The sequence below is a fragment of the Molothrus ater genome, chromosome Z, assembly GCF_012460135.2.
Source record: "Molothrus ater isolate BHLD 08-10-18 breed brown headed cowbird chromosome Z, BPBGC_Mater_1.1, whole genome shotgun sequence".
NCBI lineage: Eukaryota > Metazoa > Chordata > Aves > Passeriformes > Icteridae > Molothrus > Molothrus ater.
The window spans coordinates 55,438,519-55,582,697 of record NC_050511.2 but is presented as its reverse complement, the minus strand read 5'-3'; the positions used below and the strand labels follow the sequence as shown (position 1 = coordinate 55,582,697).

General features: G+C 38.5%; 2 protein-coding genes across 3 annotated transcripts; one reads left to right on the top strand and one right to left on the bottom strand.

Moving 5' to 3' along the window:
• The first annotated feature begins 25,613 nt into the window (after positions 1–25,613).
• Positions 25,614–87,688, top strand: SRFBP1 (serum response factor binding protein 1). 2 transcript variants are annotated; one of them, XM_036403652.1, is made up of 8 exons: positions 25,614–25,699; positions 47,276–47,364; positions 48,286–48,358; positions 63,677–63,748; positions 83,707–83,788; positions 84,663–85,401; positions 85,820–85,857; positions 86,585–87,688. In XM_036403652.1, exons 1-8 carry the CDS (start codon positions 25,670–25,672, stop codon positions 86,776–86,778), a joined length of 1,317 nt encoding a protein of 438 aa, XP_036259545.1. In that variant the 5' UTR covers positions 25,614–25,669; the 3' UTR covers positions 86,779–87,688. The 2 variants fall into 2 exon arrangements, with proteins under 2 accessions (XP_036259545.1, XP_054373931.1); XM_054517956.1 differs by lacking the exons at positions 47,276–47,364; positions 48,286–48,358 and having other exon boundaries at positions 25,626–25,699.
• Positions 87,689–95,866: 8,178 nt separating this feature from the next.
• LOX (lysyl oxidase) lies at positions 95,867–103,905 on the bottom strand. Its single transcript, XM_036403908.1, has 6 exons — positions 103,121–103,905; positions 102,627–102,735; positions 101,170–101,307; positions 98,737–98,893; positions 96,267–96,362; positions 95,867–96,119 (listed from the first exon to the last, which is right to left on the bottom strand). The coding sequence occupies exons 1-6, from the start codon at positions 103,842–103,844 to the stop codon at positions 96,000–96,002; spliced, it is 1,344 nt and encodes a 447-aa protein (XP_036259801.1). The 5' UTR covers positions 103,845–103,905; the 3' UTR covers positions 95,867–95,999.
• Between the last annotated feature and the right edge of the window lie 40,274 nt (positions 103,906–144,179).

Below are 144,179 nucleotides of genomic sequence, written 5' to 3'. Positions count from 1 at the left end.
TTCTTTGGTTTTTTCTGCCCTTGGAAGTCATCAAGCACTCTATCAGACTTAAAATAAGTATTAACATTGCTAGTAACAAGCATTTGAAAAGCTCAGGGAAAAAATGCCACTGGGGACACTAAGGGGGCATTCTGTGGGATGGAGGAGGAGGCAAAACAAGGGCTACTTTTATTTCATTTTGCACTGAGGATTTTGTGAAAATGAATGGTTTTTTGCAAAGTGCATTATCTTTGCTTACCTCAATCAAGCCATTGAAATCATTCTGCATATCAGAAGTGTGCCAAACAAGAATTCTGCACTTTAAACACCTAGAGCAGTCAGTCTGTTCTTCTGTTCCTTATAAATTGAGTGCACATACCTGTTTTCTACATTGTCATTATGAGTTATGTAGTTATTTCTCATAACTTGTAGAAATTGCAAAACCCTTGAAACAAGCAACATACACTTTACTCGTGTTGACAAAACTATCATTTATGGGGCCCCTACAGAGATGTGCTAACCATGATTATTTACTAAGGTCTCAGGTGAGATTTTCAAGCTGATTTCACGTGTAGTGAGCTGTAACACAAAATTTAACACTTTGCCGACTTTAATCAGCATTTTGTTCTGGACTTGGCTATAGATATCCAAAGATTTAGATAACCCACATTTTCTATCGGAACCTTTATAACTACGGCTAAAAACTAACAATAGATAAACTAGTAAATATTCAGAAAAAATTAATTTGGCCCCTAATGCATGGTCTTTTATACAGAATGAACATTGGGCAAGTGGAAAAGTTATTCAGTCTTACGCGTTCCTAGTTGATATTCTTGCTGTGATTCACTTCCTCTTACCATCCAAAACTAGATCACAGAATCCTAGGGACCACAGAATGGTTTGGGTAAGGAGGGATCTAAATGATCATCTAGTTCCAGCCTCGCCACATGGGCAGGGCACACCTTCAATGAGACCATACTGCTCACAGCCCACCCAGCCTGGCCTTGAACACTTCCATGGCTGCTCTAAACAACCTGTTCCAGTGCCTCATTACCCTCATAGTAAAGAACTTCTAATATTCTAAACCAACTCTTTTTCAATTTAAAACCATTACCTATTACTAAGTCATAGCAAGCAAGCCTAAAATGTTAATCTTTCATACATGCATTTTTTTAAAAACCCACCAATTTAAAAAAATACATGCATTTACTGTCACTATGTTATTCTCCTTCACTTTTAATCCTGAATCACCCATGTTTTATTAGCCATTAAACCAGTCTGGCTTACTCATAGCTTTCCTCTTGGGAAAATTAGATCTCATATTGCAACCATTTAATTTTTTTACTATCACCTTCATTTTAATTTAGGTTTCACCTTGAATTGCTAATATCTTCTTCCCTTGACTCATTTTCACTTAAAGGTAAATTGGGAATGCAGTGTCATTTCTTGATTTCTATATTTGTTCATTAGTTTTAATCTATTTCACTTTTTTTGGTTTTTTGTTTTACTTTGAAATGTTTAATATTTTTCAAGGCTCTTTTTATTTAGCAATTATTTCCTTGACTCAGTTTCAACATAAATGCAAATAGATGATGTTCTGGAGTTTCTTTGCTCATTAGCTACTGAAGAGTCTTCTCCACTTAACAGTCTTTCCTTTTATTTTTTCAAATCAAAGCAAGAAAACTTCTTTTTAATGCAAATAAACGTTTGATGGGGATTTGCTTCTTAGGCTTGCTTTTTGCACTAGTCTCCTTATTTAATAAGAAAATAAAAAGAAACAAAATGAGTTAAAGTGTACAGGGAAGAACTTGTGGATTAACCTTTTGTAGAAAGGTGTTCTTTAAAAGCAGAGAGCATTCATTAGATCCTCTACACAAAAGAAAAAGTAAAGCAAATGGTGAATCCATCCCTCAGAAAAGAGTGGCAATAAATCTCTTAGATTAGTCAGAATTGAGCAGTTTGAAATAAGCAAAAGACAATAGCTTATCCCCTGCTTTTGTTTATCCCCATGCAGCATGTTCAGTCTAACAATTCAGAGAAGACTGAATGAATTTATATTCAAACTCACCAGCCAGAATCAAAATATGAAATTACTAAGATACTACAATTATTTTTTGGACAACTTAAGGGAATTTAAACTTTTCTTATAAATTGAATGTAGAGAGATGGAAAAGACAGATATAGCAGCAGGGGAGTTTAATTTTCCAGTACCCATGAGATCATAAGTTATTTTTAAGGTAATGTCTTACTGGGATTACTGGCAGTGGTAATTAGCTAAAATTGACAAGGCACTCATTGTGACATATTATGACAGGGAAGAATTTGTATCACAGTTCTACTTTAGCACTTCAACATATTAGAATAAATTTGCCTCATGGTCTCAAAAGGATATTCAAGGGTATTCCTCTCTTTTTATGTTTTGTAACTATCAGCTTTCCTAATGTATTATTATAAGTGTTTCTTTGCCATCTGTACCATTAGAGGAGACTCGCTATATTGTTTACATCTGTTAACCATACAGACTTGATCACTTTTATCTCAATGCACAGCTACATAGAGGAGTTTTTGCTGAAGCGTGAAAGTCTTGCAGCATAATATCCTGGCTACCTTGAAATAACAGAAATCTTTGACACTTCAGAAGTACTTATTCTTAGTTCGCTTTTGATTTATTATTTTTTTGGGAATTAATGAAGTTTTGATCTTTTTGCTTTTTATCATTGCTGCATTTTGATACATCTCTGAGAAAGGGCAAGAAATAGAGTTTAGGATCACTTTAACGCTGACTTATTACTGTGCTTGCTTGCTTGAAGCTTTTAATGGCACATCATAAGAAACAATAGATGCCTGCCTAAACTTTACACTCACTAATATCTCTTAGATGAAAGGATATTTTGGCATGCAAAACAGCACAACCAGGCAGCCTAAGAGTAATTACAAAATCATACAGTGTTTCATTTTTTTTAACTGGTTTCTAAAGAAAAAGGTGGCTTTCTAACTTTGATCATCATGTACCAGCACAGAGGAAAGTGAAAAGTGGTTTTCCCTCCACCTGTAGTTGCAATCCCTACTAATGTAAACACTGTGGAAGCCTTCAAAGACAGATTCTATATGCTATTGTTCAAGAAATAGTTCAGTGTCTTCAGCTTATTTGGAAGCTCTCCAACACAAGCAATGTATAATCAAGTATTTGAGGAAATTAGTAAGACAAAAAAAAAAATTCTGCTTTTAAAATTAGAACCTGAGGAGAATGGATACATCTTTGTTCTGTGACAGACTTTTTTTATAATTCAATAGCTTTTTATGAAAATTACCACTTAAAAACCTTGATACATATAAAAAATTATAATTTGTCATTAGAAAGCTGTTACAGTATGTGACATCTAAGAGTTTATTTTGCATAAATGCAATAATCTAGCCCAACTAAAAGAGAATTGCTTCAATGGCACTTTATAGTCTTATTAAATGAACCTCCTTTAGACATTCATTTGTCTTGATAATAAATCACAAACTCCAAGTTCTTTGAATAAAAACACTGCATTTGGCTAGCATCAGCAATATCTTTTCATCCAGCCTCTACAGGGTTGCCAGTTCAATTCCTTCCAAAAGCTAGTAAAGCAGCTCTTCAACCAGCGAAGGCTAGTAGAAATTCTAGGTGATAATGCTAAACCTATTTCCAAGCCCTAACTCACAAAAGTTGGGTTTGAAATGCAGATCTTGTTTTAAAATCACATTCTTTCCACATCATAAAAAATGCTTAAGTAGGAAAAGTCTTCATTTGTGTTTCAGATCCTGTGTAAGAATTTTATAGTTTTAGTGAAGAGAAAATTTTGGGGTGACCTAATTGAGGTCTTCCAGTGATGCCTTTAGTTTTAGCTCTCATATTTTTCAGATTCTGTACTGCATTAGTAAATAACTCTGAACTACATATAAAGTGTTAGCAAGTTCTCTTCACCGTTTAGTTGGACCACACAATCCATTTCCAGCCTGAAAACCAAGGTCACCATCGCACCTTCAAACCCAAGAAAGTATAAACAACAGCAAACTGAGAGCAAACCAGAAGGATGGGACTTCATAACCTGGAGTTGTAATTGGACAATTAATTCCAATATGGCTTTAAACTGAGAGTAGGTTTAGATTAGACTTCAGGAAAAAATTTTTACTGTGAGAGTGGTGAGGCACTGGAACAGGTCCAGAGAAGTTGTTCATGTCACATCCCTGGGAGCATTCAAGGCCAGATTGGAGGGGACTTTAAGCAGCTTGGTCTAGTGGAAGGTGTCTCTGCCCATGGCAGGGAGGATTGGAATTGCCTTTAAGGTCTCCTTTAAGGTCTCCTTAACCCCAAGTCATTCCATGATTCCATGTGCAAAGCTGTCGTACAACAGCCTGAGCTGAACCAGTGATGGGGTCTGTGAAAATACTACTAGTCTTCATTAAGCAGTAATAACATTCAGAATTTTCAGATGTTAAGTTTTGTAACATTACACTTACAGCACTGAGCAAGGAATTTCCTGCACACATAACAGGAGGCTCAATTGCACATGCCAGTTGTTTAGAATCTGTGGTGTGGTAACTTGGAGACTTTGATCACATTGCTACTTTGATTCACAAGAGCTACTGAAACCAGAACTTTTGAAGCAAGTTCTTATTAAAAGTCCTTTCACCACTTCTTCACCAGTGTTTTTCTCCTCTTATTCATCCGGGAATACAGGATAAACATGTCAGCCCACACATTAACTTCAGGAGATTCAGACTTAACAGGAAAAGTTTGAAGTAATGAATACCAAACAAATCCTTTTCTTTCTTCTGCTGTGTATTAAGAAAACACCCAGAAATAGGAGATATGGTCTTGAAAACGTCATCTGGTTAAGTCAAAGGAATTCAAGAATTTTGAGTCCTTTGCGTAGCTCTGTCCCAGGCCATTAACAACCTTGGGATGTTTTTTGCATTTGAAAATCATGATAATAACTACTATCTAGCAGCCTCAAAAAGTATTTGTGGTACTTTATTCTTCAGTGCTATTAAGAGCAATGAAGTGTTTTTCATGAGGCAATGAAGCACACAACAGTATTCTTTCACATAGAGCTGACTATAAGAACTATGATGTCAGCATGACCACTTTTCCCTCCTGGTTCATGTCTACAAGTATTTAAGTCTGATACCTGGGCCTCTCCTATTTTTAACAATTTTTTGAAGTATCACTTAAGTTCTCTGCTTCTCTGAGCAGAAATTGAGAAGGCCCTACGTGGTATCCGCAGCATTTTCTCTATTTAACAGAAGGAACATAAGATTATTGACAACTAAAATCCTTTAACCTTGTCTGCTATTGTTATCAAACTATGCAGACAACTTTTAATATACAACTGGCATACCTCTCCACAAGGGAGTATTGTTTTGCTTGCAAGACAGAATTGTGACAACAAAGTTGCAAAGTATAAAGGTAATAAATCAATCCACATTTGAGAGTGAAACTAAGGAGATGTGATCTATGGAACTGACTGAATAATGGCTCAGAATTGAATTATTGCCTGAAAACATAAGTTTCTAGTTAAAACATTTCCAGATTAGGTAATTGATGAGGAAATTATGTCTACAAATGCTTCAAGGTCAAAATTTGGAACAACTGGATCCTGCATGTAGGGACTGTGAGCAGAGGGAAAAGGAAAGTCTGTAATTCATTGTTTTTTGTACGTTTATGGCTGACATGGGAAACTCTTTTCCATTCAGTATAACTCCTCACAGTGCTTGTAATACAAACATATCTATGACAGAAATTATATCTAGTCTTTACAAGTTCCTTATTAATTTTAACTAGAAAGAGCAAAACTGGTGCTAGATCACCAGTTTCTAGTTCAGTAGAAATATACAAATTAAAAAGGAATTTACTAGAGCTAGCACAGTTCCACATGTTTACTAAATAAGCAGTTGCTTAACTAATATTAATACTAAAGCTCATTGTGAATTTTCCACAGGAAAGCTGTTTCCCTTATGTAAAGCCAAAATCAAACATTTCATTGTGAGTCTCTCTGATTCATATATCTTATAATGCACCAAAAGGAAACGTCCTTTTGACACAAAAAACGTTAAGTATGATTTCCCAGGCCCTATACTGCATTATGGAAATTATATGTCAGGCATCCATTTCAGCCAAGGCTCTCCTAATACTATCTCCCACAATCCAATGTGAACTTCTCTCTCTTTGACCTGGCTACATGATTGAAAAATTTGAATTCATCATAGAAGGAACTGGAAAGCAGAGAAGACCATACAACACAGTCCTTTCTTCCCTTTTCAAGTACTGGAACACTGAAATGACATCATACACTAACCCACAAAAAAAAAAAAAAAAAAAGCAAAACAAATTTTAGCCTCTGCCAATCTCCCCTTACCATACTTTATGCATAGCATTTTAACTCCTAGCAGATTTCACTTTCAGTGTTGAACCATGCTGCTAATGCACCAACTTTGCTATGACCTAAGTGCATTCCTAGTGACAAAGAAATTTGTGTCAGAGTCTCTTTTCGTTGCATCCCATGAGTCATTGCTAATGTGCTCTAGAAAAATTTCAGTTTCTCAGAATTCTAAGAAAACTTTTCCATCTTTTACAAAAATATCCCATACAATTTTATTCTCACAGCCCATTTATATGTAAACAAATTTTCTGAAAATACTTGTCTACTTAAAAAAAAATAAAATACAAATGTGCTTCATATAAACATTTCACTAAATTTCTTTAATGTGTTCTTAAAATGTGTTGAAGTGGGATTTAGGTAGTAGAGCAAGTTTTTGTCCAGGGAAACCGTGGCCCAACTCAAGCAGAGTGCCATATTGTGACAACTGGTACTGGTGCATCCCCTGCCCTGCCCAGGGGGATGAGCAGGGCAGGGGATGGACCAGTTCCAGTTGTCACTATGGCCTGAGAAATGCTTATTAGGCCTCGGCCTTGAAAAACAGCACCTGGGCTCAGCTTTTCTTGAGCTTATCAGAAAAACTGTTCCCAGGAACTAGTGCTGTTCAGCGAGCTGCTGATTTTCAACAGTGTTGGAAATTTATTGTTCATGCCTGAAAAACTGCCCAAGGGAAATAACACTTTTTGAAGAAAGTTACCTAGCTGAATTGCAGCTAGGATGAGAAATCATTATCAGCAAATCTCACTCTGTTGTAACCCTATAAACCATAGTCCAAAGTGAGATCCTTGGAGCTCTCCTGGACCTCAGCAGCTGTGACCAGCTCTTCCCTCTGAGCAGGGCCTCTCAGAGCCAGTGAACTCTCTGGTCTGCCATACGCGGAGGATCGCTGAACAACAGTGATGGTGATACACACCCTCCTCCTGACTCAACCCTTTGCCTGCTGAGAAGACGCAAAGGCATCTGACACAAGTACTTCACTGAAATGGAAGAGAATTTTTTCAGAGGTGTATATCTGACCTGCACCCCTTGAAATCTGTGTGCATGCTAATATGAATATACCATAGCAAATGTACTTGGAATGTTCTCTCCTGGATTCTTAAGTATTTTAGATTTGTAAGCAAGGTAGGCCTGTGAGTTACTACTATGATATCATAAATTCTATATGAATTGTTCGATTGTTTAAATTAAGCTGTAGACTAACTGCTCTTAAATTTAGGTGAAAACCTTCAGACCAAAAATTTCAGAAGCTCTGTTTAGCAAGGGGGTCTACTCTGAATCTTGTGAGCCAACAGGATCACCTTCTTTATTCCTTTTTCCTTTTGACCCTTATCCTTTCCAACCATTTTTTTCCTCCCCCTCCTCCTCCCTCAGCCCCCAAGCCTTGTCACAGATAATTCTGGGAGACTGGCAGATTGAATGGGTTTAGATTTTTGTTTGCTTTTTCTCTGTGTGCTTTAGTAGCAGGGTAAACCTGAGCAATGAACTTATTATGCTTTAGCTTTTACATGAGCCCTGCTTTTGCAGTACCTTTGCCAATGATTCTTTAAGCAACCCTAAAACACACATTCATGACAAGTCTCTGAAATATCTTGGTTCTTAAAGGTAAGTGCTCTCAGAAGGACTGCTCCCCACTGAGTCCCTGTAAATTATTTTCCTTTGAAGGATGACTTAGTCCAGATCAATAGACTGGTAGATCTATTTGTGGCAGACCACAATGTCCAAAACATCTTCTGGAACCTGGAGTCATGTATCAGCCTTTCTTGCTTCTTTTCTAAAGTTGGCTAGAGTTTTTCCTGCAAGAAAAAATGTAGAATAAGAGAGAGCACATGTTCTCATGTCTGATGGTGTAAAAGAAAATACTGCAGAACATTGCTGCCTGACCAGAATTTCAAGGGACTAGAAACTTCTTTTTTCTTTCTTTTTCTTTTTGGCAGCTCTGTTTCACAGTGAGGCCCAGACAGGGCAGGAAAATAAAGGAGTACAGAAAGTTCAAATGAGAAACAGATGTTAGGAACAAGTCTTGAAACAAAACTCAATGTCCCAACAGCCATTTGTTTCAGTATGCTGAATACCCCAGGAATATAGGAATATATAGGAATTGGGAATGTAATAAGAATATATTATAACAACATATATATCAGTACAGTGATGGAGACTAATAATACCTCAACTTTTAAAAGTAATCTCATTAAGTAAAAAGTATCTGAAAACAGCATTTAATATTTAAAAACTATTCATTAGCTAATTTATTTATTATTTACATAACTAAATTCTAACCTAACAATACAGAGCTTGGTAATGTGATTTATTTCAATATTAAACAAAAAATTGTTCTGAAATAACATTCAAAGGCAAAAACATTGTTGAAATGAGAGTTAGCAATGAAATGCTAACTTTCCAGCAGCTCCAGGGAGACCTTTTGTGACTATCACGGGGTTAGTACCAGCAGAGTAAGTATAATACCATAACATAAATTAATTTATGACCATGAAGACTAAACTGAAATCCTATCATATTTCAAAACTTGCATTGCAAACTGATCTAAGTAAGGACATTCATATACCACTTCTATGTACAGATGTACACAGAAAAGTCTCCAGTGAGGGCCTCAGAGCATGTATCAGCAAGACCAATTTTCTATTACGCCATAATATATACTTCCTTCTCCATATGATATATGAGTTTGAGAAGAAAACATGCCTTATGGAATCGTTGCTCCTTCATTTTCTTCTCTTGCAAGAAGTTTGTATCACAATATGTTGTACCCACATGGCTGTGGACAGTTATGCTATCTAAGGTGTTTTCAAGGACATTCTGCCCAGTCGTACTTTCCTGAAGAGATTGCTGCCTCTCATAACTGCTTGGTGGTCTTCCTTGTAAAGAAGTGAAAAGGAACAACTAAATAAAACATATTTCTTACCTTAGTTGATCTGTATCTTATTATATATCTGACTGCTTCATGTACAGATTCATATATTTCTTCTATTGTCTGAGCTCTATGAAAGTCTGTATCCCACTACTTCAAAATTGTGATCTGGAGTTTTGCCACCTTTCATGTAGTACTGAAGAAGTCTTTGAAGAACACTACCCTCTAACTTCTGCTGAAGAAATCTGATGCTGCAATTTTGCTTTCAGGTACTCCCACAAACCATACTGGAAACAACCATTAGTAATGACAGCTCTCCTACAGAGAGCTCCTGCAATAATCACTCTGGTATCAAGCAATTAAGAATGAATTGACAATCATATTTTTGTCAGTACAACTTTGCTCCTCACACTTCCTATTCTGTTGAGAATTAGAGATTACAGACATGAGCTGATCTTCGCATCTAAAATTGAGTAACAGTGGCTGTAGAAAGAAGGATTTTGCTTTACATATTTTGAAAAATCATATTCTGAACTGCAATTTATTTTTACTTATAAGAAGTTGAATAATAAAGTAACCTTTAAGCAAATATTGGTACATTCCTTAATTAAAAGGAAAGCAGAGTATTTAAGGATGTATGTACAAAACTTATTTTTACTGACATAAAGATCCAAGATATTCTGTAAGAAAGCTGTTTTATCACTAAGTCCCTTGCTCTTCATAAAAATTTTGAAATACATCCCTAAAGTCAAGATGCTTGCTTACATTACATTGTAAGCATATACGCCTTTTATACCTCTGCATATTATATATTATGAAAAAAATATATATTCTAAATAAATCAGAGCCTAAATTTTGTGACAACAGATGTTATAAACATGTAATACTAGAGAGTATTTCCTTTTAACTGAAGTAAAATCTCCTGGCCAGTTTCTCATAACTTCCAATAATACCAAGAATATTGTGATGAATTTAAATTTAAAAAAGTAGTCATAGATTTTTAGCATACTTATGATGATATTAAACAGAGTTAAGAGAAAAAACTCCATGGCAGCAAAATCAGCTGATGATACACATGTGCTAAGAGTTTTGTAATCATGAAAAAGGTCTCTCTCAACATGAACATCTCTGCACATTGCATCTTCTGTCAAGTGTTGTGGTTTGCACTTGCCTGTTTGGTTTCCCCCTCTGGTTCAAGTTTATGGTCTAGTCCAGTGTTCGGGTATTTGTCAGTCATTGTACCCCTCCTCTGTTCCCCTAGTTACCTGTTATGTCCCCTCCTCTGGCTACCTGCCCGTCACTCGGCACCCCTGCCTCCTTTTCCAGAAGCTTCTGGCCGGGGTGTTGGGTGATTGGTTCAGGGGCCAAGGCCCCACCCGCAACCTTCTCCCGTTGGCTGTTTATGTTTGTCAGTCTTCAATGTATCTTTTGTACCCCTCTTCTGATTTGTTGTTCCTGGCTCCACCCATTCCCTATAAAACCCGAGGCATTTCCCTGCCTCGGGGCTCAGACTTCTGCTCCCTGACCCATCACTACCCCTTCCAATAAAACCTTCCTCCCCACGAAGATCTGAGTCGCCCTTTCTTCCACGCCTGCAGCCTCGGAGTTTTCTCATCTGCGACCAACTGCCCTCAAGCCTAACATCGCTTGGGCACAGGGCCCGGACTTCGAGTCTGGGCAGTGCCCTATTGGCTGGAGACCGGCTGGACTTCTCTCCTAGCCTGGGCATTTCACTCATTTCCTGGCTGCTGCTCCAGTCAAGTAGACAAAAAAATTACCATTAAACAGTGTGAACTTTCAGAAAAATTACTGTGAACTTTTAGAAAGCTGTCCCTTTTAGCAGTGAAAAGTCCTTTAATAACCTCAACAGTAATTTTACTTTCCTTTCTTACAAATACAAGAATATTGGCATCAATAGAACAAAAGATAGGACACACATGCTTATAAACACCTGGAAGTTTCCTTTAATCAGTGAACTCTTTCTACCCAAAAATGCTTCTAGGTTATGATGGTAGAAGACTGGCTGTTTATGTATTAGTGAGCAAAATTTGTAAAAATAGCTGAAATTACGTGATCAGATCTGACTGTTGAGTGATGTCTGAAGGCATTGCTTGGTGATATTAAACGCTGAACTACTTTCATATCGACCTTAATTAGTAGTTGCATGACAAAGTTAAAATATGATTACATTTTCACTCTTAGAGAAAGAAAACACCTCCCATTCCCATGCATGTGGTGCATCAAACCACCTGTTTTATGTGCCTAACTATATTCACAGACTATTATGTGGAATTGCACACATTACACAAACTACTTAAAATCTGCTCACCATAATTTAGCAAGGATTGTGTGGACTTGCACTCATAAAACAGACAGAATTTGGTCAGTATTACATTAAAATTTCTGCAAACTACTTTCTCTCTCCTGACTTAAGCAGAAAGAAAATCCATTTGGCTAGCATGTACCTTAAAAGCATACTACAAAATGCATGTGAACATCCATGCAAATAAATGTTAGTGGGTTTTGGACCTCCCACTTATAATAACCAACAACAAACTGTAAGATTTCCTCACTTATACGCATTATTCTGAACTGCATATAGGCTCCCTGCAAGCTAGATAAACAAATGTTTGCAAGATTTGTGCATTTTTTCATCTTTCAGACTATCAGAAGAAGTGGTGACATCTTCTGCCAGTACAGTCATTCCTCAATTCACTGCATATGTTCAAAATGCACATAATACTTCCTGCCATTGAACTTACAAACATAACAATGAAAGAGGTTTAGTTATAGAGGGTCTAAATTATCTGCTGTAGGATAAACAAATTTTATTAAAGTATTTATTAAAAAGTCCAGCAGTAGCCAACCCAGAGTTATCAAAAACCCCAAACCACATTGGGTTAAACTTCTTATTTCAGAGAAGTAAACCATAAGAATAGAAGCAGGAATTCAGAAATTAAGAGAGAAGAGATGGTATCATTTACTCAAAACCCAACAGCTGGGTCTATTTCTACTTCATTCTTTACCATAGACACCAAAAAAGCTATTTTAGTCTATAACACAGAGAATACCGCAACCTGAACTCTTGACCTTGTTGTACTCACTTTGCTTGCAGCAAATCTCTATAACTTCAGAAGGAAAAGCAATTCATAGAAGATCTTAGAAGTTCATACACAAGATCTGTGAGAACCAACCAAGAGAACACACAATTCCTAATGCATAGTCAAATTTAAAATTAAGTTGCTATAACAGAGTTGAGGAAAATATTCAAATGACTGCAATATTAATGTCATTAACATTAATTATGCATGACAGGCAGTACCTTTTTGTCTATAAAGAACACATAGTCTTCTCTAATATTCAGAATGCAGAAAGAAACCTGCTGAAAATAACTGAATTTTTTGAAAATCAGAAAATTAGAATTCGTCCCTTAGAAATTAGATTACAAGCATAATCCACCATATACAACCCAAATCAGGGTTCTCAGGTGGAGCACACATCTTATAAGTCAATTCTCAATAATGAGAATCATCCAAAGCATCACACATGGAAGAAATGGGGATTTTTACCCATTCAGACATCTGGTACAAAATCAATACAGCTAAACAAAGACTGTAGAGAAACTTCCTTTAATAAAGTCATAATTTATCAATAACTTTTCCCCAAACTGTCAGACAATAATACAAAGAAAAGTGTAGCAGGAAATTTTTTCTTTTCTAGATGTACTTTCTAGTGTTGTTCTACACAACAGGAAAGTTGGTTTAAATGTAAGTGGAAAATTGGGGTAAATAACCATTACTTTAAATTTACAAACAGGTAATTTTGAACTTTTCATTCAGGTTTCTGGCTTGACATAGGGTACAAAAATTAATTATTCAGAGAGTGCTTTTCAGGTTGTGTGTATAACGTAAATGCCCTCATTCCTCTTGTTGTACTTGCACAGTTCATGGATGCCCATGTATTACTTTAATGACTACATAAACATTCAAAAAGCAGTGTGGAAATTGGCTTCTGGTCTTTTTCACCAATTTTTCATTTTAATGGGATCATAAAAGACCTCATCATCTCTGAAAGTATCTCCTTGTGGTAGTAGAAAAATCCCCATTGGTCAGATCATTATAACAAGACTAACCCTGTGCTCATCCCAAACCCCTCAGCTTGCCTTTAGAGTAATCTTTATTTTTGAGCTTTAATGAGATGGTTGAATTTTACTGGTATAAAAAAGATATGGCTAACTGGATGAATTCTTTACATGAGCTGAAGCCAAACCTTTTATGTGTGAAGTCTATGCACAAAGGAGCTTTTGCACTGCAGATTTCCAATATCATTTCAGCCTAGATTTTCTGGTTCGCAGTTGGCTATGCTCAGAAAGGAATTTTTGTCAGTTTCGGACATCCAGCAGCCCTGCAATTGGCTTTTTTGACCTTCACATAAATTTAAGCATCCTAATAGCCTGCTGCCAGAAAAGAATTCAGTGGCTAATGACTATCGTGACCTCTCTTTTTTCTCAAGGAGCTCCCACATCAGGGCAATGAGTAAAATCAGAATCCATTACCATTAATTAACCCCCTGAAGTTGTGCAGAGAAGTCTTATGGAGGCTGAGTTATCAACTTTCTATCTGCCTTCCAAAATTACTGCACTGCACAAATGTCAGGTCTTTCACCTAATGACAAAATGAATGAGAAATCAGAAGGACTGACATAACATTTCCATTGGAAACAGAGCCTAAAATGTTGCTAATGCAGTAGATAGGCCACAAAGCTAAAAGCATAAACCAAATTTATTTCCTTGCTTGATAGAAATTTGAGCAAGAATTTTGAGCAAACCAATCCTAAGCAGTCTTAAAAGATGTTCTTAACATATATTTTATGACAGTCCTTCTCTCTGAAATTTTTCCAGAGGTGGGTATTCATCTTTGGACATCAAGAAATCAGATGACGAGAATCATTTCACAGAATTTCTTATTCATGTATTCACTTGAAAATTGCACTTTAAACAGGCTTCTTTCTGATTGAAACATCAAGAATCCACTTGTTATTTTCCAGGCATGTTTCTCTGAATGGAAGAACTACAACCAGGTATTGATCAAGATATTATTAAGGGTTGTAGAGACTTTGTGTATTCAATGGCAGAGAACTTGAGAAGTTCTCTATGTACATGCATTTCTTCCTAAAATAACTGTGATTCATTCAGAGTGGTAATCACCCCAACTATCTCCCACTTATGAATATTTACTTATGGTGACCATTTTCACAAAAACTCACATACAAATTTACAAGTCAGTGATCCCTATAGAAAACTAATAAACACCAAAAATATTGCTTGACACTGTTGTCAATGCCATTGAGAGTTTTCTACTGCAGCAGATGCAACAGAAAATCCAGGTTATTCACTAAGCTCCTCTCCTGCTCTATTTGCTTTGAAAGAAGCAAAATCTGTTAGGAGCTGTGTCTACACTAACTCAGTCATGTAGAGGCTGCTGTAGTAGTCCTATGGAGGCCTTGTGAATGAATTCCTCTAAATTTCTCTCAGTAGTGCAAAAGACTTTTCTATTTATTCTCTCATGCAGTATCAAAGTCACAGATCCACAACACATGTGCACACACACACACACAAATATTAAAGCAGTGAAAAAAATCCTACTAATGTTTTATTAGCGAGACCAACAAATTTGCTAATAGTAAAAATACCAAGAAAAAAGCAAAGAAGAAATTAGAATATTCTTCCTACAGTTATAATAAACTAAAATACAGAGGTTCATAAAATTGCTGGAGTGCTTATTAGAAATGTCAATGAAATGCAAGAAAAATGAAAAAAAAAAATCCAAGCCAACAGACACAATTAGTTTCCTATTCTGTTTCACAGTTTGTGGCATCTAAGACAGGCTTTTATTTCGGAAATGGAAGTTAGACCAAGTTGAAAACAAGAACAGATATATATAATGCAGGCAATTTGGAAAAAGAGACAGGAAGAAAAACTGGGAAGTCCCTGACAATCTGTATGGTGGAATCTCTATTCAGAATAGTCTTCAGTGGACTGAAAAGGAGACTGTGAAGGTGCCTAATATATTTATGCAGTAACAACATCCTTGAGTCTTACATGTTCCATCTTATTACTCACTTGCTACAAAAAACAAAGTCCACCCTCCTACAAAATTACATCAGAAAAAAACCAACCAAACAACCCCCCCCAAAAAAAAAAAAAACCACAAAAGAAGGAGTGCTCTTTTGTTCATCACTCTAGCAGTGTTCTTCTGACCAAAATACAAGATTCTACCCCTGATGTGTTCCCTCAAGATATGACAAAGTTGCTCAAAAAACCCAAAGAACTGAGATATAAACACTGATCAGTTAGGAATGGCCTACTCTTCTTCCCACCACTTACCTGTTTCAATACAGAATAATAAACACCAAAAACTTATACACTGGGTTTTGATATGATTATCAGTTTGCATCTGCTGCCTCTTGTTATATCAAGTAGGCACCACTTCATTCATCACATAATTAGATTCATTGGTAAGATCCCCCTGAGCTTTCTCAAGGCTGAGCAGTCCCAGCTCTCTTGCATGCTCCTGTAGTCATCTTGCACTTGACATGATCCAGGATGTCCATGCCTTTCTTGCACTGGGAAGCCTAGAGCTGGACTGACAGTTTCAGATGTGTCTCACATGTGACAGAGGGCAAGAAACAGTATTCTCAACCTACCAGTAGGCAATGTCATTCCTAATGTAATGCAAGAGACCTCTGGCCTTCTTTGCTAGGAGGGTGCATTCTGGCTCATGGTCCTCTTGTTCCCACCAGGACACCACGGTGTTTTCCTGCCAAGTAGCTTTCCACCATGTCAGCCCCAAGCTTTCAGAATTCAGAAAATTATCTTGTTTTCAGTGATTTCACAGCAAATATTCAACAACAGCTCTGGCATTGGAAAGACACCAGATTTTCTCCATCACTTTGTGGCTTGAAAGCTCAGTATGTTTAATCTTTGCCAAAGGATCACATGTTACATAAACTCTGGGTATATCACATAATGTACTCTCTTGCAAAGACACGGAGTGCTTTTAAATGAAACACTTTTTACTGTTTGTGCTGGTTCAACAACCTTGTAAATTAAAAAGACTCAATAAATTTTCATCTGTATTTCTCAATTATAGTTTTAAAAACCTTGAAATTCTCCTAATGGTGCTACAGATTCGTTAGTCAGAATTTTCACCACAGACTCTTGCTCTCAAATTTGCATCATAAAATTATGTTTAGATATTAACATTAGTTTTCTAAGACTAATTGAAAACTAGTTCTAAGCCAGGAGCGCACACACAAAAAAAAGAACCAAGAAAACACATGTTGTGTTTGTGTATTTTCCAACTTTAAAGCATAAAGTCTCCCAGCTTTCATGTTCCTATAAATTGTATAAAACAAAAATCAGACTGTTTCATAAACTACATATTGAAGAGAAATTACTGAAAATTTTTCTAATTTTCTGCTCATTTTGATGAAAGAAATTATGAAGTTATCCTTGAGAACTTGATACTACAAATCAGTCCTCATTGTTTGGACTCACATGTTTGTAAGTAGAACCTTCTTCTGTCAAGTTGCTACAATCTATCTTATATTAGATGTATCCTGAAATTGGCCAGTAATGTATTTTCCTATTCAAAGATGTAACAGATAGTCAGGTGAAGATATATAAGGGCAATGGTTGAAACATATATGAGACCGTAAAATGCATTATGCACCTCATATTGCAACATTTGCTCGTGTTTTTGGCTACCCAAACCTTTTCAAACTTCCATTAGTTCTGTGATTATGCTCACAACCTAAGTGACAGCAGCTGTTCCTTTAAAGTCAGAAGACTTTAAAGTGAAGTGACAGGAAATTTGAGTCTGCCAAGACCTACTGCGTATAACTAATTACTTTAAGAAAACTTAGAGTGCATTCCAAACTTTTGTTTATATTTTGCTGATTGTCTTGGAGATAAAACATGAATTTTTTTCTAGAAAAAAATTAGTTTACTTCAAGAATAGGATATGAAGAAACAATGCCTTTAAAAAAACCTTCAGGTTGAAATGCCACAATCCTTTGCACATTATGGTAAAACAACTGTTAACTAGTACCCTGAAAGAAATTCAGAGAACATAACATTGTAAAAATTTGTTCTTGTATGTCTTTTATCTTTCTCATATATCAAAACTATTAGTATCAACACTGAACCATGATTCTCATTAATCACCACTTAACAGTATTGTGTAAACATGCAATTTTCAAAGTAGTATGTTGTATTGTGTTTGTTAAAGTTGGACTGTTCTGTTCCCCCCTTCTTTTGTAATGGTTCTGCCCTGGTTATCCCTCCCCTCCCTGTTAATGTCTGTCACCCTAAATCCACCCCAGTTGTCATGACGATCATTGTATCTTTTTAAACTCCTCCCTAGTTTCCCTAGAGATCAAATGTATCCTTTCGGAAACCCCACCCCAGTGCCCTGCCAGTCACTCCCTGCCACCACCTTTTCCTCTAGAAACTTCTTTCTAGAACTCGGAGTGATTGGTTTAGGGGCCGGAGCCCCTCCCTCCTGTTGTCAGGATTGGTGTTTTCCTGTTGTCAATCCCCTGTACCCCACTCCCCTCTAAATTCCCATTCACTCCTGAAATGGTTCCACCCCTGCCTCCCTCACCCTTTATAAGCTCATGTAACCCCTTCCCTACTCTCCTCGATTGCTGGTCTTCCCTGGATTTATAATAAACCTGGACTTCACCCCAGCTGGAGAGCGCCCTCTTTTTCCTGTTGGCCGCAGCCCATAATCAGTCTCGTCCTGCACCAGGCAGCGCTTACAGCTATAACGCTGGGCGTTTGCCTGAGGCGCTGTCCTGAAGCTTGGCTACTGGGACAAGTGCCCCCCCCCCCCCCCCCCCGTACTGCTAGCGGTTGCTGGCCAGCTAGCCAGGATGTTTCTGTTGCCAGACCGCTGCAGTAGTACTCTTTGTACTTTAATCATTTGATTTACCAAACTAAAGCTTCGTTTTATAAGTGAGGAAGCTTCACAGGTCACCTTCTGATCTGTGGAGTTTGATGAGTTCCTTGGACTGGACTCCTGAGGGAGGAATCCTACCTGAATTCTACTCAGCTTCAGACTTGACCCCTAGATCAGCTCCAAAGGGAAAAGAAAATAGAGAGCAACCTTGATCAGTCAGGTGCCCACTGGAATATGCTCTGAGACTCTTAATTCTTCAGCTGCTTTTCTCCATGAACCTGATGAAACATGACACCGACCAAAGGGCTTTTAATTACTCCAGGGAGCACTCAAGATTCACCTTCTTGTGTCTGGAGTAAATCACATCTGTTTGTGCTTTCAGTAACTACCAGTTTCTCTCCTTCTGTATTTCTGAGCTTTTCATCACACCTACAATGACACTCATGCTAAGATTCATCCTATCTCACTAATTTTTAATTGAGGCACTGTCCTGGTTTGAGAGGAAGTGAGTATTTTGGGATGCTGTGGTCAAACCAATAGGTGCTCAGATTTGAATATTGGCACCTGGTGTGGCCACTGAGGACATGGATCCGCCTCTGAGAGCACAGGGGGTTAAAAGCAGAAAACGCTCGGGAAACCTTTCTCTTGGGTTCCAGTGGTGAAACAGGTCAGACCTCCCCTGCCCGGCTGCTGCGGGCTGGGCGAGGGAGGTGAAGCCACGCGGCCGGGTGAGGTGAGCCAGGGCCCTGAGGATGGAAGGGTGGAGGAGCACAACCCCCTCCCCCCCGGCCCCCGAGAGAGAGAGAGAGAAGGAAAGACAGTGCCTGGGCCTGGGCCACTAGAAATTTGATAGCATGGCCAGCTGAGAAGGAGAGGGGGGTTGGGTGTGGTGAGAAGGTGCCCAGCAGGGCAGCATGGGAGTTCTGGACAGGCAGAGCCTGAGATTTTTAACCCTTTTCTTGGATGATGGAAACCTTACAAATGCTGATCCTCCTGGAGTTGAATGAGAAGAGAGACAGAGATGAGATAAGAGGAAATGGGCCATGAGAGAAGTGGAGAAGACTCTTGGGTGGGCGGAGGTGATGGAATGGCCTTTGGCTGGACTTTTTCTTGTATAGCCATGGACAAAACCATTTTTCCTGCAACACAGAGACTGCATTTAGGGGGAGGCAATGGCTTGGAGCCAAGATAGTTCAGTGATGTTATGTGAAGGAGTGCATGAACAGAGACAACGGGTGAGGAGGGTGGTGGCCTCCGTCTTCTGGGAAGAAGAAGATCTCTGTTCTCGAGACCCAGGGGGTGAAAGTTGGGGTGGACAGATGTCCTGAAAGTGAGAAACTGTGCTTTTTTTTGGAACTGGGCAAAGCATCCTTAAAAGGGGAACCCTAGAAGCAGCTCTGGTCCATGTTCAGTGGTGAGAGCACTGGGCATGGAAGGAAGATGCCATGATGGCAAATGATCTCCGGGCAGTGCCACGAGTGACATGGAAACACACAATGTCTCAACTGTGTTTCCAGGGGAAGCCTATGGCACAAGGGGGACTCCTCACTCCTTGATGAACTGAGAATTGATTATCTAAAGAGTGGTGATAGACTGAGAGTTGATGATCTGAGTGATGGATGTATTGGAAATTTGGTGGGGGGAGGAGGAAATGTTTTTGGAAGGTTTTCATTCTTTCTGTGTGTTTCTTTCTATATATAGTTGTAGGGTAATAAAGTTTTTCCTCTTCATTCCTAAGTTGGAGCCTGTTTTGCTCTATTCCTGGTCACATCTCACGGCAGACACCAGGGACCATATATTTTCATGGGGGCACTGGCATTGTGCCAGCGTCAAACTGTGACAGGCACTTAGGTCAAGAATCTAGTCACCCTAGACTTCTGTTACCCTCAGCAACAAGATCTTAGATAAGCCTTAACTGTTTTCTGGAAGTATCCTGTGTCTCACTCTAAAGGGAATGGAAGTAATGAATAATCTTGATTTGACTCCTGCCTGATAAAACATTCTGTTTAAAAGCCTAACCCTGGGTCTAACAAACTTTGGCCTTCTGACTTTTCTATATAGAAAATTTATGCTTACCAAATTGAAATTCTGGAACAAAATAATTTCTGAATTGTCAGAGTAAAATTAAATGATGTTTTGTTTTACATTTTCACTTAAGTAACTAAAATTATTCTATGGATGTGAAATTGTCTTCCATTTTAGCCTAGTGTCTCCTCTACTTGTCTGTTCACACCTCTCCATTTGCAGTAATGATTCCATGTTACTTCTGATCCTACTTACTAAAAATTTCATACTAAAATTTATTCTTTTCTTGCCCACTCATTCTCTGCAGCTTTTTCTTTGCCATACAGGCAGCAGACAGTCCTGTTAATCCCATCAGTCACTCCAGTACTATCACATAGAGCCCTTCCCCATCCATTTTTAACCTCCATCACGCACTTCCAAAATCCTTATCAGGGACTTGGTACAAGGACTCATCCTGCAGCTCTAACTGTAGACACCACAGATGTGTACTCCCTGTGCATCTTTTACTGTGAATTCAAACAACCTCTCTCTATGAATGAGTCAGACCCACTTCATTCCCAGTACATCTCTTGTCTGAGCACCACAACCTACCTTCCATCTTTCGCTCATGGGATCTCTTCAGAGTGCTTCTGCAGTTTATTTTCAACTGTTCCTCCTGCAAGGGATCAGAGACAGCTTGGTCTTTTGTCTTTTTCTCCCCCTGAATGTTGCTTTTGAGTAGTCTTTTCTGCTATCATAAATTCAGCACTCATCTCTGGACTGAAACAGAGGTGTTTTTTTCTACTCCAAACCCACCAACCAGGTTGTAACAATTTCTGGATATGAAATGTTTTGAGTTATCCATGACACCTTCATGGGATTTTTTTTTTTTTTTGAATTTGCAATAATACTTATGGACTCTAGCAGATATTAGATCCTATTTTTTACTTAACACTTTATCAGTGTGTAATAAGAGAAAATTTTGGCTTCACCTTCAGAACCAACAACTGAAATAGCCAGCTGAACTAATGGAACTGCTTCTTAAAAAAGAAAAATGTAGGATATAAGAATTATTAAACAATGCATTTATGATGGATTGTAGAAGAAAAGGATGTGCTTTACACACTTAAACATAATATCCCAGGTGGAAGTTCATCACAAAATCTTCTTTCTAAGCTCTTTTTCATACACATTAAAATAATAATTAAATCCAGATTTTTATTTTTTTAATTTAAATTCTCAAAAGTGTTGCTGAAGTTGAGTGTATTCTAAGCAGGAAGGAATTTCAATGTTAATTCTGCTTTCTTAGTAACAGAGGTCTGCTTTCTTAGTGACAAATGATCATAAATAGATCATTTATGATGTAAATATAATGAGTTTCACCAAAGTGTGTGTTCTAATGTGTACATAAGGACAGTAACACATGAAGACTCATGTCTTCTGTGTGCATGAAGACTCAAAATTGAAGAAAGTAATAAGGAAAACACCTGCAATATTAAGAACAAATTTTTCTATTCTATTTTAGAAGTCAAACCAATTAACTTCATAGAACTTCTTTATAGAGGATGAAGGTATTTTTTACTGTATATTTTTTCAATAATTTTCCTATGTAAGTAAGAATCCCTCTCTTGGGGAAGAGGCTGGCATCATTTTCCCATCATTTACCCTACACACAGTCAGCAGTAGGGGCTGCCATCTTGGGAGGGGGCAGTACCCCAACATTTTGGGATTCTCCTTGTTCCCATGGGGCTCCTGAGATTTAGCAATTTTGTGTTAAGTGATTATTTACTAGTTGGTTTGTGGTTTTTTTGCTGTTGATGTTTTGCCTCTTAGTAACCGCTATTTTTTAACTTACATCTACTAATATTTGTTCCTTATTGGTGGAAAGGGATTGGTTGAAATCAGGGGGAGGCAACTAATTTTAATGAGTGTCCACATCTTTAAATTGTCATGACGAAAAGAAAGGGAGCAAGCCCAGAACACAGGCCTTAGTATCAGTAAAAATAAACTCCTCTGGCAAAAGTCAAAGCACAAGCTATTGGAAGCACCAAGTTGCAGAAAACCTTCTGTTTTTGTTGTCCTCAGTGCCTAGTTAACATTACTGGCACTTCTTTCTATGAAACTTCTTGAAGTTTAAGTTCAATTCACAAAACATAAAAGATTAATTGAAATTTCTAAAATTTACTTATTGTCATCACACAAAACAAACTTCATACATATTTCATTACATCTGTACTAGCATACAAATGCAAGTGTCTGCAATAATCACGTATTTCAGAAAGTGTTCCAAAAATATAACTTTTATGCATGGCTTCTGGGATCAAGGCCAGTTGTAGCTACAAGATGGTCTACACAGCTGCTACCACATCACATGAACCTGGACAGTGCCAAGATAAAGGGAGAAAAATAGGACCCAGCCAAAACCCCCTCTTTCTTTAAGTAGTTTTCCATTTCATCTCCTCTGTGTTGTTCTGCAACATCTTACGTCCTACAAATAGAAACACAGAATTGTAGAATACCCTGAGTTGGAAGGGACCCAGCAGGATCAATCAAGTCCAACTCTTGGCCTTGCACAGGCCACCCCAAGAATCATACCACATATTTTAGAGCATTGTCCAAACACTTCTTAAGCTCTGTCAGGCTGGTGCTGTGACCGCTTTCCTGGGAAGCATGTTTGGCCATCTTCTGGGTGAAAAACCCTTTTCTTATATCCAACCTAAACCTCCCATGACACAACTTCAGGCCATTCCCTCGGGTCTTGTCACTGTCAGCACAGAGAAGAGATCGGTGCCTGCCCCCCCTCTTCCTCTCATGAGGAAGTTGTACCTGCAGTGAGGTCTCCCCTCAGTCTCCCCTTCTCCTGGCTGAACACACCAAGTCACCTCAGCTGCTCCCTGTATGGCTTCCCCCTGTAGGCCCTTCATCATCTTTGTAGCCCATAAATATATGCTGCCCTGCAATGTGCAAACACAGACAGTTGTTCACAAAGGAGAGAAAATAGTTCAGAAAATTGCATTCCAACACTGTGAATATGTGCCAAAATATTGGAGTGAAATACTGACACCACAGAAGAAATGTCAGAACAAAGCATCAAAGTACAAAAGTGTTATATGGGGCAATGCCTCAAAGCATCCTGACTGTGACAAGCTGACAAGAAAATCTTGACTTAGAATGCATTTAAGTCAAAAAATAGTGTGACAAACGGGCTGACAAGGAAGCTATGAGGCACAAAGATTCTTAACTCTGGACGACCACTGAGGTTTAAAAAGGCAGAAAGAAATAAAGCACTTATTTTAAGCAATGACTCACTAAATGAGAAGAAAACAAAATTGTTGGATGAAGAAGGGCCAGAAGCGTGTCATTGGGGCCTACAAGAAACTTTCAAAGCAAGTTATTTCAGCATTCAGAGGAAAGGAAAATTGAAGTTATGATAGGCTACACAGATGGAACAACTCTAATTGATGTGAGGCCAGGCTGGCACTGGTTGGATTCACAGAACCAGCTGGCTTCCTGTTCCTGCTTCTGTCTTTCTCTTTGCTAAGATGCACAATGGAATCTCAGAGTAGCATATGTAGGGATTATTTTTGCGTGAAATACCAAGACAAAAGGAAGGAGCTCTTTATTTTCCTTGGAAGATTTTTCCTTCTGGATTTTTTGCATCCAATTTTACACTCACTGCAAACAAAAAAAACCTAGATGTGAGATTATATCCAGTAATTCTTAAACATATATTGATAGTATGGTGTGTATCACATCTAGTTCTAATCTACACAGTCAAATTCAGCTCCTCCTCGCACAGGTCACAGGTAGCTGCCTGACATTGGTGGTACTACAAAGAAAAGTTCACTCTCTGATGGTAGGCTGACTTTTGCTAAACTGGATATATACTGTATGGATATAACTGTTCAAGTCTGAACTTTTATGAAGCACCAGCTGTGGTAAACACCCCTCATCTGCAGTGAGACTCAAAGCACTCTCAGCAAACATACACTTTAAATTAAATTCAGCTCCTGTTGGAACAAAATTCCTTTACTATAAGATGAAGGGATGAACTCAAAGTATTTTCAGTTGGATCTTTACTGATCCAGACGACATCTAGACTGCTACTGACCATCCAGCACCACCTTCAGAAACATCCCAAACAGAACTCAAAAGTAACACTTTGAAAGGACTGGCTTGGGCTAACCTCACTTGAATGCAAGGCTTGATAAAAAGCACAGCCAAGTGGGATTTTGTTGCAGTTCACTCACAGGAGAGTGAACTGCCTAAGCATCAGTTAGAAATCAAATATTAAAATATAATAAGATCCAAATGCTAGGTCCTGCAGATAAAATGTATTACAGAGACAGTTGACAACAGTTGTATTTGTTGAAACATTCAGACTTCAAAGCAGAATTCTAGGCACAACAGTGCCATCCAGGGGCCAGCTAATTGCTGGTAAATTTCTTGAAACTATTTTGGGGGATTTTCTGTTTGTTTTGGGTTGTTTGCTTTTGTTTTTTGTTAGTTTGATTTTTTGTTTTTGTTTCACAAAAAACAGTAACAACAAAAACAACAACAACAACAATTATTCATTCTCAAACACACTAAGCTTTGCTTACATTTAAGCACGACCTTTGCAAAAGTTTCAATAGAAGAATATTTGTAGCAATTTAAATCAACAAATCCTCCTATCACAAGAAACTGGCAATGATGAGGAAAGTTCTGATGAAACTTTGCCAAAATTTTCAGACTGAGACATCACTCAGTCCAAAACACATGCTCAGCCACACTTCACCATGGCTATTTAAAATTAATTATGTATATAAAATTTCACACAACCAAAGCTTCGGGACGTATAGTTTCTACACAGCCCTAAGTCTTCCTTCTGCGCAAACGGAAGACACAATCTTAAAATTGTGAGGCATTTCGAAAACGGAGGCTGTTTTGAAAACGGAGGCTGTTTTGTCATGGTGTCTGTCCATGGAGCAAAGTCTGGAGCTACGGCAGCGGCCACAGCTTACTCCTGCAACGCCTTCCGCTCAGCAGCAACAAGGCGGGAAAAGCAAAAACCCCAGAATATTTCTACTATAAACTAGAAATATTTCTACGATAAGCTTGTGGGGGCAGAGGCCACTTCAGTTTAAGGACTACAAGCCTACATCGGCCGGATTAAGCCAACCAACCAGCCGGCCGGTCGGCGCTGCCGAGCACAGCCCCGCGCCGCGAAGCTTCAGGTTTCACCTGGGCCCAGGCGACCTCCTTAGGCTGGGCCCAGACACTCCGGGTACCGCCCCCTATCCGCACCGCCCGTCCCGGTGAGGCCCGGAGAGCGTCCCCAATCAAAGCTCTTTAACCCCCCGTTGAAGGCGGGCCCAGGGCGGGGCCGCGGCCCTTGCGCGCCTGCGCGCGGTTTCGCTTCTTGCGGCGGCGTGCGGGGCTCGGAGCGGCCTGCGCGGTTCTGTGGCGCCATGGCTCCTGTGCTGAACCTCAACAACGAGGTGAGACACCCGGGGCGCTGCTGGGAGCGGGCCGGGGGGCTTGGGCCGGGGAAGGGCCGGGGCAGCGGGTGGCGGGCGGCGGCAGATCGCCCTGCGAGCGAACTGGCTCGGGGCCGAGCCTCCCGCAGCCGGCGTGGCGGCCAGGAGCCGTGGGGGAGACCGCAGGTGACCGGCGCCGTCCGTCGGCGTGGGAAAACGCGTCCCATCGTGCTGGAGCTCCGCTGTGATGGAAACAAATATCCGTCGGCTGAAGTTGAGCTACTTGCGGGGGGTGGCACGCGATTCCGACACGTGTGCCTCGGTGCGGGTCCTGAGCCCGAGTGCCGTTCCATCACGCCTGCCTTGCTGTGTTTGTGTTCGCACTGAAGTTTTGCAGGTGATCTAGCGGACCCAGCAAAGCCCCAGCTGCCTGCCTCCTGGATAGCAAAGATATTGCCTTATTTTCTTGGACGTGGAGAGATTGAAAATAAAAAATGAATAGGTTACAGCTAACTTCTTCTTGTTCTGTAAGAAGTTTGTATTTCATGTTTATTTCAGTATATTTTTTTCTTCTTCTTCACTATAGTGTGAATTCGGTTATGTGTGTTTCACTTGTGACGGGTTTTGGTTACATATTTGCAAATCATTCTGCACAGTAAGCCTGACACAACTAAAGTAATGACTGTGGTGTATAGTTATAAAATGTAAAATAAATTATTTACCAATATCTGGATATTTCATGTCTCTATAACAGATACCCTCTGTGTATTTGTTACAGAGATGCCCTTGTAAGAATACATTTTAAGAGTAAAAATCGTATCTTCCTCTAATAAAGATGAAATGGAGGAAGTTTATTAGCACCATGTTTAAATGGATGACTTTTGAAAATGCAGTCTATTAAATAATATTTCGTGTCTATTCTTCCAATTTGCTAAGGGAAAGCAAATTGGAAGAATAGACACGAAATATTACTTAATTATAATTTAATTTATTTATTTTATATATTATATTTATAATTTAATTAATTAATTTAATTATGGAGCAGCTCTATTCTGTGCACCTGCAGCTTTCCACAGTCAGACAATACTGTGGGGATCATATGGGGTTTTTCCCATTGGGCCATATACAGCAGGTGTGATGGTTTTTGTTGCAGAGACAACCTTGTCACCCTTAAATAGCTGATAACTTGTTTGTCTTTGCTGGATTTGCAGGAATCCACTATCTGAAGGGAGTCTACAAGAAAGCTGGAGAGAGACTTTTCTCAAAGGCATGTAGAGATAGTATAAGAGGGAATGGCTTTAAATTGAAAGAGAGTAGATTTGGATTGGATATTAGGAAGGAATTCTATGCTGTGAGGGTGGTGAGGCACTAGTGTGTGTTGGCTGTGCATATGTGGATGCCCCGTCTCTGGAGGTGTTTAAGGCCAGGCTGGATGCACTCCAAGCAACCTGGTCCAGTGGGAGATGACTCTTCCCATTGCAGCAAGGTCAGAACCAGGTGGTCTTTAAGCTCCTTTTTAACCCAAACCATTCTATGAAATTCTGTGATATTATATATTTCAGGCTTTAATTCTAGCAAAGAAAGACTTCTGCTTTTAATTAATGTAAAATACCATGTCCTGCTAAATGGTGGAATCTTAAAGAGTTCTAGGATGATAGATTTCAAAATTTTTTTTACCAGTTCACCTTTTGTTTACAGGAAGAACAGATATTCTTAAGACCAATGTTTCCCAGTGAGATAAACTGGCACTTACTTTAATGTTAATTGACCTTTATTTTAATTACTTACTGTTTTTTGTTTTATATTAGTTGCTAAGAAATAGTTATAAGTGTCATAAAGCTTACTTGTTCTGCAGTGTCTTCTACATGGGGTGTATGTGTGCTTTGAAACTAGAGGACATTTAATTGCATGATGATTTAATGGTGATGATTTAGAAAATGCTCTGGGGAAATTAGACAAATAGTGGACTGTGATACCTTTGTCCTTTCTGAGAGCTTTTGAACTCACTGGTTAATTTCAGAGAAATTGGAAAGGAATGGAGACCTTAAAAGTTGTTGGGCTTTGGGTTTTTTTAATTATAATTTGCTTAAAGAATAATACCTCCATGGAGCAATAGTCTCCTAACTGTTCTGATCTGTGGGGAGCAAAGAATGCGAATGTTGTACTGTTTAGGTGACTGGATGAATAAGGGATTTAAGGTAGCTGTACAATGTTAAGGACCCAGGGTGAAAAGAGGAAATTGCAATTATTGTGATGAGGTGAAATAAGACAGAAAATAATAAGAAACCAATCATATTCACAAATAATTAGTTTAGACATTTCATTAATGTTTCCTTTCATGAAAAGTTGTTTATAGCAGTGTAAGTGCTTCAAAATATCACACTATTTTCATGTTAACGAGCAGGACTTGTGCCAAAAGTGTATAAATTATTTCTTTCGTTTAATTGAATATATACCTAGATAATAACAAAAAAAGTAAGGTCTTGGCAGAGGTCGCAGTCAGCAAGGTCCAGTAATTTTAGGAAGCTATCTTGCTGCTGGTAAATAGCATGGTACAGTTTCAGTGTGACTGCATGACTGAAAAATTGAGATTGAAAAGGGTTAAGAAACACAATTTTTTTGTAATGCAGGCATTGTATTACTGTATGGGATTGCTGCTTTTTGATTACTGGATGAGTTGGGTGGATGAAGGAGGGAGGGTGGGTGCAAAGGAAATAAAAACCACAAAATTGGAACAAAGTGAAATAGTGAAGACTAGAGTTTTTGGGAAAGAAGAAAATGCAGCATTTCTTACCATTTTCTACTCATTGCGTTCACTGGAACAAAGGAAAGCATAAGTCGTAGAATGAAAATTTCAGTTTTCCCATTCCATATTCACTGGATATGGTCTTACTTTTGAAGGGTTTGTCTGTATTAAGTCTAATGGTATCTCCAATTGTGGTAACTCTTACAAGCATGCATGCTGAAGGAATCATTTTAAAAACCTGTTGCTGTCTTGAATATGGTTCCTATTTTAAAAAGCTCTCTTAAGAAATTTCAGGTGTCTTGCCACAGAATAGCTTCCAAAGTTAAACTTTTCTGGAAACATTTGCTAGATGGCAGCACATAATCATCAACTACCATGGATAAGGGCAAGTTTAAAGGGAAATAGCTCATGTTTATTGTGAAAAAATTATCCTTGTTGGTCAGCAGTACACAATAGTATGAAGCAGAAGCTGTTGAATGGGAGTCCTACAGATTTCTAGGGTTTTTTTCAGCAGCTGTGTTTCTTAAATTATGTTGTTCTGCTTTTACGGTCCTAATCTGCTAATGATATTGAATTAATGCTACAAATTCAGTTCTCTTTCTATTCTCTTTTTTTTTGGATGGTATTGTGTTTGCAGCTACCTCAAGGAGCTATGCTGCAGAAAGTGCATGAAGCTAATGCAAATGAAGTCTGTATACAGTGTTTTAAAAATAAGTGTTCTTGTATATATACCTCCATGAGTGCTGTAATGGCTAAAGTTGAATAGTAGTAAGGCATCATATTATTAAAAGCAAATTCTTAAAGTTGAAAGTTGTTTCTGTGGGACACGTGAATCAAATTTTCCAAACTTGATTGGGTATCAAAACTTTGCTATCAGGTGAATTTTTCTCTTAAATTTGTAGTAATTAATCTTATGCAGACAAAATAGTTTTTCTCTGTATTTACAAAACTACAGGTTTTAGATAATAAAAGCTAATGTCTGCATAATGCTTGGTCATCTACAATAGAATTGTTCTTTTTCTTTCCTAAAAGGTAGGATCAAGATAAAAACATACCTTGAGAATGATGTGTGTGCACACCTATTTTTCAGCCTGCCAAGCAAAGTCCAGAATTAAAATTGTTATGTAGGGAGCTTAGTGATAAAGCTCAAGGTGATAAATTTCATTTATATTGTTTTGGGTCCCAGTACTTTGTGTTGTGATACTCTACATGGCAACACTCAGCTCTTCTACTCTTTAGATTTAGGGCAGACATCCTGGCCTCAGAATTAGCTGGGCAGCAGTTTAGGTCATGGCATGTTTAGAAAACAGTCTGGACATGTGAATTAAGAATTTAAATTGGTGTATTGCAAATTCAGGTATGAGTAGCGTGGCTGATAATGAAAAAAATCAGACAAAAAGCCACGGAGCATAACCTTAACTTAGGGAGAAACTGACATACAGTCTCTGGAAGTCTGAAACTTCAGTCTTGAGTTTTGGCTGTAGTTTAATAATTGTACAAAACTATATCTGTAGTTATTTAATCTTTTATCACAGTGCAAACGGAAGTAAATGTGTATTTGTAGTGCTTATATATAAAGACTGAGTTGCCTTGGTGTAGCGTGGGTAGATGTTGTGTTTGTCCTTAGGTGTTCAGATGCAGCTAAGACAGAAAACAAAAAGGAAAGAGCTATTGAAATTGCATTTATGCATGTCTTTGTTCACAAATTGAAGAAAGTTCATGTACATCCTTTGCAAGTAAATAACTTTTGGTCACCAAAGTTTCTCTATAGCAGTAAAGAGAATGTGGTCTGAACAGAATGTCAGGAAAGATTAGGGAGGGGGAAGTAGAGCGAGTCATTATTTCTTCCTGAAGCTGAATTGATTTCTATAACCAGGAACTGCATCATGTTTTTTGTAAGGTGCACTAAAAGTGAAAGATCTGAGTATTTACCCATGCTAGTCCTTCATGTATTATGTATTTCTAGTTTTTATACAGTACATCTAGCATGCTTAAATATTTTTTAATTGATAATAAAATTAACTTAAAGTTTTTTAGTCTTTGAATGGTCACCGTTTTTGCAAGAAGCATTCTGTACAAAGTGAGTATCTTCTGTATTTTCAGCCTTCTTCAACATTATGACTATTTTGTCATTCAGATGTGATATACCTCTCTGTGTTTTTATTGATTTAGGGTGATAAATTAGATACATAATTCAAAATCTTGTTTATTCAAGATCTGTTTTTTTACTCACATTTTATTCTATAGGAACCGAGAGAGTTGAAGCACCTTAAATGTTAAATATAAGGCTTTTTGTGGAGAATTGCTTTGCAGCTCAGACAGATGAGACGGTCCCCTGATGGAGTGTGATTCTCTAACTGTGGTTTCACAAATGTCTGGACTTGCTGCTTCTGAATCTGGGGCTTCTCACTGACCCATTCCAACCACGTGGTCTTGCCTCCCGCTTCTGTGCTCATAGGAAGTTTGTTGCTAGAGTAGTTTTCTGCTACAGATTGATGGTAACAATCTTACGGGGTTCTTACAAGCCAGTGGGAGCTGCAGCAATGTGGGACTTGACGTGGGTTGGATGGGTGCAAAGGTATAGAGATGGTCTGTCCCACCACAGTGAGTGAGCTGTTTGATTGGCTGATAGAGCTGTGCTGTATTTCATCTCACTTACGTGTTTCTCTGTAAGCAGTGGCTTTCTGTGAAATAAACATAGAATTTAAGGAGGGTATTGAACCATAAAAACCTACAATAGGGTGATGCATAATGTACAGTTATGTTGTCTGGCAGGTGTTTTGTTACAGAAATAGTGGTCAAGGCTGTGAAGGCAGGAGAACTACAGAGTTCAAAGGGGAAGCCAGATGAGCTCTTATATTTGTCTAATCTTGATAGCTTCACATAATGAGTTCCTAGGATTTTTAACTAGGAGACTAGTTAAAAATCGTCTTTAAAGAAGAATCTTAAAATTTCAGTGGTGTCAGGGTATACAGGTGCCTAGGATGCTCTGTGGTCAGAATTGAAGCTGTGGCTGCATACTGACACTGCCAAGATCTGTTTATCCCTGACAATTTGTGTTCTTAAATACTTCCTTGAACCTGATAATACAGTCTCTTGTATGTCACTAAGTTTATATTTATTTTATGGGAAATGTGGCTAAGGGGGGAAAAAACAGTCTCTTACCTGTTGCAAAAGAACAAGTTGCAGTCTGGTAATAAGTAGAGGAAAGTGTAGTATTTGAGTTGTTTTTCCAACAGTAATTAAGAAATTAACACCTATTGCTCTCAGGGACTTGTTGAAGCATGATGCTTCAATGGGCTTTCTTTTAAAATGCTCTTTACTATTGTGGGCAAATTGATATGAGCATTCAGATTTTTACTGTGTTTGATCCAAGGATCCAAATGGCTTCTATTACCTAAGGTATGTTTTGATATTTTAAAGTATATTCCTAAGCCTTCCTTACTGTGATGAAAAAGAATTCTAGATGGAAACTTTCAAGATAACACTGACAGAGTGCTGTAGACACTACCGTGTTTAAGGCAGTTCAGAATACTGGACAGTCAGTTCAGTGCAGTGATCCAGCATCTCACTGAAATAAAGTAGCTACCCCCAAAGATCTATTTTTATGCTGTCCCCTGGGCTATGAGGTAATTGAGGAATCCCTTAGGGCAATTTCATATTTGTGTCTGGTCTCCTCATATAAAGGAGAAGTGAGACTTGAGGTGAGGCATCTAACCAGTTACCTGGTATTGGACTGAGCTGTGAGTTATCTTAACTGCTCATAATTCAAGATACAGTCTTTTTCTTTAAGGCATGAAGCTGTCTGAGGGGGAAAATTTTTAATTTGGTGGCTTGTTATAAAACTTTCCAGTAATTGAGAAAGCTGATGGATAGGTTCCCTCAGTCTGAGGTGAGTTTATTCCTGTGAATCTCAATGACCAGCAGAGTGCACTAATCACAAATATTAACAAATACTCTTGCTGGGCTACTGTCTGGCAAAGGGTGATTTTATGGAATGAGGGGAGCCTGGTCATGTGTTTCACCAGTGGGAGCATTTCCATAGGAAAAGTCCTTGACTGTGCTCCAAGGGCTGCTTATCCAACAATTAGCACAAAATACATGAGCTCCCTGAAAGGAAAAACATGAACTCGGAACTCTTTACTCCTGAGAAAAATTCTTTTTGCTGGTCTATCGACAAGTTCCCTTGCTATTTTCTCTGTGGTTTATGAGCTGTATTTCATCCAGCACCTATACAGTGTGCTGGCCAAGCCATTTTCTTGAAGTAGAAACATTTACCCTCGACTCCTATACCAGGTTTTTTCAATTCTGTTAAGTGCCCAGCATCTAAGCTGTTCCTCAGATGGTAGACACCAGTTCTTGTTCTCTCCTGAGCTATCTGCCAGTATGGTTCACACATGTATCACAGCATCTCTGCCTCTTGGTCAGCTTAAGCTGGCTTGAAGTTCATGTGTGACCACTTCAAAATTATTCTTAAGGTAGAGTGGCTAGCACTTGGATGCTTTTGAAAAAGTATGGGTGCCTAGGATGCTTTGTGGTCAAATTGAAGCTGTGGCTGACTACTGGCACTGCCAAGTGTATATCCCTGTGTATCCCTGGCTCACACATGATCTTAAATACTTCCTTGAAGCTTGTTCTGCATTCTCTTAAATGTCACTAAAGTCAGTCTAAAGTCTTGGAAAGGCATATAAACAAGTTATGAGAACTGAGAAAAGATAAATTTCTGCACGATTCAAAACTAAATAGCTAATCTTTTCCATCAGTTCATTTCTTAGTATACTGGCAAATCACTGTATTTTTTCTGTATATTATAAGTCTATGCAAAGTTGGAAAGCAAACACGGCTTTCTTTTTAAACTCTGGAATACTTGGCAGGAGTCATTTTAGCTCTGTGGAAATGCATGTAAAAATTCTTGCATTAGTTTTGTTACTAATAAATAATTGTAGGCACAACAGTTTCTTGAAGAAGGAAAAGAAAGCTGTGCTACACAGAGCTTGATTTCTCTTTAAAACAGTTCAAGTGTTAAATTGCTGACATTCTTTTACAGACCATGTAAATGTCCTAAGGAAAAAGTCTTTCGAAAGCTTATGAAATTTCCAAACTTATACTCTGTGAGATAAAATTCTGAGGAACTGTGGCTTTTTTTTTCCCCCCTAGGAACTGTTCCAGCAGCTGTTTCTAAAGTTTCTAGAGTTGCCACATCATCAGTTTTACTAATATTAGCAGCAAATTCTGATTTGCTTGCTCTTCACACAGTTTTTTTTCAGCAGATTACTGAAGCAATTAACCATGGCTAACAAGGCAGTTTTTTACTTCTGACAGTGTTGTATACAGCCGTTATTGGACTACTGTACTTGAGGACAGGAATGAAAACCTTTTCTTAGCTCAAGTGGTTTATATAAAGTGTGTGTGGTAGGCCACGTAGGCTAGTAAGATGCTCTCATAAAGCAAAAACATCTGTGGTTCCTTGGTGTGGTAGCGTACAATAATGAAAAAAACATGCAAATGGTCATGGGAAACTTAGTAACTTTTACTTTAAGGGAACTGTGAGGTAGTTGCAGTACGCAGTGTAGTTTTTTTCATTAAATGTAATTTATGGCTATATATGCTTGAGTAAAATACAATTTAAAAATAGTTCCGTTACAGTAAATGGGCATAATTGCTTACTGCTGTCCTTGCAGAGGTCTTTCAGCAGCCTTTACATTGCTGGGTCTGGAACTTGGTGCTAAATGAAGAAGGGAGCAAGGCTGAAATAGGTGTGGTGTTAGACTTTTTCATAATAGGCTTTCAAATCTGGGGGCTTGGGGGAGGAGATGTTCCTATAAGAGAATAGTAGCCAGTTGTGAATTCATTGCAATTCCTCATTGGTATGCTATAATAAAATTCTTTTCAGTTTGTCTTGTGCTCCAGTAGTAAAGAGCAATTAATGGGGCCAACTACTAAATTCAGTGACTCTTTTGAATGTGTTTCAAGTCATATAAACTAAAGGGATTTAAAAGTCTTGTACTGATTTTGTCTGAAAAAATACCATTATGTTATTTCCTTTGCAAAGAGGGGTCACAATTATACCTGTTTATTCATATGGCATTTAATACCAAATGAAACTGTGCATAGAAAAAGAAGCTGAGGTGGGCAACTCTCTACAACTACCTAAAAGGAGGTTGTAGTGAGGTGGAGATTCGTCTCTTTTCCCAAGTAACAGGACAAGAGGAAATGGCATCAAGTTGTGCCAGATTGGCTGTTAGGGAAGATTTTTTCACCTAAAGGGTTGTCAAACACTGCAAGAGGATGCTCAGGGTAATGGCTGAATCATCATTCCTGGAAATATTTAAAGGTGTGTAGATGTGGCACTTGGGGACATGGTTCAGTGGTTGGCTTGGCAGTATTTGGTTTATAGTTAGGCTTTATCGTCTTAAAGGTGTTTTTCAATGTAAATGATTCTGTGAATCCTCTTTGCTGTTTAATGAGGACACATATGAGAAAATATAAAGTCATGTACGGGTACATTAATATAGCAAGAGATGAGCAGATAAAAGCTGTTTGCATGAGAGGCTGGTCAGAACTGTTCTGAAGGCACCTGGTTCAAAGGAATGAATGGTGGATTTCATCCAGAGGCAGGTGTCACTGAGGAAATGCTGCAGAGGTTGTGAATAGCACAGGAGAGCATACCTTACATGGATAAAATAGGAATTCCAAACAGTATAGAACAAAAGGGCAGTTAAGGTGATTGCTTGCTCAAAGGAAGGAAGGGGCTTGAAAGTATTTGAATATTAGAACAGACAAAAAAGATGGGTAGGAGATGGGGTGTGTTAAACAAGAAGAATAGGTGATGAAGATGAATGAGGAGAACTTATAAGGATAGGAAAGGGGAAATCAGTTTGGTAAGAAGCACCTAGAGATGGAAGAAGGTAGCAAGCTTCAGAAGAAGGAAATCTCCCAAAGAACCAGCACTTAGCGTGGAAGAAAAATTGTCAATGGCTGGACAATGAACGTGCTATTGGCCAGACACGTGAGAGTACTTGTTCTGTCACAACAGAGAAGGTTTTGCAAGAACCTTTAAGCATTGCTCCAAGTTGTTAGTAAGTAGTACTGGCATAGTTGTGTACAAATCTGTTCTAGATTTGGCATCTTGGCAACTGATGGAGAACAACTTATGGAAAGGTATTTAAATTAATGAATAGATGTCAGACATCTGGAAGGGATATTTTAAGCACTTTATTTCTTCTGCTTTTCATACTTGTCCTTTTCCCCAGTTTCTATTGATATCATGAAGAAGCTTCTAGGAAGAATGCAGATTATTAGATTTTTGGGGTTTTTTAAACCCAGACTTTCCCATGTGTTTGTGTTTATGAAGAATTTTCATCACGAAATTGTCTTGTTTTTTAAACTGATTTGAGGGAATATGGAACACTAACTGGTGTAACAAGGTATTTCTCCATTCCCACTAGCAAGAATTCTTACCATCCTTCCAAAAAGACAGAAGAGTAGATTATATGGTAGTGCTACTTAATTTTTTTTTTTGCATAAATCTATAAGTACTGAGAAAAAGTTTCCTCAAAAAATATAATTCATAGAGACATAATAGTAGAAAGCGCCTTAAGGGATGAGCAGTTTTTCTGTGAGAAGTAGGAAAGTATTTCAGAATTTGTCAGGCCAATCATGCTGCAGCATGTTTGAAGCCAATGGAAGTTTACCTCATGTTCTGGTGATTTTCATAGTCTTTGGTTGAATATTTATCCTGTTTGGAAGTGTAAATCAAAAAGATCTGTGATGCAAATTTGGATTTCCCTTATAGGAGGTTTTTATCAGAGTGTATTTCCTGAGGCCATGGCTTTTGCTGGTCACTGGCATACTCTAGGTCTGAACAGGAGTTGGTTGTGCTTACTTGCACTCACTGGATGCATTTTGATACTTACTTTTTTTTTAAGAAGAAAGGCAAAAGTACCAAATACTTTGAAAGTCATAAACCACAAACGTATTTTTTCTGATTTCCCTATTTTCTTGTTCTCTTTTCTTTTTTTTAACAAAGAATTTTTTCCTTTAAAAATGTGGATACTAAATCTTTCTTACTTGTTTCTCAATAACTTTTTTCCCAGGCATAAGAAGAAAGTGGTTATGATTTTTTTTTGTTATTATTAATTTTTTTTGTCCTCCTGGAAGTCCACTCACTCATTTTTATGTGATCAGTGTTTTAGATTTAACATCTTTCTGTGCTTTTCTTATCGTGCCATGTCATTCCATGACATACCACTCTACTTACTTCACACTAACTGTGTGAAGTTTTTTGTTATGGTCTTGTGATGCTACTTTTATAGATTATTTCTTTGTCTTTCTAAATGTTATACATGCCATATCAGAACATCCGACAAGGAAGCACAGCCTTAAAAGTTATAGTTTAGAGAGGAGAAACTTCTATTGTTATTTTAAAATATACTTGCAGGACTGAAATTTCTTTGGGCTGTGAGGAGAGTGTAATAGAGAGAGCTGCTTATCCCTCCAAAATGTATCAATATGGTGGTGAAAATTAGCTGTAACTGTTGCAAGGTGTAACTTGAGGCGTGGTTTGCTTCTATCCAGAACACGGACTTCTGCATGAGCAGCAGAAGTTGATTGCTGTTCCTTTTGTTGATAGTTGATCATTCCCTTTTTTTATGAGAATATTCACATACCTAAATAGCCTTCCAGCCTTTTTCTAGTACTTAGGCCTCTTCATACTTGTGTTGACAGAGAACAAACTTTACAGAGGAGGAGTTTGAAGAAAAATTAAATTTAAATTTTAAAACAAATGTAATTTTTCTTATCATAGTAAGATTTCATAATGCAGGCAAAATGTGTATTTATGGTCAATCTAAAAATTGTGATATTTAGCTAATTTTTTTATCATTCAGATTTAGGGAGAAACGGAACATGATTTAGTAGGTATTTCTCCAACTTCATCATTCCTATCCTGATGCTGTTTTGTTTCATTTAATGAACTTGAAACCATTTTTCCTTAATGCTTGCATTATAATAACATTTTTTGCATTTTTCCTTTATGCTTGCATTATAATAACAACAACTATATAGTGACATTGTAATACAAATTTTGAAATTAATAGGTCTTACTACAAAATGAGTGTTGGTGTTGAATGACAGATGATAATAATGCATTTTCCTGGTAATATTGAGATACAAATATTTGTCAAATATTGTGATGCTGTAACATTGTACAGGCTTCCCATTCTTTTCCTGGCCTCTTGGTGTGTGAGACTAGTGCAAGCTGAGGGCAGTTGAAGTAACTATAAAAGTATCTTTCATGAACTGTCTTGCACAGAAGAAGCTCTCCTTCTTCTGTCCCATTCAGCAAGTCATCTGTGCTCTGATTTCCCTTGAAGTTTCAATCACAAGATTAAATCATCAGTACAAACAATGTGATAAAAATAAAATGTATTGTGGGTGTAAGTTGAGAACCAGTGATGGTTCGCAACTGAGAACCAGTGATGGCCTGGCACGTTACAGGTTTCAGTCCAGTATCCATAAAACTTCATATAGTATATATAGTATAGATCATGAGTTATTCCTCTTTAGTTTTCATTGTGTTATCCTTGGGTTTTGTTGTTTGTTATGCTTTTGGAGTGTTCTCAGTAACTGTAGTTATGGCCCATGTTTCCTGCCTGTTTAGACAGTCAGGAGAGGGTGTTCTGTAGTTGGTTCAGAGCCACATGTGCTGGTGATGAATGAGTATGCATGTACTGTTCTCAGCCAAAATGGAAAAGACTTCAATTCTGTGTTCTGCCATGCTGATGTTAGTTCACAACTCCTACATGGCTATCAGTTTTCACAAAATATGGAGGAGCTGTGATGATTGGTCAACCTTGATTTCAGTTTAATAAGCCCAAAAGTTACCAGAGATGGATGCTGACAGACAAGCAGTGTGCTGACAAACCTAATTTTCTCAGAAACCACGCTAACAAATATAATTCCAGAATACACAGTTTTGATATTCTGCTCTTTCAGAATAGCTGAGAATAGTTGCAACATATTAGTGCTCAAGACTTGAAGTTTTTTTGTGGTGACTTAGAAGGCCGTACCACCATTTACACTAGCATCTCTTAATCCCAAGCCGAAGCAGTCACACCACCAAACATACCTCCAAATTAATACTGGAATCACTGTGATTGAATTTTGTATTTGTTAGGGGCAAAGGTTCTTATCCAGTTTTGATGCAATTTTCTTTTTGTCATGGCAGTTCAGCTCTACAGGTGTGGATCATGTTTGTGACCAATATAATTAATGTAAAAAAATTACATAGATTGTTTGTGAGTCACTGTAGTCAAGCTGTGGTGTCATGCTTCAGATTATGCAAGTAATGTAGACATTCATAATGTTGCCTTGTGATCAGTGCTCTTTCCCAGCTGCTTTTAAAAGGTTCACCATTTGAAGAGGGGTAGAAGCCCTCAGCACTCTTACTATTTATTCACGCGTGTTCACCCTTGTAATTCTTATGTCACCACTGCAGGTTCTGCTGTTACTGTCTTTCTGTAAAGTCAAAGCTTAAGGAGGCATGAAATTCACGTGTGAGTTCTAGCTAGAGCTCTGGTCTGATTAAGAAGTCCTAGACATCACAGTCCATTGAGTTGAGCTTGTTTGTATTGAATGTCTTGATCACATCCTCGTTCAACATTCCACAGAAATATTTTTAGCAGAGTGATAGCTGAGGGTTTTCGTACTTGCTGATCAATTAAATACCATTAGAAATTACCTTCTGGCTGGTAGTCCTCTGTTTTAGAAAACATGTATAGTTTCTATTTCCATGTGAATGAAGTGATATTTCTAATATAGCATTTTGAGGCTAGTTTATAACAGTTATTTCTTATCTGGATGTTTACAACTACTGATGTGAATTTAGGGTTTAGAAATGTGTCTAGCCATCTCATGATACTGGTTTGGACTTGAATGCTTTCTGAAGTACAGCATGGAGTCTGACTCCATCAGTGAGACACTGACTTTGAAGCAGTAAATCCATTAAATTTTGGTCTTTGGCAACGATCAAGTAATTCTAGGCTAGCCTTACTCCTTCCCAACTGTCTTAGATACTTGGAATTGCTTTTCAAAACCTTTAGATGAAAATGATCTTTTTTAGCATTTCCGAGTACTCACTGTGGTTTCCGCTTGGAGAAATTGCACTAGAACTGACAACTGTTCTCCATGCTGGAGGAAATACAGTGCTGTATGGAATAAAGAAACAGACATTTCAGTGCTTCAGTTGAGAAAATACAAAGAAAGCAGCATGGGCAGACTGTGGAGGAAGGGTTTGACAGTAGCTTACAAGGGGTGTGTGCATTACTTTTCCTGTGAGGAAGGAAGGTGGAAATTCGCCCAAGTGGGTGGTGTGCTTTTATTCATTCATCCTTAGCAAATCCCTTGGGAAAACTGACAGGGTGAGCACTCAGAGGCCTGAGAAGCTGCAGGATGTTTTCTGGATGCTCTAGCCAACCGTGGCATTTCTGTTAGCTTGGAGCAGCAGGGTGAAATAATTTAATCCAGAAGAATTTACCTCATGTTTCAGGAATTTTTGTATGTGCTGATAGTTGTATTGGGATAGAATTGAACCACTTGATTCAAACTGTTGTTATGTAGCTGCAGATGTCAAAGGCAAGATTAACATGACAGTGGTGTTGATTAACATGATGTTGGCACAAACAGTAATTGAAAAAACTCTGTTCCTTAGCACTTTCTGTGTTGGGATTTGATCTTTATATTAAATGAAGAGATAACTCATTTTTTGTAATCTGATTTGTTGTGGTCCATATCTCTGTATTCTATGAGTTCTTACTTTGGTCTTTGTGCTGCAGCTAGGTAACATTTATGTGACCCTAAGGGAAAACAGTTCAGGAAACTGATCTGGCTGAAAATTCACCTTGTTTTGGTTTTTTTAAAATATATTCTTTTTTGCGGTATATATTTGTATAAAACTGTTCCGGAACTGAGCACTGATACTGCTCACAGGTGTGTTTTATGTTTGTGTTTGTGTTTCTTGCTGCCTTTGCCACCCTACTTACATGTGTTTTTATAATGAAATGTATGAAGCTGTATTAAGTATTTCTGCCTAGTTCCACATATTTTGACATGCATAAAATATATACTGTAATACAAGGATTCTTTTTGTAAAAAAAAAAAAAGGAAAAATAAAACTTGGCAATTGCTAGCTTTTCCTAAGAATCTAAAAACCATTAGATCTTTCAAGCTGGAATTCCAGATAACAGAGAGACATATTTGTTATGAAGTGCCAGAAACATTTTTTCACTTAGATTATTCACTCATAAGATTATGTACTATTGTTAGTTCTGGCTAATTTGTGATCCAACTGCAGGTGTTTTGAATTTTAAAACTCTGTATTGCCAAATAGCACCAAAAATTGACATTGAGAATACTCTGTTGCCATGGTAATGTCTTTGTTAGAAGACTGCCAAGTAACTATAAAGTGAAACCAATGCTTTTGATGTGCCCTGAAATGAGAAAGGGAAAGAAGATCAGTAGGAACTGACACATTGCTGAGTTCCATGGATTTTTTGCAGGTATTGGAGAGACCTTGAATATTTATCTTAAACTTTTCACTTTCTTTTTATTGCTTGATTTGGAGTTTTTAAAGCTGGATTTCTTGCTTTGACACTTGTTGATGTGTAATTTAAGCAATTTGTAAAACTTTGTAGAAAAGGCCACTGTACAAAACACAAGTGATTTTGGTGTATTTTTAGTGACTTTCTCCCTTTCTACTTTAGTAGCACTGTTTAAACTTGAGGGAGTTCAAAAGTAAGTATCTTACTGCAGTAAAATCTAAAAGCTATTGTGTACCTACAGGCATATATAAATTTTTTCCTTTTGCTTTGAGCCATTTTGATTCTAGTAGATCAGGCTCTCATTTCAACCTCCTAGGGTTCTCTTGGCATGAAGGGAATTTATGAGGGCTCAAGTATATCCTGTACCTGCAATTTCATCTTTTTCCTGTCATTCATTCACTAGACCCTGGTAAATGGTAGTTAGTCAATATCAATATGATAGGCTATATTTAAAATAGACTTTTCCTGGAACAGAATTTATGGCCTTGGTTCTTGACGTTTTCTCCTTGTTACCCACTCTCACATGTGACCCTCATGTCAAATAAATACTGTTAGCCTGGAGAGTACAGGAAGAAACTGAAATGGAAAAGCAAGCTCAGAACTACTGTCTTTTTTTCCAGGCATCAAGTGATAGAAAAGACATAAGAGACCTTATATTACACCTTATATTGAATTTGGATGTGTCTATGTAAAATTACAGAACACTTCTTTAGGAACATTGTCTTCAAATTGTAAAAGAAATATTTTTGCAGTTGTCTGCAAAATTGTCTTGTTGAAGACAGTTTTCATAGACACCATACCATGTTAAGGGAGAGGCTGGAGGCCTCTGTTTAATGAGTATGTATTTGTTCAACATTATGGATATTTCACAATGTTTTAAACTCTTATAATAAGGGGTTTTTTCACTAGATAAGGTTATATGCAGTGTCCTTCCTTGAAGAGAACAGAATGATTTGTCTTTTCTGCTTTCTTGTACCAGAACTAGGAGTAGATTGTGTGCTGGCATAAAGCAGAAGTGGATGAAGAAATTCTGGTCTGTCTAGTGCTGGTTGTTTAAGGATTTAATAATTTAAGTGCATTATTGGGTCAGGACCAAAATATTCAGTACCTCGTGGACTGAAGCCCAAGAAGAGCAGTTGTATATGCTTCAGACTGCTCTGAAGAAAAGAACATGTCCATTAGTTTATTGGCTTTCATGCATTTTGGATAGCTGGGGCTGACTGTGTAAGTTAACTTCTATTAAATTTAGTTAAGAAGAATTTAAAATATTCAAGGTCCTTCAGATATTTTCACATATAGTATTAGCTTTTGTATGTGGTAATATTAAAAAAAGCTTTTCCTTCACAAATGTTCTAGTCTTTCAGTGTTGTTTGAATAAAATACATTCAAACAAGTCATAGGTAGAAACATATTAGTGTTTCTCTCAATCCATTGGATTTTTTTTGTTTTGAGTAATGGTTTGGTTTTGGGATATTTTTTTGTCAAGTACGGTTGATACCATAGTTCAGAGTAGACACGTACCTTTCTTGATACATCTACAAATCTTTAGTCACACTTTCCTTTTTTGTTTTTCTAATTGGCTGAACATTAGCTTAGTTTGGAGTCATGTTGCTTGTACAGACCTCAAAACAAGTTTCAGAACTGGCCAAGTATAACATTTTATTCTAATGTAATGCTTGTTTGAGAACTTTGCTGCTGTTGTCTTAAAAATGTGAAGGCAAATATCTTAGACTAGTCATGTGAATTTGAATGTATAATTGTACCTACACTGTCATTTTATCCACATTCCTTGGTGTTTTTCTGCCATCCCTAATATGAGGACTGTTTTGTGGTAATACAGATTTTCAGAACCTAAACTAGCCTTCTTGACGTTTTATCTAAAAGTCCCTTACATTTCTCTTAAAGAAACTTGAAAATTTTCAAACAGGTATTTTTGGAACAGCTTAATTATGTGGGAGGCTCTTAAAATAACTTCCTCTTCTATTGTACATGTGTTTTGTCTTGTATTTTGTACAATAACAGCATCCCATTAATTTAAAAGGGATCATGTCTGTGATCAGAAGCCCTTTCCTAACACTCTCTAACACTGATTTAGGAATTGATTCAGCCCTTCCAAGACTTTTGTTAGTCAAAAGTAATTTGTAACTGCGAGTGAAATACCAGTGTCAAAATGGAACTACTTCATGGGAAAACCCTAGAGAAGACTTAAGAGGTACAATTAAGTAATCCTGTGTCAGTTTCTTTTTGGGCACGAGAAGGGCTTGGACATGCTCAGGATTGGGAAGGTCTGATTGAACTTCCACGCAAAAATACAAATCTCTGGGAATGGCTTTTAACCCTTTGGAGCCAGGTATAACCGGAAATAGAAAGCAAAGTAGTTGAAGCTATTAGATTCTTCCTTTATCAGCTGTGCATTCTGGGTTAAATACAGTTCTTGTGATGTCTTTAAATGCACACTTGTTCTTTATTATATGGTAGAAATCACCCTCTTGGTTTGATATGTACCCTCTGGTATCTTTGTACTTTGTGAGTGGTACCCATACGTTAAAGTTGGGGCTGTTTCCATTGCCAGATGAGTAGTGGGAACATTGTGCCAAGTATCATGTTAATGTAGGCTGTGCTGAAGCCAGCAATTCCTGTTACAGTCTCCCTCAGTAATGCACACTCCTAGGAAAAGGTGAGTTACAGGAGAGTTTCTAGGTCTTGTCTGGCTTGTCATCTGCTGATCCCCTGCTATGCTGTTTGTTTGCCCTTTTCAGAAAGGGCAGCAGCAGCAGCTACCATCTGCCTATGGCTTGAAATGGTTTGTGTGCTGCTGGCTGGTACATGTCAACATCTTGTGGCAGTGCTTACTGAAGGTGAAAGCTGTTGGGTTGATGGTTGCCTCTCTTTGTAGAGTACCATTGGTCATGGAATTTTTTGGACTTCATCTTTGTTTAGCATCTATAGTAATATAACTACATTTTGCATTTGTTTTGTGAAAGGGCATAGTGCTAAATGGATGATTTTTGTTTATAACCATAGCTTTTGAAATATGCTTATGTGCATTCTATAGGTTACTACTTAGGCTTGTTTTCAAAAGTGAGTTAATTTCTTTTATAATTTCTTTTGTATTTAATAATTGATACGTAGTCTATATCTACTGTTACTTTGATATTATCTTTTAATAATGTGTGAACACAGACATTTGGTAGCATTAATGAGGAGGTATCGTTTAATTGTCTCATAAATAGTATTTCCAACAAAATAAAGAACTGTCTTCAACAAAGGAAAACATCTCTTGTTCTTTCTTCAAAGAAATCCTTGAAGTGGTTATTTCCACATACAATTGCAGACTTCCTTAATTTCCAGGAATCCTAGATCCTATTGATAGAAGAAATTGTTTGGTTTGTGTTTTGCTTGTTTATAATTTTTCTTTAGTGCTTACTGTCACTGCTGAGTACATTAAAAATCCTTATTGCCTAGTCTTAAAGCATAAAGTCTGATCTGTACTTAGACTGCTGCCTTTTTATGTTTCAGTGCAAAGACTTGTCCTTTTCTTACTGTCTTTCCTAGAACTATTTATAAAAAAATACCTTATTATGAATAAATACTTATTATTATTTTTTGAAAGTCATTACTATTCTTGGTGGTGTGTTGGGTTTTTTTTTTGTTTGTTTGGTTTGGCTTAGTTTGGGTTTTTTTCCTATTGATGGCGAAGTTGCCTCTCTCCTTTTGTAATATAAGAGAGCAGGGCCTACCCTGGTGGTCTAAGCCCCATTGTTTCAAGCACACTGTAAATCTGAAGCTAAACTTTTTTGATTTCTTTCCCAAAGAGCTGACTGCTTTCTTGAGAACCTTATGAGTACTTCCAAGAACAGAGTTGATGCATACTGTCCTGTGTGAAATAAGTGACTGGATTACATAAATTGATACTCCTAGTCTGCCAAGGAGCAAATACCTTCCCTCATTCCTGCTGTCATGTCTATACAGTCTTCACTGGCTGGCAGCAGAGGAGGCTGAAGTTTGGCTCTTGTAGGCCCTGGAAACATGCTGTGTGTGCATTAATATTTCTATCAAAGAATACCTGACAAAACATTTTTGAGAGCAAGTTAAATATACTTCATGTGTGCATACGCAGTAACTAATATGTAAAGTATGAGTTACTTAAATTCCAGTATGTTTTTAGCTTATGGATGTTAAAAAAAATAGAGAATAAAAAATCCCAAACTCAAAACAACATCCCCACTCCAGACGTTCTAAGAAGGCATACCCAGTTTTCCTCTGACATTCCAAACATTCCATTGAATGTACCAGTATGTATGTTATAGTATTGAAGTGGTGTTCAGACAGAAGCTACATTTTTTTTCTTTCTTCCTTTAGAAGATGTACTGTAGGGACCTATGATAATCTCATTCAATTCTTATAAAAAAGAAATATCTGTATGCCTTGATGGGAAATGGTGATGTTACTCTTTACTTCCTTAGCATGTTATAGTCTCGAGCAGTGCTGCTGTGTAGCAGAAACTTGGCACTTGGTGCTTTTTGGCATGTGGTTTCTGCTGTAAACTGAAGCTTTTGTAGGTAGATCTGTGTGTACCGTTACTTTTACTGGGGTAACTAAGATAAGTACTGACCTTCGCTGTAACAATTTTTGGAACAGGATACCACATTTAAGTCAGTTATTTTTATCCCAAAAACCTCCCTTACCTTTTATTTCTCATGGTGCAAGTGACTAGCGCTGCCCCCATACAATTCCCCTCCCTTGCTTCTCAGAGGAGTACTGCTTCCCATGTTCTTTCACTTGCCTGGCAGAGGCAAGGCTGACAATCTGACATGCCCCTCTCTGGAAGTTGTTTTGCTCTGATTCAGCCTTCAGTTAAGCTACTGGTGAATACCATTCAGGGCTTAACAACTTGACTCAATCAGTACTCTAAGCTACAGACATAATCAGTTATGCAAAGTATGTGTTCTGCCTTCCTTTTGTTTGCTTAAGTATCACCTTTATGGTCTGTGCACAGGTGTATATGTACCAGCCGACTCCCTCTCACAGGTGTGAAGTACTGCTCTGTGAGCTTTGAAGATTTTTCTGGGATTTTTTGTTCAAGCCTGATGTAGGTTTATAGTACTAATATTCTTGACCTAACTAGGTGGTGGAGTCATCATCAATCTGTCATTTTGATGTTATCGCTGAGAAATTAGAATAGAAATCTGATGTAAAGAACTTTTTTGAGAAAGAGGTGCCAACTTAATTTTGAAACTTATCCCACTGGATAAATTTCAGATAAATTTGGCTTTTGTCAGGAAGACCGATTTGTTTGTTTGTTTGTTTGTTTGTTTTAGTATTTTATGTTATTCTAAGTTTAACTGTTAAATATATAATTTTAATAGACATAGTAAGATATATATGTATAATTAAGGGAGAAGTTGAGTGTTAAAAATAAATGATCACTATTGACTCCCTGTATCTGTAGTGTTCACCATTAGACAGCACCTGGGCTTAAGGTTTTCCATTATGGAATTTAATTGCAAAAGATTGGAAAGATTTCTTTGTTCATCCTATCTGTCTAATAATAATAATAATGGGAGTTCTTTTTTTGTTATTGGGGTAAAAATTAAGACCAAAATATCATTGCCAAATTTTCTGTAAAACTGCCTGCTTTAAATTTGGGAACAGAGTAGTGGGTAGGATGGCAGGTTGAGACAGACTGTAGCAAGTTAGAAATCACTTGGACTTTTGTTTTCAACAAGAATGAATTCAAATATATAACAGGAATTTAATATCTCAGATTCTGTTCCGTAATAAATAATGTCAATTTTTGAGAGTCTTTCCTTAACACTTGAAGATGTTTAATAATTAAAATGCTTTTATGTATTATGCACCAGTGGACTTAATGTACTGCTGGTGTTTCTCTGGGACAAAAGTAAGCTAAGTGAAGACAAAAGGTGAGACATTTCAAATCCCTAGTTCAATCTAGCTCTAAGAATAATATTAAAGTATGGCTAGTAAGGAATGTTGTCTTCTATTTAGACCTCAGACACATTTTTAGACTGTTGGTTATTCTTCCTCTGATGTTTATGGAAGCAGTTTGATTTTAATGGAAATCTGAATTCATTTGAAATGAGATTTGGTTAGCAGGGAAATGCACTCTATTTTTAAAATATTTCTCTTTGTTGAACTAATTTCTAAAATTTTAAGTAAATGTAACGAATGTATTGTATATGGAACGTAATCAAGGAAAACAGTTTCTAATGTCTTCCATATTTCTCACAGGTTGTGAAGATGAGAAAAGATGTGAAGAAGGCCAGAGTCCTCACTATTCGCAGACTAACTAGACACATCGGGAAATTAAAATCGAAAAAGTCAGTTTTAATTAATAGTGGATTTTTGTGGTTTATAAATAAGGCACTATTTTAATTGTTTTCACAAAAAATTGAAAAATGGGAGAAAAATGTACTACATTTAAAACTTAAGGCACTAAAACACATATTTGTCTTATTTTAACTTAATTTTAGACTAAAAATACAAACTAAAAGGAGTTTCATAAAGCAGAATTGGGATTACTTTTTTAATGGGATTTAGTGTACTGGAAGGTAATCTGAATCACTCACAGAACCTTTTACAGCACATCTCAAAGTGTCAGATTTCATGTTTTAGATTATTCTGCTGTTGAATTTAAATTGCACCAAATTTTCTCACTGTAGTTGTCTTCAGGATTGTGTAGAAAAAATACTTCATTTGCATAGATATACAGGTCATACTTGATTATTAGTAATTACTAATAATTAATTCTTATATGAACAGCTTAAACAATATATTGTAGATTATGTTTTTAAAGATTACTGGCCTGAAATACTTTAGCACATATCTTAGAGATGGTGTGAGATACATATCCTACTGTGTTCATAGTGTAAATTGAGGATACTCTCACAATTTTAGCAAGTTGTCCAAAATAAGAAGCAAATCCAATGAACTTCCATATTTAAATATTACAGATCTTAAAATGGAATTATATTTGAGACACCGCTGTCACCCATTCTTGATATGAATTGTGGTTTTGTATTTTCTGATACAGTAATTTTTGTTTTTCACATTGTTCTGCTAAATCCTCAGTGTTTCCTCTATTGTTCAGTACAGCAAAAGCTTTAGGCTATGTTCAACTCTTTGCTAAAATGTTCACTTGCCAATAAGGGATTGTGTTTATGCACCATCTCCTGATTTTTGAGGAAACGAAGTTACTAAACTGAGATTTTTTTAAAAATAATTATAGACTTCACTTGCAGGGGTTCAGAAGACTTGAAATTAAAGAACCAAAAACGAGTTGAGAGATTAATAGAAGAAATCCATGCCATGAAGGTAATGCAATGTTTAGATAATTCAATATTAGAGACAACTATTTTAAGTCTGTTTTCTGAGACTGCATTACTGAAACTTTAAGTGTTTTCAGAAAAAGCTTGAACATTAATACAGCTAGCAAATTGTGAGTATTTGCATTTGTCAGGTGTTAAGCAATTTGAGTCTTAAGCATTCCAGGCCAAACATGAATTTGCTTAGCAGTGTGTGGCGTTCGAAGTTTTTACTGTAAAAGCACAGAATTTGAAGTTCTTGTGCCACTCAGGAGTATGGGGGAGGTATTTTGTGTGTCTGACTTGGTGAGGTTGAGGACAGGGCTGGGTAACTGATGATTTTTGTAGTAGGCCAGCTTTAGGAAGTTGGTAGGTCTGTCTTCTGGTATGGCCTTTTTGCGTGGAATTTTTATATCCTGAAATACTAGTCTTTTTTGTAAATCTTTGTATCTGTACTAACTACTGTCATTTTCTTCTAGCAGTATTGTGTTCTTTCTTGCTAATGGTTCCATCTTCTGTAACCTGGCTTTCGGTTAACGCCTTGCTGTAAAATTGTCTTAAGTCAGAGTGGAAACAAATGCACTTTTTTGCTTTTTTTTTTCTCCTGGCATGTGTTTCCTACAGTATTGCATATTTTCTTTTAAAATGGATAGAAAACATTCATCCTACTGTTGTAGAATCTTTAATCTTTAAAAGTTTTTGTAAGAGTAATGGGAATTGCTTGAACTTCAGTGTAGTCAGCCTAGGAGCAGTTCTTCATGCTTCTCAATAAAAGGCAGAGGCACGGGTGGTTCAGCTTCCACCATGGTGTGGGCCACATACCACTTGTAGACAATTTCAGGGAAGGAAGAAGGGGTAGAACTTAGTTATTCAGCCATCCTTCAGTGGAGCAGTCCACATCCTTGCTTTGGTGCAGGTGTCTTTCTATCCATGGTGATGCATTCTTTGACAGTAATGCAGGAAGCGTGGGGCTTTGAGTGGCAGATATATCCACGTGTGCATGGGTCAGACATAGATGTGTGAGGAGTCAGGCACTATTGGAAACACAAAAGTTTGCTGCTTGTGCTCTCAACAGCACATTCTACTTTGCCAGCAGCAGTTCATGGCTGTTCTGGACAACACATGCCTTACTAGGGAGTATTATTTTTGTTAAAAAACTGCATATTAGTTCAGTGGCTATCTAAAATTATGTTAAGGTTGAAGTAAAAGCTCTCCCAAGTAGGGAACACAATCTAAAGATCACTTGACATAATGGAGAAAAAGGTGGTGTGGATAAACAGTGCCCAAACCTGAATGAAACAGGAAATCCACCAAAGGTGAAAGCAAGAACAGACAGCCTGTGATGAATATAGAAGACACTGTGGTGATGATGTGCAGAGATGATATTAGTAAATACGAAATTCTGATGGATTTTCAATTAGTGAGGAAAGCGAAGCTCTGCAGGAATGGATTCTGTATGTACACTGCCGCAGAAGTAAGGCTAAAGGAAAATAAGAGTCCACAGCTCAGTGTGGAGCTATGGAAAAGGTGAGCTATTTAATAATGGGTTTTCTTAAATTTATGAATAAGAATGAGGAAGGAATGCCTCATCAGGAGCCTACATGTCTCCTCAATGTACCCATTTTATTTGAATATTCCTACTTACAGCCTTTTTTGACCCTCAAAATTAGCATGGGATCTTGTACTATACAGTTTTAATTTGAAGGAATAAAATAACTGACAGCCATTCTTACTGTTTTATTACATTATGATAGCAGAAGTTCTTTGGCTTTTCTAATATAGTGAGATACTGTCGTGGATTATATAAAGAAAATGGGCTGCATGTCTTAAAAATAAAAGTCAGTAAAAACATCATCAGCTTCATTTTAAAAACTTTATTGTTGATAAGATACTTAAGTAGAAGCAGTTATTCTGGTTCTTTTCTTATGCATTAGATTCCTTGTTACAAAGTCAAAACAGATCACAAAGGCGGCTTTTTGTTGGATTTGAGACATCTTAAGAAAAATATTGGAGTATTTTCTAAGTGCAGGTTGTCAACTGACTTAAAAATATGGCTTGTAGATGAAGCTTTTTCTAATGAAGTCGTGCATAAGAATTTTACTCTCTCATTTTTTGTAAGGATGCAGAATAAGACATTTTCATTTTTTGAAAAAATAAGACTTGCAGATGAGACTTCATCTCTTTTCTGAATTCTGTGTATTTTCATTGTTTATTTTAAAAAAGAGGCAACCTTTGCAATAATATTTAAAAAATGCAACTCGTATGCCTTTATGTGAAGATGAGTGACAGCAAAAAAACCACTTACTATTAATCAAAATAATGACAGAAATGTCAGCTTGTTTCTGCACTCATTTTGAAAATGTTTATGTATATTCAAAATAGATTTTGTTTTGTACTCTTTTTGTACTTTTGACTTCTTTCATGATCCCAACATGCATTTCACTTTACTTAACCAATTTGGGCCTTTTCTTAAATGTCTCCGTAATTCATGAGAACCTGAAAAAAGAACATTTCTGTAGGTACTGCATACTTTTGCTTTGTATTTTGATGATCCTATGCTGAGGTGTTGTAGTCATTGTGAGATCTCTGAGACAATTCTAATTAACTTCTTGCTGTATACTAGCTGGTCTTTGTACTTAATTTATTCTGGAGAAGCGAAGAATAATATCTGCAATCAACAGTGAATCTTCTTAGTATGGTGGATAAATACTAAACTGTCTAAATATCCTTAATCAACTGTTATTTTTTGTCCTCTTTCTTCTGAAGAAATTTTCCATAGAAGTGAGATCTTTCGAAGGGTTTGTAGTGGGAGGGTGGAAAGAAATTGGAGATTACTCTAAATATCTTTATAGTCACTTGGAAATGAATTAATTCAGAATGGCAACTGCAGCTGCTATGACTATTCCAACTGATGATTTTGTGTGTAAAATCATATTTCCCCCATAGCTACTTCCTGCTTAAAAAGAATAAATTAAGTCTGTTGGGAACGTAGTGCTAATGTAAATATGACTTCAGTGCTGGACAGATGTATTGGCACTTGTATTTAGGTGAGGATTTAGTGAACATATAGATCAATAGTAAGAGGTAGAATAATGGTGCCTTTAGGAGATGAAAGTCATGCCTTGCAAATCAGTGGGAGGTCGTTGAAGGAGTAAATACATAATACATATTGTTGGTTTAGTCTTTATATTGTTTCATATTATGAAAAAAAGCCATTGTCCAGCTTTCACCAAAGCCTCTAGTGGTTTTTATGTGGTTTTAGTTTGGTTTTTTTTTTAGTTGTTCCTGAATATGAATTTTCTCCTTTTAGTCATAGAGTTAAACATAGCAGGCGAAAGAGAAGAATAAATGCTTGGCTTTTGTAGTGTTGGAAAGCTAACAGTGGAGTTTTGCGCAGATCAGTGCTGGAAATGATTCAGAAAAAGTGAGTGAGTGACAGAGCTTGATGATTCCAGAATTTTGAGGTAATGAAGATACTAATACTTAAGACACTGCAGAACTGATCAGCTGGGCAGCTAAATGACTGAAGGAATTCAATGGTAGTAAATGCTAAGTAGTACTTGTGGTGGTGTTGAGAATTACATTTCCAGTACTTCATTTTTACTGGATTGAAAGAAATTGGCTTTTGGCAATACCACTAGGAGGTGGATATCAGAGTAACCATACATATCTATGAAAATACTAGATTGCTCTTCCTTGTCTTCAGACAGAAGACAGACTGTTCCTATTAAAATTGTTTTACTGTATACTGCATAAATCGTCTTTGTGTATGGAAAAGCAACCAAATAAACTAGTAAAAGTACAAAGAAGGTGTCAAGATTGATCATATATGGCACAGCATCTAGATAAGGTGTAACAAAATCAGAGGAGGATTCTACAGGATATAAGGTGAACTACTGATGCTGGAGTTCTACACAATTCATGTATTTGTCCTGGATAGATTTGTGTACCAGTGTTTTTCTGAGGTAGTTTTAACAGCCTGTTTTAAAATCTGCATGTATTACAATCAAAACTTTTTTTTGTGTTTTATTACGATCTCTTATTTCCGCCTTTACTCCTTATCCTGGGCAAATCAGGTGACAGGTTTCTCTTGCTGAAGTTTCAAGATCTATAGGAAAGGACAAAAACTAATTCATTTTTTCCTGTGGAACTTGAAGAAAGGACTGCAGGAGGAGTAATTCTCTGGAGACAGTGCATACTGGGAAAAGGAATGAAAACAAGAAGTTCTTTTTTTCCTGCACGGTGTCTAATCTTTGAACTCTTATGCCCTCTGGAAGCAGACAAAGAGGTTGTGCATACGGGGTCTGTGTATTCACGTGCTTCTGCTTCACGCTGCATCTCTCCTGGTTCTTCTGTCCCCACTATTTGTTTTGGTTTCTGTCTCAGATTTCAAACCCGACCGTAGCGGGTGGGGGATTATTACACGGATCACACCCATTTGTCAGTCACTATCTTGTTGTTGGGGAATGCTGTGAGCATCTAGTGTGGCCTTTCGCTGGCTGCCTTGTTGGCGCCTTGCAGGCGCTTGCCGCTGCCGGGCGGGAGTGCGGGTGCCGCACCAGGGGAACCTGCGCCCTCTCTTGGACGGTGGTGCTGCCTGCCTTCCTTCCTGCCTTCCTGCCTGCCTTCCTGCCTGCCTTCCTGCCTGCCTGCCTTCCTGCCTTCCTGCCTGCCTGCCTGCCTTCCTGCCTGCCTGCCTGCCTGCCTGCCTGCCTTCCTGCCTTCCTGCCTGCCTTCCTGCCTGCCTTCCTGCCTGCCTGCCTTCCTGCCTTCCTGCCTTCCTGCCTTCCTGCCTTCCTGCCTTCCTGCCTGCCTGCCTTCCTGCCTTCCTGCCTTCCTGCCTTCCTGCCTGCCTTCCTGCCTTCCTGCCTTCCTGCCTTCCTGCCTTCCTGCCTTCCTGCCTTCCTGCCTTCCTGCCTTCCTGCCTTCCTGCCTTCCTGCCTTCCTGCCTTCCTGCCTTCCTGCCTTCCTGCCTTCCTGCCTGCCTGCCTGCCTGCCTTCCTGCCTTCCTGCCTGCCTTCCTGCCTGCCTTCCTGCTGCCTTCCTGCCTGCCTTCCTGCCTGCCTTCCTGCCTGCCTTCCTGCCTGCCTTCCTGCCTGCCTTCCTGCCTGCCTGCCTTCCTGCCTTCCTGCCTTCCTGCCTTCCTTCCTGCCTGCCTTCCTTCCTGCCTTCCTGCCTGCCTTCCTGCCTGCCTTCCTGCCTGCCTTCCTGCCTGCCTTCCTGCCTGCCTTCCTGCCTGCCTTCCTTCCTGCCTTCCTGCCTGCCTTCCTGCCTGCCTTCCTGCCTGCCTTCCTGCCTGCCTTCCTGCCTGCCTTCCTGCCTGCCTTCCTGCCTGCCTTCCTGCCTGCCTTCCTGCCTGCCTTCCTGCCTGCCTTCCTGCCTGCCTTCCTGCCTGCCTTCCTGCCTGCCTTCCTGCCTGCCTTCCTGCCTGCCTTCCTGCCTGCCTTCCTGCCTGCCTTCCTGCCTGCCTTCCTGCCTGCCTTCCTGCCTGCCTTCCTGCCTGCCTTCCTGCCTGCCTTCCTGCCTGCCTTCCTGCCTGCCTTCCTGCCTGCCTTCCTGCCTGCCTTCCTGCCTGCCTTCCTGCCTGCCTTCCTGCCTGCCTTCCTGCCTGCCTTCCTGCCTGCCTTCCTGCCTGCCTTCCTGCCTGCCTTCCTGCCTGCCTTCCTGCCTGCCTTCCTGCCTGCCTTCCTGCCTGCCTTCCTGCCTGCCTTCCTGCCTGCCTTCCTGCCTGCCTTCCTGCCTGCCTTCCTGCCTGCCTTCCTGCCTGCCTTCCTGCCTGCCTTCCTGCCTGCCTTCCTGCCTGCCTTCCTGCCTGCCTTCCTGCCTGCCTTCCTGCCTGCCTTCCTGCCTGCCTTCCTGCCTGCCTTCCTGCCTGCCTTCCTGCCTGCCTTCCTGCCTGCCTTCCTGCCTGCCTTCCTGCCTGCCTTCCTGCCTGCCTGCCATGCTCGCTACAGCCGCACTGCTGGCAGCCGCTGCCGGCAGCTGCGCCAAATACCGCGGATAGTAATTCTAAACCCCCGGCACTTCCAGCCAGCCCAGGGCTGCTTAGAAATATGTTAACCCTCAAGTCGCATGTGGTTGTTATTTTAATGTTAGGAAAGCACTGTGGAACAAAGTGTGTCAGTAACATGAAAATGCAGATTGCGTTACAGTGCAAGGGAGCACTGACATTCAGAACTAAGGGATGTTTGAAGAAAAAGGAGTATTCAAATCATGATAATTTTTGGCATCATGCTTGCTGTGCTTCTAAGCTTGTTTTACTTCTCTTTTTTGTCATTTTTATATGCTTGTAATTGTAGTTTACTTTCATGATACCTTCTACTTCTGAAATTGTCACAAGATTGCAGGCTTGCTAATTGCTTTCTGTATGCTGAGGTGAAAATAGTGACTGCTCTCTGAATGTAACTACTGAATCAGATGTGAACCTCCAAAATGAAACAATTCGTTTAATGTAATTGACAGAATAAAATGCCAAGTTCACAGTGTTCATCTCAGTAGACTGATGTAATTGCTGGCATTTGACTTGCATACCTCTTGAAATATTAAATTAGTTTATAAACGTGGCAGAAAAGAGTGGCTTATACTTGCCAAATAAAGTTTGGGTATTTTACAAGAGCTCAAACAATTAGCCATGTTAAGTGTTCTTTTGGGGAGTTGTTTTATTCATTTTGTTTTGTTATTAAAGAATGAATAAGTAGTCTTTCCCTCAGCTGCTTGTTCTGCTTTTAGAAGAGGTTATGCACCATAGAAGAATGAGGGCATTTAGCTTGAGGAAGGTTGTTTATAAGAATGTGGTGTCGATTGGTTAGATGGGTATTTTTGTAACTTTAATTTTCTAGAAAACAACAAACCCAGAAAACTATAAAATTTTGTATTGTGAAACTTATTAGATGAAAATTCACAGGTTGAAACTGAATTTCACTTGGATCTAAACTGAGACAGCAATACTGTAGACATTTAGTAATGTTTAAAACTGGTGCCAGCAAAAACCTGACACCAGTATAGTTTACAAAAAGAACAATTGCTAGACAAGTTCCCCTTTAAGTACATTCTTAAATTCCCAATGATTAACTGTGATTTTGGAGTTGGGGTTTTTTTTTGACTGGTTAGGAATAGTTAATTTGCATCAAAATCAACTGTCCTTCGTTCATCTAAAGTGAGGTGATTCCTAATCTTCTGATTTTCTTGGGAAGTTGTATTCTGGTAATTTCCTCTAGTGACATCTTTGGTTTTGTTATTTTAAAATATGAATTAAATTTTACCATTTTTTTCTTAATCTGTTTTGTGATGTTTCTCTCCCAAGTTGTTATTAACCCAATAAAGTTGAAAATTAATGATTTCAAGAAAGATTACTTATTTATTTTGAGATATCTTATATTAAAATCAAAGATCAGTTGAAGCAACATAAAATTTAACACTAGTTTTGAAAATTTTAGGCAGTAGATAAAACATGCAGAGTCGTGAAGAATACATTAAATGTTTTTGGTGAATACATCAGGAAAATTAGAAACTGTAGAACCAATTCTTCATATGCTTTTCTTCCTCTTTGTAATACAGATCTTAGATAAGTTATTAATTAAAAACACTATAATTACTTTTGAACATCATAACAATCTTGAACCCAAGTGATACAGGGGAATGTATTTGAATTATAATTCACTTAACCTGTCTCTTCAATTAGAGAGAGAATGTCTTAATTTCTACTGGATATAACTTCTATTTTCAGTATAAGGTGATACAGAACCAAATCATCCAGTCAGGTCACTCGCAAAAGCTGTATTGGCTATACTGGTGAAACAAATAAAAAAAAATTGATGGAATAATTTTTCTTAATGTGCTCTTGCTTTGCTGTAGTTGTCTGTCCTTTATGACACAGGTATGTACAGTAAAACTTGACTTCCACAGAAAGCTACATTTCTACATACTTATAATTTTGGACATTTATCAGAGTTGCTGCATTGACTTTAAGCTTTAGCAAAGGCTAACTTGTTGAAGTTATTTATTCAGAGAATATGTTGTTTCTGAATGTGTGCAAACTTCTGAAATAGTATTTATTCAAGTACTATTAGATTTCTATTTGAAATCTGCTAGTACATATATGTCTTTGATAAAGCTTTGGGAAGCTTCCACAATATGCAGAGCATTGTTAGTCGGAAAGACATTCCCACCCCCATTGTAATGTGGCATCTAATTTTCTTAGAATAAAGAGTACATTAGTAATAATGCTGATTTGTTTTGTTTTTATTAATTTTGAGGGCACATGTGCCTCAACAGACAGTCTTTACTTTGTCACTATATTACATTGCATTAGATAAAAAGGTCTTCCCAAACACATGGACCCCACAGTGATTAGTTACTATCTTTTATGGTCTCTTACCACACGGTAGAGTCCTGTGTTTTTAAGAAGATTTACATGATAGCACCACGTAGATTTTGTGTTCTTCTGTAATTCGAAAAGCAAGAATTTATGCCAGTGAGTCACCAAAGAAATCCTGAATATAGCTCCCAAAAATAGATTATTTTATTTTTTTTATCTGAAAGGTGTAGGCTCTGGCATAAAGGTGCACAAACATTGAAAATCCTAGGTGTTGTCTTGCCAGGAAGAATGGCAAGTCAGACTGAATGAGGCAGAGAGATCTTTTTATCTTAGTGTGAGTAAATTAGGTAAAACTTGTCTTTTGTTTCTTTTCCTAAGAACTTTGTAGATGTTTCTGTCTTTCTCAAGTATTAAAAATTAATGGGTTTAATGGCATTTTATTTAAATCCAGCATTAACTGTGTCTTAGTAGGCACAGCAAGGCCCTTCCCTCTGTGGTATGAGTGGATTGTGGTAACAGAGGGGAGCTGAATTGCTGAAGTTTCCCAGCACATCCTCTGCCCTGAGCCCCCAGTGTGGTTCACCCAAGAACTCCAAGAACAAGTCCCCATTTCAGCTGCATGGGCCAGCGAGTCAGCTGACGCTTTCAGGATGGGTGAGTGCAGGTTTTTTCCCCAGTGACAGTTAAAAAAAACTAACACAAAAGTTTTTAGCATGGAGATGCATAGGTATTTACTAGATTCATGACAGATTATAGTATTCTTAACAAGTGACTTGGCAGTCTTCATAATTTTCTGGACATCAGTCAACTTCAGACCTATGACACAGATGGCCCTAACAGCACCATCCTGGACTTCTGTCAAATCAACCTCTCATGAGACTGTTACTGGCCCCCCCCGGATTCTCACCTGTGGATTGAAAACCTCAGTCCTCAGGAGGAAACTCCTGATAAATAGGTAGTGCTTTCACATCCACAGATGTGCCTGCTGCAAAAGGAGGCAATGGTAGGTCTTTTGAGAATAGCTTTAGAAATGCAATGAATGCAACATCTTAATGATTATCCAATCTGGTTTTTTGCACCAAGTAAAATAAATTGAGCAATTGCACCATTTGGGCATTCTCACGTTGTCATTCAGCTGGAAGGATAAATTTTTACTGGGAACTGTCACAGTCAGCAAAGCAGGAAATCATTAAAACAAAAGCGAGTTCTTAGGAGAAAAATGCTTTACTGTAGAAGGTGCAGTTGCGAACAAGTAGCAAGTACAGTGTTCTGAGTTTACCTATCATCAGAGTACAGTTAGGGAAATTTGGGGCAAATCAAGAGGCCTCTCTGGAAGGATTTTATGTAATTTACAGGTGATGGATAAAGATGAGAGTGACCTGGATTGCCTGGATTCCATTGAGGAAAAAACTAAAGCCAAATGGAAGATGAAATTTCCAGGGCTAAGGCGACAGACTCTTTGTCTGGGATCAGACTTCTCTTCTTCTGTGCGATACTACCAAGAAAGATACTGCCTCCCATTTTATTCCTGTTTTAAAAGTTGTAGTTAAAAAATGAGAGCAAATACAAAAGATGCTTTGAGACCTTACATATCTTTAAACTTTTATTCTGTAGATGAAGTTCAGGATATCTAATTACTCAGAAGAGAGATTGAGAGGTGTTTTCCTAATAGTTTATAAACACTGGCAGTAAGTCAAGCATCTACTTGAAAATGCTTAGCTTTGTCTGTGATAAAATTACATAGACATATAGGGATTTTATAATAAAGCAGGTAAGTCAGTGTAGCACTGATTTGTTTAATAAACTTGCTTACAAGCTTAAGCCACACTTAACTAGACTATGTCATATTTTACTTACCAGATCAATTTTTTTTATTCTGTTTATTAATTTTATCTAAATTCTTATTCTAGTAGTACTTTTCATCTTGGTTGTACATCTAGTAAAATGGGGACTTTGGGAGATAGAGGTTTGGGATTTATTTATTTTCTTTTTTTATATAGGCAGAATGCCTTTTACTTTAGTGTGGTGGTCCACTAATGTGACTTAAAATGGAAATACTTGTGTGTGTATTTAGGTCACGGCTACTGACAAGGGATTTGGATTCATAAACTGCTAGGGGAAGAAGGTATTCTTTTTCTTCATAATCAGTTTGATAATAATCAGTTACAGCACTGCATTTCTGGAAAACATGCCTTCCTAACGTAAAAAAAAATTCTGCTTTTATAATGGATTTAATTCCTTTTTGGAAGCTGGATAAGCTTTCAGATGAGACATTGCTGATTTATTTCACTACTTTGAAGATATCCCATTTTTGTGTATTTTCACAATGGTAATACTTACCCATAAGTCTAAGACTACTTTTGTTCTGAATAACTAAAATACTGAACTTCTAAAGGTTTAGGGGAGCAAATTGGTTATGAAAAGAAGACATATGGGGATTAAATTGTAGGTGAAAAAAAAGCCTAAAAAGTGTTCTGTAATTTCTTCTTTTATAGCTTTCTCCTCACTAAGCAACCTAGAAAAATGACATAAAGTAGCAAAATCAGACTGAATGCTCTGGAAAAATATAAGAAACTTTGTGAGGAAGTAGTCTCAAACACAGGTTTTAGAGTAAAGATTATGGTTGTGTTTTAAAAGCTGAAAGTGTATTAAATGGGTAGCAAACTATAGCTGAGATTTCACCAGAAATATGACTTTTGGTAAGGGTGTTCTATTTCTATATACCTTGATTATATTACTTATTTTTTGTAGAAGTTTCAGCATTTTATGATGAAAATTGTCTTTTCATATGGAAGGGTCTAAAACTTGCACAGCTAAGAAAATGTAAAAAAATAATGAGAAGTAATGGATTTTATGATAAAGGTAAACAAAAAATACTAGTCAAAACAAAATTGAAATTGTGTCTTCTTAGTAGTCCGAGGACTCTTAAATTGCTTCCACAGGCCACTGGCAGCCTGGGGTTTTTTCCTGAGTTATCTAAAACTGCCTGAGACAGCATAGCTGGGAATACAATGAAAAATCTTGCATTTCTGAGATGTGTTGAAGCCTCGTTTGACAGCAAGTTTTTTTGCTTTTGCTGTCTTCCAGAGACTATTGAATAAATTACATTTCCATGCCTTTTAGGTTAGAGCCTCTATCTTACTCAGTATCACTTGGATAAAGTGTCATCTGAGCAGCCACAATCAATATAAGCATAAAGTTTTATTTTCACATACCGTTTAAACTTGACGTACTTCTCTTCAACATAGTCTTGTCTTTCTGTGTAAGGCAGTTAGGCAGTTATGGTCTATTAAAAAAAAAAAAAATCTCCCAACATGGCCATTCTAAGTTTCTTTAAGTACTGGGGTGAGCTCGCTGCCTCCATACTCTGTTCAGAGATGATTGCCTGCCCCACAACTACCCCTTCTATGCCCCAGTGCTTACTTTTCCCAGCCCTGGCCAGCCTTTGCCCCTCCATAGTTACTTTTTCCGCAAATTTGGTGTTTCACTGTAACTTTGTATGCAATGTTGGCTTCATGTGCTATTAATAGTTCAGTTACCTTAGTAACCTTGCAAGATGTCCACCCCTGAAGTCTGCCCTGTATTCCACCTTTCCATGGAGCTTGTCTGGTTTTTGTGTAACTCTGCTGTGGTGGTCTGTACAGCCACTCTGCAGCTTCTTGCATTGTCTGTCACATCCAGCAGTTTTCTTATGTCCAGTAGTTTTTCACACCCTGTTTATTTATCTTAATATCAGGCCAAGGCCTGGTCATCTGCCTGCAGCCAGGATCCAAGTGGCTGACAGGTCAGTTCTCCTGACAGTGCTCCACTCCCCACTGGAACAGCTGCCTGGGCAGTGAATGACTGGAGGAGCATCAGTCCCCAACACTGTTGGAGAAATTGAGTCAGGCTGGTCCTACTGCTGCCACCCATGCCTTTGCCACCTCTTCCCAGTGTCATCTTGATATTTTTGTTCTTTTCTTACCTGTTTGTAATTTCACCTCTTTGTCCCCTGCCTGCAAGTGCTTTGTCCCCTGCCTGTAAGGACTAGGTGCCAGCTGCTGAGGGTATGGGGCAAGCAGCAGGAATCAGGGCAGGAGGGTAGGTGCCCCAAGCCTGTGGTGTCAGCAGCAGTGGGTGGGGGTCTCAGCTCCAGGCACAGGGGCAGTAACAGCATAGACACTCAAGGAGGACAGGCAGTGTGTGTCCTGTCTGCATCTGCAGGTGAGACTGGGGTGAGTGAGGCTCTTGGCACATCTGGACTGGGCTGCTGGTCACAGCCTGTGCCTGTGCTAATGCTGATGGGACAGGCTGACTGTCTAATATTCATGTGCTTTGACCCCACGTGTGTGTCTCTTGGGCATGTGCAGTTCACTAGCAAACCTCAAACTGGGGTAGCAGTGTGTGGGAGAGGGACTTTTACAAGGGAATGTAGTGATAGGACATGGGGTAATAGGTTTAAACTGAAATGGGTTAGGATTGGATAGTAATAAATTCCTTACTGTGAGGGTGGTGAGGTGCTGGCACGTTACCCAAAGCTGTGGATGCCCCATCCCTGGGAATGTTCAAGGCCAGGTTGGGCGGGGCCCTGAGCAACCTTGTCTAGTGGAAGGGTGCCCATGGTGGGGGTTGGAACTAGAGGATCTTTAAGGCCCCTTCTAACTATCATGTGTTTCTATGGTTCTGTGATCTGGGAAGGGGTGTCAGGTGGCCAGAGGGCCCTTGCTGGTGCCTGTAAGGTGAGTGTGTGCATCTACCTGCTGGTGACTTGCTACCAGCCAGCAAATGGGAGACCCATGAGAGGGACACAAGAACTATGGGTTAGGGGCATCCATTTATAACATCCCTTAGCACAATTGTAAAGACGGTTCCATAATAGATATCCAACACTAAGATTTTCCTTGTGAGTCAGGTGCATCTCCAGTCAGGTGTACTGGGAAAAATACCACTATTTCTTTTTTCTGTTTTATTGTCAGCTGCTGACCATTAACAGAGACAGAATAAATATGTGTTTATTACAGTAACTTGACTCGTGTGGCTACGTTTACAAAACCAAACAATATTCTTCTGTGGAAGAATGTTTAAGTCAAAAATGCTTAGTTTGCCTTAAGTCTAGGCGAACTGAAGGAGATCATTTATAAAGTTGGGGATTTAGACCTGAACAGAAGGTTCTTGGCCTCATTTTGTATCCTAGGCATTTTAGTGTGGCTTTAATGACTTCACATTCCAAAGTGTAATTATTCTCCAGTATTATTCATGATTCTGCAATGTCTTGGGAATTGTGCAATATTGTCATATCAAAATTAAACTTCTGACATTCTCATGTAGGGATCACTGACATTTGTCTGCCTCTGCCCTGAACCCTGTTGCAGCATTTAAATCCTAAGAAGACAGGAAATAGGCAGTTTTATTTGGAATGAAGATCATAGGAATTATCTTTTTTTTGTGTTTTTGTTCTTTTTTTATAAAACAACAGCTTGATTTAATGGACAATATTGAGTTACAGAGCTTCATTTGTAACTCCTAACCTCCTATGTGACAGTAAGCATGTCACTTAACCAACGTGTCCTACTTTCACCATCTGTGAAACACTTTGGAAAGTCATGGAAAACTGAATCATAGGTCTTTTCCATCTCTATTAGGTCATCCAACTGTTCATCTGCCAGTAGAAGATTGTTTCCTACATCCACCAGTGTTTTTCCAGTGTGGATCCTGTCCTCTAAGTGATTGGGCTTCCACTAGTACCACTGGGAGATGATTTTGCAGAGTTCTAGATCTCATTGTCAGGAAACTCTTCTGACGTTCACAAAAAGAGATTTTGTTGTTGTTAATTTAACTGAGTTCTATTACTTTTTTCCTGTTAGTAGGTAATTGCTTACAGTTTTAAGTCATACACAATTCATGATAATTAAATAGATAAATTGCAAGTGTCTGTAAAGTATCTTACCTATACAAATAGAAGAAAAACATAAGGTTTTGAGATGCAAGGTATGACCTTTCATAAGAAGGTAAGCTACTTGGTTTTTCCTGAAATCGTGTGTAAGGAAGTGTACAGGCTGCTCCAGATTTACAACAGAAAAGGGATAGAATATGGAACTTAACAATGGAGTTAAAATGAAGGTATTGGAATAGGTTTCAAGAATGCTTAAGCAGGGAAAGAAAGAAATTAAAAATACAGTGTAGTTGTTGAACATGAAAGCTATCAGAAGAACTAAATTACTTCGTAGAGAATTTTAACTTTTCAAAATGTGTGGACGTTATTTGAGTCTGGCATAAGAATAGTTAAACTGCTTTTAAAACGGCTATCTGGGAAACAGCTGGTATGTAACATGTCTTTTTGTTGCACTGCTGTAGGAGGAAAATAATGTTCAATTAATTCATTTGATGAGGTTAATAGAGCATTTTGTAATACAACCTACATAAAGCATGTGTCTTAAAATAGCAAGAAATCTGTCATGGGGGCATGTTTGGTAAAATATTCAGCTTTTAACAAAATCCACTTGTCCAGGATTTTCATTCCTCTATTTCAGCTGTCAATGCAAATGCTTAAGTCCAGGAATGCATGTTCAGTCAGTCTCTTTAGAAAAAAAATAGTATTTTTTTTCACCTCAGCTTCAGTTTCATTGTCTTTAACTTATATATTCATGTACATTAATGAGATGTAACTTCATCAGAAGATAAGTTGGGAATTTAAGGCCTTCCAAAGTTTATTTGTAGTACAACAATATGGGCAATATTTCAATATTTCTGTGAATAAAACCACCCATCCTACTTACATTGCTGTTGAAAAATCCCTCTTGCCTTCAGCACTAGTATATATAGTCAGATTAGGTATAAGCTAGTGTTTTGAAAAGGTCAGTCAGTATAAATGTAGTGTTTACATACACACCAAAAAATTCTCCACACAATGAACTGGTTTTCTTCCTTTAAGAGATTAGGGAGGTGCCATGATTAGAATGTTTATAAGGAAGGTCAACCTTAGACTTCATATAGTCTGATCATAAGAAGAATAAACTTATCTTTCATCTACAGGAAATAAAACCAGATGAAGTTACCAGACTTGCTCTTCGGACAGAAGTTAATTTTGAAAGTGTCTGCAAAAAGGTAAGACTTGCTGGTTTTTGTTTTTCTTCCCCTGCTTCTCTCGGTGTGAAAAGGTGCATGTGTGGGTGCAAGTACATGGATTTGACACAATGTGTTTTGTTTGTTGTGTTGTATCTTCATTGTAGATCTTCCTTTTCTGAGGAGGGTTATCCTCTGGGACATATCTACAGAAAAATGAATAGCTATCTAGTATGAATTGTCATTCGTCGGGTGGGCTAGTCCATAGTAATTAGAGCAGAATACCAGGAAGCATAGTAGTGATTTCTTAGTCTTTATAAATAGATTTGTTTTGTTTATATAGTATATATACATGATATAATATAAATTCAATTAATATAAATTCATTTTCAATTAGTATAAATAATCTAAGTAAGCTTTCAGCAACAGTTGGGAAAAGGCACTTTTAAGTACTTTTAAATGCAGAGAGAAGTTTCCATGTGTAAACAAAATAGGACAAACATTAACTTGAAATAAAGGTGGAATTCTAACACCTCTGTAGCTCATTCGTTTCCATGTAATGTTTCTCTTGAAGCCTGCTGATGGTACAGTATCAAATATTAACAGCCTAACTAGAGATGTCGTAAGAGATTAAATGAAGACACAGAAGTGCGAAGACACTAGTTGAAATAAGCAGCTGAGGCTGAGAGCAGTCCTCTTTCAAAGAGCATGTTACATTTTTGATGCAAGAAAGCAATTCTGAGTTTAAAAATGTCAGTGCATGAAGTTTTATGGGTTTTTTCACTTTATCCTTAATTCCTATGGGTGGTCACTGAGGAAGGCTGACACTTGAAATGTTTGTTGTACACAGGGTAAGTTTTAATGTAGAATTGGGTCATTTACTCCTGTAATGGCATCATTGGTTTGTAATTTAACTCTGCTGTTGCATATTAGAGTCGTGTGATGTAGTTCAGTTATTAGCATAGTGTGCAGCAAATTTTTCAATGTTTTGTGTCAGCAAAATCAAGTTAATAGGAAAATATCACAGGAATTCGGTATTTCTGGAGAAGTGTTTGGGTAGAAGCATCCTAACTGTTTTTGCTTCTCTTAATGATAGAAGAGAGTAAGGACATGTCACAGATACACTGGCATGAAGCTAAAAAGCATTCTTCTTTTAAATTTATTTGACCAGGATTTTCCAGTGTGAAGATGAGGCAGTCAGGAACTGCTTACTGTGATATTAGAATTGGGGCAGACACAAAGATTTTGAGTGTGTGAGGACACATGGGGAGGGATTTTGTTCTTGAAGAGGGATGCTAAATTCAGTGACATTTTGTCATTTAACTGTAGGAGATTCTTCTGCCAAGATTTCAAATTCATCAGGTTTATGCTGATTTCATAAAGTGAAGGAGCACCAAAATGAAATTATTGATGCTATTTAGTAAAGGAGTTTGTAGGTTCAGAGTTGGAATTTTATTTTCTAAGGTGGCAATTTTATTGTAAAGAATGCTGAAGGAATTTAATTAATCTTACTGTCTATATATTTTTATATATTCATTATTTTTATATATTTATATATTTTTATATATTCATTATTTATTTATATATCAGTAATGACTGATGGACTGTTTCTCATATTTACTTAAAGTCTTAAAATAGGCTTCAATTTAGCTTTAATTCTTGAAAATGTATATGCATGGAGTTGGTTCGGGGTTTTGATCTGTTGTTTTTTCTGTTACTTTCTGCTGGTGGCCCAGTTTTTCCAGGGAGTGGAAGTCCATTAATTTCACAGTTTTTAGTGGACGGAACTTATATTTCAAATCAAGCTGATGAATAGATGCTGATCCTTTTTATAATCCGTAGAGGGTTTTAACCTCCTTGCAGTAGAAGAATATGTACAATATATATCATAACTTCACTGGTTGCTTTTGGTTGACCATAACATATCCCCAGCCAAAGAAGGCATCCCTTCTGTGCTTAAACAGAAGTTAATTCTCCAGTATTTTATTTCTTATTTTTCCAGTTAGTCATTAAACATATAATAAAAAATTTGATTTTCTATCCTTAGCAATATTCTGTAGTCTCATGAAATACAGACCACATTGTTTACCTTTTCATTAACTTGAGTTTCAAAATATTTGAAGGAAAACATCCTGTGGCTGTTTTCATTTTCAGAATCAGTTTGTTTTCATTGACAAAAGGCAATCTGCTTTTAATTCACTGTGGAATGCTGAATATTAGATTTACATAGTGGTCATGTAGTCAAGATACTTTTTTAATTGCTTCTGCTCACTGAGTTTTTATGTTCCATTGCTGTTTCCCAAACTTTTTCAGAATAAGTTAAGTATACTTTTCTGTTTAAAAAGAGTTTGCATATATTTCAGTCAAGTACAATGAAATTGTGCTAAGTGTTTAGCAGGTGGCACTTTACTTGGAGTTCATGTGATTTAGATTTCAATATGGCTGTATTGATAATAAGCAGATCAGATTTATCGAGTTGCAGGGGGTGTTGGCAAGACTCACCAGCCCCATGACACAGGACTTTTATAAAAGCATTACAAGAAGCAGCTCGTAAACAATTCTTTGTGTATGTCTGCAGAAATATTTTTAATCAATTCAAATATTGCTGCAGCTAGCACCATTGTTACCAACAGGTGATAAATCCTATTGTAAAAATTGGATTTTTACAATACAATAATACAAAAATTGGATTTTTACAATACACAACAAGACACTCTCCTATCCCACATCGCGTCAATCCAAAACTCCTCCACACGAGAACACCTTCTCACAGCCCTCCATATAATTCCCATAATGCTTCTAATCCTCAAACCTGAACTAATCTCCGGTATTCCCATATGCAGGTATAGTTTCAACCAAAACATTAGACACCCACTCTAAAAAATAGAAGTTAAACCCTTCTTACCTGCCGAGGAGAGGTAAAACCAATGAGAACTGCTAACTCTTGTATCTGTAAAAATCGTAATAAATGTTACCATGCAACTTTGATTAGGCTTTATATTGTTGGTTCTATTTACAGCTGTTGAAGAACAGATCCTGTATTTTGTAGATTTTCTCCAAGTCCTCGTGCACTTTTTGTACCATGTTGTGCATTGTCTGTCACAAATATATTTGACAGACTTAGTAAAATTAGAAAAACATGTCATAGAGCTCATATTTTAAACTCATATTTGCAGCTGTGATGGCATTTTGAACTGTTGCACACAGCATATATTCCTGCAGTGTACGGGAAGCTTGATTCATCAGTGTTTTGCTCCAGGACACTGAAGTTATAAATTGGAAGCTAATCCCAATAATGCTCTTCATTACAGGCCGAAAACTGAACTGAACACTGGCAAAGTCTTAACTGTTATCTTCAACTTGCTAACAGAGATTTAGGGTAGTTCAGGTAGGTGAAGATAGGCAGGATAAATAAGTTAATATGAATTAAAGTTTTTATTAAAAAATTATGTTTATAATCTGGGCTGTTTCCTTAAGAAAAGAGGATGTTAGTCCACCTGCAAACACCTTCATCATAACCACGGCTTGTTTTGCTGCCTTTGCTAACAGATGTTGACTAACTTACTGTAACATCTCATTTAGCTTTTCTTCCGGTCTTTGGTGTATAGCGCATAAGGAAGAAATGTATTTTAAACACTTGAGAATGACAGAATTCCAGCATAATGGAACTGTGCTTACAAGCAGTGATATGTCATCTTGCCTTAAGTCAAAATACTTACAATTTTTTTCTAAAGAATAAACTTTATTTGTTTCAAAATTCAGCAACAGTCTGATTTGGGGAGCAGGGTTGAAACAGAAATTAACTATTGTATTTTACTATTGAGTGTAGAATAGAGTACCAGTATACATTGTGATCAGAGACTGGATTGAGCATGTGCTTCTGACTTGCAGAACAAGCATTCACAGATCATAAATACCACCTATATTTTTTGCCTCCAGATGCAATATTCACATAATGGTAGGAGCATAATATTCCCTTCTTTTACACTGATCTTTAATCTGTGGTCCTTGAGAAGAATGCCACCTTTTCCTATTAAGTCTTGTATTTCCACACATTGCTCAAATTCTGTTGTGTTTTAATCATACAGATGCTTGTCTGCAAAGAGGATTCTGCACAGCAAATACTGAGTGTATTATGATCCTCAGAGCTTTTTTGGGGCCACATCTCAAGATTACTGAAAAGCTTGCCCCAGTTTCTAAATATGTTTAAAAAAATTTGTAGGCCAGAAATGTAAGTCATTAGTAGCTTTCGTTTTGTTTTTTTTTCCCCTAATTTAAGTTCTGGCAAGCTTGTTTTGGATTGCTTCATGTACAGGAACCAACTTTGTTTGGAATTTAAAAGGAATTCAAAGGCTTTAGAAATAGGATCTCAGGCAGTTCATGAAAAGCCATAGGGAGACATGCCAGGTTTTAACAGAGCAACTGGGTACTCAGTGTGAGTTTGGTCGTTTAAAATCTAAGCTGCCCGATGAGGACAACTCGGCTTAACATGATTTTGGAGGGTTGACATTAGTGCTGTGTGGCTTCTGGTGCAGATATTTTTAACAGATGCCTAAATATATAGTACACTTAGAAGTTCTGGGGTTGAGTGCATTTGGTATCTCTTTACCTGTATGGTACCTGTATGGTACCTGCACTTTACCTGTATGGCTTAAATGAACCTGGGATGGGGGAACCAACCAAAGTACTAAGAGTAATATGAAATGGTTTTCTGTGATTTATCAAACAAGACTATGACTTACTCACATGTGAGAAGACCATTTCTGTTTCACCTCCCAAACTTCTCCTTGAATTCATTCAGTCTCTGGTGTGGGCAAAGGAAGTCCTTGGGCAACAAGGACATGAGAAAGAGGTTAGAAAGGTGTTTCTGCCCAGGACATGGCAGAAGAATGACAAAGTTATAGGGCTAAATATGTATTAATTGTATTTCTTTCAAAAGTGTGTTTCAAGCACATTATCAAAATAACATTTGTCAGATTCATGTCCTTTTTAAATTATGCAGGTGATTGCCTGAGATTAGTCTATCAATTCACAGCCTCTCTGTCATTAGTAAACAAAGAGCGAGCAAGGGTGGAGTAGAACAATACTAGTTTTGTTCTTTTTAGATTTACATTGAAAATGTTTTTCACACCAACAGTATGTGAAAGGCAGTTTATGAAAGACTGTTAGCTTTGAGGCTTTAATTAACAGTGGGTAATTAATTGGAGCACCAGGTGTCCCAGAATAACTCACTAGATGGATACAAGCCATCATTCTTGCTGGAGGAATACACAAGACATTGTTCTACTAAATAGACTTATTTACTAAGGAAATTTCAAAATTAATACCCTTGTACTTTTGAACTTTGTGGCAGGAAAAGAAAGATCTAAGTTCTGAATCAGGTAGAATTTTTGATTAAACACATCTACATCTATAGAGGAACAGTCATATCTGTATTTCTTAATTTTGAAAAATAGAAAGGTTTCTCTCTCATCTGATAATCCTAAATGTATGTTTGTGATCTTTGCCTTCATTTATTTTAAAAATGTACTTCCTAGTTGAAAATATCTAAACAAACCCCTCTGCATGTACTGTAGATTTAATCTTAGCAAATGTACTAAATCATAAAAAGGGCCCCTAAAAAGGGTCTTCTGCATTTTAATTGGAGACTTCCTGCTAGCTTCAAAGGCTTTGGGTCAGACACAGAATAGTCGCTGTCTTTCGTTCAGTGTTCAGAGGATTTTTCCACAACCTCCCTTCTCCTCCCCTCAGCCTTCCTGAAGAATTCTACTCATGACACAAACATACTAATTAGTCTAGATGTTATTATTGATCTAAAACTTCTGTTTCTGTTGTTAGTGCTTTTAATAGTAGATTCTTATGTACGTGGATTTTTAACATTGCTTATGGAAATATTTTGTTTGCAGTACATAAACCATAGGGACAAGACTACTGTATGAATCAATTTTCTTTGTAATACTGATGTGATAGTCCATTAGCGTTGTATAATATGCTTATCATTAATACATTGCAATTTTGTGGTTTGATTTTGGCTATGTGGGAGCAAATGACTGGTGGTCTTGGGGAACCCATGAAAAACTTGATTTTCCTTTTTATCTAAATTTTGGTTGTTACACACTGATAATTTAATAGCCTACCTGGATTTCATAGATAATCCCCATCTCACTCAATCCCCTCTTCCCTGTAAGTATTAAGTATTGGAAATGTTGTCATCTTATTTCCTTTTGCTTCAGAAGGAATGTATTGCCTTACTAAGTACATGGCTGTTTCTATTCTCCAACAAAGTGTTTATGCTGAAAGCAGTAAAATAATAATAATAATCAATTTATTTTCCTACATGTTAAAATGTTACCTGCCCATCTCATTTCAGTATGAAACAAGAGATACTCATTTGCATACTAGACGCCAGATAGACTTTTCTCTCTGTAATAGATGCATCTGTCAACATGTTATATTTTTTTGGAAATATGTTGCATTCATTTAATGCTACAATTTCCTGCATCACAGACTAAGATAATTGTCTTTATTCTGGGCATCATTGTTACAGAGTTTAATTCTTTTTGTCCCGAGTATTTTTACTCAGTTTCAATGGAAGTTACACTAAATGTATGAAGCCACAGTTTTCTGAGAATTTTCCATGTCAGACACCAGATGTTAGTCTTAAACAGGAATGTTTGTGATCTTCTGAAACCACTGATGAAGTGAAGAATTTTGTATTCATTGATAAATATCACATTCAGGTGTAAATACTCTCTCTGTGTAACTGATTGTTCTTTATTTTCTTTTCCTGAAAGTTCCTCATCTTCCAAATTTGATCACTTGAACTCCAAGCTGTTTAGCATGGCCTTTATATATACCAGGCTGTATTTTAGAGCCTAGAATCCATTACTGTGGCTACAACTGAAATTTTATGTCAGTATAAATGAAGTCTGTCAGTTTTTGACAAATCTCTCTCCAGTCTTCTTCCCACCTACTTTGCTTTGCAATTGTCCATATATCTCCTAACCTAGCCAGTATCAATCCCTCCCCAGGCTTCCAGTGGGAGAGTACAGAGTTGTGCTGGGTTCTGTCCATGTCACTCCTGCCTTGTCCATCTTCTCCAGTTGCTCCTTCACATCCAAAATAGGCTGCCATACACACTCCAATGTAGTGCCACTCTTTGAGAGCAAGGAGGTAGGCTAGCATCAGAGTAGCAATTGCAATGAGCTTTGATTGCAAACAGCTTTGATTTTGTTCATTCTGGAAGGAGTCTTCTTTTAAAGTTCAGTATCGAAATAAGTTGCTAGTAACTTTGGCAGTGTTTCACAGAGATATTGTTTATCTCTGACACAAAAGGGCTGTCTCCTTTCAGATTTTAAACTGCTAGTCCAAGAATCTTTCTACCACTCATTTGCATTCCTGTGAGGCTGTATTTCTTAATTTTGTTGCCTGGTTGAACAGGTCAAGTTTGCTAAAGTACAGTCTTGTCCCTAGACTCAGAAGTGGTGTGATTGCCTTTGATTTGAATGTGCTCATTTCACTTACTTGATGTGCCAGACCAGAATGTGGGCAAGCATATCATAGTTAGTAAAGCTCAGAGGAAGTTGGTTCACATTTTTGTGAGTGAGACTTGGCTTGGATCCCCACGTAATTCAAACAAAATGAATATGCTTGTGAGGGTATAATGGATGAAAAGCGGGGTGGGAAGAACAGTGTTGTTAGAGTCAGGTATGCGTGTGGCAGTGATGTTGTGATGCATGATGCTGTACATATGCATGGCTGTACTTCTTCAGTCACAGAAAGTGTTATGTTTCAGCACTCACAAAAGACAAGGGACTCACAACTTTCATTCCTATTTTAAATGAGTGTTTGAGTGATGTGTGATCAGTATCTATCTGGATATGAGCTGTCGCAAGAATAATAGAGGAGAATATTAGAAGTAGTCTTGTTTCTATTCTTTCCTTGAAGAAAATACAGGAAAAGTGGCATAAAAAGAGGTTCTCAGGGTATTGTGGTTGATTTGGCAACTGTTTGGTTTGGGTTTTGTTGTTTTGGTGGGTTTTTGGGTTTGGGTTTTTGTTTGTTTTTTTTTTTTTTAAATAAAGGAAGGTCAAGTTACTGATGGCCACAATCTCCTTCTCTAGAATATTTCCCAGACTTGCATACAATGCCTATGAGGCAGAATATCAGTGCCTAGACAAGTGTATGGTATAAAAATAAGACATTTAGATATTTGTAGTATGTTTGGGGCCAGGAAAAGCTGACATGAAAGGTGACCTGCAGCATAATCATTATTGCACTGGGTTGTCAGCACTAAAAATTTTAAATTTTAAAGGACATAAAGGAATATTTAAAAGCACAGGGAAGGTTAATTGCGTGGAGGAACATCAAACTAACAGTGATGTGACACACAGGGAACATGTGGCTACTTTTGGGGATGTCTCTTACAGGCCAAGGACAGAACAGCTTGATCCAACAAGTAATGAAGGTAAATCAGACTGACTACAGTGACATTTGATTGACACCTCCAATACTAAGGTACAGGGAAAGAGTGTAAATTATGAATGCTTCAGTATTAACCCTTGCACTGAAAACAATAATGGCAGGGAACTAGAATTCCTGACATGTATCATCATCACATAATACAGATTCCCTCTTCCACCACATCTTCAAGATACTTAATGCAATTTACCATCTTTACAGGGATAATGAGGTATGATGTACATGCATGAGAGTGGTGCTTTTCTGTGAAACACTGTAGTTTAACAGCTCAAAGGTATTACCAGAAAAAAAAAGCACTCAGAAGTGTTTGGAATGGAAGTTCCAATTGTGACAAAAGTTTGATACCAGTTATTTACTACAGGCCCTAGTAAGAATGGTAATAGTGAACAGAAAATGTTCAATGAGACTAGAGAAGCTACAAATTTAGGACAGATAATAAGAGCGGGTGTTTTCAATTATGCTTAATCCTTTCGAATACTAAAGAGAGAATCTTTACATTGTATATTTTATGTATCTATAGGGAAAGTACTGGGTTTGTAAAGTTGATCCACATGAAGGGGCAGGGAGATGGATTTGTGCAACCAAATGACAATGTTTCCTCTGTCTCTCCATCTATCTCAAAATCCTCTGGGAATAGATACACATTGAGTAATTTCAACCAAGCTTCCTGTAGCTTGTTTCAAGAGAGTTAACTTCCAGCAGGAAGGCTTTTTTTGTTTTTGTGAATGTGAGAAATCAGTGAACCCTGGAGGGGAAAATGGCCATAGTTTATTTTGTCTTGATCTTGGTTTGAGGAGCACGATAGAGTTGGGACTCTATGATAGTGTGCCAAGTGAATGCACTCCTGTCTAGGAGAAAAGTGCAAGGAGACCACATAAGGTAGAATTTACATGAGTTTAAACATTATTTTGGTTACTTGCTTAGAGAATTTTAAGTGTTAAGATGTCTTTAATGTAAGCATGTGTGATTACTTATGTTAAAGACTAACAGTTCCTTGTGCATTATTAACTGGAAAAACTCTTTCTTATATTTGCTTTGTCGTGTGACTCAGAATTACATTGCAAAATAAAAAAAAAAAATCTGACATTCCTGATATTTCTGAAAATGAAAACCAGCTGCTGGTGTCTTATGCTACTTTTATTTTTACAAATAAAACTCTATGAGTTTTTCATTATGTATTTAATATAAAAATAAAGTACATTTTTCTGATTTGTTCCCATCTCTGCTCTCCAGGTAAGTTTTTTAAGTACCCAACTAAGTAGTAAGAAATTGATACTTAGAAAAATCAAAAAAGTAAAACAAAAGTTATGATATTAAGCAGGCTCTTTCATCTCATTAGGAAGCCCTTCAATCTGCTGTTAACCCTGGAAAACTAGGAAGAAAAGTGCTAGAGCCTCCGTTGCCTGAAACTGTAGATGGTATTCCTGAATTATTGGAATTCTGTTTAAAAAAAATTCTCATGTATTGGGATGCCAATGAACATAGCTGCTAAGACCATACATGTGAAAAGGTTTTAGCTTGGTAAAATGACAGCATAAGTTTACAGCACATTGCACCTCACTAGCAATATTGGTAAGTAAGACAAAGTATTGGAAACTGGAGGTAACTAGTGACTTAATGGAAATATAACAACATTAAATTTCTACTGGTGATCTGGTTTTTCTTGGATTTGGAATTCAAATAACTGCCAAATGATTGGAGTGGTTCAGTGGTTGCACTAGGGAAACAGCATGCCAGAGTTAAGTAATTATAATGTAATAGCCTAGAAGATGCCTGAGAGCCTCTAAGCATAACCGTTCTGTGTGCCATATAGTGAAATACCAGCTATAAAATGTGAACACCCAGGATTGCCATCCATTTTACATCCATTCTCTGCTGATGTGCTCAAGTGATACCAGGGATAACATGTGTATTTGATGTGTGTTTATCTTTAGAGTTGGTCTCGAATGCATTAAGTCAATAGACTTCACGATGGAAAATCTACATTTTGATGCCAGAGAAATGGCATGTTTGTCTCTGATGTTTTAATAGTTTTTCAGTGAACTGAACTTGTATTTCCATTTTCTTTTTCAGAAAAAGTCTAAAAGACATACATATATTTAAAAAAAAAATCTGTTTTCAATCATGCACGCAAATTGCAATGTGGTATGCCAAGATATGCTGTCTTAAGTAGCATATTATAACATGGCCTAACCCTGGTTAGTGTGTGCAGTGCTTGTGAAGTCTTTTAAATCATCTGTGCTTCCAATTCCCTCTCTCTTAGTTCCTTCAACAGGAAGGACTTGGAACAGAAGTACATCTCTCCTGAGAGTTTTATCTGAAGACATTAGCTTGACAGTACTTTAGTTATATATAGGTGTGTTCCCAGGTAGTAATGCTTGCAAAAGTAAAGGTCGGAGCAAGACAAGATCTGTCCACAGGGATAATTTTTTTTCCTTTATGTTATAAATTATCTGAAATATACATGATTAAAGTGGCACTTGTTTTTGAAATGTTACCCAGTTTTAAAGCATTACATCTGTTTTAAATTTGAAGAGCTCAACTACATCTACTTTCTCTGCTATAAACTTAAGTTCATATGTGCTTACACTTATGGTGCAGTATCAGCCTGCATCTGAATAGTTATAATTTGAGGTTTGAGCATCTGTTTTAAAGTGAAATATTGTAAGGATATTTCAAGATTACATCCCTTATAGTTTGGTACAGGATGTAGTCAGCATATCCATGTCATAGGGAGAGTTGTGAATATCTCAGTTCTGAAACTCCTTTGGTTCATCCAAGACAGAATATTTTGGATTTTTTGGTTCATTATAATAGTTTTAATAATACAGAGCTCATCCCTATATCAGCAATTTAGTTGCTACCATGAGTTCCACTCAATATTTGGACAAGTCTGTGATGCACAGCTGACTCATGGGAGTTCAGATGTATTCAGGTTAAAGTGAAGTCAGAGAATTCTGTTTACTGATTGTTTTACAGCGCTGCCTGAGTGTTGCTGGTCTCCTTTGTGTATCTGCTCTCTTTTCTATAACAAATAAGTATAAATAATCAAATTTTAATTTTAAAAAAAAAAAAAATTATTTCATGATTAATTTTTATATTACCTAGCTTAACTTTGTATTTGGACAGCTGCCTGTTTTCATTTTTCAGACCCTCATTCAAGATGGCTTATTAAAAGAAATTATCTAAACTTTACTTTTTGTAAAATTCAGTTATTGTTTCAGGTCTGATATATAGCTGGTGTCCAACTAATTTGTTTATGATGTTTTCTCCAAATTTCATTTTCTTCTCTTAAGACTGTGTGAATTTTGTGGCAAAGAACTTTCTCTTTCTCACAGCTACTGCCTGTTATCCAAGATGTTTTTGTTTCTATTCCCCCTGAAGTACATCTTTTCTTTCAGGGTTTCTATTTCATCTTTTTTTGCTTTACAGTTTAATCTATTAATATGATTGTCTCTTACTTTTTTAGGATGGAATGTTTGCTTGGTTTTCTTATGTGGGGTTTGGATGGGTTTTTTTAATGCCATCTATGCTCTCCCCCAGAATTGTTTATGCAGTTTGGCACGGTGCATGTATTTTATAGCAATACTATGCCCAAACAGTTCCAATGTCCAAAAATATGAAAGGCATATATTTTATAGAAAGCTATAAATTTTAAAACCCAAAAAACATGTAGATTTCATATTGCTATACTTTATGTGTTTGATTTTACGTTTGTATAGTTAGAACTATGTGTATTTTATCCTGGTCAGTTGTCCTGGATATACAATTTAAATTAATTATTTTTTTAAGGCTCTGACTTAGGTAGCACTCCCTTCACATCTGTTTTCTACTTGGAATTTGTCCACAGTTTTCTATAGCATAAAATAATGTTCAGCTTTCTCTGAGGTTTTCATAAAGGACAGCAGTGGTTTCAGCGTTCATATGAATTAGACCATCACAATTCAGGGAGGAGTTGTCACAGAGCTCACTTTATGTCCTCTTTCATAATATTTAGAAGTTGCTTGGTTGTTTTTTTTTAATGTGTGCATTGTTTGTGTGGGATGCCAAATTGAGATGATTATAGACATATAGTCTTACTAGCCTTGGAAAAAATGAAGATGAGTTAGAAGCAGTTTCCTCTTACACCTAGAGTTGACCCTGTTCTCCATAAGGAAATAATCAAGAATCCATGCCTACTTCTGACTTTATTGAAACAATCATAGGAATTGTTGCATAAAGAGAAAAAGGAAAGAAGTGTAGAAGATTAAGTACATGATTTGTAATTGGGCAGGTCTGAGGTTTATGCCATGCTTTGCTGTAGATCACTCTGATAGTTTGGGATGAAAGACTCCACTTTTGACCATTTCCGAATCTGAAAAATAAGTATTTACTTCACACTTCTTTGCCTGGCTAAATTAATTGTGGCAGATTAGTCCAAAGAAACTCTATTGACTTTTTTTATACTCATATTAAATATGGTCATCTAACATTTGCAGAGTGCAAGGCTTTTTAAAGTCTGTTGTGAACATTTTAAAATGCTTAGATAGTAGGTACTTTTTATCATGCTGTTCAGTAAAGAACAGCAAATAATCTTATTTTTGTTTGAATTGATGACTTATTTGGAACTCCTATTTTAAAAGAAGGGGAGGAATGATAGAAACATGTTTATACATCAGACTTATTTTTGATAAAAGACAAGCCAAAGAACGAGACAAGACAACGTGGAAAGGAATGTGAATCTAAGTGGACAAATCTATTGGGAAAGGGTAGCTTTGGTCCAGACATTCAAATAAAATTACAGCAGTGTAAGTACCTTGATAGTATTTAGTAGAGTCTCATGCTGTTCCCTGGTGCTGGATTCAAGAGGCTGTGGTAGGCAGTGATGAGTTGAGTCCGTGCTGCAGCTAGCAGCCCAAGCTCAGATAGATTTTCCAGACTTCTGCCTTCTACTGTGTGCAGTTTTACATATGAGCAAAAAGACTGTGCGTATTGTCAGGCTCTTCATAATGTTTTGTGCTGGGTTTGCATGGCAAGATTTTGGTAAATGGATTGGCTATAGGGGTGTATTCTGTGAGAAGGGGCCAGTAGCTTGCCCTGTGTCTAATGGAGCCAGTGCCATCCAGCTCCAGGATGGACCCACCACCGGCCAAGGCTGAGCCCTTCAGCGATGGTGGCAGCACCTCTAGGATAACAGAGTTAAAAAGGAATGGGGGGAATGCACAGGAGCAATTGCAGCCGGGGAAGAGAGGAGTGAGAATATGTGGGAGAAAGAAGGGAAGGAGGTACTTCAGGCACTGGAGCTGAGGAGGCAACAGCAGAGACAATGTGTGAACTGAACCGAGGCCCCCCCTTCCCTGTCTCCCTCTCCAGGCCACTGGGGTGGAGGAGGTAGAGAAAATGGCAAGTGAAATTGAGCCTGGGAAGAAGGGAGGAGTGGAGGGAAGGTGTTTAAGGTTTAGTTCTTAGATGTCATTACCCTATTCTTATTCTGATTTGATTTGATTTATTGGCAACACATTATGACTTCCTTATTATTACAAGCTGAGTCTGTTTTGCCCATTGTGGTACTTAGTTAGAGATTTCTCCCTGTCCATATCTCGACCTGTGAATCTCTTGCTGTATTTTTTCTCCCTTGTTCTGCTGAGGAGGGGAGTGATAAAAACAGCTTCACTGGGAACCTGGCATCCAGCTGAGGTTGACCCACCATGGCTTTCAAGATAAATAAAGTAAATATCCAAATACTTTCATGGTTGAATTACCATGATAAAAGAAAACAATGTAAATTAATATAAATTGTGGCAAGCATCGAAAAGAATAATAAACAAGTTTTCTTGTGTATCTTGATGTTTTGTAAGAAATTGTTCAGTTTTAATTCAATAGTTCTATCACAGAACATTGTCTTGATGAGTTTTTGCAAAGGTTTTAGACCTGTTAAGACATTTTTTTATCTTCAAATGGAAATTTTTCATCAGCCTATTTTAAAATATTGTCCAATTATTGTCCAATTAAAAAAAATTCTGCTGAAACTTGGACAATTTCCTGACATCCATAGAGAATTTATTTCTTTAAGAACTTCTCACCTGTCATGCTATTAAGCTTTTATAACTGCTACTTTATAACACCTGTATGATCATTTTGCTGTTACATTGAAAATACTTAACGCTTGAGTGAAACCAAAGTAGTAGATTATTATAAAAATGAGAGGTTTTGGCAGATGATGAGTAAAGAATTTGTTGTCATTTTTCATCATTAATGTGAGACACAGTCGACTACCAAGCCCTTGCTGTCAGGAGCTGAGACAGCAATGCTGCAATGAGTGATACCATAAGGCAGTTGCTTCCCATGTCAAAATCTTCACCATGTCTGATGGCCACAAATCACATGCTGTATGCCTTACAGACATAAAGCAAGAGGGAGAACTAGCTGAGTTTCACAGTCAGAAAGTAACTTATTTCAAGTCTTGTTCCAAAGTAGTATGAAGTCATGGTATAGACTTGGGTGGCAGCCACGATTGGCACCTTCAACCACCCTGTGACTTCACATTAATCACATCTGCTGTTCTGAAGGACAGCTGTAACTAGTTAGAATTTTGTAAAAAATGTATGGATTAACAGGTTTTCAAGTTTGGTTGCTTTGTGCTGTTTTTTAATAGAGAGATCTTCTCCCAAGCTGCTAATAAAGGATGTTGCAATGACATCTTTGGCCCAGAATTGGGTGTTACCTTTTTTATGCTTAGTCTAGTTAGTATTGGCCCTTTTTTTTTTCCTTAAATTCAAGGTGTTGTTAACATTTGAAATTAAACTGCACTTCTAGATAGTTTAAAACCTAGTATGACATTCTCCAAGGTTGGTTTCTATATAATGTTTTTTCCACGTACTGCTTGCTTCCTAGTGGGGTTTCTTACTGTCTCCATTTGAATGTCATTGTTTTAAATAACTGACTAATGACAGATGCAGTGCCACAAAACATTACCAGTTTGGTATCACTCTCACCCAGGTGGAACTCTAGTTGTTGTCCTTATAGTAGTATATGCTTCTAATAACAGTCTTGTTTCTGATGAGATATGTAATGACGCAGTTCTCTTTTGTGCAAAAGTCAGTTGAAGAACAGAATATGACCTCTTTCCTATTATTGACTGTAACTACAGCAGAGAGGGTACAGACAAAAGTACCCTGGAACAGAAAGATTGTTCAGAATATAACAATGGTCAAAAGTCTGCATTTCATGTTCTCAGATCGATCACAGGTTTCTGCCCTTTAATTCATCCTGAAGCTCTACTGTCTCAGGCTTAATACCAAGGCATACCATTCAGCTCCTGCAATCACATCTGCCTTGAGACACTCACTTTCTCATTCTCACTTTATTACCTGCATTGTATGAAACAAGTTCTACCCACCCAGCTTCTGCCTGATGTTTACATCACACTGCTCCTTCTTTTTACCCCGTGGTGTCAGCTCTCAGAGCCATTCCAAACTTCTGACCTGCTCCAGCGCGTCTCAGAACTTGCATTGGGAATCTGCTTTTATCTTCGCAAGTTTGTAACTTCCATTCTCTTCACAGTCATTGCCACTATTTACCAGGTTTGTCTCTCTTATGTGGGGCTTACATGTGTGTTTGATAATAGATGTTTTTAGTATTATTTACGGAAATAATATATTATTTACCAAGATAGAATTTTAGGAGGCTGTCTCAGGTGGTTTAACTGTAGCCAACAGCAAGTTCCAGACAGCTGCTTGCTCACTCCTCTACCAGCAGGATCAAGGAGAGAATTGGAAGGATAAAAGCTAGAAAACTCATGGGCTAAGATACAGACAGTTTAATAGAGAAAGCAAAAGCTGTGCACAATGGGAAAGCAAAACAAGAAATGAATGCAATGCTTCCTATGCCAGGCAGGTGTTCAGCCATCTCCAGGAGAGCAGGGTCCTATCAGACGTGACAGTGACTTGGAAAAACAAAAACCATTACTCCAAATGTCCCCCCAGTTCCTCCTTTTATCCCCCACTTCAGTTACTGAGCATGATGTCACATGGTGTGGAAATCCCTTTGGTCAGTTTGGGTCACCTGTCCCAGCTGTGTCTCCCAAGCTCCCATGCACCCCTAGCTCCCTCACCACTGTGGCAGCATGAACAGCAGAAAGTTCTTGGCTCTGTGTAAGCCCTGCTCAGCAGTAACAAAACATCTCTGTGTTATCAGCCCTGTGGCCAGCACAAATCCAAAACAGAGCCCCATATTGGGGCCACTGTGAAGGAAATAAGCTCTACCCCAGCCTCAACCAGCTGGGGTTTAATTTAACAGGAAGTTAAAATTTATCACTGCAGAGTGTGACTATACATTGCTCTGTTGCTTTGTTCACTTTACAGAGCCTCAGTTGCACACTGAAGGAGGAAGAACATTCCTGTAGAAAGTACTAGCACATTCTTGCATAAAAAATAAGTAGTACAAAATAATGCAAGAAGTAGCAGAAGTATGTCAAAAAAAAGGTGTACAATTTTAGTATCTAATTAAACATCCAAGGGATGGGAAGGATGGGGAAAAGTGTTCTTGATTGTAAAGACAGATTTCTTTTGTTAAGTTTTTTTTTTTCTGTATTGTGTATATTTCTGAAACATTTTATATACTGGAAAATACTTGAGGGAAAATAAATAGAATGTGGGCTGTGCCAAAAAAAAAACCAAACCAAAGCAAAACCCAAAAACCCATACACAGAAAAATGAGAAATTTGAGGGAATGTGAATATCATATTGTGTGTTTATTAGCTGGTGGCTATCAGTGTGAGTAGTGTTTGTGAAGTATTTTGCTGTAAGGAAAAAAATGTGGTTATGCCATATGGATTGGCCTATATATGCTTAAAGCCTTTCTATAAATACTTGAATTAAAAGACACCAGATGTTGCACAGAAGCTGCTGCTGCTGCTTTCTGAACGTCATGGTATATTCTTTCAAAACCCACAGGAAGTAGCTGAGGGAAAAAGTGTATTAATTAAGTTCAGAAATAGATTTTCCAGCTATAGGAAAATCTCCAAAGAAAATAGCATATGATCTTCAGAAATGCGAGCTTTCTGTCCCAAGAATCTGGTGGCAGCATGCAGCACTGTCACATGGGGATCAAAATTCAGAGTTCAAGTTCTTAGAGCTAAACTAGCCTGGAAATAAGCCAGTCTGTGGCCCTTGGAAATGGACCCATCTTTTGGCCTGTCCACTCTGGCCTGTATTCATAGTTCTAGAGACAGCCTTCAGAAAAAACATTTTTCCAGTTTTTCTTGACCTGAAGAAATAATGTTGTAGTAGCAGATACTTGAGGGGAAAGGAAAGTACTAGAATTCCCAGATGCTCTACACTTCAAACTTGAAATATGGCTGACCACAGAGTATATTTTATAAGCTCTAAAACTATGGCAAAAGAATTAGAAAATGGGATTTACTTTCCACTAGTTGAGGAAGAAGATTTATGGCTGGCAAACCAATTAAGTGTTTCTGCATTTAGAAGTACTGACTCTGGTTTATTTGTAATGCCTTCTTTTGCTCAGTTTCCTTCAGAGCAAAGCACTGAGAGTGACTCTCTTGCACTAACAGTTGGGAATTGTCCCATCCCTCTCTGTGCACTGGATATATAACTGTTTATAGTCACATGGTTCTGCTGGAAGAAAATGGACATGCAAACAAGTAACATTCACCACTGAGCAGTCTTACATGGATCACGTCAGCTGCTTTAGGTGCGAATTGCTGATGTGTTGGGTATCGTGTGTGTCATGGTGGTTTGACCCCAGCCAGCAGCTAAGCACCCAGCAGCTGCTCACTCACCTTACCCCTGTGGGATGGGGAGAGCATCCCAAGAGCAGAAGTCAGAAAAACTTCTGTCTTAAGATGAGGATAGTTCAAGGAGGAAATCAAAGCTGTATGTGCAAGAAAAGGAGAAGAAGGAATTTATTCACCACTTCCCATCACCAGACAGATGTTTAGCCACATCCCAGAGAATAGGGCTTCACTTCACATAATGGTTACTTGGGAAGATAAATGTCATAACCACAAACATCTCCCCATACCTTTTTGTTACCTCAAGCTTTTATTGCTAAGCATCACTTGAAAAGGACTTGATATCCTTTTGGTCCATGTGGCTCAGCTGTACCAGGGTGTTCCTTGCCTATGGTAGGGGCAGAGCAAGAAATAGAGAAGGCCTTGATGCGGTGCAAGCACTGCCCAACAGTAACTAAAACACTGATGTGTTACCAACTCTAAAATGTTTCAGTCACAAATTCAAAACACAGCACCGTCTTGTCTATTATGAGGCATGTTAACTCCATGCCAGGAGAGAGCCAGTACCACTTCTACTCCTTGTTATCTACAGATAACACCTGTGGCTTGGGCTCCATCTGCTGTGGCGATTGCTTAGGACAGGAGAGGCAGCATGCTTTGTTGAGTTGATGGCACCAAAATCAGCTCAGGTTGGGTCACCGGGCACTTGTCTGTTTCTTTATGAATATAATCCTCTGTTGATTCTGGTGGCTTCTGCTGTGATATTTCCATAGCACAAAGCTGAAATCTCAAAACAATTTGAATACGTACCCATTGCAATAGCACTGGGAGGAAAAAAGAAAGGTATGTCTTTTGTATTTGTTTTCCACTCTCTCCCAGAGAATTCCACTGCAAGCTTTTAAGAAATCTTCCTGATAATGGTGTCTTTTACAAATCTGTTGGACCTACTTTTCCTCCTCTCAAAAAAGAAGATAAAAAAGGAAACAAACAAACAATCACACAGGGAAAAAAAAGCCAACAGAAGATAGAGCTGACTTTGGAAAAGTCTTAGATAGCATTCATTTTGTTTTTCAAGCAGAGTGATGACAAGAACCTGAAAATGAGAGCTTTTGCAATGTGTCGCCTGTGATTTCCAGTATCAAAAAGAGGAAGTCAGAATAGAAGCAATTTCTTCTTGTCTGTTGTTTTTTGTTTTTTTTTTAATGAAGCAAGAATATTTCTTCTTTGAATCAGTTTGCAGAGTTCCAGTATTCTACCACATCAAATTTAAGGTTATTTGTCTTTATGGTCAAGTTAGACCCTGCCTTTTAATGGTTTACGTGTATTCCTTCAGTATCTGCTATGTCATTTTGCTAACTTTTATGGGATCAATACTGTAATTCTTGTAAGCTGTTGCATTCCTTCAAGCAGAATGCCTTCTACCAGTATGATGTTCTTTATTCAGTGAGTTAATTCATTTTCTTTGCTCTTGTATGAAATAGTAAGTGTAAAATCACTGTCTGTTATGCTTTAAAGAAAACATAAATTGTGTTATCCCTGTTCAGTACCTGAGAAATATAACATGTTGTGCATCTGCTACGTTTCTGTCAATGTTTAGGCAGGCAGATTTTAATGTGTTTAGAATGATGGCAATACATGAAAAATAAAATACTTGTTAGTGTCATAAGCTTTGCTCTTGTTCAGTTCCTGGTGAGGATCACATTAGTATGCATTGTAGCATACTGACACAGACCTGTGTAAGCTGACTGTTCTGTTGACATCATGTCCTTGAATTTTTCTTGTGCAGCCAAACTGTACTGCAGCTGAGCGAGCCATGGCAAGACTTGCAACACACCCCACCTTGAAGCCCAGATTTGCTGAGCTTAAAGGTATGAAACATTTTATTGAATTTTTTATTTCATCTATAGCTTACTGGTGTGTTACCTTGTTCATGTATATTTCTGACGTGAATAAAAGTAAAAAACTAAAAGCTTCTGTAATTAGGCTAACTAGCTGCAGTGAACCAAGCCACAAACTTCAAACCATTTATATGGCTTTATATGTGATAGTATACAATATGACATTTATTTAATATAGGGTATCAAACAAACAGAGCTTATAGTGGGAATTCTAAAAATCAAATAGATGTAATGGAGTGTTTCTAAATTAAATAGGAACATAAATGGATTATTACAACTGGATTTTCAAAGGCACCTAAAAGGTTTTACAAATCACTTTCTTAATTTTCCCTGAAAACTGTCCTCAGAATCCTTAGGGTATTTTTCCTGGTTATTTAGGATTTCTCTTGAAACTGGAATTTTCCACCTAAAATTAATGTTAAAAATGGTAAAGTCCTAGTAGTAATGTCACAAAGTTACTTCATTAATAACAGAGCATATCAAATACCCATTTAATTATATATGAACAAATTACTATTAGTTTGCAGTTTTACACACAAAGTGTACATGTGTGTACAAGTATACACTAAGTGAACCTGATTATCAGCTGCAGATTATTTTTGAAAGAGAAGTTCATGGTTTAACCCAATTCATAGTGTATTTATTGATAATATTTTCAGGGTTTTTCCTTCACTTTTGTTGATACTGTATTCTAAGGTATCTCTTGTCCCATGTGTTTGGTAAATACTTCATAAGGACATTCAAAATATGCTCAACAAAACACATACAAGTTGCAAAAATGTTTTATTATATAAAAATAATTAATATGTGGCTGCAACAAAATATTTTTCTGCCCCTTGTACAGCTGCTGTAAAAGCTTTTAAGGATGCAAGAAAGAACCCAGACAAAGCCACTCCTATGAAGAAGGATCAGTCAGAAGAACAGCCTAAATCAGCACAACATTCCAATAACAACTTGGATGACCAAGCTTGTAAGCGGCCTAAAAAACAGCAAGGGTGTGAACACAAAACAAAACCAGGCATGAAAGTAGAAACTGACAAAGTGGTTGAAGAGCTCTGTGAGAGTGAATCTGAGCAGAAAACTCTGGAAATGGAGAGAGCTAATGCTCCAGAGGAACCTTCATTTCAGGCAGTAAAAATGCAAACAGTTACTCAAAACAAAATAGGAAAGAAGCTTGACTATCAAAAAAGGAAAGAAAATATGAGTATGAACAAATTAAATGCAATAAAAGAAATAATTTATGATAGTGACCAAGGGCATCCCAATGAAAAGGAATACTTTGATGATAGTACTGAAGAGAGGTTTTATAATGAGTCATCAGATTCTGACAGTGACAGCAATGATGATTTCTTCATTGGAAAAGTAAAAAAGAAGAAAAAAGTAGCAGCAGTTAATAATTTTTCTTCAACAAAAGAAAAGGGTAGTGTTCAGAAAAATGTAATGAAAACAGAGAAGAGCAAAGTGTCTGGGACAGCACAGGATTTGGTCATGGAAGAGAGAAAGCCGCTTGCAAAAGAAAGCAACCTGGAGTCAGTGTTCTGCAGATCTTTGTCTACCACAAATCAGAAATCTCAGAACAGAAGGTAAACCTCTTCCCCATGTTATGTTCTCCATTCCTTCCCTCCTTCATGGCAATGAAAATGTGATTTCTAGTTGTGATTTCTAGTAATCCTTACTAAACTAAGAGAATTTCAGCACTTTAAATCTTAGAACATTTTCACAGAAAGTACTCACTAGTCTTCTTAAGCTTTCTTGACAATTTTTTATATTCACAGTAGCACTGATTTATAATTCCTAACTAGATCTAAATGCAAATTCAATCACTTCTAAATAATTCTCTTTCTACTTCTTTATTCATATGGGTGGAACAGTATTGAGGAAGCTTGCATGTTATGTTTGAAGTTATTCCATTATTGTTTTGATGATGATGATTCTTTATCACAGGTGTTTGTAATCTTAAAATTTTATTGAAAAATCCTAATTTCTCTTTTTGTTTTTTAGAAATACTAAAGACCAGCCTCTCAAAAAGGAAAGAACAGGTATGTATTACTTAACCTGGGAAAACTAGGAGAGAAAAAACATTTTGAAATTTTGTTGCCTCTGCAGTCTATTCATGATGGGATGTATTTGTTTCTTTTCAAGTTTGTGGCACATATTTTAACATTTGTTGTTAAAATGGTCAAACTGTTCCGCTTTCATTTTAATCTGTGGATATTGTCTGCTATTTTCTATTTTCTCACATTCGAAATACATAACAGAAGGTTTGTACTAGCAAGTGCTTTTCTGTCTTTCAAGCAGTTAGTATTACTTGTGCACAGGTAAAGATAACAGATTGTTATATGTAACTAGTACCTTATCTCACATGTAATTTCTTCACTAGCTCCTGAATATGGAATATTTTATTCAGTTTATCTTCTGTGGTACTATTTTGGAATTCATTGGACTAAGGATATAATTCCAGTCATATTGAGTTACATTGTGTAACAGTCATTGGTTTATTGTGAAGAAAAAAGTTTACACTGTGCTGAATGTTTGTCTACACAAATTTAGAGTGTAGTCAGTATTAATAAATCTTAACTATCTGCAGCCTACCAAGTGGCAATTTACCAGGCTGCAAGATGAAGAAATCTTGCTGTGAATATTCAGATGACTGTATTCCCCATGGCTCATTATGAAATTTTTGAAAATATCTGCAATCCCAAGGTAGTTTGCATACTTTTATGAAGGTTCCTGATGTAATTAATGTTTTGTTTTGTACTTGCACAGGTTTTCTTAAAAATGAAACAAAGCTCAAGAAGAAGAAACCATTTGCAAAAGCTTCAGGGGATATTATATGCAACAATAAAAAAGCACCTTTGGAGCAGCCTCTTCATCCTTCATGGGAAGCAAGCAGGCGACGCAGAGAGCAGATGTCTCAAATTACAGCATTCCAGGGGAAAAAGATTAAATTTGATGACTAGACTATATGTAAATGGAGGTTCTAAAAAAAATTTTTTTGCAACTGCTGTTTAAACATCTTTGTTATACTGTCCATATCATTTGCAACCCACAAAATTGCAACTATTATTAACCTACAAAATTGCAACCATTATTTACCATCGTAGAATATCAAGATTGTTTCCTCCATTGTTTGTGCTGTCTGTTGATTAATGTAATGGCCGTTTGGTGCTGGTTCGTAAGTCCCATTATGTAGTGCCACCATTCATGAAACATACCCTACCATGAATAAAGGATATTTAGGAACATAATTTGTGCCCTGTAGGAATAGTACAGATTCTTTGGAGGGGGGTTTGGAAGGGGTTTTTTTTGTATGTAAAAAAATTTACTTTATATGAGAGTTTGGTTGTCAAAAGAAAGGTTCTATATTGTATTTCAACTAAGACAAAGTAAAAGATTCTTAAACTTGAAGAGACTTCATAAATTCATCAGTGTATCAGGTAGCTGAAAAGTCAATCTGTTTTAAGCATAATATGGAAATTTCTGGAGAGAATAAAATATTGTGCTTTTAAATTGTGACCTCTGTCCTCTGATTATACTGGCAATTTGAGGAAATGAAGAGGTGTCTTTAATACTTTGTTCTGGTAGTTATGTCTGGATTCTTCAACATGTGTGTCTTGCACTTTCTGAAAGAATGTGAAAACCTGACAAAACTTTGTACACTAAGAAACATTTGACTTTTAAGTGCCAGTTTGACACTGGGAGTTCATCTGATTAGAATATGACAAAAAAATTCATTGAATGCTTCTTCAGGTGTTCTTCCACTACCTAATTGAAAGAAATTCTGAACATGTAATTCATCTTTAATAGTGTTGTTTATATAAATGTAGTTACCTTTCATAATCAAATTAATTAATAAACTTGGTAAATGACTGGACTGTACTATTCATGTAGCATTTAGAGATGCCTGAGGAAAGCCCTGCATCACCCCAAAGGCCCATCTAACCTAGTATCTTTGTAAGTAGTCAGAAAGGTGTGCTTTAAGGACAGAGGGAGCACACAGTGATACATCATGCAACATCCATCTCTTCAAGCTTCCCGTTTTACAGCTCGGTGACATCTTGTGATATTGTAGCTCATGGTGTTTAATAATCCTTGATCAATTTCCTGTCTTCAGGTTTGTCTGCTCTTAAATCTCTGGAAACTTGTAGAATATGTCATTCCTTAAGGTGTAGATGGCCTTCCTACATACTGCAGTCTGAAAAAGCTTTGTCTTTTTCCGTGTCTCAGCCAAAGCCATCAGGCCCCTGGGTGGCATTAGAAAATGTTGCCAGCAGTATGAGGATCCTTGACCTGGACTAAGCACAGATAATGCTACATTATACGTGTCCCATCTTGTGTTAAGTTCTTGAAAACTAAACCTTCAAGTTGGTCTGTTCTGTATTAATATTTAGGCATGGTTTGCCTCAGTTAGTTAGGCTTTTTTTTTCTATGTACTCAATAAATGTCAGTATATGTAATACTGTCTTTAATGGCATTACCTCCCAGAGGAATGAGAAATTCAAACCACCTTTCATTTCAAAGTGGTTTTGTTGCTATTATTTTCACTGTACTGTATAGAACAGTATTGAAGGCCAAAAGCTTCAAAGTAAAGCACAGAACCTTGTTTACTGTGATTTTTGTAGGATTGTATTTCACAGAAAAAGCCATGCATTTGCCTGCTTACTACAAACTTCAAGATTTCAGATGCAAATGTTAATCTTTAAAGCTTTAAATACAGTAAGTAAATAAATCCTAGATGAATAACACAACAAACAAAGGTTTGGTATGTAACTTCTCTGCTTCCAGTGTAAGGCAAGAGAAATGTCTTTTGGTAGGTGTCATCAGTTGTAACAGTTTTTCATGGACTGCTTACCTTTCTTTTAGCAGATGAGTACCCTATTTAAGGATCAAAAATTTAAAGATTGCAAATAGTTTGAAAAAAACCTCAAGTCTTCAAGGAGCCAATGTTCTAAAGTGCTTTTTTTCATGTGCTTAAAAGATCTAGGAGCATTGGTTTATCTTGGCATTAGAGCAAGTTTCTTACTGCATTATTACAGCTGTAATTTGCGGCTATAGAATTCTCCCTGAAGGAAGCCTGACTTATCAAAACATCCCTTTTTTTTTCTTCAAAAATATTCTGAGCTCTTACTTTAAAGAAAAGAAAAGAGATAACATACACTGGACATGAATGAGAGAAGAGAGATTAGGATATTGGCATTACTTCATATTCTAATGGGTTACTGCTACTTTCTGCTGGTGCTTAGTGACTCACCTGGATCACAGCCTTAATACATTGTACAAATGAGTAGTGATGGTGGAGGCTTGATAATATCTTTTATGTGTAACTGGGCGGTTTGTTTATGAACTGATAAACCCAGTGAACTTGCCTGGAGGTTGTTGATAAAGTTTAGAACGTTTTCTCTTCATTATAACAACATAACATTTTCAGCATATATGTGATTTTAACTTATATCATATCTGTGGTACTGTTTAGACAGAGGCCTCTCACAAAGTACTAGCAATTTATTTTTACAGTGACATGGGAAGTTATTTCTTTCTGTGATGGTTAGATTTTAAATGTTGAGAACCATGCTTTTCAGTTCAGTACCATACCGTAGAAGAAATATCTTTAGCCAGGTAAGTACTGTCAGATACTACTAGGCTGCTTCAGGTGCACAGTTTTTTCACTTCAGGCTTACCAACAAATCCATCTCAGATTTTTTCAGTATCTTTTAGACAGTCATCACTAGTTTAAATGTGATTGTTGGGGTTTTTTAATAGCCAATATGTGTGTTATTGATGGGACCATTTTGTAGACTTCCAAACAGGCATAAATACTTCTTTAATCAGGTTTTTTTGGAATTGTTAGATCAGGAAAAATGGGGTTTGAGTGAAAATTCAGTTACAGCAATACTTTCTGGAGCAAAAGTGTTGAGCTGCTTTGTGAATGGTGGTAGATCTGCTGGTGGTAGATCATTTTGTGATACAAGGCAATGTGAAAATGAGATAGTAGAATGGGGGTAGAAGGTACGTGGGAACTAGGAGATGCTTTATTTTCAATAGATTTGAATATACTTTCTGCAATTATCACATACCATTTTTATTGCATTTTTGTATTTGCACAGAAGCTGATCCACTCCAGGTTCTGTGCTCTAGGAATAGCACTTAGAGAAATTCTGTTTGAAGTTCTTAGCTCTAATTAGTAGTAGGATAGGAAATACTTTTTAAATAGAGAAACATTATACAAAGAGGGTTATATCTGAAATAATTCTACTTTTATGAATTTTAAAAGATATTACATTGGTTTTGTCTCCATTTACATGAAGCCAAGACTGCAAATTAGTTGATATTTGTGTGTTTGATGACTTCCAATAGGAAGGAGTCTCCAATAAGACTCTTTTTAACTATTAAACTATTTAGACTCCAAGTCTCTTTTCAACTATTCTCTTCTGTAGTAGTCCCTCAGGGAAGGGACAAGAGATACTTCACAATTTGACTGTTTGATCAGTTCAGCATACAGATTGAAGAGGCAGCAGGACTCTGGGTTGTACTCAGAGGATGTAAATAACAGGATAAAATGTGTTTGGAGTAACTGCATGTTTAATCTGTTAGTCAGTTTTCTAGAGTACACAGACTTCCTACCATGTACTGCTCAAGTATTCTTTCTGTGAAAGCTTAGTTTTTGGAGCAGAAATTCTGAAAGTGCTTTTTAAGTTCCTGTTTTTACCAAGACAGATATGGTAAGGAAATCGTGTGTCCAGATGAACCATATGCCTCCTCCTGTTAAACTTTGACACGTTAATCCTTTTTGTAGTGTGGGGGGTAGTTTATCATGCCTTGAATTTTTTATTTTTTTTGTTTCTAACTTCTTGTCATATTTTTTCTGAGACCATGTCAGCAAGACAGAGTTTTCTTCTTTTTCATGTAGACATAACAACCTTAACTGAAGCCTTCTCACTGAGGGATGGATCTGGCCTGTGCAGTAAGTGTAATACTTCAACAAGCAGAACGCTTGAAACATTTTATTCAAGTCATTTTCACATAAACTTGCAACCATAATACGGGCAGGTAACACAAGAATATGAAAGTGCAGTGAAGAATACAAAGCTAGTGCATGAATATTATAAATTAGAGCTCTTCAGATAAAGATGCAAAGTTACTGAAATTAAGACTCTTTGAAGAAAAGTGAAGAAAATAATGAAAAGTCTTCAAGAAAGTTGCAAAAATAAGTGGCATTTCACTGTATCTGTAGCATTTAGTTGCATAATAAAAACCTCCCAATTACATACTCTTTGGTTTTAATTCAAGTTAAAAATCTTTCAGCACCTTTTAGGATTTGGAGAAAATGAAAATGCCTTTTTGGCATAAATGTGAGACACAGGATAAAACCACCTTTCAATGTCTCATTTATGAAAACCACCCTGCTGGTTTTGAATGAGCAGACTGCAAACAATGCATGAATGACAATAGGAAGGTACATTTCATATGTGCATTCATTCTGGAGCAGAAAAAAAACCGAGTAGACTTTTCCTAACACAAAAACATCATCTACACAATGTTTTGGTTCCATTGGTGACCAGTCTGTCATTTTTGTTACACTTTTGTCTAGAAATACACAAATACCAAATGTATTTCAGGATTAAAAAAAATATATAGCAATCCCTTCCTCTAATGAGCCTGACATACATTATGTTCCTTATGTGCAATTCTTAAGTAAAGATTTGAAGTGTGGGAGGTTATTGTTTCACACACATTTGTACATTCTGGCTTTTCAGAAGAAATTTCAGACTGCAAGACAGCAAATTCATAGTAGAAATCCCACAAAATTTCAATCTGGTTTTGCTTCCACTGAGACCAATGTCAATTCAAAGATAAGGGAACAAGCCCGATGTCTGGTAAAATGGAATCCAAATATAATGTGCAGTAAAAATAAAAACTTTTTCTAAAACAGTTTTTAAAGATGTTCATAATCCCAAAAACATATTCCAGTATGCAAAAAATAAGGTGTCAAATCTGCAGAGCCAAGATACTGAAAATATTGGTTGGCGCTCCCCTAGTTAGAACTACTTCTACACATGCTATATAATAAACTCTTCTACTGCGTTGTGATTTACTATAGTTAGACAGGGTTGAAGTCACATTCCTTCATTTTTTTTAATCCTAAAATCCTTTGTTTTTCTGTTCATGTCTTAGGCAATTTTTGTGCTATTGTACATCAATGTCATGTTGCTTAACACACATTTCAAAACAAATACAATATTTTGCTACGGAAAAAAAAGCTACATTTTCGTAGCTCCAGTATCCCCAATATTCAAAGTTACAGCATTGAACACCTTTCCAAACGAGGCCATTCCCACTAGTTCCACCTACGCAGATGCTCAAGGCCTTCTGGCTCCTTGCTGACTTCAGTGGAGTTCTGCAAGTACTTAGGGCACAGACGTGAGAGCAGGTGAGTGTGTCAGGCACGAGGGCACCCCCTTCCTGCAGCTGCTCCGTCTCCACTTGGTGCTCTCATATCCCACTTCCAGCATCAGGCACCATGAGGTACGAGCACACCACCTCTTCCCAGGAAGCAGCCCATGCCCACAGCCTGGCTTCCATTCAGTAGCTTTTGTGTCCATTGCCCAAGCTGCTCTCAGGACTTTGACCCCAATTTTGACCTAAGTCTATAGAAAGGTGAATGCGCTTGCATCCCTTAACGCCTCTTATACCTAAGAACTCTTTGGGCTGAGATTTCAGAAGCCTGGACTTTAAACAGGCCCTCGTTTTTGCAGACATATGTAACAAATGGTCTTCTCATAAATCAAGTTTCCAAATTTTGCTTCTGTTCATTTCCCGTACTGGTTAGAGATTGCTATAATGGATCTCACAGCAAACAGAAAGGGACCTGCAGGTATAAATTAGATTATTCTGCACCCTCTCCCACTGGTGTGTAGGAATCACCAGGCTGCTGGTTCTCAGGTTCCTTTTAAGTTCTGATTGTGCAAATTTGTAACTAAGTTATGATTAAGGTGGAAATAAATAAATGTACTAAAGAACAGCTGATCTGTGAAGGATGTTATGGTAATTCATCAGACTTCCAAATTGAATCCATAGGGTTCTAAAGCATAAAATATTTCCAAATACTACCTGAAGTATTCTCAATAGTGATAATAAAACCTCTCCATACTCCTCAGATTTTTAAATTTTTAACTATATTGAATAGCACTTTTTTCCTTTTTTTTTTAATATACTGAGCTTCCAATATTTCATTAGGTGTTTTGAACTGCTCATCAAATTAATGAACACCAATCAATATTTCTAGGTCCCATTGCTCCAAAGTAGATTCTTCTTCATTTTACATGATCAGAAATCTTCTGGAAAAAAAAAGCCAGATCCCCTTGTGATATGTCATTTCACAGTTTAAAACAAAAATCACAGCTACTGTAGCTTACAGCAGGGTGCACTGCAAAAGCAAAATAATTTGGGGATGGGAGGAGGAGTAGTACACCCAGCACCAGTTAAGCAGTTCAGCAAAAACCTTAATGGGCTGGAAGTTTTTCCCCTTAACAATGTTGCATTTTGTTCCTGAACAGCCTAAGTAGGATGTCAAATACACTGACTTTTGCTTTTCCTCTCTACATAGTATATTTTCAACTTTGCTATTTTGAATACTGAGATATACATTTTAAAGTCAACTACAGTACTTAAGGGGGAAGCAGGTAGTAGGTTTTCTTCACACTAAAAATACTTTGTAAGAGATTCTGACCTACTTCTGTTTGTGGTGCCACCTGAGTTAATTGCCTGTATTATTTTGATGGTTAACCTGTTAAAGTTGGATGTTTTTCACAGATGACCACATCAGGGTCTCTTCATCATCTCCAAGAGCCCACTTCTTGACAGGTATTTTTTATCCACATTAAGTTTGCAGGACTTTTTTAAAAGTCCCACCTTGAAAAATTTCTTGAACATATAAAGGTGGGCAAGCTTTTTAATTAATTTTCACAGATGAAAGTTGTATTTCAAAACCCCATCTGTTTTTCACTTAAGAAAATGGAAAAACTTCTAATGTATTAAAAATGTAAACATAACTTTTCTTGCAGGGGTATAACTGATATATATAATATATATGTATTTCTCTGCTATATGTTAATATTCCTTGAAAACTGAACATACTTCTGTCTTTCATATCAATGTGTCCTAGCAAGAATTTTTAATAGTACTGTATCATCACTCTTAATCTGTTTTTCATCATTGTCTTTTCTGAGATAGCTGACATTAGTACTTTCTCTTGAGTTTTATTTAATTCATTTTGTGTACATTTTTTTCTATGTTTTTAAATATGTTCAACTCATTCACCAGTAATATTCCCACTGCAATCTACTATCACATAAACTCCAGATTTGAAGGAGCTAAGAAATGGTCCCATGTTTTTATGAATGAGTTAGATTATCAAAATTTAAAATATCTCTAAATGAAGCACCAGTTTCATGCATTTCAATAGCAATACAAGTAATGCCAATTTAGATTCTCAAAATCCAGTTAAGTTTTGGTTGAGAAGCAGCAGAAGTGCTTCAAAGTCACATAAGGTGTGTGGGCATATCTGTGTATGTTCTGTAGTTTTGTTTCTATAGTGTTTGCATCCTAGTGAAGTTTGTATAATGATACTTCAGTTCAAAACATCTGTCACCATCTCGTCCACTTCTTGCAAATTTCTCAGTATCTGTTGAAAGAGGAGAAATAATTTTATGCAGGTGAGCAGGCACGCACAGAAAGAGGAACTGCTGAATACCCACTTGTCAGCTGGAAAGCACAAGTCAGCCAACAGTAACAGACATTTGGTTTCCTAGCCCTGCGTGAATATGTACCTGAGAGGAGAGATATAATGTATGGTGTACATATATACATGTGTGTATATATACATATATATATACACACATACACACACATATATATATGTGTGTGTATATATATATGAGGGGTTAGCCTGGAGAAGAGGAGGCTGAGGGGAGATCTCATCACTCTCTACAAATCCCTGAGGAAAGGAGGCAGTGGTGAGGTGTGGGTTGGTCTCTTCTCCCACGTAACCAGTGAGACAGGATGAGAGGAAATGGCCTCAAGAGGAGGTTTAGATGGGAATCAGAGGAAACTTCTTCACATAAAGGGTTGTAAAGCATTAGAGCAGAATACCCAGGGAAGTAGTGGGGTCACTATCCCTGGAAGTGTTCATAAGCCATATGAATATGGCACTTGAGAATATGGTTTAATGGTGAGTGTGGTGTTGGTCTGAGGTTGATGGCTGGACTTCATGATCTAAAAGGTCTTTCTGACATTAACTGTTCTATTATTTTATGTACTCAGTAATATTTTCAGAGGTAAGATGGGGAGATTAGATGTTAAAAGCGTGAAATGTAAGTTTGGCTCATTTAACTACTGAGTTCCTAATGCAAAGTAAGGAATGAATATTTCACAGGCTAACTAGGCAAGTCACACTAATCCAGTCTGTTTCACTGATACTGTTATAGAAGACTGCACTGGTCATATGTTTTACTTTTCCTTCACTGCTCTGGAATTTGTTTCATATGAACTCTCTACAATGTTAATGCTCCTTATACAAACCGAATGAAGTCTCTTGATAAATATTTCATATGAGGAACTTACACAGTGTTCTGAGAACTGCTTACCTCTGTGTTACAGAAGACTGCTTTCTCTGTATGTGTTTCACAGATACTAAGGTACAGTAGATCTATCATGAGGACATTTATTAAATGAATTTACCTTTTTGGAGGAAAAAAAATGTAAAAAAGGCACTTTTTTGGCATTGCTTAAACTTTTAAAGAGCAAAACTGTAAATTAAGGATGTGTGAAAGAACTGTTTCAGGGAGAGTGGCTGCTCTGCAAGCAGCCGCAGCAGTGAAGTAACACACATGTTACTTGGGATTTTGCACAAGATCTTAAAGAGCACTCTAGCTGCTCAGTTGTGTGTGGGTGGTGTAAAAGGGTACTGAATGATCCTAGAGAGGTCCTAATGCCAGTACAAAGGAAGGTGTGCGAGCCAGAGGTTGTTATCTGGCAGACCAGGCAGGAGCAGCAGTTTTGGGAAGTGTTACATATTCCAACGGTGTGAGTGCAAGAGCAAAATTCCTGCAAATTTTAAAATTCCCACAAAACAAAATCCTGTCAGTGGGGCCCAGTGGCAGAGAGGGCAGCAGTGGGGAGGCACTCACGGGGAGATGGTGCAGCCAGAGGCGTAGGCGTGGTGGCCCGTGTAGCGGATGTCGCAGCGGACGATGTTGTTGGAGTAGTCGGATTCAGGCACCAGGTAGCTGGGGTTCACACTCACCTGCAGGGGAGAGAGCACACTGCTGTCTGCTGCCCCTTCAGCTGGTAACTTACATGCCAAAGCATGTATGCAAATGATTTGCTTCTTTCTTTAAACAGGAAAACACTCCCAAAAAACCCCAAACCTCCCCATTCCCAATAGGCTTACCTTCAGAATGTAATTTCCAGGTTTTACATCAGTAATATCAATCCATTGGCAATCTATGTCAGCATTGTAAGTGTCGTAGCAGCCAGGGCTCAGACCCTTAGGAATGAAGTTAAGATGGATGTGAAAAAACATGAATATTTAAAAACAGTGACATTCTAGACATTAGGGACACTCAGACTGAAGTTCACTTAGCTATCACAGTCCACTTAGAAAATTAACTTAGAAAAGGAATCTTATTTTTAGCTGGCAGTTTATTTGTGTGTCTAAGCTAGAACACCTAAGTCTAATGTACCACTTTTATAGATTGCCTTTTATTGCTACTGGATAAAAAACACCTATAATATTGACAGTTACCTCACAGTCGTTCATCTGTGAGGTATCTGTATTTTCTTATAATCACTTGTTACAGTACTCCTTTTATGTCCAAACTGTTGATGATGTTATTTCCTGTTCTTCACATAAGATCAGAAGACAATAAAAATTGACCAAAGACTGGAGGTAAGTATCTGTAATTGTTGAGTGAATATCTCTGGGATCATGAGTACAGACTTGATCACCATGGTGGATCCTCTCTCTACCCTTAGGAATGATGTAACATTTTGCTATGGATGTGCCATCTTTGAATAGTAGGGCTAAGGGCCATTTTCACGTTGAGCTTTGCATGGAAATGGCCTCTCTTCAGACAAATAGTGACACAAGAATCTGAGGGAACTGAAAATGTAGCCTTTATTCCAGATGCATCTTTCTGAAAAATTCTTCCTTGTTAGGAACATGAATAAGAAACACCACATATGAATGTGTTGGTGGTTCAAAGCTAGTGTCTTTAGCTGTGGCCAATACACATTGCTCTAGGCAGAGCTGATCTGTTCTGGCAACACACAGAGTGCAGAAAACCCAAGTCCTGCAGGAATTCCCTCTTGACCCAGCTGGTGATCAGCTCAGACTCTTGCATGTTTGTGCCAAGTCTGAGGCTGGAGGAAAGTTTTACAGTCCAATTACAAACCCCTGAAATATGGGCTTCCAATGGAAATGCTGACACAGCCGTGATTCTAGTGACACAAATACTCAGCTGTAAAATATGTATGTTGCTTAGTTAGATGTCATAGTCTGCAGAAGTAGAAAAGGTATTTATAAAACCTCTTCAAAGCCTCTATGTATTGCAGATCATTCATTATAGTTAAAATTCAGATGTGGACACGTCAGCCAGGGAAACATAGCTGTCATTTCTCTGTGACAGAATAACTACCTTCTAGATTAAAAGCTGCAGAGTAAGGAATATAGGTTTGTGTGTACCTATGGCCACACTGAGTTAAACCACAGATCCAGCAAAGCTCAGTGTCATGTCTCTGGCAGTGGTCAGCAGCAGATTCTTAATGAGAAAAGAGCATAAGGAATGGGATGTGTAATGTCAAGCAAATTCCTTCCACCAGGCATTTAACTGTATTTAAGGCACAGGGTACCATTTGATCTTTGTGTTTAATAACATCTGTTACTTTGTCTAAATTTTTCTTGAGCCCATGGAGATTTTTGATCTCTGCAACATCCAATGCCTAGGAATTTAATACTTCATTCATGTGTCCAAAGAGCAGTCCTCTCTGTTTTAAAGCTGTTACCTGACAGGTCTTCAGTTCATATATTGACAGAAACATCAACTATTGTCAGTAAATATCAAAAATTTCCTCTTTAAATCCACAACCAGTCAAGTTTTGGTCTTAACATCTGGTTTTCCAGATGGAATAGTCTATGAAATTTCTTAGCCATACTACACTGCTGATCAACCTTGTTCTGCTGGGGTTGGCTACTTAGGATTTTTTAAGCTTTTCTTTAGCAGTTCTGAGAGGTGGTGATGCAATGTTCAAGGCAGGATTCTTGCATGGATTTGTCTATCATAATGGTATGTTTCCTCTTCCATGTTCCCCTAATAAGCCCTGGCACTTGGCTTTATGTTGGTATGTGCCCCCATAACATCCACACAGGTGCCACTCTCTTAAACAGCCTCCTGCTCTGTGGGCACAGAACAATATCCTGAGATTCCTGTGCCAGGCTGCCTGCCAGCAGCTGCTGGTGTTAGAGAAATCCAGCCCCTTACAGCTTCAGACTCCACAAGGGAGAAAATACCAGCCATGAGCTCTGGCACCAGCCTACAATGTCAGTTGAGGGAGATGAACATTGGGAACAGCTTCTTTATGGGCTGTCTTGTGTGCCTCTTAGCAAGCCTGACCAGTCCTACTGCCACGAGCACTTGTGGTGTGTTTTAACACAATTCAGTTAGCAGTGGTGCTACGCTAGTGAGTGTCACTGCCCTTTAACAAGAAACCCACAGTTAACAGCACGTGGGCGAATTGCCAGTCTCCAGGTTAGTATCTTGGTCTCTATAATGGGGAATTCCAGAAGCTAGTTAGGGAATCAGGTGATTGACAGAAAATTTATCCAAACACAAACCCGTGGTTGTCTCCAAAGCAGCTCCTACCTGTGTGTGTGCTGTACATGCATACCGCCTGTAATATCCATAATCACAGGAAGTATCTTCAAGGCAGAAACTTGCTTTGTGACCCTCAGCAACTTTTCTGTGTGAGCTTGCATCCAACAAGTCATAGTGGCTGAATTCATCCATGCTGTGGTAATGTCTGTTAAACCACAGATACATTATTAGAGATGGATCAGATCTCAGCAATAACATTTTCACATATTCCTATTTGATCTACATCCCGTTAAATCTGGACAAATTTAATTACTTCCCAAAACTTGTGTGTTAGTACACTTTCCTACTACTGACCACTCAATTATTTTCATTACTCTCATTTTCAAATACCACATGTCATCCTATAAATAAATAATGGGTTTTAATTTGTTATGGGAAAGATTCCATAGCAGCACTGTTTTTCCAAAATTTTGTTTCACCTCTTTTCCAACAACAATAGCAAGTATTAAATAGCTCATATTTGAATTGAACATCTTATAAGTGCCTTTAACCATAGGTTTGCGAGGAATGCTTACCTTACATACCATAAATTCCATGGAAGTTTGCTACTTGCTAGCAAAACCCCAACAATTTGGTTTCACATTTCCATGGCCCTCAGACAATGTAACATATTTGTAACATTGGTGAAGACAAAATCTGCATAAAGAAATCATCTTCTGTGTACTGGCAATGCAGATTTCATTCAATATCAGCTATTTTTATAGTGTGTACTTAATACTGTCTCTATTTCAGAAGTGTTTATTCTTTTGATTTGGGCAAAGTGATGCATTTTTCTTGCTTTCACACAAAGGGACTTCTAGCTCTTACTGTGGAGTTTTAGCACCTCTTATTCTTGTAATTTCACCCTTTCCAAAAGGGTGGGAAAATAAACTTGTCTTCTCTACCTGCACTGTATCTTTTGGCTGCCGTTACTTTTGAATGATTTCAGCTCAAGAGGGATATGAGAAAGACCTAATCAACAAAACTCAAATGTGTTGGTAAAACAAAGCAGCACAGGAGCCTCAAAGCGCATCCAGAACACTAAAACCAGTCCACAGATGATGATGACTAACACTGAGGTCTGATGGCTAGCCAAAGCAACTGGCAGTTTGGGTTCATTTCTAAACGAGTTTGCTTCACTGTTATGGAAATGATCATGAGAGCTGCATTTTTTTGTAGGCAATGTATTTTCTGTCCAAGAACTGAATCAACATCAGAGACACTTTGCATCTGGACAGTGATGTCTATTGTGGCACAGTAAGAAAATGTTCTACAAATGGAAAACTTCAACTGCTCTCTACTCATTTCATCCATTTATCAAGTTTGTAAGCATGAGGGTTGGATTTTTGTTATTGGTGGAGATTTTTTTTTAGGGATAGAGGTTAACTAAAGCATTTGTGGAGGTTTTTTGTTAAGTTTGATTTAGTTTTAGCTTTTTTGATGCATGTAAGATTTATAAATTGATAATTGAGTCTTTTTTGAAAGAATTTGTTCTAATGATACTGATTTTTCATTCAATACCTAAAGCCTCTACACCTAGAGAGAAATATTCCATTGGCTCAGAGGCCTTCAGACCTAACCCACATTGCATACCATTTTTAAAAAAGATTAAGTTATCACTTATGTGCCTGTAGCAGCACAGTTGTATTATAAATAAGGTGGAAGTAAGTATTCTGAGTAATTAGTTCCAGTATTTTATAACTGCTCCTGCTGAGAAGTAGCAAAAACTGGAACAAACCTGCAAATTCCTGCATGTGAGTTTTCCACAAAAGGTACAGGTTTGCAGTGTTACCTGCTTGTTCTGCTACATTTCCCTTGCTGTGTTTCCAGCAAATATACTATTTCTAGAGCAATGCTGCTATGTCAAAATATCATCATATATAGATAGGATATTATTGATAAAGGGATCAGTCAACTCAGGAGCTTTCCTTTTCCAAATTGATCAGACCACTCCTTGGAAGAACTAGATTATTAAGTTCAGCTCAAGAAGTATGGGTCACTGTTTAAAATGAGGTGTAATTATAGGGAATATGCTAGTAAATGTACATTTTAGGGTTTCTATTTATTTTTACGTGGTTGGGACTTTTATTTACTTAAATGTACACTTAAATGTAAGTGGACTATATGTAAAATAAAAGGAGAAAGTGCTACTGTCAAATCTCATTTCAAACTTGTATTTGTATTTAATCTACACATTGTAAGAGTTTCCTACGTATGGATAAGCTTTGTATCCATCTTCGTTTCATGTGTCTGTGCAAAGTGTAATTATCACTACCTACAAAGAGTAATTACCACAGCATAAAATTAATCAGATAGTAAAAGGCTAAAGTTTCCCCATGGTTTCTCTCTACTTCACTTTAGTTTTAGAAAATGTTGCCTTGTAAGCGACAATTGTTAGTGAAAAGCATAATTAGAAGATGCCATACTGAGCACTTCACTCACTGGTGACAGCTGTGCCACTCCCATGAGTAACGGGGTCTGCTGGGCAGAAAATCCGATGTGCCTTGATTTTTCACTCTTTGGGGGAATCTCAGGAGCACCCGATTGTCATAGTCCCTGACATCTGCTCGATAAGCTGAGCTGCAATGGTGCAAAACAAAGAAAACAAAGGAAAAAGCCATAAGTATATGCAAGAAATACTTTGAAAAAATGCTTTATATTGTCTCAGAAGTAACTGATAGCAGAGATCTTTTCAGGCTCCATAAGCCTCATGCATTGGAGATTCACAGAGGAATTCCATATGGTGTGGAAATGCCTGGTGTCAGACCAATACCTGAGTAAAATTCAGACCTGGTTTTAATTTTATAAATGGAAGTTTGACCACTGACTGATTCTCTCTATGAAGAAGATCACTGCTGAGCTGTAAAATTACTCTGGTACCAAAAAACATAATTTTATTAGTTGCTGTTAACCAAAATAACTCCCTGTGTATGCAAGATCACAAAACATATGTCTGATTCTGTTATAAAAAAACCCCAAAAAACTAATATGTATATGAATGAGGCTGTGTTTTCCCATTCTACGTAGTTATTATCTACACTCTTTTAAATTTTTTAAATACTGGAATATTTTAATCAACTAATGGCCAGCAAGAACACTTCAATGAGTCTTCACTGTGAAGCTAGCAAAAAAAAAAAAAACAAAACTGCTATGTCTTTTTTTTTTTTTTTTTTTTTTTTTTTTTTTTTTTGCAAGTGAAGAGCAGGCATGACCCTGAAACATAAATTTATGATGCTGGTAAATAAATAAATTTGTTTTGCATGATAAGGTATCAAACAAGTTAAAGTGGTTAAAACCAGCCATGTTGATTTCTTTCCAAAGAAAACAGGAAAAATCCATCTTTGCCAACTGGACAAGACCTAACTTCATAACAAAGCTGTTATTTCAACCCCTTAAGAGACTCTGAAACACTTTTCAGAGGGATTTTCGTTTTAGGAGACATTAAAAGGCATAGGCCCAGAAACAATTAGCTTATTATAATCTTAAGAGTAAATTGTGCTGGTTAAGAATAGGGTTTTTGTTCTTTAGTTTTTGGGTTTTTTTTGTTTTTTTTTTTAATGAAGAAACATATGATCTTGTGGGAGTAGAGGAGGGAGATTAACAGAATGAAGTTGTTTTCTAGGTGCCTCCATTTCACAAAATTCAGAAATGTTCAAGTGAGCCTGACAATAAAAACATGTAATACAACTTTCCACAGCGTGTATGTTCTTCATGAGATCCGCAGCTTGTCTCTCTAATGTGGCAGGACTGCTTTCTCTACCACCTGCCACAAACTTGGAAGAAGGTTACAAAGGGCTGTGTTTCCGTGAGCCCTCCAACCTCACTTTTCTCCTTCCTCACCGCGTTCACAGGTGGAAACAGGAGCACAGCAACCGGCAAAATCTTGGGACAATGCCTACCTTGCCAAGCAGTTCTCCTCGGCAGCACATCTCAAGTTATACATGGACATCCTCTGGACATACGTGGACGCCTGGATGTAATAGGGATCCGGGACTAAGTCAGGGAGACCTGCAGTTCATCAAACCAACCACATAACAGTAAGATCAACCCAGGACACGTTTGCAAATATTTGGCTACCATCCCAGTCGTTAGGAAGCCGTCGTTTTGCTACGGACCCCTGCTCTCCGTTAACCTCGCATTCCCCTTTGCCCAGGCTTATCCCAAACACCCCACCGCAACCACGACGCCCGGAACCCCCGGTGGGTTCATCGGCAGCTCGCCCCTCTCCCGGGCGCGGGGACTGGGCTGCCCGCAGCCCGAGAGCTCCCTCGGGTTCTGCCCCGAGCGAGGGCCAGGCAGGGCCAGCGGCCCCCGCAGCTCCTCCCGCCGGCAGCGGCAGGATCGGGGCCGCGGGCAGGGCAGGGACGGCGCGGACGGAAAGGAGGGCTCTTACCGTACTGGAAGTAGCCGGTGCCGTAGCCAGGTCTGTACCTGCTGCCCTGGCGGGGCCTCTCGTAGGTGTCGTAGTAGTTGTAGTAGGGGTTATCGTCCGTGTACTTGTAGGGGTTGTAGGGGTCGTCTCCTACCATGACATCTTCCCGGCCGGGTCTGAAGCTGCTCAGGGGCGGCAGGCTGCCGGCCCCGGCGCTGCTCCCGTTGCCGTCGGTGCCAGTGCCGCCGGCGGGGCTGGGTCGCGGCGCCCCCGAGGAGGCGCCCCGGGCCGCGGAGGCGGCGGCCCCTGGGCTCCGCTGCGGGGCAGCGGCGCGACCCCCGGAGGAAGCCTGGTAGCCGGCCTGGAACCAGTGCCGAGCCCCGGAGCCCCCGCGGCTGCCGGCGGCGGGCTGGGGCTGGGGCTGGGGCTGCGCGGCGGCGGCGGCGGCGTTGCGGGCGGCGGCTCTCCGCGGCAGCCCCGTGCCGTTGTTCCGCAGCAGCAGGATGGGGCTGCCCGCCGCCTCGGCCGCCTGCCTGCGCCGCGGGGGCTGGTACTGGGAGCCCAGGCTGAGCAGGCTGTACACCTGCCCGTTGTTCTCCCACTGGATCCGCTGCCTCCAGGCGGCGGGGGGCGGCGGGGGATCCCGGCGCGGCGGCTGCTGCTGGCAGCCGGCGGGCCAGAGGCAGCTCCAGTAGATGCACGCGTGAAGCTGGGCGAGCAGGAGCCCCGGCGGCGCGAAACGCATCTTCTCCTCTTTCGTGGGCGCCGGCGGGTAGAGAGATACGGGCGAAACCGAGAGGAGAGGGAGGGGGGTGGCGAGAGGAGAGCGAGGGGCGCCTTTCCTGCTCGGGATGGAGCGGGAGGGGGGGGGGGGGGGGGAGGGCGGTGCGGGGCGGCCGAGGGGTGCGGGCTGCGCTTCTGGAAGGGTCGGGCGGGCAGCGGGGTCTCAGGCGCTGCAGCACCCGGGAGGTGCCATCGGGCAGGTCGGGCCGTCGGAAAGGAAACCCGGCCCGGGGGAGGCGGCGAGAGCGGCTTTTCTTCTCCCCGGTATTTATAGGCGAGGGGATGCGAATGGGAGCCGGAGCAAACAATCAGCCTCTCATCGTCCTCCGGCCCGCGCTGGTGTCTGGAGCGAGGGAAGGAGGAGGAGAGACCAGGGACTTTAAACTTGCTGGCACGCTCGCAAAGTTACACAAGCCCCGCTGGCTGGGCTGGCTGCACCCCCGCCATTTGTTCACGTAATGCGGCTGGAAACGTGCGGCCCTGACAGTTCCCCCCAAGGCCGCCCCCCGCCCGCCCCGCGCGGGGGCGGCTCGGGGGGAACGGGGCGGCTCGGGCCGGCGCGGCGGCGGGGGCTCCCCATCCTCCCTCCCTCCCTGCCCTGCCCTGCCTGCCCTGCCCTGCCTCCCCCCGCGCCCCGAGCCGCGCCGAGCCGTGCCGAGCCTGCGGCGGGCGGGCGCGCTCAGACACACGTAGGCTGCCAGAGTATGCCGTGGGGCAGCGCCAAAGTATGCAAAGGAAAAATGCTATTAGCTCATCAGCGCTGGAGAGACTAGAAACGGGGTGGCGGGGAGGGGGAAGGGGCCGCTGGCGAGAGAGGAAACATGTTTCTGGAAAATGTGCTGGCCGGCACATCTCCCGGGCTGGAGCAGCTGCTGGTGACCTTCGTCTCAGCGCTGAGTAACAGTCGGATCCCCTTGATGACCTCTTAATTAGGAGAAAACCTTCATCAAATAAACTCTTGACTATTGACTTTTGGGTTTTGTGCATGTGAGTCACACGAGAAATATGTTGGCGTTGCTCCTCCTGGAGTAAGTTTTCATTGAAAAGTGAAATTTCACATGGGAGAGGCTTAGCCCTATCACCAGAACAAATAAACCTAGTTTGGGTAGTGTGTCCCCAAAATCGGGCTGGGGAAGAAGAGGACGCTGTGGCCCGAAAGCCTCTCCCTTCCTTCCCGCTTTTACAAGAGTTCATCAAGGCTGTGTTTTGATAAGTACAATCACCCAGTAAGGCAAATGAATTAAGGTCCATGGATTTCAGCCAAAACTTCTTTTGGGTGTATTTTTCCAAAGGCTGTTTGCTTATGAATCCTTGCAAAGGAATTGAGGAGAATACACAAAAGTTCTCCTTCACCGAAAGTTTGGTGGTGAGAATATTTAAATGAATCTTGCCACTCTGCACTGGAAGTTTTCACCTTACTCAGGTAGATTCAAGGCACCCTAGGACCACTGCCAGCTTCCCCAGGTCAGGTTAACAGGTCACATGTTACTGGCCAGGTGGATATTGTGACTAGATTTTGATGGTTTTGTAGAGTTCTCCTGTCATTTGTTGTGTTGTAGTTTATTTTAATTGCATGTTATTTTAAATGGTACACAATAATAGAAAAACAGCAAAATATGGTCCCACCTTGTGGCTGTGATGGATGGTGAATGCTGATTTACACTGCTGTATTATTTAACAATACAGCTAATATTAACATTAAATTAACAGCTAACTAATAATAGCATTATTAGTTGCAGTGCTCATCTTTAAAGTACTTTCACCCCCCTGAAATCAGCGGTGCCACCTGCGTGTCAGAGGTCCCCCCGCGGACTGGGGGTCATTGGCTCTGACTGTCACTGGCACCGGCTGCTCGCCACGCCAGGCTTGCTGGCCATGCTCTGGCCACAAAATGGTCGGTCTGCAGAACACTGGGGAGCACAGGGCACTTGTGCTCCAAAGACTGCAAAGTCTTCTTACCTGAGAACATATCCAGTAGCCAGGTGGGTGCTTGCTACCATTGCTAGCCAGCACCAGGATGGTGAGGAGCTTCTGCTGCACTGGGCCCCAACCAGAACAGTAACTGGTGTCTTTCCACAAGTGTGCTGTGCTACTTTGGGCAGTCTGCTGCAGAGGTGGTTTGGTTCGGGTTCTCTTATTCATTGTATTTGCAGGCTGCTCATCCCCTATGATCTTCCTCATTGTGGCTTTGAAAATATTATTCTCCATTTAAGGGTTTGCCTGGAACAATCAGTGACTAAAGCTGAGTAAAATGGAAAGGTTGAAGATAGGGAAAATGCAACACTGAAGGAATGAGATTTCTGTCTTTTTAATCTTCCTCTAAATCTTACTAATGTTACAAACAGCAGGTTGTTGCCCAATGTGTGATATTAGACAATGTTTCCACACAGTGGGATTCCAGCCATTTTTTCTTATGCCTGATTAAGTTACTATTTTTCATGAAACTGGAGAAAGCATATTTGAGAGTGGTATTCTCACCCATCTATCAACTATTCTCACTGTTTGCCATTTTCTCCATAGCACAAGTTTCATCTATTAATCAATTTAGGGTTCATAATGCCTGAAAAGCATTATTAGCATTACTAGAGAGTCATGTCCTTCCCTTAGCATTAGGTGCCCATCTCCATTTAACTACTTTCCTCTCTCCACAGGTTGCCCAATTACACCAGGTTTTTACATCTTAGGTCTGAAAAGACCATCAAAAAGCTCCGTGACCTAAGGTGTGGAGGTGAAAATTTCTGCAATACTTTAAAAAGACTCATAAGCAAGTCAGGTACTGCGACTGCCCCAAAAACTGTCAAGCACTCTGATATTAAACTTTCTCATGAGGTTGATACAGCTGCTTTGTAAAGTCCAGTTCTGATACTGATCACAGTTAATTTAGTTACTTAAGCATTTGCTTGCTCCTTTCTTTTTTGTCTGGAATGACTGGTATGCCAGGGTACTTCTTGCACTGGCAATTTTGATTTCTGCCACCTACAGAAATAAATACAGTGTATATCAACTGAAAAATAGAATCTTCCTTCACAAAAAAATGACAAATAATTAAAGCAGATGTCAGTAAGCAATTGCAGCAATGTCTCAGAACCTGGTATCAGGTGGTAACTTATATTTAAATTTACATTTCATTGTAAGGTTTTAGCAGTCCTCATTCAGATGTTACAAATGGAAAAATGTCTCCAATGGCATTAGTAGCATTTGGAGTTATGTTAATGTGTACACTACTGCTAAACTGCTAATTCAGTTGTAAATCTTGAAAATTGAAAAATATTAACCTGTTCACCACAAAAATCAACAAAAATACCCCAAACAGAACCAAAGCTATTTGAATTTGGCATGTCTTAATACATCTCTTAAGACACACATTTTAAGATTCTTTAATATTGATACGTGTATGAAAAGTATGAGAGTGTAAAAAAGGGGAAGCTATTTTAAATGTCAGTTTACATCAATCACGTTATTTGTTACATTTAATATTATTTTTTAAATATCTGCTCTGTAGGAATGGGTTGGATAATTCATGTTCTTGTTTAGTCAAAAACTGGCATGCTTAGCTAGGGTAGAATACCGGTATGCTTAGCATAAACCAAGAAATATAAATAATTTTATAAAATCCTAACAGGAAACTAGACAAACTTAATCTGTGTTAAGTATAATTATAAGCTGTTATTTTTTCCCTTGGGATTGAAGTGTTGTTTGTTGAGGAGTCACTACAATGAAAAATCTTGAAAAGTAGGGGTTGGTTTCAGCTTTTTCTACCTGGCAAATATTCAGTGTACTAATCTGATTTATGTTTGAATAGACAAAGAACTTACTCTGATTCTTCACTTTGCATAAACACTGAGTTGCAAGTAGATTATTCAAATTTATCTTATTTTGTAGATCTTACTTATAATACTTTTTATTCCTTCAATATTAGAAATTTTTAAAGTAATTTAAAATTACTTCAAATGTTAAAAGTTGTGTGATTTTGTTGCACACCAGAACACTGTGGATTTTTCTGAAGCATGTTTTGCAGAAGGTCCAGGTATCTTTATTTAGGAAGTCACTTGTAAGTCTTGGATTAAAAAGTTCCTAATTTTAATGAATTCCCCTTAATAATTGGGATTAAGATATTTTACAGTATGTGAATTTTACTAGAAACTAAGAACACTGAGCACTTTCAGATTCATGTCTGTAATGAGATTTTTTTTACAAACCAACTTAAGTAGAGACAAGAGTTATAGACTTTTTCTGACATCAGTAGTCTTTGGAGCAGTTATTATTTTTACAGAAGTTAGTCTTCCAGTTAAATTTAGCTACCCTTTGTATGTCTGATTTTGAAGTCTCTTATCAGGCAACTTTCCACTACCATAAGTAAAATGCAAACATAAACTTTCAGACTTTGTTTTTCTACTCGGAACTTATAAAGGAACAAACAGATTTTTGTTCATCAATGAACTTGTCAATTTGTTGAAAAAATAAAATTCTTATAATTTTATTAGCAGGTAAGGTTCCCGATTCAAAATTAACAGCCAAAATGCCACCTATCCCTTGTCTAATATTTTGGGTTTATCTATCTGCAGTACAACACCAGTTTGTGGTTGCTTTGTTTTATGCACCATGGGTAGAACTGCTGAATTGCAAATACCTGCACCAGATGAAGCAAGTTAATTGCACCTTTCTATCCCTTCAGGATCTGACAACTTGATCAGGAAAAGCAGCTACAGGGCCTGAGACAGGTGTTGCTCTTTTCTGGCATGGTGAGGGTGGTGAGGGTTGAAGACAAAGCCTTCTGATATCAGTGAATTTGTCAAATCACTGGTTTACGATGAGGCTTTAATAGCAGTATTATTAAGCCTAGAGTATTAAAGTGTCGCTAAAGCTGAACATGAGTGGTTTCACAGGATGAAGTTACATGGTTTCTTTCTTGAATAGAGATTTTTAAAGAGCATAGCGAATATTAAACAAAAAGCCTTTCACTTCTTGAATTTATAATGCATTTCATTTCTGTATATTTTTCTAATTTTCCTATTTGCTTTCTGTCTTCCAAGATTTCTATAAAAGCGAGATTTCGAAAAATGTGAAATAAATAGATAAATATGCAGTTGCTGCAAATTTATTCAGAGACTTGAAAATCCACCAAAGCTTTTTATTTTCTTATATATCAGCATCTGTAATGAAAGCTTCCCTACCTATAATTTATGTAGTATTCATGGCAATGGTATGTAAGTTGTCTGATGACATATACAAAAGAACAGAAGTCCAAGACACTCAAAGTAAAGATCTGTGCATTAACACCTGTGATTGGAACTAGAGTTAGATTCATTTAACAAGGTCAGTAAAATTCAGATTAGATTAGACAGTGCATGGTTAAACAGTGCCTTACTGCTTGGGTAGTTCAGTCCTGTATTGTCTCCAAAGCTGAGCGGGTGCTAAAGGACTGCCACCATTCAGGCACAAACACCTAATTTTATTGAAACTCACGGACACTGAGGAGAGATTACTGTGAAAAACAGAAACTGGCTGAACAGTTCTATACACATCTTTGTTGTGGCAATGCTCCAAAATGAGTCTTTCCTTATGTATATTTCGCAAAAAAGCAAGAAAACTCATCTAGTAAGTTTAAAGAATGCTTGAGAGAATAATTAGTTTTGAATCAAGACATTCACCAGGTTGAGATTATGTATGAAGGGAGAGAAATGGACAGCTTTCCAAATCTGTCATTTTCCTTCCATCTTCAGCAGGGGATGAGTGCCTGTAAATCATTAAGAAAGAGGAGCACTGCCCAACATACTGTAAGAACAGAACATGTCAGTAGAAATTCTGGAACATGATTTTATCATGCATCTTGTCAAAACCTCTCCTAAATACCTGGATCTGACTTTTTTTAATAGCATCTTTGTCTTCATAATCATCCTCAAATTTGCATGGCCATCACAGACACAGATGACTTTATTTGTGGAACTTCAATGCCTGATCAAAAAATGCCAGAGAAAATGCCTGTTTCAAATCCCAAGGTGAATTTTCATAATTGACATTAGAAAAAATTAGTGTTATACTTAGAAGGCTCAATTAAAACACTGATCAGTATTGTCCTTCATAATGTGAATGTGAATGCATAAAAAGTGGGACACTGATGATGGTAAATAAAGAACTGGTAGAGGAACTCCTATGTCTAGGATTTTAATTGTCTACTTTGTTTTCACTGGAGAATATGTACACAATAAAAACAGGCAACCCCCCTGAGCCTTTGCATTAGAGAGAATGTTTAGAGGCATCAAGGACAGTAGAAATAGAGCTTGCAGTTTGCATTCAAAAATAAATGAGGGTAAAATAGAAACAGCTGAATGGTCCAACTTCTCCACATTGAGATCTGCTTCTTGCAGGACATAGCAACCTGACAAAAGTCTTCAGCTAAGGGAGGCAGGTTCCAACTTGTGAGTTGTATTAGCCAAGCTCCTACAGAAAAACAGTATTGTTTAGGCATCTATCCCTCCTGAATATCTACAGCAGTGCTTTGCTGTACATGATGTCAAAATGGAAATACCTGATCAGGGGGAACGATGTTTCTAAAATAACACACTTGCAACTCAGTCTTGGTTCCTAGCATGGTATTGGCAAGCAAATGTTTGATATTATTAACACCTATTGTTTCTATTTTGCTTATCAGAGAGCCATGTTCAGAAAGTTTTATGTGTAAACTCTGAAAACAGTTTTTTTGTGTAGGTTACATAAACATATCCTCCTGGATAACCTGTCAAGGCATGTGGATGACAGGGTGTTAATTAGAGGCAGCCAGCATGGCTTCACCAAGGGCAAAATCCAAAGAGCTGCCATCAACAGCTCAGTGTCCAAATGGTGATTGGTAACAAAGGGTGTCCCTCAAGGGTCCATATTTAGATCAGTAGTGCTCAATATCTGTATTAATGACAAAGGCAGTGGGATTGAAGGCATCCTGAAAAAGTTTTTTGAGTGGTGTAGTTTTCTCTGCTGGAGAGAAGGGGTACAGCATGCACTTCCAGCCGAGAAAGCCAAGAGGATCCTGGGCAATTCTGCTCCTCTGTTGTACTCAGATCCCACCTGGAGTACTGTGTCCAGTTCTGGGGTTCTTAGCACAAGAAAGACATGGACCTGTTGGAGCAGGTCCAGAGGAGGGACACAAAAATGATCAGAGGGCTGGAGGACTTGCTTTTGAGAAGGCTCCAGGGAGATAATCTAGCAGCCTTTCAGTCTATAGAAGTGGCTTGTAATGAAGATGGAGGGAGGCTTCTTACTGAGGCCTCTACTGACAGAACAAGGAGGAATATTTTCAAACTGAAAGCAGGTAGGTATAGGTTAGATACAAGGAAGAATTTTTTTTACAATGCTGGTGGTGAGACATGGGAAGAGGCTGCCCAGAGAGGCTGTGGTTGCTCCATTGCTGGCAGCATTCAAGGCCAGATTGGATGGGCTTGGAGCAACCTGGTCTAGTGAAGGTGTCCCTGCCATATCAGGACAGTTGAAACTCGATGATCTTTGAAGGTCCCCTCCAATCCAAACTTTTATATGAGTCTGTGAAAATAGACATATTTCCAATCCTGAAACAAATCAGCATACATTCAAGAGTAGAAATATGACAGTTTGCCTAAAGTGATGGTCTGGACTGGTGAGCATTTCTTGGCTTCTGAGCATTTCTTTGTCTACGCATAACTAATTAAACTATTTCAGGAAGATTGAAATAAGTAGTATCTAATTGAATAAGTCTTGGGAAAAAATGACTTTATTTATTTGTCTTCCTTAAAAGATGAAGAGAACACTAAAACTATTGAGAAATTGTTTGTTGTTCAGATTCTCATCCTATCAAGTAGGATAGGATGAGAATCTGAACAACATGATCTTGGTTCTGTTATCTTTCCTCTTTGCTAGTCTTGTTTTTTTCCAATTGTTATGTCCCTTTTTCCCCAGGGCAGGGACCATGGCTTCCTATGTGTCAGCCCAGTGATGCTCACAGTAGGGGACTGAGTCTGACTATTACTTTTGGCCTCTGCTACAATATGAAGAGCAGTCCTGAATACAGAATGCTGCATTGAACAAATGCGACATTTAGAACATGTGAAAACCCTCATGCAGCTGTGTGTGTTATTGAACAGAGTTGACACTCAGCAATTCTGACTCAAATAAAACACCCATGGTGGTTTTCCCTTTGGTCTAAATTTCATCATAATATTTTGTCTTACATACCAATATTATGAACTCTTTTACTATTCTGCTTTATAGTAGACACTTTTTGAAATACATTCCTAATCTAATCCCTATTTTCATCCACACATAATTATCAGATTTAGCTTTAGATATTCTCAGTGATTGGGGAATTTTTTTGAAGTAAAACATTAAATCATGCAGTTAGATTGAAAGGAATGTTTTTAAAAATATGCTGAAGGTATATCAGGGCAATGACTCGAATATTTGCTTTACCAACTAAGAGTAGAAGAAAAGTGTATACTTAGAAAGAACTTGTTTGACTTTAATGAGCTGAAATAAGATTGATGTTTAACACTTTTTTCCCTCATAGCGAACAGACTCAAGCAGCTCCTAATGGAAGACCGACCATTCTTTGAGGGCAAGCTCAGAACCTGTATGGTAGGCCAAGCTGATTTCACTATGTTTATTCCGAGTTGAAGTCTCACACAGCAATTGGTTTAAACTGCTCTTATGTGCATTATTTCAGAGAATTCAAGATTATCTCAACATTCAATGTCATGTAGTCAAACAGAAGTTTCTGTGAAAAGAGGTAGTTCACTCAAAAGTGTGCACATTCAGCTGTGCATTGTGTGACAGAGGTGGCTGCTGCCTTTAACTGGGAAAGTGAAGCCCCTTCTCTATCTATCCAGCTGACTTGTGTCATCTCCTTGTGCTGGGCAGGGTGGTGTGACAGCAGCAGGTCAGGCACTGGGCTGGGCTGGTGCTGCTGCTGGGGCCCATGAAAGGACAGGCAATGGGCTGAGGGAGTGCACACACAACAGCCTTGACTGGTGCAACACTGACTTCTCTGCAGCATTTAAAGCTCTGGGGAAAAGCTGTGGTTTCACACCATGGCTGGGTTTGTATGAGTTATCTGTGTGGTGACATGGAAGCATGATGTGAGGACATGAGATGGGAAAGACCAGGAAAAATTAAGCCCCTTACTTATCCTTCCCAATAAATCTACAGTTAAACCCACCATGCTTTTTCTTTTGGTCTAGTTTTACCATGGTAATTTCTTTTTGCACTTGCTCTTGTTTAACACAATTTTCTCTATGCATCTGTGTATATAACACTGTATCTAGGTACAATTTCCTGGCATAGCTTGAACAAAATCAAATTCTTGGATCTACATAAACCATCAAAAACCCCATATAATATCCTAACCTTCAGGAGATTTTATACTTCTGATCCCTCTGTCCTTTGTTATGGAGAACTCAGGAGGGTGGCAGCTATTCTGCAGCATGGGATATATTAGCAGTCATAGTATGACAGACTACACCTAGCAGCACAACAGTGTGAAAGGGCTTTAGGCAGGTGTACCTGCTTCAAGGTTTTCTGCTTTTTCAAGTGGAAGTCTCTGTGCCTGCTCCAGTGAAGTTGTTGTTGTTGGGTAAGCCAGAAAGAGTTTTTCCAAATAGTAACGAGAAATCAATAAAGAATACAAAAACCTTGACTTCGTGGCATTGTTTTACTCACTCTCATGGACCTCTTGAGGAAAGAAGAGCAGAAACTACAGAAGCTGCTATAGGGCTGCTGTAGGAGTCATATCAGCAGAAGAGACCATGTAGAAAGACAGAACCTGATTAAGCATTGGCAGGGTTAAGAAGCTGCTTGAGGAGAATGAATGTCTGGTTCCAGAAGTGGATTTTTCCCCCCACAGACAAGAAAGGAATACAGTATGTCTGGATTCCCTTTAAAAGTTTTGTGGATAATACTGAGTTCTAGTGAAAACCTCCCATGGAAATTAATTGAGTTACCAATTTCACCAGTGTGAAACTTTGCAGCTGAGAGTAGAGCATTTAACATGTTTTTATATGTCCTGTGATGAACTTTTAAAAAATGTAAATTGCTCCAGGTATTGTATTTTCCACTTATTTCACAGAATTATGAAATCAGAGAATATGCTGAGTTGGCAGAGACCCACAAAGACCATCAAGTCCAGCTCCTAGCCCTGCACAGGAGGCCCCAACAGGAGAGCCTGTTCCAGTGCCCAACACCCTCTGGGTGAAGAACTTTTCCTGATCACCAACCTAAACCCTTCCTGACACAACTTCAGGCCATTTCCCTGTGTCCTGTCACTGTCACCACAGAGCAGAGATCAGTGCCTGCCCCTCCTCTTCCCCTCACAAGGAAGCTGTAACTGCAGTGAGCTCTCCCCTCAGTCTCCTCTTCTCCAGCCTGAACAGACCAAGGGACCTCAGCCACTCCTCACACGGCTTCCCCTCAAGGGCCTCAAGGCCCTTCAGCATCCTTGTGGCCCTCCTTTGGGCCCTAATGGCTCAACGTCTTTCCTATAAAACTATTTATTGTATGTCTGGCTTTGGATTTTGCTTCTCATTAAAACTATAATGGTTAATAGCACAATTGTGGTGTAAAACTTTGGTTAAGACTAAACGTATAGGAAGTGGATCCAGAGCACAATCTAAAAGTCCTGAGTTAAGGGCAAGGTACTGTATTTCTCAAACGACTACTTGTCTTTCCATCATTACTGCACTCTCTTTGCAGGTTATTATTTGCCAAGGACTGAAAACCAGCAAGAAGAAACTTTGGTTTGTGTCATGTCGTGAAAGATTCAAAAGCATGTTACAGAAATCTCTCCTATGACTGATCTTTGCACAACACCAAGGAAGAGAATGTTAACTCTGTTGAAGTAATGTAAATGAGCAGTGTTGGACAGAAAGAAAATTAAATGCACTTTTATAGAAATCCCTGGGAAAATCTGTAAGTAAGATTATATGTGTTAGAATTTGGATTTACAAAATTTTAAAGCCAAGAAGGACCTGTACAGTCTGATCTTCTGCATAACACAGGCAAAGGAATTTCACCCAGCAATTTCTGCATAAAGATCATAATTATCTGAGCTAAGATATCTTTTTTAGAAAGACAGTCTTGGATTAAAGAGGTCAAATGATAGAGAGCACACCACATCCCAAAGTCAGCTGATGCAATACTTTCTTCCCTTCCCTACAAAACATAACAAATGTGCCTTGTTTATTATTTGAATTGAACACCTTCACTAAAGTTTTCATTCAGGACAGCACCTGTACTAAGAAAACATCTGTTAACACAAGCATGAATAAAAATGTTTTAAGCATAGCAAATGTTGACTAGAGAATTAAGAAAAAGAAAGCAAAGTTTTGTTTACTGTTCTTGTTCCCTCATTTTTATAAGGTCCCTCACTTTTCCCTCCTGGCTGCTTGCTTCGTGAGGGAGGATCAGATTTTTGACGATGAGCTGCAGCAGCTTTGAAAATACCCCTGCCATTATCTGGTCTTCAGAGTGACTGTCTTTCCCTGGGTTTCTAACTGAGAAAGGGACACGTTGCTGTAAAGGAGGTTTATGATTCAGACTCTGGTGTGCTGAAAATGTATTTATCTAATTTTACATTTTTCCTACCAAATGATGGAGTGCTACTGGGCTGAGAAAACCACTAGTAACTGTCAGCTGGGAGGAAGAGATCCATTTATACTCCAGAAGCATTTTGGAAAGTTTTCATACACATGCACCTAAAGACAGTTTGATGTCTTTTTCTCAAGGAGTCATCATCCACATTAATTAGGAGAAATTGCTAATTCTTCTCTTTTGTTACATGATTCTGCTTGCCATGAAGCTTGAACACGGTGATCAGAATCAGTGCTGCATCCTTGAAAAAATTCAAATTCCTTCACCATTCAAAATTTATATTCAGAACACATTTATAAATGTAGTTTATAAAATTACATTTAGGATCCATACTGTAGTAACAAGGCATACTCGGTGGAGGGACTTCTCAAAAAAAAGCCTGGTACTGGGGCACCACAGAGCTCCTTAGTCTTACATCATGATTTGCAGCTATTGGCCAGGCTTAAAAGGTGTCACACAAACTATATCTGCACATACCTGAAGAAACTGACCCAGTTTCTTTCTCTGGGGTCAAAATATATCAGTCAGAGGCCAGAAACAAGGTACAGATTTCCACTGCAATTAGTGTGACCCAGGCAGTCCTGTCTTGCCTGTGCAGTCCCACTGAGTCCTGTGCACCTGCCTGTTGCACCTCCACCTCTATGTGATAAAACCCTTACTGAAAAGTACTTTTCCAAAAAAAGCCTGCCAATCAAAATAGAGATTCCTTCCTGTTCTGAATCGTTGGTGGCTGTATAGCATCTGGACAGCATCTCTTATCTCTAGGTTTTAAAATACTGTTGAGAAAAAATTGCCTTTATTTTTACTTTGCTCCCCGTGGCAGCACCCCAATTGTAAAAGTAATGCTCTCATAAACAACAAAGTTTATCCTCTTGACGAACATAAGATTTCATTAAGTCATTTTCTGTGACCAAAAAAATGGTCATGTTGTTCTTCATATCCCATGAAATCATGTTTTTATAAACAGGTATTTAAAATGTATTATGTCAGAAGGATGTTCCAAGCAGTAAGCAAACTGTGCAGGTTAAGTGTGAGAAAACAATATCCTGGAGAAACATGAACTCAACTCGTCTGAACCCATAAAAAACTAAGCACTGAGGTTAAACTATAAAAAGTGGTGGGCAGTTTCTCACTGCAGTAAACCACTAGACTATTAGGTATGCAAGCAGTATGTGTTTGTTTGCTCCCGTGGATACTAAAAGTATTCTGAATTCCTCAGGACTTTAAATATTATGTTATAAAACATTAAACCAATACCTTTAGGACAAAAAAAGAATCCAACACATGCCACCTAAATTACTAAGGCTGAAAAATAAAAAATCAGGACTTGAGCTTCAGAAGAATATTTTTTTGGTGGAACATATTTCCACTTCAGCTATAAAAAGGCTCCAGTTTAAACCCCTGCACTTGTTTATACCTGAGAATAATGATGTACCTTATTCATTTGCTTTTGGAGAGGGTTATTTTTGTTTCTGCTGAAGCAACTTCTTTTCTTTTAAATTTTTTTATTACAGCATCTTTGAAGTTAACAGTTACCCTGTCTTCTTAAACGAAGAAAATTATATGCCTCAATACACCAGTACAATTTATTGTTGTTTATGTCTGCAGTGGACTTAACAGCAACACGCAGAGCAGCAAGCATTTTTTTTCTGAGGAAACCAAACAAATGCCGTCCTCCTTTTGTTAATGAACACATAGATTTTTCAGAGTTCACCCAAAGTTAAGCTTCCTGAAAGTGACTAAAATGAGCTAAATAGGTTTCTTAAAAAGAATATGTGCTGGGAAAGAAGCAACTTAAGAGTGCATTCATGTGAAGACTGTTGTGAAAGCAATTTCTTAGAACAGATCTTTTTCAATGGGTTTTCCACTTCTAAATGCTGGTTGTTGGGGTGGGGCTTTTTTGTTGTTGTTTTCTAATGCAAATTTCTGTGGCATTAATTCTGGGAATTTTTCCAGTTAAACACATTCTTCCATTTAGCGCAAGAGGAAATTCTCAGCAGCAATTCTGAACTGCTTTTTATTTTAGCAAGATGGATGAGGAAACCTTTGGTTTGTTTTGAGAGACCCTGAGACTTATTGTGTGCAATGTGGTAATATTTAACCCCAGAACTGCAGCTTCTTCAGGGCCAGTGATGGTGCAAATATATATTTATCCCTTGATAAAAAAGAAAAAAATGGCATACCATTCAGTAACTTGGGCCTTTCTAGCTATCAGCAATATTCTGTGTGCTCATTGCCCTCTCCTGGTTTCCTCTGGTAAGTTTTCAGGTTTAATATATCCAAAATGGGTTTCCTAAGAACAATGAGCACTCCTTGGATAGATTTTTGCCTTTGTCAGTCGAAGGTATCACTCGTGAACATCTTTGTTCAGGTAGCACAAACAACTCCTTTCATCAGGGTGCAGATACCAGGCTAAAAGGCTTCACTGGAGTCACACCTGAGAGCTCTCTGCTCCCTGTGCTGCTGCAGCACCTGTCTGCAACACCTGCTTTGGGGCATGCAGGCAATTCTTGACTTTTTTTTAAGAAAATCTTTTGGTAACATCCTGCCTTACATATTTGCAACAAAAAGAAGGTGTTATGAGATAACAGTTCACACAATCCCTACATTATAGTAGAGATTCCTCAGAGGGCAGAGGTGCCTGTTTCTTCATGAAGCATATGAAGCAAAGCCTCAGCAGCTTGCTCAGGTCAGTGCCCAGGCTGGTTCTGAGTATCTCCAGGGATAAGGACCCCACTTGCTTTCTGGGCCTGTTCAAGTGTTTCACAACCCTTGCAGTAGATATTTTTTCTTAATATTAAGTTTCCTACATTTTAATTTGATGAGGTTGTTCCTTAGAATAGGACCTTTCATTTCATAGAGGAGAAAACTGATGTTTTCAAAGGAACAATACAAATTAAAAGTTATGACTGATGCAGGGAAGGGGAATAGGGAGATTTTTTTTCATACTAAAAACTATGACCATTGCCAAGTTTATCTTAAAATGTAATATTTTTTTCACTATTATATAATTACCTTGTAAACTTGCTACTTCTGATTAATGTAGAGGCACAATGTAGAGGCTATCTTATTTCTACACACATTTCTTTTATGTGTGTGTGTGTATATGTTACACAAACAAGTGTGCATGTATAAAATCTAAATACAATCAGTACATTTAACTTAGAAAGTTGTTCTCTGACCTGCTGTCCTGCTCCTGTGAAATGAGAATGCCTAAGTAGTAAAAGAGACTTTGAAGGCCCACACCTGAGGGAAGACTCTCCCAGGCATGGAAGTATGACAGTGAGCAAACCAAGTGTCTTCAAGAGCAGCTCCATTAGGGTCACATCAGCAGTAAGCCTAGGGTTGTAACTGAGACACAGTAGTGAATCATCCCTGATTTTCCTCCTTTTGGCAAGACCCTGTGTTTTATAATGCAAAATCAGCATTTTAAATTGATCAAATCCCCAGTCATTTGCTCTGTTAGAAAACCTGCATGGACATCTACAATTATTTAAGCAAAATTTTGGAAATACAAATTCATATACTCTCACAAACTTGCAGATGCAGTGTTGTTGTGATAGCCAAAATATTGGGACAATCCTGAAATTTCACTTTTCCTTTAGCTATGTTATGTATTAATCTACATTTGAAGATAATTCCATTCAGATCCCAAATTGTCCAGGAGGTATGTTGGCAGTTTCAAGACCTCACAGGAGTAAGAAAAGTCTTTAACTTCTGATGGGATGAGACTTTAAACTGACTGTTTAGACGAAAGAATTTGTCTAAAATAACTTCATACTGCTCCCAAAATAATCTGTCTGCCAGATTTAACAGACATTCTGGTAGGTTTTAGTGGAAATGTCCACATCCTGGAATAATCTGGCTTTTATATAACATGGTAATACTAACAAGGGTTAGAACTTTTGGTTGATCTACAGCTAAAATATACAGTGACTATTAGCATACTATCCACAAGGCATCATATCCTATGTTGTTCTAGGTAGATCTATAGCCAAAAGAGGTTATATCATGTGCCACATACAGGGAGTGGTTATCTAAGGCACATCCATGTCTTTGGGTTCAAGATAAGAGAGCCTTGTGGTTTATTGAAATAATGCCACAGAAATTGAAAATAAAGAGCTATTCCAGTAGTGGTTACATGTAGATTATTTGTTATGTGACTACCTACTTCTGACCAATCCAAATTCATGACAAACTACATGACTCTTAAGGAGATCAAATGCATGAAAATCAGAATGTCTTATTTTGTCTTTCCTTTAGTAAATCTTCAGGAGTATACCCAGCACCAGATGCAGAGCCTTCTTAAACAGCTCTGGGGATGGAGAATCCACCAGTTGCTCCCTGGGCAACTATTTCAATGTCTGACCACCTAACAGGGAAAGATTTTTTTCTGGTATCTAATCGGAATCTCCCGTGTCTCAGTTGAAGGCCATTTCTACTTATGCTCTCACTGGAGGCACCGTACAGGAGACTGATCCCCACCTCACCACAACCTCCTTCCAGGAGGCACAGCAGGTCACCTACCATCTCCTCCCAGATTGTGCAGGCTTCACTAATATCCCCATCACCAATTTCCATCTCAGGGAGATGGGTATCTAGAGACAACTGGTTTTGATATTAAAGACTGAGGCAAAGAAAGCATTAAGCTCCTTTGCCTTTTCCTCATCCCGTGTCATTACAGTACTCTGCTATTCACAGATGATGGAGACTCTCCTTAAGCCTCCTTTTGCTGCTAATGTATTTATAGAAACTTTTTTGTTATCTTTAACTATAGCTGCCAAATCAAATTCTAGCTGAGTTTTGGCCTTTCTAATCTTCTCCTTATATGACCTCAGGACATCCTTATAGTTCTCCCAATCTATCTGACTCCCCTTACAGACATGGTAGAGTCTGCTTTTCCCCTAAGCACTAGCCTAACTTCTTTGTTTAACCAGGTCAGTCTTTTTCCCTTGATAACTTGTCTTTCCACACATTTGGACAGCTTGCTCCTGAGTATTTAACAGTTTTTTGAAAGCACACCCAGCCTTTCTGGACTCCTTCATCCTTCAGGACTCATTTTTGCTACTCTCCTGATAGCTCCAGGGCCACATGTGTGTGTAAGACCAACAAATTTGATTTTTCAAATAGTAGCACCAAATTAATATTCAGGCACAGATTTTCAACATATTTTTAAAAAATATTTTTAAAAGAATTTTATACTCTAGGCTCATTTCTAAGCGTTATGATTTATTTAATTAAGATCAGGAAGCCCACTAGAGATTGAAGAGTGCAAATACTTTTCTGTTAAAAAGTGTTTAAAAGGTATTTAAGAAACCATAAATGCAAAGCAATTTTAAAGAGAGCTGTTGATTAGCTAAAACAATACAAGAGAATAGTTGAGAAGCAATATCTTAAATGTAGTCCAGAAGAAGGCAGACTATACATGGTCAGCCCTCTCTGTCTCTATGGAAGTGTACTGCTGGAAAGTGCTGCAGTATACGTGATAACAGCCTTCTTTTGGGTCATTGCTAACAAACCTTGCTGTCCAGCACAAAGGTAGGAAGTGCTGTGTTGTTCAAGGTACAGCATGTTATGTGAGTTGAGGGGAGAATAAGGGCTTAAATAACTTGCAACCATTATATGTAGAGAAGTGTTCAAGAAAGAAAGGATGTTAGCCTTGGCATAAAAGCCAAGTGATAATGTGAAGGAGTAACTACACCCACATAAATTCCCCTTTATACTTGCATCATACTCATTGATGCAAAAAACAATTTATAACTTATTTTCCCAGCAGAATAACATGTATATAATAATAAATTACTTATCATGTATAAGCAGACAAAGAGAATTTTGCAAGGCTGATGTGATGGTAGTATTTATATTTCACTTAGTCTTCACCTAAATTATTCAATTCAAACAAATATGCCTAAATTGTCACCTAAATTATTTAATTCAAATGAATAAGTTAGAAGAATGGTATATTTAACTCTCTATTACATCTTGAAATGCCCCCAGTCCAAACAAAATTCAAGAATTTTTATAGAGTTGAAACCAGACAAAACTCTATATAAAGCTTTAATTATACCTGTAAATGGTACTAAGATTTTTCTGGAGCTGCAATCTGATGGTCTGTGATTTCACATTAAGATGATTCTGTGCACCTGGCTCAATGATTCTATGCTCCTGCCTCAAAATACAAATTTGCTCTGAAATGTTAATCTTTTGGGGGACATAATGTATTGCATGTTTTATGTTTTTCCATCACTTCTTTTTCTTGTGGCTACTCTTCACAATGACACACTCCAAGTGTGCATCTCTGTTAAGCCATTCTGTCAGCCTCTATCAACTTCATCCCAGCTAAATGGACGTGATTCTTCCATTTTTTTGTACTACTGTGATTCCCACAATTTGACAATGAAGGGTGACACAGCTGGTGGCTCTGCCATTCCAGACTTTTAGTCAGTATGAACCACTTCCAAACTACAAACATAAATAGTATTTATATTCAGTTGACTTCCTAATTTAACAGGAAGATAATATTATTTCCAAAGATCATTGCAATTTAGAGTCAAAGTAAAGCTGAACTATTATTTGTGAAGCAAAACACACTGTTTCAGCTAGATGTAAGGGATGAGTTGCTAGATCTACAAGGATGAGATGGGGAAATTCTCCAGCAAGCAATATGAAACAAGAAATGTTGGAACACACAGACTTGCATATAGCTGTCATTCTTAACCTCATTTTAGGACAGGACATGATGCTGTATGTGTATTTCCTTGAATAAGGGAAAAACAGGTAAACCAGACAAAAACAGGAAAACCAGAAAAAATGAAATGCTCAGTTTTTATTAAAGTAGGTGTCACTTTACATCTAAAGAAAGCAAATAAGTCATAGTTTCCCCAGCCTACTCCTAGAGAAGGACTGATAGGTTATGGCCTAGACAAGAGGTCCATGTGGAGGCTGAGGGACTGCCTGAATGCACCAAGGGCATTTTAAAACCAGAAGCCTGGCACAAGTCGGGTCCCCCAAGGATCAATACTGGGCTCAATGCTCTATTTAATAGCTCTGTAAGTCACTGATAAAATGGCACCAGGTATAACCTGAAAAAGTTTGCTAATGACTCTAACCTGCTTGGGGATGTGGACACTTTGGAAGAAAGAGCCACCCCTCAGGAACCATAGAATAACAGAACATACTGGGTTGGAAGACCCCCATCAGGATCATTGAAGTCTAATTTCTGGGCCTGCATAGGACACCCCAAGAGTCACACCATGTGCCTGACAGCATTGTACACATGCTTCTTGATCTCTTGTCAGGCTGGTGACCACTTCCCTGGGGAGCCTGTTCCAGTAACCAGCTGATCTTTGGGTGAAGAATCTAAACCTCCTCTGACACAGCTTCAGGCCATTCCCTCAGTTCCTGTCACTGTCCATGAATGCAGCAGGGGCTGGGATCTACCTGGCTAAGGATCTGCTCTGTGGGAAGGGACCTGGATGTCCTTGGGCAACAAGCTCAGTGAACAATCCTGCTATGGCAGAGAAAGCCAGTGGGATCCCAGCCTGCATCAACAAGGACACCACCAGCAGAGATAGAGGAGTCATTGTCTCACTCTACTCAGCACTTGTCAACTACACCTGGAATACTGTCTTCAGTTTTGGCCCCTGCCACACAAAACAAAAGAAATGGAAAGGCTGGAGACAGTCCAGAGAAGGGACACAAAGAACAAGGAAGCCTTCCAGATGGGAAAAGACTTAGGGAAGACCTAATCAGTGTGTTCTAGTATTTAAAGGTTGGCTACAAAGAAAATTGAGACTCCCTTTCCACAAGGAGTCTCATGGAAAAGATGAGGGCCAATCGGTACAAATTACTCCTGTGGATATTCTGTTTAGACAGTAGAGGAAAGTTTTTCACAATAAGAGCAATAAGCCATTGGATGAATCTCCCCAGGAAAGTAATGAATTCCCCAGCATGACTCGGGAATTTGGCTGAACATGGTGCTGGGTAATGTTGTCTATACTGTGCTTTTCCCAGGATGATCCTTGAGCTCTCTTTCCAATCTTATATGATCATTCTATACAATAGACAGTAATTCAATTGTTAAGTTACAAATTAATTATTTGTATGTATATTATTTCTATGTTATGGTTTCAGCAAGAGGTGGAGGCAGAAGAAACCTGACCTAAGGAATCATCACTGTATTTTAATACAGAAATTATTTTGATTGTAAGCATTCTGGCAAAACAGGCAAATAGCAACTATTGCTATGAAATTTAAAAGGTTGACAGCCTTATAAATTGTCTTGTCCTTCTCCAGAAGAATTCATCGTAGCATCCTCTCAATGCTTGGTCAATCTGTCCCTGTCCTGATCTGCAGGTGCTCTAAAACTGAAATCAAAATAGTTTGCACTTGATCCATTGCATCTCCCCTTTGTGCCAATAAGTACTAAAAATGGGAGAGGCTTTATTTTATATATCCATTAAGTGACCCCATACAAATCATGAGTCAGCAGGAAACTGTTAGACAAGTTTCTTTAGGACAGCATCATTCTTGAAACATTGGCTACACATATCCTTTTTTTCTCTTTCAAAAATATCTTTTTCTCATTTCCTCCAGCTGGTATTTTTGCTCTTCTCCTGTTTTCAGAAATATTGAGTTCCAAAAAGGCAAGAAAAAAGGAGACTAGGAAAAATAAGTATCTCCTAGAATCAAATACATGAGAACTGGAAACCTCTTCCTCTGAAAACATTAAAGTGCTTCAATAAGGCAATTAAATGTGAAAGCATTTCCTTGTTTACTTCATCATACTTGAGAATCCAGTGTAGCCAGAATGTGTTCACATTGAATATGTAATTTTTAACTTTCAGAAGTTTCCCAATTGCAGATTTTTCTGTTTTCTCACCCTTATGATACACTGCATTTTACTGGTCATAATTCAGGTAAAGATCAGGCTGTTTAGTATTACAGGGCTGATACAGGAAAGATTACTGACACTAAGAGTTCAGAACTTGTTTTAAAATCTGCAGTTTCTGTAGTCACCTTCAGAATTCCTTTCTTTAAAGTATTTCTTAGAGGTGTAATATTAAATAGATGCCAATTTTTCTGTAATGTGTTGTAGCAGCTTGGATCAAATACACTTTAACCACCACTGTCCTCAACAGGTTGCTTTTTTCAGCCAAGATCTGACACCACAAATCAATTTCCATTCCTAAAATGCTGTTATTACTCCATTAATCCTTTTTATTTTAACTCTACATTCCTCCCAGCTTTGGTATTCCACCAGAAAAATGGAGGGATCTTGTATGATACATATTTACTGGCTAAGTTACAGACAAGTGAACATTCTTTGAGCCTAGTTCAGTCTGCGCCTACGCATGGTGGGTTTTTTAGGCTTTTTTCCCATACGTAACTGCATCTGTGGCTGTTTCAAATGCCTCATAATATCTGGAGCATATATGTTTTTAAGTTCCCCTTCTTAATGTTCAAGATCTTTCTCTTCATACTCTCACTCCCTATTTTCCTTTTATCATCCATCTCTTCTTTTACATAAGCACACAGGCAGATAAATGGCTGACAATATTTGTTCAGATGATTAGATTGCTGTAAGTACAGTACTTCCTTTCTGTTTAATCTTTCCACCTGGTTCAACCTATGAGTTTTCATAATGTTTTCTGGAAGCTGAGAGAAGGATGCAGAGAAATGAAATTTGCTGGGAAAAAAAGAATGGAAACCTTCAACACTAATACCACATTCCAGTCACAAATTTTTGTCACTTTGCCTTGCATAATGTCATAGCACAGAGTGATATGACAAAAACAAGTATTATGGCAGGCACTTCTTTGTACAGTTAGGGAATACAATATTGGCACTGTGTCCAAGCAAGGTTTGGGAGCAGTCCCTGCGAGAGGAGATCAGAGGCTGCCCCATGGGTCACAGCTGCTCAAGCCAGCTCCATTAGATCCACCACAGGACACAGGTGAGCCCTTCAGCCACGCTGCTGGTATGTCAGGGAACACTTATTTTAAAAAGGGCAAAATGAGAAAGTGAGACAAAAAGAGTGAGAAGCAGCACAGGGAAAAACCAAGGTCAGACAAGGAGAAGGAGATCCTCCACAGCAGAGCAGAAATTCCCTGAAGACCATGGAAAACCCATGTTGGAACAGGTTTATCCTGAAGAATTGGAGTCCATGAAGAGTACCCACATAGGAGCATGGGAACAGTGTGAGGAGGAAGGAGCAGCTGGGTGGGAGTTAGACTGCTGTGTGTTCACTGCAACCTCTGCTGTGCAACTCAGCGGGGACAGAGTCAGGAGTGAAGGAGTCAGTGTGGGCCTTGGAATGGAGGGTACAAGAGCTGTTCCACTGACTGTCTTTGTATCTCACCATCTGAATCTATTTTAATTGAAAATAAATTTATTTTACCCAAGTGTGTTTTCCCTATGGCAGCAACTGGTAAGCAATCTTCTATCTTTATCTCAGCCAATAAACTTTCTCAACTTACTTTTACTCCCATTCTTCTGGAGAGGGGTGGTGAGCATCTGGGTGAGAGTTGGGCTGCTAGCCAGAGCTAACCCACCACAATGCATTACTGTGTTGTGGTGGCATGCAAAGGTCACAGTTGTCATTAGACAAGGAATGACCCTTGACTGTAAAGATTATGCAGGAAGACCACCCTGGAGCAAGACCCAGAATTCCTGTGCCACAAGCTTATGAATCAGCTACACAGTCACCAGTTTCTCTGATGCTCTAAAATACTTGCCACTGGGGGAAATGAAACCTTGACATAAAAAAACCACACGCTCCTAATTGGTACCTCATATAACAAGTAATTACTGATGTACATTGCTGCTTTCAAAAAAGTGGACTCCGTGGACTTTCTGTGGTGAGACACTGTAGTCAGGATAACTCTGGCAGCTATGAGCACTTATCAGTTTAAAAACCAATATTGGAAAAAAATCCCTTTTCTTAAATTTTCTATAGTCAATAGCAGAACACCGCAAGAAAATTTGACTCCACTGAGATGATGATAATGGAAATGAAGGCTGGATTTGAAGAATATTTCAGGGTTATGCAGTAACTCAAAACTCCTCTGTATTGTCAACTAATTTTCATCTATCTTTATGTCCTTTAAAAAAAAGAAAAAAAAGAACTAGAGATGCTGGAACTTATCCATAAACAGTGTCAGTCTTCTCATGCCCATTCTGCCACTCAGCTTGTCCTCAGGAACAGGCTTTCCTTTCCTTAACATCAAATGGAACTCAACACAGCTTTAACAGAATCTTCTCAAAGCACCGAAGAAAGAAGAATGGCTCATAGTGGGTTTGTTTCCTTGGATTTAATGTTTTTAATTAAAAGAAAACAAAACACAAAAGTTTATGCTTAAAGCTTCATTCTAAGCATATTCAGGTGCGTGCCCTCAGCAGCTGGGAATGAAAACAGTTTTATCTTAGAGGGCACTGGGTAGACAGCTTGTGTTGCTACTTGTTTGGGAATAGTTTTGCGCTCAGGAAATCTGTCCATCAGCTTTGGTAATGATCTGTGTTTAATCTGCTGAAAAAGAAAACAAGCTCAGATATCGTATGCTTCTCATCTTTAGGACAGGTGTATCAGCATGAGAAGTTTATTTTCTTTTTCCAGTCAGTTTATTGTTCCAGAGATAGCCTTGCTGCATACAAATGCCCTATTTTCATGTGAGGTTGCAAGTTCATTACACTGGGATGTTTTTCTTAACTTTCACTGTGATAGTTAAAACACCTACACCTCAGCTTCAACATGCAAATCATTATTTGTCTGAGTAATGGCAAGAAGTTTTGCTCTAATATTTCACAATAAAAAAGATAAAAAATGCACAATGAAATATATGTAAAATCGTTTTGTTTATCCAGCTGGACCAGGCCTTTGTTAGAAATTGTTTGAAGTGGATGGATACTGATGTAATTTTGGAAAATGCATTAAACAGGGAAAAAATGTTTTTCTTTTATTATAAGTCAATACCAGGAGGGAAGGAAATACAGTAAAATTTGCCGCAAGCAGTCTCTCAGGGGAACAACAAAAAATGACTGCTTAATGGACATGGCCTCTTAATAAATTCAGAAAAGAATTTATTGAATATTTTTTAGGGATATGCAAAGGGTGTTTTTAGACAAAGAAGTCTGATAAAGTTTGTATTTCATGTAGATTAATATGCAATTTTATTTAGGGGAATGTTTAGTCATAAAACTAGTCTTTCTCTTAATAATCAACAATTTGATTTAGTAATTCTTCTGTAAGAAAAAAATCTTGCATAAAGTAATGTGTGGTTCCCATCTGATTAGTTACAGCTTTCTAAATATGTTTGTTATTGAACCATCAGTACTTTTCTCTTGAGTACTCTTCACAGTGAGGCTGCTTGAAGGGACTACAAGGGCAGTACTCAGCTCGTATTTTGAATAGACAAATGTTTTCCAAAACAGGAAAATGTTTTGTTAAGCAATGCTGAGGTCAGACATGAAATGACAGTGGCTTCTGACTGACTGGCTTTATGTGGTTGAGGAAATCTGGACCCTATTCTTGATGAGAAGATGAAGTGATAACCTACACAAAACTTTTCCTTGAGGAGTATTGCCAGGAACTATCATGCTGCACTCTATAGGATAAATGACTCAAAGACATGGAGAATAATCACTCTTTTGATACTTTTATAATGTGGAATAATGTCTGTATTGTTGACACTCTCTGTAGTGTCACTGTATATGCCAGGGTCCCCTATGATGCCTGAGATAATTACATTTCCAGAGAACCTCATCAAAGGGGACATCAGATTTCACAGATCTGATCAGGCAGACAATTGCACAATAAGTTACTCCTTATTGACAACCATTCAATATTTTACTAATGGCATCATATCACTGCCATCCACAAGTTTCAAGTGAAAGACAGGTCCCCAAGTTTCAAGTGAAAGACAGGTCCCTGCACATCTGGGTCATAGCAGAGAGAAGACATGACCTTTCAAGTTCACAGCTGGGGTGTGACTAAAGACAAAAGGTACAAGTGAAGAACTCTTGTCAGAGAGAGATATTGCTCTTAAAGCCCCACCTGTGTGTGAGAGACTCACTGCTTTCACTGAAAAGTTAACTAAGTTCTGATCTCAGGACTCTGCTGAATCTGGGCTGTTGACTCACTGAATGCCTGCAAAATGTTGAAGCAAAAGCAAGAAAGAAATGTTTGCCTTTGGTTTAATTTACGCCCGGTGAATCTGGGACTATTCTTATACCTCCCTTACTGGCCAGCAAGGAGTTCTTGTCCACTCAGAAGACAAGTAAGAGGAGTTCAGCACTGATACTGTGCTAGAGTTAAATCCCACAATTTCAAACTATGGATGGAACTCATCACACTGAGATAACAAAAATGGCACTATCTAGAGCAAGAAGTTATTTTCAAATTCTTGCCTCCAGCAAAAGCAATTACAATGGGTTTTGTGCAGCTTATTCTATAGGGAGATCATGGGCTCAATATTTAATAAATGCAATGCTTAATTGTGAGGCCTAGACAGCTGCTTTTTATCAGAGGGTACACAAAAGGAGGGAGAAGGCAGACAGTTAATGAGAGATGATTTGGAATGGGGGAGGTAGGGGATAGCAAGTGGCAGGGAGTTACAGCCCTCTGTTGCTTTAGACACTAAGGCAGCAAGTTTGTTACACTGTTTTTGATTTCAAACAAGTTTTCATTCCACTCTTCTGTTTACGACCATGCAGCTATAGGATTACATATAGAGAAACCAGACTGTGAAAAGTCAGAAATCAACTGTGAAAAGATTTCAAAAGCTGGATGTAATACAAAACTGAAATAACATGAGAAAGGAACTCCTAAGAAACAGCATGAAACCCATCGTACCATTCATTAAGTTCCTCCAGTGGAGTGCAACAGTTTGCCTTATGGAGGACTGACTTTTAACTTGGTAATTTGCCTTTAAGGATCAGATAAATAAAAATGTCAATGACCTTGGCAACATGACCTGAGTGTCTTAGTTTCACTAGGATGAACTGTTCTTGGAAAAAATTCTCCCCTGTCTGAGTCACAACCAGGTTTTTCCTTCTGGAGTAGGAATGTGTGCTGTTCTTCCCCCTGCTCCTTTCCCAACTAGCAACACAGGCAAATTCCAGCTCACTAGTCTGGCATTTCAATTTCTGTAGGGTCTTCTCATGTTATGCCAGTGTAGAAGCTTTCACATTTTTTGTAACATTCTTTTGAAACAGAACTCTTCCAAAGCACCTTGCTAGAGTCCAGTGATTGAACTTTAAAAAGGATGGGGTTTGGTCTTTGTTCACAAAATGTGCAAAAGTAAATTTCATTATCTGTGGCATATTAGAAAGGCCTGTGAGCAGTGATTGCAAAAGGTACTACATTTAGGCTTAAGAATACAGTGGGAGGGATAGTCACATGAGAAACAAGGTGGCAGAAACTATACCAATTAAACACTAATTATATTGTGTGAAAAAGGTATTTTTACCTTCTGTTGAACAAAAAAAGCAAAAATATATGCATTCTTTAGATCAACTGCATTTAGTGATTTTTTTTGTTTCTTTTTTTCTGTCACTCTTTCCACAGGCATATAGACTACCCATCCAGAAAACAAATCATGCAAGTAGTTCACATGTTATTAAGAATTAATTTTAAGAGTTTAAAGTTTTCTGCAGTTAAGTTTTTTAACAGTGAACGCCAATGACAGTGCTTTTAATCATTACTGGAGTCTCCAGAGCACTCAGTGATATGCAGGATGCAGATCTGATACCTCCCTCGGGTCACGGGAGTTATGGTTTGAACATCCTGAAGCAAAGAAGAGCTATCTGCTCAGCCAACCAGGAAATATTGAGATGGCTGGGCTCTCAAAGCCCCTGGCCTGACGCTATCTTGTCTCAGAAGCTGGTCATGTTCACCTCCAGACTGCAGAGTCCTTCTCTCCCAGTAGCTGTCAAATGTATTTTGAGAGCAGCAGGTTAAGTCCTTGTGCTAGGACACTGATGTGACAAGTAGGTTCAATCCTTTTCCTGCATCACGCTAATTTTTATTGGGGCTTCCAGCCTCTTAGTCTGACCTTCAGTAACACCATTTTCTCTCAAACAAAGAAACCATTCTCTGGCATGAGCCTATTTTGCATTACACTATTTTGAAATAGTTTTTAATGGCAGTTGTCCAGCCAAAAATAATTATGGCGAATTCTCCATTATCTGATGGAAAGACACAAACATAGCAGAAAAACATGGATGATGCAAGTACCAGGAGCAGTCATGGAATCAGTTCTCATAAGACCAGCCAGACCTAGGAGTATCCCTTCACTGTACCCCACCTGACACTCCAAATTGGAGGAGTGCACTCATTCATGCACAACACCCGACCTTAACTGATCTCTAAGTGTACCACATTTCAACAGAGCTAAAAAGCTTTCTAGGAATCCAGAGTGCTCTGCAGCACAGTGGGAGCCAGATGATGCCTGATACAGCATGAACACAAGTGCATAAAATCTGCTGGCCATTGGATGCAGTTTCAGAGGGTTCCACAGTTCTGGTTTTGTGTGCGTTGCACAGAGACAACAAATCTGGCTCTATAGTGAGATAAAACCCAGTCCAAGCCTATACTACAGTCTGCATAAACTGCATTTTTCCCAAAGATAATAACCCAAGGAAGCTAGATAGGTTTGTGCAGAGCCAGCATTGTCTTGTCTTCTGTCACACAATTAATGAGTGGTACAGATCCATTACTGACCAATAGAGAAGTGGGAAATATATGGAGAAATATGTTATGCTTGTACCACTTGATTTCTTGATGTTTCATGTCTTGCCACCTGTAAGGAGGACATGAAAGTCAAACAACACTGTGTTGTCCATGAAACACAATGCTATTGCTCTCTTATTACCTACAACAACATTCTTAAGTATCTTGAAGGCAAATCTGCAAGAGTCAGCTACTGGCAATACCTGCAAAGACTATTAGGGAAGGTGAAAAGGAAAAAGCAAGTATGAAAGGATGATACAAGTAATGTAGCTTTAGTCTATATCCAAAATTGCCAAACTTATACACAGTCAAAGATCTCATGTTTTATTAATAGACTCAAAACTTTTAATCATGGTATTGTACTTATAACTGATGCCAAGTAAATAACAACATAAGCCCCATTCTGACCTCTAAAAAATACTGAAGTTGAAAATTCAAATGTGTCATAGCATTTTTACAGTTGGCAAATACCTATTACAAAGTGGTTGTTAATATTTTTGCTCTTTGTAACACAGGCAACCTCAAAAAGGTCCTCAGTGAGGTCTGAGCTACACTTCAAGTTTCTTCTCTAACACAGTTTAAAAAAAACAAATTCAGCATTTGCCATTAAAAAAACAAAAACAAAAACAAAACTATGGAGACAGGATTTGCAACATTTTCAGCTGTATTTCCAATCACTGTAGAGTAAACTTTTCTAAATTATTTGGCCACACAATGTTCATTAAAAATAACCTCATATGCCCTCTTTAATCTGTATTGACAGCATTCAAATCACAGAGAACAGTGAAATTAAAGTGAAATAGCTGAGCAAACAACTCATATTCTCAGTCTTCAGAAAACAGGATTGAGAATAATCTTGAATTTTCTCCTAATTATTTCCTTAAAAATAGGGTTCATGTATATACAATATCTTCCTTTTTTTTCTGAATCGGGTAATAAAAATTTCACTCTTCTAAAGGCTCATGAAATCTCCTGCTAATTCTGGTAACACCAAAAAGTCCTGTTAATGTGCAGCCAGAAGCAGAGCATAGAAGTCTGCTGTAGAACTAAGGATGAGAAGAACTACAAGAAATGTACTGTCCATACAGCTTGTGAACAATTCAATAAAAGGCAACTATAAATTCCTGTCTGGTGTGCCTAGATAATACCACAGGTACCCTCAGCCAAGTACAAAAAAAAAAAAGCAGAGCAAACAAACAAAATACCCAAACCACCTACAAAATCAAGTGAAATACTGCTCTAAATCCTTTATTTTCTTGTTATTAATATTTCTGGTTTTGTCTCCCTCCTGCAGCTCTTGGCAAACACTGAACCTAAACTATTTGGAAAAGCAGTCCATTCTTCCCACCTCATCTGTGCCTCTTCTTAACCCCCGAAATCATTAAGTATTGTGGTCTTTGCTGAAATCCTGTTTACCAGTGTTGCTTTGTTACGTGGCTATTTTCAAGTTTTCAAAGGAACTTTTTGTTCCTACAGAGTGAAGTCTCTTCATGTCAAGCTGCAGCCAAGTTAGCCAAGGTGCTGATAGCCCCCTGCAGTGAAAGAACATGAGGAGAGTGAAAACTGGGGGAAACAGAGCAGTCTTTTCAACTGTCAACATTTATTTAAATGTAATAATGAAATTTGGCTGTTCCTTGGGCCATGTGGTGTCTGCCCATTCTGCAGGGTGGGGCTGGAATTACTGCTGGCATGAATTTGTTTCGCCTCTTATTTTCATAACCCTTCAGAGCCACACAAGGGGAAAACAAGAGACTACATAAGTACATTTGAGGGCTAAATGTTTGTCTGGCATGCTTGCATCACACAGGACTTGGAACGGCTGAGGAAATCCTCTAAGCTTAGGGAATGTGAGGTGAGCTGCATAGTTTGATATGCAGACAGACAGCTGAAGAGATACAGAAAGAGAAAATACTCAAGAAGGTACAAAAAGAGTTCAATATGTGGGGATCAATGTCGGAGGAGAAAATGGGTGAAAGATTGTCTCTGTTGTTTCCCATTATAATGATGTTAAATCCAGTAAATAGCAGAGGATTAATAGGGCATCCTCACCTACAGGAAAGGGATATGCCCCTGCATTTCACCCAGCTTGTTGATTTTCTGAAGCATTTTGTGGATGCTTTTTCCCCCCCACACACTCTCTGGTTTCTCCTGTAGTAATCTTGGCCCCTACCACTTCATAAAACTTGCCGTATATCTCTCCCCCCATCTCCTTGCAGGTCCCCCTCCTCCTGCTTAGCCAAATTGTCATATTGCCCTGTTCTCCTGACCAGGCAGCAAAGAGGGGTGTTGCTGCTGCTCCTGCTTCCCACCAACAGGAAAGATTACTTTAGCAGGTGACAGCAATTGGAAATGGCTCCCATGCTTTGTTGTCAACTCCTCTGCTTCTCTTCAGCAGCAAAAACTGAGTACAAAATAATGAGAAGAATGGGAAAGCACAGAGAACGTAAAGGTTGTGGTGGTATCTAGAGAGGTTGAGGGAAATATAGATGATGATTCAGAGGAAGTAGAAGAAATACTGGAGGAGAATTGGAATTGTTTTTCACACAAGCAAATTAGGAGATCAACACAGTGTTTGCAGTTACAAGTTATTCACATGTATCGAATGGTAAATCTGTATATGGGCCTGCATAAAACAAGCAATTAAAAGAGTATCACAAAGATGGATGATAGGTGTAGCTGTTGAGGATGTGAACATATGACTGAAATAGGTAAGAAAGGAGAGAGAAATAGGCTTAGAAAGGAGAGAGAAAATGCCCACACAGTGCAGCTGGACAATGAAGACAAAGGGTGAGCATGCTGAAAAGTGAAATGAGAGAGAAAGCAAACTGGGGGGAAAGAGAAAGATGATGAAAAAGGAAGTGGGCACTGGCAGGTTTGCCACAGAACAAAACATTAGCAAAGCCAAGTGCTAGGAGGATTAAGAGTACAAAAATTTTAAAGAAGTAAAAGACAAAGAAAGATTGCAATACGGGAAAAGAAGGAGGAAGAAGACAGAAGAAAGGGAGATAGTGACCAATGTGACAGTGATAGATTCTTTCATTTACTATTAATACAAAGGGTCTGCTGATCTTGCAAAGTGGCCTCTCTGCTTATCACACCAAGACTTTGCTTAGTCTCTTTCAGAACATAAATCCAGGTTTGCAGGAGAGGACTCAGTGGATATTTTACAGGCTTGGCATCTGATGCATCGACAGACTGCAAAGAGGCCTTCAAGTATTTTCAGACCCATCCGAAGACTGTAGAATCTCTTTCTTCACTCTTTGGTTGACTGCAGAGAGATTTTAAAATCTGTGTCCCATTTATAATATGCAGCTGTTGTTTTAGTGACATCTTGGCTTAGAAGTATGGGATAAAAACTGATCTAAGTGTTCTTGACTGTTTTTGGCGGTAATTAAATTCTGGATCTTGCTTGTGAGGGATTTTTAAGGAAGAACTGGAAATCAGTCCTTTCTGCTGACACTATTTCTGGTTTATTTATTTTTAATGCAGTTAATGGAAGAAAAAAGACAGAGGGTCTTGCAGCTCAAGACAGAATCACTTGCAGCTCTTCCGCATGGAGATCCATTTTGGTGGGTGTACTGTGAAGAAATAGGAAGAAAAAAGGCTGATAAAATAAAAAATAAAAATCTTTACCATGCAAATGCAAGAAGAAGTGGTAGGGGTTTAAGTCACAGAGGGCTCAAATCCCTGCTGGGGCCACTTAGGAAGAATTACTTGACTCATAGATTTTAGAGCCAGAAGGGATCAACAGATTGTTAGTTTGACCTACTGTGTAACATGGCCATAGTATTTCATCCAACTAATTTCGCAGCTAGCCTAAAGCCTGTCTTTCCTGAGGTCATGTGGACTTGATATGGAGATCTGAGGGGTTGAAGAACTCAATGTATATTAACAGTTTCTCTTCTGGTAGTTTACTCCTTCTTGTTTAAAATAGGTTGATCTTATATTTAACTTTATACAGTTCAGCCTATTTTTTCTTTCTTTTTGTTGTTGTTGCTGTTAAGCTTTTTCTGCTTTGTTGGAAACCTTCATTACCTATTATGTTCTTGATGTGAAAGATGCTTATGAAATGAAAAGTGTATGCTTTTCATTTCAAAAGGTACAAAAGATATGTGAAAAAAAGGGCATCCAGGCAGCAGTAATATGAGTGACTGGAATGGGGAACATCTGTTGCAAGAAAATTGTCTCATCCTGAAGTATACTGTGTGTATGTAGCTGGGCTCCCCTGCAGCTGACACGCTGCTGTTCCAATTTGCATCTAGGTATCAATGCTTGGGGCACAAGATTGCTGACAGCTAGACACCGTGATAGCAGGGTAAGGGGCATGCACTGGAGACAAGGTGATTCCAGCTCTTGGGACAGATTTGGCAATGGTGGCTGCCTATGTGGGATCTAACAAGAGAGGAAAGAGTGTGAAATGGCAGACTGTGTGAAGCTGCAATGAGTCAGCCACTCCGAGGGGGCTGGAAGAAATGTATAGTCTGTATAAAGGAGCCCTGGGCTGCCCTGAGCTGGAGGAAAGGAGTTTGGGTTTCTGCAAATCCAATTCCTCTGATATTCTTGGCACTCAGGGGAGGAAACTCACAGCAGAGAGCTCTGGTGTGTGCGGAGTGATGACTCTCGAGCTGCCTTCTGGGAAAGCAGGCCAACAAACGTGGCTACCATGTCCTGCAACTACAGTCCTGAAGAGGGAGCATAAACTAATAGCAGTGTCCAGAGCAATATAATATGCATCCTTTGTGATGGGCTGAGAAATGTAAGATTAATGGCTGCAGCACTGCACAGCCATTGACAGGAATGGTTCACATATAGATGTCTTTATTAACCAATGATTTGGTTATTGAATCGAACCTTCTTGCCAAGAGAGAGAAATTCAATGTGCTAATTAAAACTGTTCTTTCTGGAAGATTTTTTTTTTGAGAAGTTCATACTTTTATAATCCTTATGCTGCCACTTATTTTATAATCCTTATGCTGCCACAAATACAAGGGTCCTTCCTCCCTCACACTGCATTTTGGAGTTTCAAAATTCTTTCTCAGAATTTCTCTTTTTCTTGTTAAAGACCATAATTCAGAGGATCTGACATTTTTCCCACCAATCTTTGTTACTCACAAGTATTATCAAAGGTATTGTAGGAGTATAATTGTGAGATAAACACAGTTCTGGTGAAAAAAGCACTAGGTATTTTCAGGTGGTCACAGGGGGAAATGTCATTAACACTGTGTAATTTGCTTGGAGTAGTTCAGCCTTGGAATGTGTGGCAGTATTTCACTTCATGAAAAATGATTGTTGCTTCAGCTGCAGCCATATCCATCTTCCTGGGAAAACTTCCAGCTTCAAAGGGAAATCTGGTTGTACACGTTTGAACTGTGTTCTTAGCTGCAACATAATCTTTTCTGTCTTCTGGTTGTCCATTGGAAATGGTAATGAAAACAAGGCATGTGTTCCTTTCAGCCTCGGTGTAACCCTTCTCTTCTTCAGGAAAGAAAAGTGAAAGAACACAGAGGGTAATTAATTTACTGACATTCTTTCAGATTCTTTGAAGATTTGCTCTGAAGGAGGGTCTGCATGCTAACCTGTCAAGTAAAGCAAAAGAGTGGCACCTAACAAGGCAATGTCAAAAACTAAATACATTGGTCTCCTAAATAATGTCTTCACAACAACTAAATCATATTAAGTTCTTAAATCTTCAGTTACCAAAACATGTTGTCATAGGAAAATCTTCAGTGGAGCTAATATTACTGCTTTACACACAAGAGAAAAGAAATACTGGTAATGGGAAAGACACATAACAAATGTTTCCAAATGTTCAGAAAAGCAATCCTGAAAGCAAAAATTATATATAATAAAATGGACTTGCCTCATTTGTTTTCTCTCCATGAGCAAATGAGCTATAATAAACAGTAAAAATAAAGAAGTCCTAGCAATTGATGACCTCTCACCTTTACCCCATCCAAGCTACTTTTAAAGGCATTTTTCATACTCTTGGTTTATTTATTGTTCCTCTGCTGCTTCCAAGTTGACCTTGAGATAGGATCCCACCCAGAGTTTTGAAGGAAGCAAAATAGGGCAGCAGAAGCAAAGGAGTTATTAGTTGGAATGATGGTTACAAAAATATGTGCAAAGTAATTATATCAGGGTTGTTCCTGTCTTGCTGGGATACAAATATTTTTATTGATGTTTGTCTCAGGCCTTTTGGGAAATTATCAGACACATTGATATCCTATGATAAGTTTCCCATGGCTTCTCTATGACTCTTCCTCTTGTTCCAGGGTGCCCTAATTGCACATGTACATGAAATGTAAATTACTTCATATAATAAAGCGGGTTCTAGGGAGTATCTTGTCCACCATGTGATAGAGTCTGGCTTTAAGAAGATACATAGGGGAGAGCAATTCATTTCTGCTGTTCTTCTTTCTCGGGTAAAAGTAATTCCTGTGGGTTTTGTTTGCATTTTATCTAGTCAGCAAAAGTTGATAATGGAGTATGGAAAAGATACAAACCAGAAGAGATTAAATGCAATTTTGTACCATTTAATTTAAAATAACACAGAGATCTGTACCAGTCAGCTGCAAAAGTAAACCACATGTATGGCATATGCAATATAGCAATTTTTTTTCAGGGTTGTCCATTTTTGCTTCTTCAAGTACCTAAACATCTCCACACATACAAGCATACGTACATACTTACATACATACATAACACACCAATCAGGAATTCAGCTGGAAATTTCTCATCCATTTTTAATATATTGTTAGTACAAATTTATAAGAAAAATTACCAAGTTTTATATACATAGTAACTTATTAAAAATCCATCTATTTTATTTATGGTACTTGTAACAGAAAAATGTACTCCAACACCTTGATGAGAACTTTGTTAAGGATTTGGGGTGGGCTTTTAAATTGGAATAGTAATATTGTTTAGTTTGTTCCTAATTGCTAGTCATCTGAAAACACTTTATTAATTTAAACAAAAAAATAGCAAGATGTTAGGGTCTTTTTCCTAAATCTTGCACTGAGATTACTTCTCTTGCTATTTTCAGACCTTTGAGTTGACATCTGAGACAGCTCATGTGGAAACAACATCCTACCTGTCTGCCACCTAAAATCATACAATGGAGAAAAATATTTTTTATTTTCTGAAGACACATAGGTCAGTGTAGGTGTTTACAACATGGAAAGATACTTTTATTTTCTATTTATAAACTTTCTGTTAGATTGGTGAGTCAAAGGGTCACTCTAATCTTAGCACTTCCTAGATTTTGACTTTGTAACTGCACCATTATTCTTTTGTACTTGTTTATCTGTCACATACAACAAGCACAGTTTTGTAACCTCAAATAACTTGAAACTAACAGTCTTGGGTGAGAGAATCAGTGATGAAGGTGAAATATTTTTTTCTTTGTTTTTTTTAATGGCATCAAAGCATTCTGCAAATACTGTTAAAAAGAGGGTCTGCATTTTAATTGTCAAAAGGCGGGAGTTCTGTGTTATGCTGACAATAAATTTGGTGCAATACAAATTGTGTTTAACCCCTAAGGCAAAGTGCAGGTTAAATGTAATTTGCTTTTAATCCCGGTGCTACTCATTTGATGAACACCCTTTGTCATACACAGCATAAAGCTGAATTAACTGCTGGGCTTCCTGGTGCTGCAGTGTCAAAATGCCTCGCATGCTATCACTTCCCTTCTTTGCACACAGACATTGTGCAATGCAACATGTTCTGATCAGACAACCTGATTTTACTTCTTTGAAAGCATTTTGTAAATATAACTTTGGGTCTCAGGCCTGGGAATTCACCTGGTTAAAGGATGTGATCTTGTAAAAGCCTGTTTGACAGGTTCGCTTCACATCTGCCTTACCAGCATACCAGGCACACCAAAAATTTCAAACAGGTACTAGAATTTGTTTGCAGTAGATCTCTGTTGCTTAGCAGAACACTTGCTCTTGGCATGACCCTACACAAATAATGCCTGTTGTGCATTTTAAGTTTTCACTAAGTGACAACTGAAGTTTGTTATGCAGAAAAGGGCAGCATGAAAGCGGACCTGCTGGCTTGCTCTTGGCACTGCCACCAGAGGACACTTGCCATGGGAATGTTTGAACTAGTGGTGTTTTCTTGTAGCAATTATTTATCATTGTTTCTGTAAGAATTAACTTCCAAGGAAAAGATGAAGCTTGCAAAAGTTAAATTTGGAAAAGTGTTGAAAACAGTCTGGCCGAAAAGTGTAAATTTTTGAATGAGAAGAGTGCCTACGTGGGAGATGGATTTAGGACTCCTCAGGCTTATCCTTCCCGGCTGCTTGGACTTCGCAATGCTGCCATATGTCCCTTCTCGCACCAGGCAAGAGGTGAAAAGGATTGAGAGAGGGGTCCCTGTGCAAGGATGCAGAGCCTGAGCAGATTCACTCCCCACAGAATACTGGCCGGTGCTCAGCTGAGCAGGCGTTTCCCTCAGCCCGCCAACGAAAAGACGGCCCGAGCCGCTCCCCGCGCGCCGCTCAGCGGGCCGGGGGCGAGGCCGCCCGCGCGGTGACTGACAGCCGCCCTCGCCAATCGGCGGCCGCGCCGGCGCAAGGGATTTGCATGCGGTGCGGCGTTGCCGTGGTAACGGTGGCGCGCGGCGGCAGGGCGGTTGGTGCGGACTGGCCGCGGGCACGTGAGCACCTTCCCTGCCTGCGGAGCGGGCACGCCGGGCCAGGGGCAGCGGCCGCACAGACACCTGGCCCCAGGGCAGGTGAGGGAATTGTGATCCACGCGGAGGTAATAGGTGTCTAGGAGGACATGGAGAATTAGGTGCCATCCACGGTCTCGGGAGCCTTCGATCTAAATAAACCCGTGAACTCATCTTTTTCGGGCAGAGCGGTGGAAGATTGGTTGGGTGAGGAGGAACCATGCTTTTGCTTCTCTCCTGAAGTACAGGCCACTCTTCTGCCTGGCCAACAGGCACAGGGTCCTCTGAGCTCACAACCCAGTTTTGCTGGTTTTCACCTGATTTCCCTGTGAAGATGGTACTGACAGCACGCCTGGCCTGAGCCTCAGTCAGCCAGGTTTTAAATAATGCAGTCCTGTGTCCTGTCCACATCCAAGGAAAACAGTGCTTTCCCCTGAGTACCAGATGGTGAGATTCCTGCAGAGGTCAGGGGCCCAGTTGTAAATAAGCAGAAAGGTCAATCAACAGAGGTTTGTGTGACTTTGTACTCTTAGACCAGCTAGCTGGTAATACATTCACTTGTATTGGTACTTACTGTGGGGATAATGCATTTATTCTCTGGAATTTGTTTCTGCAGAGGTTTGCCTGGCCTGGAAAAAATGGTGCGTGAACATTTACCAGGTCAGATATTCTGACTTTTTGGTTCCCCAATCCTCATTTATGTGTGTATTTTAAAGGGCAGGACAATACAATTGCGGTAGTCACGCTAACAATGTGGACATTGAAAGGCAGAAATGTTATTCTCTGTAAAAGGCAGTCCTACCTGGCACATAATTGCTGATTGCCCTATATAACAAATTATCTCAGTTCTGTTCCTAGAAAATATGTGGTACATAATAATAATGAAAAGGTTTAGTAAAAAAGCCATTTTGTATTGCTTTGTTTTGTTTTGTTTGGAAAGCACAACAGAAACAGAAAACTTTGCTCTCCAAGTGGTTTATCTTAAAGCTTACTGCAAAATTTGTTCCTAAGGTACTATAACAGAACTGATCTCCCAAGTTACAAACTAATACAATTTCCTTCATTATAAATTAATATATTCTACTAAAAATTACTTTTTCTATTTCCTTAACTCTGTAGGCCATTGATCTCTAATAGGATGCACTGGCTTATAAACAGGTGAAATTATGGCTACACAGTAGGAAGCTCAGACATATCTCTTTTTAAGCCACATCTGGGGATATTTCAGGTTTGTATTCCATATGTATTTTTGTTGGCACATGGAATTTAATCCTAAAGAATTATAAGACAGGGTAAAAAAGAAAACAGGACAATATAGACCAATGCTTCAAATACAAAGTGAGAAAAAGATGCTCATTAAACATGACAAGTTACATAATCATCATGACCCAGGGGTACCAGGTAAAACTTGATGACCTTAATCCATCATGTCCTCTCAAACCAGTTGTAAATCATTGTTGATTTAATCTGAAGGAGAAAAATAGTAATGTAGAAGAATGATAAGGTTTTTTACAAGCAAGAGCCTTCAGAATGAGTGCTATAGTGCTGTTAAGGCTCTTGATGGACATGATGAATGTTTTGACAGCCCTCCTACCACACTGTTTTCCGTAACAGATTTAGTAGGCAGGCCTTTCTCTTTTGTGTTACTACATCATGAGTGTTCTGCAAAGAATTAGGATGTGCTGCATTATTCATGCAACAATGAGTATTTAATAATGTTAGGTTTTCCAGCATTTCACAAAATAATTGGAATGTCCAGAGTTTTGTTTTTCTAGACATTTTCCACTTAACATAATTTCATCTGCTGATCTAGATTCCCTCAGCTTCTCTTCTGCTCTTGTGGCTCTCTGCTCATTTAGTTTTCATATTTTAGTAGCTGGCCTGTCTTGCTGAGTTTAGTAATTTCCATGATAATCAGATTGTCTATTCGAGTATCCTGTTCATAACAAAAGTACCAAAAACCTTAGTTATGGAATCATTTATCAGCAGAAACAGTTTTTCTCCTATTCAGAAAAATCAGTCTATTAAGATTGATTTACGCTGTAAAAGAAAAGAACATTTACCGCTTTAGATTACTTTTTCTGTATAATATAACTGTATTACTGCAGATTATTGGGAAAAGTGTCTTTCCATTACTGAATCACTTTACACTTCCGGGGAGAGGCTCTCAGCACATGTGCAGTGTCATCCTTCTTTTGACTTCCACTGCCTTGTGTCAGTTTGTACAAGCTGACATTCTTGGCTTCTATTCTTTTTGTTTCAGAATAACTGAATATGCATTTATCCATCCACCATTTTTTTCTCCCTAAGGATGACCCTACTATATTGAAATAATTGCATAGTCATCATCCAGATCCCTGGGGAAAAAAAACCCCTGATTCTGTGCATGTGAGTTCCAGAAATGGAAATGCTGAACAAAGATAATTGAGCTGGAAAGCAGAGGTTGCTTACCTTGAGTTGTGTAAGCATACTTCAGTGTCTGCTTTCTCTCCTACTTCTGTGCTGTGGGCAGGGTTAACATACTCATTATTATCCGTTATTTGATGCATATCTGTTATCTAGGATTTGCAGGGTAAATATCACAGATATGTGCTAGTAGCTGAAGATGATTCAGAATGTTATATGTAAGTATCCCTATTGTCACTCACACTGGGAATATATCTGCTGATTTTTGCACAAGAATAAGCGTGGAGGCAGTAATATTATTCCTTTACAATATGAGATGAATGCATTAAATAATTGTGAGTAAAACAAAGGTAAATTTTACCCTCACTCTTGGTTGCTTAGTTTACCCTAAGCAAAATACAAAAACCAAGAACACTGTAGAGTCTAAAGGATATCTGAGATATGAGAGAATCGTGTTACTGAATTATGAATTTTTAAAGTTTTTTGAATGTTAAAAGTCTAAAAAATTACCCTTTTTTCACTAAAAATATTTCATTTTTTCCCCATGTGTTTTAACAAGTAGCAGTCATAATTTCTTCACATAATGTTAGGATCTCATTCAAATCAAAGGAATTATTTCTTACATTTGGCAGAGGACATAATAACATGAAAGAACTACTGGGTCCCTAGAAGCAGTCTCCAGCTTTCTCTGGTAACACAGTCACAAACTTACATAGAACTAATTACGTAAAGTAGAACTAATTACTGCATAATTGTATATAGGATCTTCTTAAATGCCAGGTATACACTGGCTACTGTTCGTACCAGGGACTTTTTGAGTGACCCATAAAGGTAGGTTTTTAGGTAGAAAGGTAATCAGATTCAAAGAAGGATCTGGTCATTTCACTGGTCAGAGGAAACTTATGAAAAGCATTGACTAGGTTGATTGTCTTATTACAATCAAAGAACACCTTAAATAGTTCTCTATAAGAGCTGTATAGGAACCTCTGGGATATGTATTTTTCCATATCTTATATTGTAGTGAACCTTTGCACACATATGCAGACACAGGCTCAGAGACGCCCACAATTTCTCTCCTGTGTAAGTCATTCAGGATACATCTTTGAGGAAACTTCCAGTTTTTTCTAACCAACACTTTAAACAGTGGGGAAAAGGTTCACTAGAAGATTCCCAGACAGTTCTAGCCTGTTTGCAAATATCAGATCACAATGGCTTTTTAACTTGGCCTGTTTGGTTTTGAGTATTCTTGTCCTGTCCTCCTGTCTGGCTGCATTCACTTTAGACAAAGGCATAACCACCACTGTCTGGGCTGCAGATCGCAGGGGAGAAAAGGTATATGTGCACCTGATCCTCTGCTAGAACAAGCTGCACATTGGGATGTTTCTGGGTGTGCATTGCTCCTGAGACATTTAAGCCAGGCTGCTGTGATATTAGGTGTTACAAAGTCTTGAAGCTGATGGAAGTGAGGTATATGCCAATATTTGTATGTTTGGAGCTTGCAGGTGGTTTCTTGAGAGAGCAGGATGCATAAAGACATGGATCATGCTCAGCTGTGAAAAGATGAAGCATGTTGACATAGTAAACTTAGGTATTTATTTCCATAAAATAATAGATTATTCTTTTCACATGACTGAAGGAAATTATTAGTCTCTAGGATTAACCAAAGGAGATTCCTTCAGCCAGAAACTGTGGAGAGAATGTAGTGCTGAACTAGAAAAATATGAGGTTTTTAATATGTGGTTAATTTGCTAAAAATATTGTTGGAAACATAAAAATGTTTTTTCCTTTTATCTTGCAGTGAAAAACAGATCCAACAGTAAGATATTACAAATTGTCCAATATTTTTGTCCAGCTTATGTTTGAGTACTTTGTCTTAACGGA

What these genes read in the sequence shown, in the direction of transcription:
- SRFBP1 (XM_036403652.1), top strand. Translation starts at nt 25,670, where the DNA reads ATGGCTCCTGTGCTGAACCTCAACAACGAG. An exon ending in TTGAAAGTGTCTGCAAAAAG is followed by an intron (nt 63,749 to 83,706) that starts GTAAGACTTGCT and finishes TTTCTTGTGCAG; the next exon opens with CCAAACTGTACTGCAGCTGA. An exon ending in CAGAAATCTCAGAACAGAAG is followed by an intron (nt 85,402 to 85,819) that starts GTAAACCTCTTC and finishes TTTGTTTTTTAG; the next exon opens with AAATACTAAAGACCAGCCTC.
- LOX (XM_036403908.1), bottom strand. Translation starts at nt 103,844, where the DNA reads ATGCGTTTCGCGCCGCCGGGGCTCCTGCTCGCCCAGCTTCACGCGTGC. An exon ending in CACCGGCTACTTCCAGTACG is followed by an intron (nt 102,736 to 103,120) that starts GTAAGAGCCCTC and finishes GATGAACTGCAG; the next exon opens with GTCTCCCTGACTTAGTCCCG. An exon ending in GAGGAGAACTGCTTGGCAAG is followed by an intron (nt 101,308 to 102,626) that starts GTAGGCATTGTC and finishes GCACCATTGCAG; the next exon opens with CTCAGCTTATCGAGCAGATG.